The sequence below is a fragment of the Cheilinus undulatus genome, linkage group 3 (genome assembly GCF_018320785.1).
Source record: "Cheilinus undulatus linkage group 3, ASM1832078v1, whole genome shotgun sequence".
Taxonomy (NCBI): domain Eukaryota; kingdom Metazoa; phylum Chordata; class Actinopteri; order Labriformes; family Labridae; genus Cheilinus; species Cheilinus undulatus.
The window spans coordinates 17816402-17959153 of record NC_054867.1 but is presented as its reverse complement, the minus strand read 5'-3'; the positions used below and the strand labels follow the sequence as shown (position 1 = coordinate 17959153).

General features: G+C 40.0%; 7 protein-coding genes and 2 non-coding genes across 17 annotated transcripts; 6 read left to right on the top strand and 3 right to left on the bottom strand.

The window, feature by feature from the left end:
- Nucleotides 1-38325: 38325 nt before the first annotated feature.
- Nucleotides 38326-51006, bottom strand: gata2a (GATA binding protein 2a). 5 transcript variants are annotated; one of them, XM_041782529.1, is made up of 6 exons: nt 50924-51006; nt 46421-46837; nt 45112-45678; nt 42509-42666; nt 40195-40320; nt 38326-39509 (listed from the first exon to the last, which is right to left on the bottom strand). In XM_041782529.1, exons 2-6 carry the CDS (start codon nt 46647-46649, stop codon nt 39210-39212), a joined length of 1380 nt encoding a protein of 459 aa, XP_041638463.1. In that variant the 5' UTR covers nt 46650-46837; nt 50924-51006; the 3' UTR covers nt 38326-39209. The 5 variants fall into 5 exon arrangements, with proteins under 5 accessions (XP_041638463.1, XP_041638461.1, XP_041638460.1 ...); XM_041782527.1 differs by lacking the exon at nt 50924-51006 and adding an exon at nt 47052-47144; XM_041782526.1 differs by lacking the exon at nt 50924-51006 and adding an exon at nt 46941-47071.
- An 11727-nt stretch (nt 51007-62733) lies between these two features.
- rpn1 (ribophorin I) lies at nt 62734-71479 on the bottom strand. The gene is made up of 10 exons (XM_041782510.1): nt 71130-71479; nt 70404-70468; nt 68991-69297; nt 68689-68898; nt 68416-68608; nt 68184-68283; nt 67947-68085; nt 64469-64588; nt 63800-64045; nt 62734-63712 (listed from the first exon to the last, which is right to left on the bottom strand). The coding sequence occupies exons 1-10, from the start codon at nt 71367-71369 to the stop codon at nt 63530-63532; spliced, it is 1803 nt and encodes a 600-aa protein (XP_041638444.1). The 5' UTR covers nt 71370-71479; the 3' UTR covers nt 62734-63529.
- Nucleotides 71480-71791: 312 nt separating this feature from the next.
- Nucleotides 71792-71864, top strand: trnaf-gaa. The gene has a single exon. It is a non-coding gene; the product is annotated as a tRNA-Phe (tRNA).
- Nucleotides 71865-74395: 2531 nt separating this feature from the next.
- rab7a (RAB7a, member RAS oncogene family) lies at nt 74396-82518 on the top strand. 2 transcript variants are annotated; one of them, XM_041782538.1, is made up of 7 exons: nt 74396-74737; nt 75798-75895; nt 76934-76996; nt 77137-77263; nt 80305-80523; nt 80717-80845; nt 80928-82518. In XM_041782538.1, exons 3-7 carry the CDS (start codon nt 76944-76946, stop codon nt 81021-81023), a joined length of 624 nt encoding a protein of 207 aa, XP_041638472.1. In that variant the 5' UTR covers nt 74396-74737; nt 75798-75895; nt 76934-76943; the 3' UTR covers nt 81024-82518. The 2 variants fall into 2 exon arrangements, with proteins under 2 accessions (XP_041638472.1, XP_041638471.1); XM_041782537.1 differs by lacking the exon at nt 75798-75895.
- Nucleotides 82514-84985, bottom strand: hmces (5-hydroxymethylcytosine binding, ES cell specific). Its single transcript, XM_041782534.1, has 7 exons — nt 84866-84985; nt 84478-84686; nt 83980-84123; nt 83747-83893; nt 83265-83419; nt 82985-83177; nt 82514-82900 (listed from the first exon to the last, which is right to left on the bottom strand). Exons 2-7 carry the CDS (start codon nt 84664-84666, stop codon nt 82727-82729), a joined length of 1002 nt encoding a protein of 333 aa, XP_041638468.1. The 5' UTR covers nt 84667-84686; nt 84866-84985; the 3' UTR covers nt 82514-82726.
- Nucleotides 84982-97248, top strand: LOC121506618 (tubulin monoglycylase TTLL3-like). Of its 3 annotated transcripts, none has more exons than XM_041782450.1 (15): nt 84982-85639; nt 86151-86306; nt 87261-87344; nt 87472-87575; nt 87666-87831; nt 89209-89264; nt 89343-89471; nt 89564-89678; nt 91504-91608; nt 91690-91882; nt 91981-92129; nt 92206-92449; nt 95978-96237; nt 96416-96591; nt 96693-97248. In XM_041782450.1, the coding sequence occupies exons 2-15, from the start codon at nt 86198-86200 to the stop codon at nt 97173-97175; spliced, it is 2373 nt and encodes a 790-aa protein (XP_041638384.1). In that variant the 5' UTR covers nt 84982-85639; nt 86151-86197; the 3' UTR covers nt 97176-97248. The 3 variants fall into 3 exon arrangements, with proteins under 3 accessions (XP_041638384.1, XP_041638368.1, XP_041638376.1); XM_041782434.1 differs by having other exon boundaries at nt 87258-87344; XM_041782442.1 differs by lacking the exon at nt 84982-85639 and having other exon boundaries at nt 85662-86306; nt 87258-87344.
- Nucleotides 97249-99783: 2535 nt separating this feature from the next.
- LOC121506686 (cytochrome b-c1 complex subunit 1, mitochondrial) lies at nt 99784-107554 on the top strand. The gene is made up of 13 exons (XM_041782524.1): nt 99784-99902; nt 102424-102564; nt 102697-102783; nt 103264-103393; nt 103678-103876; nt 104110-104189; nt 104289-104404; nt 104659-104802; nt 106194-106354; nt 106484-106569; nt 106650-106738; nt 106854-106929; nt 107015-107554. The coding sequence occupies exons 1-13, from the start codon at nt 99840-99842 to the stop codon at nt 107077-107079; spliced, it is 1437 nt and encodes a 478-aa protein (XP_041638458.1). The 5' UTR covers nt 99784-99839; the 3' UTR covers nt 107080-107554.
- Nucleotides 104907-105026, top strand: LOC121507587. Its single transcript, XR_005991737.1, has one exon. It is a non-coding gene; the product is annotated as a small nucleolar RNA SNORA26 (small nucleolar RNA).
- A 10669-nt stretch (nt 107555-118223) lies between the features above and the next one.
- Nucleotides 118224-130835, top strand: LOC121506691 (cell death activator CIDE-3-like). Of its 2 annotated transcripts, none has more exons than XM_041782535.1 (6): nt 118224-118344; nt 123073-123141; nt 123238-123379; nt 125720-125869; nt 127505-127695; nt 130407-130835. In XM_041782535.1, the coding sequence occupies exons 2-6, from the start codon at nt 123077-123079 to the stop codon at nt 130588-130590; spliced, it is 732 nt and encodes a 243-aa protein (XP_041638469.1). In that variant the 5' UTR covers nt 118224-118344; nt 123073-123076; the 3' UTR covers nt 130591-130835. The 2 variants fall into 2 exon arrangements, with proteins under 2 accessions (XP_041638469.1, XP_041638470.1); XM_041782536.1 differs by lacking the exon at nt 118224-118344 and adding an exon at nt 122879-122935.
- The last annotated feature ends 11917 nt before the right edge of the window (nt 130836-142752 follow it).

The following is a 142752-nucleotide window of genomic DNA, read 5'->3' as shown; positions in this document are numbered from 1 at the left end:
GCTGTGGCTTGCTGTGACACTGATCTCATTTCTAAAGCCCAGTGAGACAGTTTGGCACCCATCTGACTACACTTTTCTGTGAATTACACACTGCATTGAGTTATTTATTTTAGTCTGACTAGACCCCCCGTTTGAGCTTACCCTGATCTTTTGACCATCAACCAAAAGACAGTGAAGCATGCATAGGCATCTGGAGAAAAAAGTCAGAACTCCTGATATAAATATGTCTGTTGGGGCTTGATATACAACATAACCCATATGCTGTTCTTGTGACCTTTCTCAATTTTTCCTTAAACAAAGGGAAAAAAACAGTCTTACCTTTTTAGAAACAAGTTGCTAAAATGGATTTTTAAATGCTGGATAGCTGACTACTTTATGGCATCATCTAGCAGTTGATGGATTAGCTGGTTGTGGGCTGTTAGTGCATGTTTTGACACCTGTGGGCCTCAGACAGTTTAGATGCTGGAGGGTATGTTTCAACTGTGTGTCTATGTGTGTGCAAAGCCTAGTGATGCATTGGCAAATGGATTTAGGATCTACTCAGCGAGCAGAGGCGAGCACTCCCTCCTGGCTGATGGATGGAGGTCAGGAAGGGATGGGGCTCTTCTGCCCACCCAGGGATGACTTTATTGGGGATAGGAGGAGTGCTGCCACAGGCCGCTCTACCAGCACAGGGCTCAGATTCCTGGCCAAGATTCATGATTGCCCTTTGCAGGAATGTGGTCAGGCAGAGGGAATGATGTTTGTGAATGTGTGTGTGCAAAAATTTGAAGATTTGTGTTTAAGTGTGTGTGCTCTCCTCATATATATGTGTATTTATGGCGTGTTGCTTCTATTCAGGATGTATTTGTGCCAGACAATGGATATCTGAATACTCTTAAACCTGGATTGAGAGCTGACACATGGAGATGACTTAGTGGGAGCAATGAAAGGCAGTCAGGGCTCGTCTTGTAAAACTTACAAATTTGTGATGAGGGAGAGACGAACCAGCATTAGGAAGGAACATTGGCCTGAGCAGCTTTATTACTACCAGAGATTTACGCTCTACTTTATTCCCAACTGTCACTCGTAAAAGTAAAGGAGAGGAGAGGAGAAGTGAGGGAGGAGATGAAATACTAGCGCAGCCCTATATGATAATCAAACCCAAACAGGAAATCAGTCGAAGGACTTGGCAGAGAGGAGGGTGTCCTCATGCAGCTGGATGCTCTGATGGTGAACTATATTTCTGTCATTTCCCATTTCACCTTCAGTCAATCTGGCCCTGAGCCTTCTCTCCAGCAAAATCTGTTTTCTCCAGTCTTTCACAGAGGAAAAAGAGATAAAAATTACTATAATGATGTTATTGACTGCTCCACTAACTGCATCTAACTATACACTAATTACTGTATCATTATTTATTGCTTTTCAACATAAACATCCTCTTGTCACACACATGCACATGATAGTGTCATTTTCAGGGGAACTATCCTCGGGTGATCTCACTTAGAAATAAAATGCTTTGACGACTAAAATAGGAATTTGAAGAACTGTCCTGAGGAGTGTTTCTGAGAAAAATAGATAAGATAAACCGATGGAGGAGTTCAATGAGGCATTCAGAGAGATCGACCCCTCTGATAAAGTAAAGATAGTGAGAGGAGAGGGGGGAGAGATAGTGCAGGTATGTGTGAGGTAGTCAGATTTAGGAGATTCAGTTGGCAGGTTCTGTGTACAACATTGTTGTTAGATTATGGTATCTTATGTGAACAAGCTTGATAAGTGGAAAGAGTCACTTTAGAGCAACACATGAGCTCTGGAAGGGGCTATGTGCTGTTGTTTTGCCAAGCTTGGCTATATGGGCCCCTCTCTCGGACTGCATTGTAAAATCACATTGATCTGGCCTGACAAGGCGTTGAGTCTTATCCCCGCAGCGCAAGCTTAGGGGTTGACGCCACCGGCTGAGGAGGATAGCAGCAGCGGATAAGATGAGGGAGAGGCGAAGATCCTCTGCCTCATCGGCCGCATTAAGAGATGGGAGGAATCTAAAGTGTAAAATCGGCCTCTTTTGCGATCAGTTGGGATTTAGCGCTGGTTTGTGGCAGTCGGCGCCGGCGCTGAGTTCTCCCTCCTGACAGGGTAATCGCCCAGGGGCTTAGCGCCACAGGAAGAACAATACCTCCCACTTCCTCTCATCTCATCTCACGGATGATCTGGACAAAGTACACGTCCACATCGACCATATCTGGCGGAGTGAAGCAGCCGGGGAGAGACAGGAAGATGACAGAGCGAGGCCTGAGAGAACGCTTAGAAGTCCAACATGCTGTCAGTGAAGGGCAGGCATGAAGCAATGTTTGTGTTTGTCATAAGTGTGGGTTGTTGTGTATTTTCATCTTTAATGCTATGTGTTTTTGAGCTTGTGTTGTTTCCTGTTTAATATTTACACTCATAAATTATTAGATTACACAGTATGTGTATGTGTGCATCTTATTTATGTATGTGTTTGTATTTACAGCCTCAATATGATGTGCATGTGTACCTGCACATAGAGATGATATGCTCATAAATGTATGTGAAAGAACAGCATGTGAGATCCATGGGGGTCAGTGCTAATCTGCCTCAGGTTTTAGTATCTAGAATCCCTCCTGTTTCCTTTAATAAGCGCCCTAAATAAAGCTGTATCTCTGACACATGCAAATGAACCGACGCAGCAGTAAAAAAGATCAAAAGATGAAAAAGGCTGCTATTACAGTAATCTACCTCGGCAGAGATGAGAGGCTTTTATCTGGCCTAAATTAACTGGCTGATCCGCAGTCCATCATCAGCAATAGGATCAGAAGGCGTCAGGTAGTGCAGCACTGCATAAATGTGTTTCAAACATAAAACACATAAAAAACAGCCGGTGGTCTGCTTTTATCAGCTCACTGAGTTATAAACTCATTTAAGAATCTTTCCATCTCCATCTGTTTTATTTTCTTTCTTTGTGGCAGTTGTTCCGCACAGCTGCAAGTAGGGATATTTGACGAAAGTGCAGAAATAGTTGATTGTGAAGGGGCTGCAAAACAGCTTTTCGAGAAGTCTTCCTCTTGTAGGTTGACCTGCTGCCCACTCTGCACATGTCTAAGTTTCTCCTGTACCTGTCCCATTTAGGCCGGGCTGGCTGCACTGTAACCCGAGATACAACTCTCCTCCCTTCTTTCTCTCTGTCCAGGTGCTGAGCTTCACTGAGTGTCTAAATCTGTTAAGTACAGTCTCACTCCTCTCTGTCTAGCCCTGTGATAAGGAGCAGAGTTTCCAGTCTCTACCTCACACATGCATTCTCATATAACCCAGCCATTACTTTGCATCATTGAGGTTTATTTTACCTGATAAGCACACTGAGGAACCATTCTCTCTTCTGTAAGTCCTAAAGAGAAGCAGCTGCCCTAAAAGAGTTTTTTTAACTATCTGAGGTATGGCAAACATTTTTATGACACTGCCTGTTGCACTTAGCAGCTTGTTGCCAGCTTCTCATGTGAGGCACGTGCACAGTGGAAAAGTACCCTATTGTGTATGTAAAAACAATCTTGGGTAATTATGTGACCATAAAAGGCAGGACCTCAAAGCAGGGGAGCCATTAGAGAGAGAGAGAGAGAGTCCTTTCTGTGTGTGTAAATCACCCCCACACATACACATATCTGTACACGCACACACAAACACATAACAGAACCCCAGGGCATGACCTCTGCCCTGAAGGAGCTGCTAATACGCCCAAATGACTGCCCAACAACTTAAAACATCAAGTGGCTGACTGCTCAACAATAATGACATCTGCCATAGACCATCCAATTAGCACCACAAATGGCCACAAGAGGTCCTGCCTGTATGTGTCACTGTGAATGTGAGCGTGGACACACTTCACCTTTAGGCCTTTCTTATTCATTTAAACCAGGTTTAGTTTGGTGCTTGTTTATGAACTTTATCTTTAAAAGTGGTGAATAAAATCCCTGTATTGTTTGTGTATATTACCTGCCTTTTTTTGGCTGGAAACTGTCACTGTCTCCGTCTAATCGGATTGGGAGGACACCAGCAGCTAATGCAGCCTGCTGCCATCAAGTCATCCATTTAAAGCAGCCCTGATCTGATTGCTCGAGTTTATTGGAAAATGGAGCGGGAAGGGCCCAGCTCCCCCACACTCCCTTCACTGTGTCTCTTTTCACTGACTGAACACTGGGAAGTGCTTCAGCCTTTACCTAGTTAGCACCCTTATCAGTTTCAGCGAGTTTGGGGTCACTTTGAACAAGGACCTAGAGGGAGATGTTTAATGTAATTTCATTGACAGGAAATGGGGCTTTGAATGTGATTAGGTACATGCTGGACAGGTAGGGGAGAAGAGCAGTGCTGTTTGGAGTTTGTATAAAAGCCATTTGATTGTGCAGCTTGTATCCCTCCTATCATCCATGGAATCAGCGTCACGGAGAGAAAGCACAAAGTCATATAGGTCGCTAAGCATCAACCTCTCTGTAGGATTAACAGACCTGTCCAGAAAAAGATAGATTTTTCACAGTAAAGATGACAATCTTTGTGTGAATATGTCAACAAGTAAAGTTGCTCAATTATGACAATATCATAATCATGATTATGTTGATTGATATTAAGTAGGGCTGTGCAGTATGGTTGTCTTGTCAAAGCACTTTGTAAACCCATGTTTTTAAAAGTGCTATACAAATAAAGTTATTATTATTATTATTATTATTATTATTATTATTATTATTATTGTTATTATTATTATTGTAGGGATGCACTGAAATGAAAATTCTTGACCGAAACTGAAAACCGAAAATGAAGAAACCAAGGCCGAAAACCACAACACCAGAAGAAATTATAATGCCAATTATTAGTACCATTGCATTCATGGCCATGACTGTGTACTAACTTCACTAAAATCAATTGCAATTGCAAAAATTAATATTAATGCTTCAAAGAATAAATCAATTACAAAATTATGTAAATATTTATTAAGCACTTCATTCCAACAATGCACAATATAAAATAAAATAAAATACAAAATAAAATGTTTGACCTTTGCCCCACTCATGTTACATTAAATCAGTGGTTCTCAAACTTTTATCAGTCATGTACCCCCTGTGAAGTATTTTTTCAGCCAAGTAACCCTGAAACAGTGCAAAGCTTTTTGGCCAAAAAGAAAGATATTAAAGAGTGCTGTGACAGCCATCTGATTTATCAAACTTTGTAACTGATAAAAACTTTCAAATTACAAATATTCAATTTTTTTTTCTCACATTTTGAATGTTAAAAATGCATGACTAAAGTCATGGTACATCTTCTCATCTCTAAATGTGGGAATTCAAATTAATGTAGCTATTGAAAACAGTGACTGGAAAGGCTTTAAACCCAGAAGTGTGCAAAACTCTGCTCGGCTGTAGTGGTCTGTCTGGAACAATTTGGAAATAGAAACATAGAGCCAGAAAAAACTTAAAACCTGTGAATAATTAACTAATTATAAAAAAGACTTCTCTCTTCTAAAACTGAAATCATGAACTTGGTTATAGATCAGCATTTCTTCACAAAAAATAAATCATAAATCTTATGAATGGAGAGGTTGTGAATACAGTGATTGACAGGCATGTTCCAGTGTGGGTCAAACCATCCTGCTATGGGGGAGACTCAGGGGGTTTTAGGGTGATTAAATTTAAGAGCCTACAAAATATTAACTCCAGTTTATAAACTTAATGTCCTTACACTCTATACGCAATTTTTTTCATGCAAATTATTTACACAAAATATTTACATTTAGAACCTTTAGCGAGTCAAAGCAAGCTTCCTCACCTGCAACATCATTTCGCAGCGCAACATTGCTGCGGATATTTAAGTAGCGCATTTGCGCTCATGTGGACATGTTGGGCTGCCTGTTGCCTGTCTCCTTCTCTACCAGGCTAAAAAAAGAGGCAAAAACACAAGCACTGATACACACAGATATGAGGAGATATCAAACATCAGGTGGTGTTGGAGAGGAGGACATTTTTGTACCTCTGTCTACCTTAAAAATCGCCACCACCTCTATGTGCGTCCGTCGGAGAGTAACTCACACAGCTGGAGCTGTTCCTAAACTAATGGGACTTTAGTGAAATATTTACCAACACAATCCCCTCTGACCTCAGACAAACGACTTCTAAATACTGCGGATCAACCAATTAAATGACTCCTCTGACCAGTCTGGAACACAAACAGGTGAGCAGGTGAGCTGTGGGGAGAGTTAACTCCTCTCACCACGAGCCTCAGCTGTGCCCTTATTACTCTTATTGACCACATTTGACATAGAATGAATGAAAAGTCATTCCCTCCACTTACAAACTTGGCTGGCACAGTGAATGAAACCGTGAATCAAAACGGCACTGACGTCCTGGCTGTGCGTAAAAGTGCCGCGTTACGCACGGAGTGAAGGACAGAGAAGGACAAACCTCCTTTTATCTTCTGCTTCAATAAATATCACTGTTTATCAGAGGACAGAGAAAACACACCGCAGACGTTCCCAGCACGAATGTGATTTTAGAAAGAAAGGCGTAATATACTTGCAAAATCATGTCGCTCCTGACGTGCAAGGAAAAGCGCTGTTTTTCTTAAATTGCCAGCATGTATTTTAAAATCTCGCGTACCCCCTGGAGTGCCTTCACGTACGCGTACCCCTATTTGAGAACCACTGATCCAAGCGCGTGCTGGCCGTGGTTTTTGCTTGCGTCATCACAACGTCATGTTTCGGCCTTGTTGTTTCGGTGATAAAAGTCTTTTGGCCGAAAACCAAAAATGCACTTTTGGGCCATTTTCGGCCGAAAATTTTCGGTTGCCGAATTTTCGGTGCATCCCTAATATTGAGATTCTGATTATTGAACACATTCACTGATTTTACATCTGCATATTTGTGCAGCCCTAGCTTTGTTACATAAATGTTATCAATGCTTTGTTATGTAGTTTTCATAGAGACCTTTTCCATACATATACCATTTAAGAGCTCTGTACTCATCTAAATAATAAGTAATTCATGATGATAAGAGAAATTAATTACGCTTTGTTTTGCAGGCTTTTGGCACAGGGTACTGTACAGATCTCAGGAAAAAGATTGTTTTACATTAAAAAAAACATAGGATTCAGAAACTTACAGGTGTGAAAACACAAACACGGCATGCACAACAATAGTCAGATAGGGAGGTAGAGGATTACACCTGAACTGAATGAATATAATGATAACATGATAATTTGTTTACTTATTCATTTATTATTTTGAGAAGAGATGTTGACAGGGACAGGTGTTGTGTAGATGTTGTTCTGGGGTCTTTTGTTACCTCCTGGATGAGTCCCTGATGCTCTCTCGACAGCCACTCCTGGGAAGGTTCACCGCTGTTCCAAGTTTTTGCTATTTGTGGATAATGGCTCTCAGAATAGTTGACTGGAGTCCCAAAGGACTAGGAATGGCTTTGTATCCCTTTCCAGATTAATGGATATCAATGGCTGTTTCTCATCTGTTCTTGAATATCTTAAGACCACAGCACGATGTGCTGCTTTTTTAGATCTTAGATCCTGCTTCACTTTGTCAGACAAGTTCTTTTTAGAGGTTAAAGGTCAATGCAAGTTCTGCAAGATTAAAGATGCTGAGCTGAAGCATGGTGGAACAAGCAAGGCTAACAAGCAAAAGAGCCCCAGTGAACCGATCTCTGACGATAAAGCTGGTGCATCAACTGATTAGTGTTACATTTTTATCGATCCAGGGCTCCACAGACCTTTGAAGACCTTTGATGCAAAGGAAATCTGTTTCTGATTGTTTTTTTTTTTTTTTTTTTTAACAGTGATTGAATGTATAATTTAAATTGCTTTATTACATTAAAGTGCAGCATGTAGAGTGCCAACAGATTGATTTCAGTAAGAAAGAGAATCTTTCTATATTTCATGATATGAGATGAAAATTTTTCATTCTTTATGTGATTTTTTAAATGTAAATCAATACATGATTCACAGAACATGGCCTATTTGTTACAGATGGATGCTTATTTTAGGATGTAATCCGGTATTTTCCTTTATTCAAAGAAATATCACCAAGAAAAAGCATGAAAGAAATGTAAAAGAATCCTGTCCTGGCATTAGCAGCAGTTGTACACCTGAAAACTGTATCCTGGAAAAGAGGAGTCAGATTAGTTCCTCCCTAGCTGTTGTTATTGACAAATTGCCATAAGTCCCACCCTTTCTTGATTTTGATTGGTCAGAAAGAGGGGAGGCATAGCATTGATGAGAGCAGCGCTGTTTCAAAAGTTGTATTATTTTCAACTGAAAGTGCTGTGAGCACAGCAACAAAAATGGCTGTTGTCAAGAGCATTTTTTGCTCTCAGATGCTATAAAACATTTTTTTTTTTGCATTAAAGATGAGGACTGCCAGTTCAGAACATTGCAGCTGTGGACAAAAACCTTAAGATGGGTTTAAGATAGTGCAGCTTAGATTTATGCAGCGAAGATTAGATTTATTCATTATGACATTTTAAATGAGAACATTTTGTGGGCTTTAGACAGCTAAATAAATAATTGTCATGGAATAGCCAATGAAAAAAAAAGATGCGATCTCATATCCATTCATAAATGTATTGTTCATTGCTTTATAGGGTTGCAGGTCTTTCAAAATGAAATAAGAAGGTGGATCTTGTTACTTTTTTGTCCACTTAGGATGGGCCGGCAGATCTGTAGACTTCTGTGTGTGTCGCTCAACAGTTGATGGCCATTTTTCCACTTATTTCAACTGAGGTGGCACTTGATACAAACTGTGGAATTTAACATGCCCCTGAAGTTCTTCTGTTTCATTTTGCAGACGTTGCATCTTGAATATGCAGGGTCAAGCATCTTCTATCATGCAGGACAGATTAAAGTGTGCCCAGAAGCTCGTTTACCTGAACATCTTGCTGCTCAGAAAACAGTGCATGCAGTACATCAGTATGTTTGACACAGCCAAACATTAATCTGAGAGTGAGCTAAGTTAGCAGTGAGGCCTCTAAAATATCAGTGCAGAGAAGAAGGAGACTTGGGTTTTCCCAATTCAAACTGGCAGGTGGTGAAAATTTTGCTTGGAGGATTGAAGAAAGAATGTTTAAAACTTTTAAGACTTTTTGAAGTTTTGAATCAATTCAGATACATTTAATACATTCAGTCATATACGTCTTTTTCTTTTGAGAGGAATATAATTTTAACCAGTTTTGTGGCATTAGCTGATTATGAATATACTATAAATCTTGTAATGTTCAGGTGTAGGTAACTTTTATCCTTTTTATTGTAGGACTTAGTCATGATAAAATATTAGGATGATAAATGCAACCTATTGATGATAATAATGATAATAATAGTAATTATAAGCACTTCACTACATAACACCATTTAAAATAAAACAAGGAACAAAAAGAAGACAATTTAAATTGGTAATTAAAAACTAATATATATGTATATATTTATAATTATTATTCACATTAAAGACCACCATCTTCATTTGAAACGATACCTGAGGTATGCAGTGTGACACATGAATAATTGTTCAGACTGGCTCAAAGCTGAAAAAAATAAAAACAAAATTGGCCAATGCTTTTCATTTTTTTTGATAAATGTAAGTTTACAAGTCTTTTTCTGTATTTATATAAGGTGCTTTATATTCATCGATAATTTTTCTAAACAGACTGTCAGTCTTTCATCACAGATACAGAGACAAAAATCTTCATCTGTTGCTCCACGTCATCCTTTTGTTTCTATTTTAAGTTTTCCTGTAGAAAAGGTGTCAAAGGTGCTCTGCTATCACTCAGTAAAACTGTTATTCAACACATTCTCATTTAGAAAAAAGAGCATCATTGTTAAGCTTTTAAGTGAGTAAAAAAATAGTGCCATTTTTACATGCTGCTGCATTTCAGAGGAACTGAAAGACAAACATTTCACAGACTGAAAATGAAAAGTGAGTCAATGTGTGTGCAAACCCCTCACTGTGGCCCCCTCCCCCCTTTTTCTATGACTTCCTTTGCCCCCCCCCCCCTCGCTTGCGGCCACCACTCTCCCAGTCTCTGTCGCCCCGCGATCTTATCACACCTTTTCTGATTTCATTTGATCGTCGCCAGCTAATCAGAGGCCAACATCTGGATGGTTCCCACGGCAACCGACAGGACCAAATATTCTGGCCCTAAAAGGTGGGACTAGTCTGGGGGTGGGGGGCAATAAGAAATACCCTGAGATTGACAGCTTCGATGGACAGAGCAAAACAGAGGCCTGAATAGTGCTACACTGCTACTGCGTTTTTATGTGTGTGTTTGTGTGTGTGTTAGTGTTACCTCATTTCCCCTGAGACCACTGCCCATCCCATGGACCCAGTGGGAAGGGGTGGAGCAGAGAGCTGTTTGTTTGTGAGTCTGTGTATGTGTGATGGAGAAAGAGAGCATGGCTATAGATGGAGGTTTTTTTGTTACTGATCCAAAGGGCTCTAAGCAGCGGCAGCAGTGGCTACAGCTTATAAATACATTCATACACACAATGTTTTTTTTTTTCCAATAACAGCGGAGAGGAAGCATACAGAGCGGTGCAGAGACCTCTGGTGCCTCCATGTTGAGTCACTTAGAGCATTACCAAAGCCTTTTTAACTTATTTAATAACCAGAGTGGCTGATAGACATCAGTAAATTTCACTTCCTTGTTCTTATGAAGCAGCTTTTTGAATCACTGATTATCTGAAACAGATTGGCATTTGACTGATCAGTGCTTTGATTGATCGCCTTACCTTTTCATAGCGGTTGCTGTCCTTCCTTCTCTGATTTCAGCTGACTTCTCTGCACTGGTCCTCCTCTTCTCTTCATGCATTCATTTACCGGGCTCCATTAAAGTTGGTTTCCTCAGGGCAAATAAAAACCTCATTTAGCACAGCCTGCTTAGCCAAGACGGGAAACGCCAGACCCCCTCAGTCCTAACTGGATTAGGAACCAGCCAACGGATGGGCCCCGGGACAGAACTCCCTGGTCCAACCACTTAAGACCACACTACGCCAAAACAGAGAAGTGGGATGTCTGGAGACCAGTAGAAGTATTGGGACTGAACAGTAACAAATTTCTGTAAAGTAAGACAGTTTGTACTGTAACATAAATAACCACTGGCTCAGACATCACTGTGGAGTGCAGTAAAATAGTTGTTGTTGATGTTGTTGGTGTTTTTATCTTGTAAACATTCCTCTTAAATTCAGTAAAAAAACATAATTTTTGTTGGTTATAGCCTTAAAGGGATACTTCAACATTTTGGCAAATTCGCCCATTGCCATAATTCCTATAGTCTTAGTAATAGGTCCGTTTCCTTAAGTTGTCTGTGCCAGCTGTTCCTAGATCTGAGGGGACCATTAAACCAGCTGCACCGCGAACGCTATGTTAGCAGGTGGAATTTTTGCTTTTTCTCATCAAACTCAAGTTGTAACCTATACATTCACCACACTATGAAATAATCATGGAACATTACGAGATGGAGATGTTTTAAAGCTAAATGCAAAGCCGGAACTACACTCCAGACATGGCTGCTGCACTGTGTCACTCCGCCCAGTGGTTCACTCAAGAAATAGTTCCAAGTATCTGCTTCATGTGTCCTAATGTTACATAATTTTACGTTATTATTTAAATAAGTGCACTTTTTTTAAAAAATCACAAAAAAATTACATGCTTTATTGTCACTTTCGGCACACGTTGATTAATCCACTGCTACGTCTCCTTACAGCCATACTGATGTAAAATGACTGCTCCTTAATGTTTATTCCAGAAACAGACTCACAGACAGCTGAGTGGACGAGTCAAAAGTCATCTGCATCTTGTGATATCAAACATGTATCTTTCACTGTTCACTTTTTCCTTTTCAAACTATATCAAGTTCCTTTTCCGTGGTTAAGACTGCTTCATAATCTCCTATCTGCACAGTTCCTTTTCTTTCAATATAAAAGCAGGTCTTTATCCAAACAGAAAGTCAGGTACCCTTATTTTAGGAGACTGAAAAAATCTAAAATAAAAAGTTGATATAATGTAATTTGATACATCGATATTTAATATATTGATGATAACAATATAATTTGATATAACTTAAGTTATATACTAAGAATGTCATCAGGCTAAACAAAAACTTAATCACGCATCAGACATGATCATTTGTTATGTTTAAAGCCAAGACAAAAAAATGCCTGAATCTAGAGTTTTGATTTTTTTTTTTTTTTTTTTTTTTGCATATTACCTTAATTACAGCCATTATGTAAGTGCAAAAAGAGGAAAAAAATTGAGAAGTTGACTAATTGATTTAATGGACCGCAACTACTTGACCATTAAAAAAGTCACTCCTAACTTTACACCTCATAAATTCCTTGTAGTACAGGTACAAGAAACAACAACTTAAAAACAGTTTAAGCTTAGTAAAGTTTGAAAATAAATCACAGAAAAAGGAGGAACACTTCAATCTTAAGCTATTAACTATTGAGAAATAGACAAACTCATCTTACCTTTTTTAAAAGAAATAGATGGCTGTGGTTTAATCTACAAACTCTGACTGATAACACCAAGATTAAGCAAACATCTTATCAGATTATCATTTTTATTCAGCTGTTGCTCAAGCTTGATTGGTGCAGAGGTGTGTTGCATCATTCTGACCATGCTTTGTCTACTTTTTGAGAAAAATGACTCTAATGCAGATCTTTTTCTTTCTTAAGTATGGCAAATAATATGCTTAAAAGATCTAAATAAAAGCTGATTGAGGAAATAAGCACTTTGTCTTTTAAGGTTAAAAATTTTTTTCCGATTTGTTAAAGTAAAGCTAAAGTAAGTGAGATTTTTCATTTACTATCTAAATTGAAAAGGTGATTAGTGCTTTTAAGTTTGTGCTTTATATAACGTGCAATAAGGGCACATTTGATCTGTCATTGAATAGACTTCTTAGGTGAACTATGGCAGTGTTTTCCCACATTGCCATCTTCCTAACTGTGGTCCCAAGTTTCTTTGAATTTGTATGTAATGGAAATCCTGGTAACAGATGAGTTGTTAAGGATGTTTTTGCATTTTTCATATAATTCGAGGGGGAGGTTTCACAGGAATAGGGCCATTTCAAAGTGTGGGGTTAAGTGTTTGAATAAGCACTGTCATAAAGAGACCGGTATGTGAGCTCTCTTTTCATTGTCCAGGCCCTCCCTCCATATCTCTCTTATCTGGCTCTCTCTTGTGTCACATTTTAAGACTATTCTCTGATGATTTACATTTCTTTTCTAAACAGGCAGACAAAGATCACAGATCTCACCCGGCGCAGCCCTAACACCATTATCTCTCTGTTATATATTAGTCACATGGGACATTAAAGTGTTTTATTATAAGAAAAGAAATTTGGGTAGTTTTTTATCCACTATGATTCATTTGTCAGTCATCTGAATATGTGTTATTGGGTTCATAAGGAGAGCTCACCTAAACTATCAGACTTTTAAGTGAGCCTGATGTTTTGTCTGTCCATTAGTTAAAGCAGTCTGCTTTTCAGATAAATCACCGTTTTGAGCAACTGATGGGATACAATTTACTACAAGGTCGAGGCAGAACAGAAATGTAAGAATATCTTTTGGTAAGACAAGGTTTAAGGAGGTTGGATTGGGAGTTTGAGACGTACACGGGGTGGGATGGTCCTCAGAGATCACAGCATACCAAGAGAGGATACAGAGGGAGGGAGACAGGAAGACACGTTTTAGTCCTGCACTAACCAAATGTTATTTGATCTGTCAGGGGCAGTAATTCACAACAATAAAATTCTCCCTTCTTGACTTTTCTATTAGTTTCATACCTTTATCATCTCCCCCTCAGGCATCATGTAGCTCTTACGTTCTTTTAGAGGTGCACCGCCAGTGAATTACAGGAAAGTAGATACAAGCTACTTGACAGTCTTTTGGAATGAATTCATCTAATCTAATTTAATTTGCAGATTGTGAAGTTGCAACGTATGTATTCAGAGTTTAAAAGACAGCATGTGCAATCTGATCCCCTCAGAATTAAACCTGTTTCATTCCTAACATTGTTATTGATAAACAGGCACAAAACCTGGGCCTTTTAGCCACATGGAGCTTCAGTTAACGGTTGTGGGTGTTTCCAAATTGTTGCCATGCACTATTGGTCAATTTAAATCAATTTGAAAGAACACACAAAAATACATCAGCCATGCCAACACCAGACTGGCCATACAAACTCTACCGTTAAGAGACAATACCCCAGGGATCCTAGAGAAAAAGAGTGGCTGAGAGCAGGGGAGTAAATGAGAAAATGGGGGGGGGGGGATAAGGAGAGTATGGGTGACAAAAAAGAGCAGCCAGTAAAAGTCATTGAGTATCAGGGGAGTCGTATGGATCTGTTTTGGTGTGGCTGTAATTAAGAGGGACAAACAGAATGGATAGAAGGAGTATAGTTGAGTGTAAATGCATTAGGGCCCTCTAAGCACAGCTTGGTGGGATCAATAAGTCTCCATTCACATCAGGCAGGACAGGAGCTGTCCAGCTTCCTCAGTGCTGAGCCTCACTTTCTGCAGCATTTTGTCTGCCTGAGGCTGAAATGGCAGGGATGTGATCAAATTCTGTATTTTTTTTTTTTTTACATAGAAAACACTGTGCATGCTGGAGGAATTTAATGTCCAACACCTGTTGCAGCCACTAAAGAGTAGATAAGCAGAGGAAAAGACAAAGGAACCAGCAGGAAAAGATGATAAAAGTGATCAGACAAGAGTAAATAAAAAAAGGGAACCCACTTTTAGGAGATGATGACAGGCAGAGGGAGGAGCACTGATAACCTTGCTGGCTTAAAAGCTTCCTCCAGAGCCTAATCAGACATCCCAATTACAAAGACGAGCTCCCAACGCCCCCCAACCCCCACCCTGATAAACGGCATTATTAATTAAAAAGCTTCAATTGAATCTGTCTGATGGACGGGCCTCAGGACGATTAGCTCCAAGACCTGACAGAGCTTATTTCTGCATGATGGAGTGTGTTGATATCAGGACAGAGACAATGTCATACACACTGAGAGATGGGATGACATGCTTAAGAAAGCATTATAGAGCAGATGTAGTATAATAATGCTGTATGTGATACCTGACTATCACATTAACGGTATTATCAATATCACAAGACAATGGATTTGACACAAAAGAGACATCTCAGAGATCAGTTCTATATTTTATAGCTAACATCAGAAAAAACTGTGATGGAAGATGAAGAAAAATGAGAATGCTGCTGAAAAAAGGATGCATAACACTGTTAGGGACAACCAAAATGTATTATTTAAAGACTTTTCCCACTCGCCCAGCATTTGCAAAGTGATTTTCACTGAATACTACTTTCGTTCCAAACATTTCTGTTAAAATGCTTGTTCTTTCCAACTTTCTTACTGAAAACAGAAAGTTTGAGGGCATGTTCCCCAAAGTATTTTAAAGGGTGATTCCAACTAGATAGTTTTTTCGAGGTTCCAGAAACACAGCCAGTGTGATATGAAGACAGTCTACAGTGAAAAATAGACATGGTGTGTCTTGGTTTCTAAAAGGCCAAGAGTGTTTTAGGTTATCAGAACACCATAACTGTTATCCTCCATCAGTCTCTCTGACTGAACTGGCTAATAAATTAAGAAAGATTTATTAATAAGGAAATTAGCCATCCTTTTAGCCCATCCTAAATTAAACAATAGAACCAGTGGAAAATTGTCATGCCTCTCTCACCTCCATGAGCAAGTAGCAAAGCTTGCTAATAAGCCAGAGAGTTAAGGTACTGAATGAAATGAAAGACTTCAAATCCTCACCTGCCATCCCCAGAAAGTGGATCATAATGTTTGGATTGTGAACAGTAAGTATTTGTTTCAGGTTGTAGAAATTGCTTTAAGCAGACAACTAATTTAAGCCTGCTAGCATTAGTTGAGCTTCAGTGCTTATTGTTCTAGTTTATTATTATGATTATTGTGATGGCAGCTGAATGTGTGCAGCATTTAGAGTTAGGGCTGTCAATATTTATCTACAGTCCCATTTGAATGTCTTTTTTTTTTACAGATTTTGAATTAGATTTGAATATTTATGCACATTTTTTATTAATATGTATGTCAAACGTTTAGTTGCTTTAATCACTGTTTTATCATGAGGCAATCCTCGTTTTCTGAATCAAAAACAGAAAACAGTGTTTTTTGTTCACTGTAGTCCCAGCCTTGGAGAAAACCCGTGTACCAGCTGGGACAGAAGAGGATACCTGGACCAGAACATTTACCACCACGACAGCGGGTTACTGTCGGTGGGCATCGTGATTTTATTCTCGTATATCAGCATCTCTTGATGAAATCACCACCTTGGCGGTGAACATCCCTAAACATCCCCAATGGTGGCCATTGCTGCACCTCTGTGCTTTGGTGTGAAAACTTTATTGTTCGCCATGTCACGTGTCATGTGATGAAACATTTGGTTCCTACACCTACAAAAGGGGAAGTAGAGGCCAAGGAAAAACAGGAGAGACTTGAGAACGATGATAAACAGCAACAATACTTAAAAAACACGCTCAAATAGTAACTTCAGCTTAAATGTTTATGAGTTTTTAAATATTTGAATTATATTCGAACCCCACAATTTGTTCCACCAGCCTTACTCAGAGTCCAAGACAAATTTCCCGTATCGTATCGTATTGTAGCCTGCTATGACTAGATTGTATGCTGCAAATTTCCCTTTTATATGTTTTTCAAAGGAAATCACAAAAATCTATACCGGTGGTTCTAAAATGATGTTCTGAGGTACACTGGTGTCCCTTATAGCAAGTCTAAGTGTGAGGTAGGAATTTGTAAAACCATACATTGTTAGTAAAACAAAACTAATAGAAATATCCAGCCAGATTTACTTAGAAAAACCTAGGCAGTAGTTGTTAGATAAAATGACATTTTTAAAAATAATTTTTGTTTTGCTCCGAAGGGAGGAATTCATTAGAAGCATCTTATATAAGTATAGTCAAAAATGAATTCCTTTCTTTGGGGTAACCACTCTAAACGCACTTTCACAATTCCTTGATTAAACATCATGACTGAGGTTATCCAAGGAGTCTTAAGTTTCCAGCTGTAAGAAAGAGACAGTCACAGTTACAGTCAGGAACCATGAGTCTCTTCACTCACAAAGCAATAGTGTTCAACATCAAAAACTGCAATAATCCATCAGAAACATCGATAGATGAAACTCAGCAGTGGTATCTATACAACAGGCAACATATGAGCTCAGCTGAACACATTTAAACATATCTAAACAAATAGAAACCCTCTGCCCCAGGGCATCATGGTAAAATTGTGCCTACATGTCCTCAGATTTGAATTCCACCAATCTGATCTGCCATCACTGCTGTGTTCTCAGTCAACAGCAGTTATTCCTGATTTTTAGAAAAGCTCTTATCACTAATTTGAAAATACCTACAATGCACCACAGGGGACATTAATTCTTTGGTAATGTAGTATTCTGTAGCTTTGAAATACAGAATGGAACTGAGTAAAGGTGACAAGATCAGGTTTAGTTATGTGGATGAACTTAGCTTACACTAGATAAATTATTTTTGTTCAGGGATGCATTTACAATGTCTTGTGATTTTAAGTACATAAGTTGACTTCAAAATTAGGTGTATTTATGTAAAGCTGGAAGCATGGATTTTTATTGTTGATACTGCAGATTGACTTAAGTTAAATGTACTCTTGCTCATATTCATTCTTCTCATATGCAGTTTAACACCTGTGAAGCTATGGTCCTCGGCACACTGGTTGCAGCATCGATTCCTGGTCTCGGTACGTGTTGGGTGCATATCTTCCCTCACTGTCTCTCCACCCTGTTTCTTTTCTCCCTTTTGCAGTCCTCTTTGATAAAGGCAAAAAGCCCCCCCAAAAAACCACAACCACAGACTACACAACACCTAAATATTACAGTATGTATTAAAGCGGCTATGTTATATTGATATAAATATGGTGTGTTTTGAGATTTTGGCTCAATTGTAGGTGTGCCTTGAGCAAATCTGTCTGAAAACCACAAATCTATACTATCCAATCACAGTATCTATAATATGGCAATACTTCAGAATCCCACTATAAATTGAATTGACGAGCAATAATTGTTATCCAATCAAATCAGCACCAAGCATACTGATGTTTTCCCAGTCCTGATAAAGACATGGGTTCTGTCTGTTCTGTAACGACAAAAAGTGTAGTCACATCTCATATAAATGGGAATATCTTACAGTATCAGTGGTTGAATATAAGTAGATATAGTCAAAGACTGTTCTAATTCATATGTGGTACTTGGCCTGAGCCTTCAGAGGATAATGATAGCTGTAGCTCAGTCATATCTCATATTTTAAGATATGTACATGTATGTATGTACATATCAGACTTCTTATCATCTTATAATGACCACCAAAAATAGGACTGTCACTTACACATAAAACATAACAATAACTTTATACTGTTGATAAGACTTTTTCTACCGAAAAAGTTTTTTTATGGACGTTTAAGATACCTTTTTCTGATAAACATCTTCTTTGTAAGATTTTAAGCACTGGACTTGTAATAGAAGAGTTGAATTAACTACTTTTACATAGGATGATACAAATTTTCCATAATGATAAAAGGAGTTCTCAAAAGGTAAATCATGGTATAATAGGATAAATAGTCTGCCTAATGGCTAACAGATTTTCATCATTACTAGGGTTGCAGGATTCTCGTGACTCATGATTTCAGATCAGGATTGTCTCACAAGATTCCTATTTTTCTAGCCAAAAGATATTTAAATAGAAAATGCTATTGAGGGCTTTCGCCAGCCTTGGTAAAGACAGTAGCACAAGATGTTCTTCTTAAATAACAAACAGCAGACCATAACAAATAAAGATTTATCAGTCAACCAATCAGCAGCTTTCAGGAGCAAGGCATGTGAATACACTGGTCAAATGATCCTTAGTTTTAGTTTTGAAATCTCCTAAGCTGATATAGCACTGGAGTTTAGTGTTTGAGAAAATGTGTTCAAGTCTCTTTTATCAACAGTTAGTTTGAGGAATACATGGTGAATCCATTGGACTGTTTGGAGTCAGTAGAGAACATAGATAAGAAGTTAGATCATGTAGTATGGCCTTATAACAAGATGAACCAATGTTTATTCTGTTGTATCAGGAAGACCAACCAACTTTCTTACACAAGATGCAACGACAGGTGTGAAAAACCAGATCAGGGACAAATCACAAGGTGGCATAATGCGCTGAGTCTGATATTTTTAGTAAAGATGAGGTAGTATGCATGTACAGAATGTTATTGTAATCAATTAAAGACATGTACTGTGCTGAAATAAGTTTCTGTCTTGCAACATAGGAAAAACTGTTTTGATCAAAGAAACCCAATTTTACCTTTTACCAATTTTTTAGTTTAGGCCAGCATTTCTGAACCTTGTTTCTGTCAAGGCACCCTTTAAAAATCTGGAATACTCTCAAGTTAACCCAGTCAAAATGTATTGATAAAAAAACAAAAAAAAATCAAAATAACATTCTGTATCCCTATGACTGGGGCCAGACCAGTTGAGAACCACTACTCTAAAGCACTTTCTTAAAACAATTAAAATGCGTATATTTTGATGGAATAGGCAAATAGACCTTGATAACACATTTATTGCATTTTGGCCAACCTGCAAAACTGAAAATAAAAGAAAAGCCTGAATATTGCCCAGTGCTTACTGACGTACTCCTATACATTTGCTGGCCCAGACAATGGCATGATTTCAGGGAAAAGGCAAATAAGAACTTTGATTTGTACCATGATAGTTAATCATCTGCATATTCGTGGTGATTCTTAGTTTAATTTGAAGCATTTTAAAGGCACCCTGGCTCAAATGCACATTTTCTTCTGATAAAAAATAAACAGTATGTCTGAACAGATTTTTTCAACTCAGTTGTAAAGGTAAGAATCTGAAAGAACACTAGCTTATCAAAATGTTGAGATTGCATAGTGGAATAAAATGCTAGTCTAGCTGTAAATGACCTCACCCTACTCAGGAGCCACAGCGACAAAAATATTCTTTACAAGAACCACAATCCAAAAATGTCAGTTACTTTCCTGGAGGTAATTTACTTTTTATCAATATTGATACCCTTATCGTTAGTGATCCGAGTCCTCACTGATACTACTGTTGATACCCTCCACTTCTTTATTTGGATGATACTACATTAGTACCAGTACTAGTATAGACTGTCTGAAGTAGAGCTGTTAAAATGTTAAGTAGTTCAGCATTTCTTTTTTTATTTTTTTAACTAATGGAACTCATGACAAAATTTGGGAGCTCTTCCCAGCTTTGGACCCCTGTCAAGAATCGTTGCATGTTTGAACACTAGATTTTTTAGGTTTTTAAAAATGCTAAATAGCAAACAGCATGAGATCCGGGACAATTTGGGCTTGGTTGGTTGATACAGAAATTAATCATTTCTCCTGGTAATGTTTCCTTTTGAAAAAATTTGGTTATTTTTTTTTTAATTCTTGTAGGACTTTAAAGAGTTTCAACTTGTCATATAAGATCCACATGTGGCTTAGGAGCCACAGGTTGGGTATCACAGTGCTAATCTATGGTCTCGTGCATGAATTAAATGTATATTTTGCTTTACTCTGTTAGTGTGACCTATAAAAGAAACTGGGATTTCCGTGAAGCAAGTAAGTGACCACATGAATGCAGCTTGAGATTACACTTGTGTATAAATCTTGATCAGGATTTTTTTCCCCGACTAATCATGCAGCCCTAATATGAACCCATTTCATGCTTTTATATTACAGATTGTGGTGCCTATTTTTTTTGCGTTACCACAATCAACACAATTATCTATTAAGCCATCTTTTAAAACTTACATACTCATTGATAGGTTGACCTCTTTGGGTGAAAGTTTTGCGGTGGCTGTTTATTGAGAGGTATGTAGACGCGGCTTGGCTTGGCTTGGCTAGGACTCCCCACCACTACCCCTCCAGCCCCCCAAGGGAACCCTGGGGGATCAGATAAGAGCGGGTTCCCAGATCAGGGTCAGATTGACAGTTGAGTGCCCGAGGAAGAGTGATGGGTTTGGGATTGAGATTGGGTGGAAGGTCCCTTAAACCAGAGGGCCCTTAAGGGACCTCCAGGGATTCCCAAAGAAAATTTACAGACCATAACAATACAGATTACATGACTGTGGAATGATTGTGGTGATAATTCAGAAAAAAAATATGATTTTGTCATAATTCATTTAGCGTTTGGCTGAATCTAGATGATCTTTTTGATATCAATGGGTTATGAGTTGGCTAATTAGTCTGACTGTCCAGTTGGCCCCAGCCTGTGAATGTGGACAGAAAGATATCTGTTGCTGATGAGACTGGAGCTTGACAAGAAAGCCGATTGTAATTAAAGTCTCCAGGGATCCATCCTCTTTGCCTCCTGTTCCACAACAGAACAAGATAGCCAGATAATGAGAGCTTTTTCTCACATATGTATCAACCAAGTATGAACCAACGTGTAAAGGAAAGGTCAAAGGGTGAGTGACAGGATTTTATCTTGGGAAAACAGCTTAATCTTGCCCCAAGAGAAAATAATAAATTCCTAAAATCATAATTTAGAATGAAAATGGAAGATTAGATCAGGAACAAAAAGACAGACTTAGCACTTTTCCCATGTATCTTAAATAAACATGTAATGTTTTGGTTACAAATGCTAGCTTTGTGCTTGACAGGTTGTGCTTGCTCATTAGCTCTTGGTCAAAGATTTTTTTTAGATAGTAGCTGAAGCCAGGTTTAAGCTTTTGTCTGCTTTAAAATTGAACAGTTCCTTGTCTGAGAGGCCAAATTCTTTCTGTGTTATATTAAGATTAACAAAAAAAAAAGATATTTTGGGTTGCTGGAAAATAGAATAAGGCTCCAAAGGCCAACGAGTACACCTTCAGGGCTTTTGACTTAACCAAAGAAATGATGTTGCTGCAGACACAGACTGTATTATTGTTCTTAGCCTGCAGACAACCTTTCACATTTTCTCTCTTTTAGTTTGATGCAGCTTTCAGACATTGTGTCTCTGCCAAACGCACACACACATTGGATTATATAGCCATACTCATGCCTCTTATAACCGTGAACTGACCTATTAACCCAGTACACAGCACCATTTACATCCAGTGGTACACACTCATGTATGATCACACACTCAGATATTGCACAATGTACACAGACAGTTATGGACTCACACATAATGTTTCTGTCTGCAGCACACAAACGCGGAAAAGCACACAGTGTCGGTCAGTCAGACTAACTGGCTCTTGGGCTAATTGAGTAGAGTGTGTGGCCCCGTGTGGCCCCAGTCTGACCCCTCTGTAGCCGAGGACACCACTGAGCCTCTGCTTTGATACATTTGATACGGTTTAAGTGAGGAATGAAGACCTAAGCCTGTTTACATTTGAACTGGATTAGTATTGGGGTGACAGTGCAGTAACTGGGAGAGAGAGAGAGTCAGAGCAAGCAGAAGTACTGGAGGGCATGAAAAGAGGAATCAGCTGGCTTTATTGTAAATCTAACAGGTGGTAGTGTGCTTGTTTTTGTTTCATTTAGGTTTCATTTAACCCATATTGTGGGCATGGTGCAGGAGCTAGTTATGCATGTTGTTTTAACATAGTGAACACATTTACAAAGCTCATCTACCCATGGTAGTGTGTCAGAGCAGTAATCCTCTGGTCAGTAATTATGCTTATTATGGACATCATTCCATTATGTATTTAAAATGGGTCCCAGCACATTATTGTAATGGAGTGAATGAGTGCAGGAGATATCTGATACTTCTTTCTCTTTCTCTTGTTCATACACACACACATCCCTCTCGCCCTTTTCCTCAAGTAATGATTTGATGTTGCTAATGGCTTCCTAAATTTTGTAGAAAGGGCAGAACCAGCACTGTCTAGAGTTTCAAGTGCTGGAAGTCTGCCAGACAAGGAGGAAAAGAAAAAGGGTAAAATGAGGGTGGGGGGTGGATACTGTAGGTAAGGAGGTCGAGTTATGAGCATGGGGATCAACAGGGTGTCCTCCTCATAATAGCTTTCTTTCAAGATATTAATATTTCCTGTTGTTCCAAGGTCCATACGTCACAAAAATGGAGAATTTCCCCGAGTAAATCATAGTGCTTGAAGCTTACTGTCTTCTTCTCAGAAATATTAATGGCAACAAAGTCGTCAAAGGACAAACCATAAAAATGCTTTGGAAAACCACTGATTTATCATCAGCATAAATTGACTTGTCATTTGAAGCAACAAGTAACAAATTTTAGATTTAGCTAGGCTGTTCGTAACTACAGTGACCAAGTGATAATATTTTGCCTTAAGGTGTGTCTTACCACTGCTGGGACTAACACACATAGACACACCGCCTCGATCCTACCAGTAGAATGGATCCTTTTGTTGAAGCTGCGCTGCTTATTCAACTGATCCCACATGAAAGAAGTCAATGGAAGGGAGAATGACGAATGAATGTGTTGGTGCTTGTAGTTTACATGCTTGTACAACTGCTGGTGTGTGCGTGCGTGCCCATGCGCACACGCGGGTCAGTGTGTTCTGTGTGTTTGCTTGTTTGTCACATGATGTCCTGTGGCAATCTCTAACTAACCGTACAGGCGCCAGTGGAAGGTGGGGGGATGGAGGGGCGGGGGTGAGAGACGGGCATGAGAAGATGCAGAGGAGCTATGGAGCCGTGGAGGGGGGCACTCTTGCTGACTGCTGTCACATGATGGGCATTTAATGAAGCCAAACTACATTCAAACTGTTGAATAACTGAGCAAATGACTCATGACCTAACTTAGCTCTGTGTAAACATGGGGCTTCAGTTCAGCCTTCTGAATAAACCAACACATTAGAGGATACATTTTTGTCAGTGCTGACAACAGAGGCGATTAATATGAGCTCAGCACTTAAAATCGAACACACGCTGAGAGCCCGGACACACATTTTGGGCATGCTGATGTTCTCCCTGTCCTTTGATTCTTAGCGTGTGCGTGTGTGTCCTCAGAACTTAGATCTGTTGCCAGTTTTCAGTATAGAGCCTGTATGGAGGTATTAAAAATACTTTACCCAGGCAGCACATTTCATCACTGTCAAATTAAAAATGAAACATCAGGCCAAGTTGGTATTTCAGAGCAGAATGCCCATGTGTCTTGACAGAGGTCCAAACTCAGCAGACAAAGGATGGACACAACCATCGTACAAAGGAAACAGAGCATCTGTGTGTGGCTCTTCATCACAGAGGCTTAGTAATGCTGTCATAACTGATGCTTACACTCCATTCATCACACAGCCTGCATGCGAGGCTGGGCCTGCATGTTGGATGGCACTCGAGGAGTGTGTGACTCCATGTAGTCGAGGTGCTTGTGTTTACCCAGTGCATAAGCAGCGGTTGGCCGCAGGCCTGGTGCGCCTGCCCATGATAGGCCACTGTGAAATGTGGCTGACAGAGGCGGCCTGTTGCCCTCTCTACTCTAATTCAGACTGTGTGTATATGTGAATGAGCAGTCTGCTTTGTCTGTGCGTGAGCTGGCCTGCTCAGATGTGTGTCAATGAATTGTAGGTCTCATTGACTTCACTGTGTACTCAGCATGGACAGATCTTTAAGTGTCAGTGTTCAGCACAACACCTTCCACCAGGCCAAGAAGATGTTTTTCATGCTAAAAGGAACAGTAATGTCCACAGGGCTAATGTTTGTTGGTACAGAAGAGAGAGGGAAAGAGAAACACAGAACGGTAATAGTGTGGGAAAGGGGAAATGAATCAATGGAAGGCCCTGCCATCCTGGCTTATTTAGCAGGCCTTTCTCCCCTCGTCTGTCGTCTATTTTTCCCCCCTCTTTTCGTTCTTGAGCTCTTGATCACTTCTCTTTCCCCTCTCCGCTGCATTCCTCACAGTTTTGTCATTCTGCCAAGGAAACGAATCAGAGAGCCCTCTCTCAGCCACCACACTTTTCCTTTGTCTCTCTCTGCCTTTCTCTGCCTCTGTCCTCTTGTAGTTCAGTCTGCACCCTACTGTTTCAGCACACTTCACTTTGACACTCCACACCCCCACTCCACGGCCCGTGATGTCACATTGGGCGCAAAGGATGCTGGAAAATGACCTACAGTCAAACAAGCTTGTGTCTTGAGAGTCTATTTTCTCCCTGGGTTCATGAAGAGTACTGCTTATTTTTTTCTCATTATTTTAGGAGATTTCTTCCTTCTGTCCAGCTATTCAACAGAGTTTGATTCCAGTTTTTCTTGATATGTCTGTACATGCCAGTTATCATGCTACTGAGCTTGTTATTTCCACCAATAATTGAATGAAACCATTTACATCACTGACTTTAATTAATTTTCCATTTGTTGTGTTCTTTTTTTTTTCAAGATGATCTCCAGTGAACCATGGCAGTGGTGAAATGTTTCAATCTGACAGCTAAATGGAATAATTCTATCAGTCTATTCTGTCTTGTCTTTATTTTTACATGGGTGATTAACCATGTTACCAGTTGTTCAACTGGCAGGGTGGATTAGCTGGATTAGATTCTCTGTGTTTGTGCGTGCATGCATCAGTGCCTGTGTGTACTGTTTTGTGTGTGATGCTAATTAATACAGGTTTGGCAGACTAAAAGTCAATCAGAGGCATAAACATAGCACAGAGAGAGAAAACCAAAGCAAGATATATACCTGCCAGCATGACATCTGACCATTTTACAACATGACCAGGCAGGAGTAAGGGATTTAAAGGGATATTTTGGTACTTTTTTAAGTTGGGTTGTATAATATACTTGGTAATAGTAATTGTATCAGTCACAAGAGATTTCAGTCTGTGCTGCCCCTTTAGGAGAGTGCACTAAGAGCACTGGCATTAAAGTTTTGCTATGACTTAGCAAATTTTTTGTTAAAACAAACCAAAAAACAATATTAGCTTAAATGTACACTATTTTTTCCTCTAGAAAGCCTCTCTCTTTGGCACTATTTTTCGACGCAACAAATAGACTTTGTGTTCTTCCACCTCAGTGCTAATCAGCTGTCAGGGTCTGCAGCCTTCAAAAGAGACAACAGCAACAAAGTAAACAAAAAATGAACCATTTTGACTTGACTGAGGATGGAACAGGATTGAATGTGGATAAATAAAGAAGTAAACCTTTACTGACATAGGTCTGTAGGTTCAGCCCAAAATTCCACTAATTTATTAGTATATATAGACAAAGTCGACAGTTGACATATGCTGAAATACACAGACAAAATATCGGATGTAAATATTGGCGGAAATGTTGATATCTGCCAATACCGGTATCAGATCGATAATATCATGCATGAGTTTACTTTGTATGCAAGAGGATATTTTTATGACCTGAAATTATGGATGTCAAGATTAATCAAGTTAATTGCAATGAATCAAGTTCCATAATAAGTGCATTAATTTTTTTTGTAATTATTCACATGATTTATTGTCCCTTTCAACGCTGTTTTTTGACCATGTCAGTGATTTCCTGCTGTCACAGTGATGTTTAAGTCGACCACTGCTCCTCAATGTCTCCTTTCAGTTAAAAAAACACACAGACAGCTAGGTAGACAATTCAAAAATCATCTGAACTGTGTGTTCTCAAACATTTACTCTTTGCTGTTCCCTTATATCCTTTTCATTCATAAGTTTATATCATAAGTTTATATCATAATCTAAGATTTTGCTATAAAAGCAGGTCTGTATCCAAACAAGACGACAAATACTTATAGTTAAATACAGTAGAAGAACCCAAAATGACACAATAACAGTTTAAAATGCAAATCACATGTAACTTCAGAAATTCTAAGATTAATTGCAATTAAAAATGTTAATCTTTTGAAAGCCCTACCTGGAATACACGGAGGAAGAACTTGGGCAGATGGAGACTCAGCGGGCCAAAAGAGGGTGGAAAAACCTTAGTGGTGAGCAGGACAGATGCTGAGTTACCTGGTGGGGCAGGTGTGTAAAACTAGGAGCCCATGAACCTGTAAAGCTGATGCTGTCACCAGTGGCACTCAGTACCAACACTACTTAAGGATATGTCTGAGTCAGAGGATAGCTACTCACATATATGCTTTCTGTCTGGATCACTACCCATCCAGAGTTCCCAGACTTACTGGGCACCAGTGTTTTACAGACTTTCTTCAAATTCTCACAGATAATTTGGAAAAAAACAACCCTCACCAGAAGAGCTGAATGGATATTTGTCTTCAAAGTAGGCTTTTGGCTGTCACTTTGTGCTTCTAATGACTGATAATAAGGGTAGCCACCATAGGCATGATATGTTTACCATTTAAAAACAAATGATATGTCAGCTGTTTAAGTGAAAACCAAGTTTAAATAACTAAAGGTCTGCCCATTACTGTACTGTGTCAGCTGTAAAGTACACTATTTGATGTAAAATGAGTATTTGATTCCATCTACTGATGATATTTCCAACTCCAAGAATACATGAAATGCATGAGTTATCTGTGAATAAGGGAATATGAAGGTGAGGTGGTAGAGCACAAGGCCTATTTGTTTTATTGCAAAATAATAACACAGAGGATTGATAAAATACTTTTTTCTGTACATATAAGCCAAAATTGGATTTTGGTTTGGTTTGACACAAAATTTGCAGAATCATGCAGAGCTGCAGTAACCATCTGTAGTGCTGTGTAACCCGGCTTCCTTGCCCCTTATACAGCCCAACTTCAAAAATACAGAGATAGCCCTCTCAAGTGTTTCTTGCTAAATTTTATTTCCTGCATGCTTACTTATGTTGGTGCAAAGGTCATTGCACACATGCAGAGAAGCTGTCTATGACACTTAAACTCTCTCACTATCATCTCTGTACTGGAATCTACCTGAGTCTCAAGTCTTTGCAGCCTTTAGTGCTGCAAACAGCTGAACATGCCCCTCTGCTGTCTCTCTTCCAGCTCTTATCAGTTCAGATAGCTCTCAGATAGACACTCGCACCCGCACCATCAGAGGCTCAGCTAGCCACAGCAGCTGATGGGGCTGATGTGAGTCCACTATGACGACAACAGAACAGGGCCTTATCTGTCGTCATGGTAATGGCCATGATGGAATGATGGCAATCTGCTCTTTGCTTGGTATTTCCCTACAGGGCAGCACGACATGCCAAAATATGCGCCAGTGCACATATGTAAGAACAGAAAAAAACAGGTGTATCACAATGCCTTCATACAAGAAGATCGCCATTATTACTGTAGACTGTGTTGGATGTGTTTGTGTCAAATGTTCTTCTCTACCAGAGAGTCAGCTCACACAAGAAAATGATCATGGTCATGCAGAAACCACAGGGAGGAGAGTTTATGTCATTGGCCCGTTTTTTTTGACTCATCGTGCTCTCACTGCGGTGTCTTTTCTTTCCGACAAATATGACAGATGCATATCATGCTGTGCAGTCTGCTCAGGGGAGATAAGGACCAGTTAGGCGCTGGGGTTGCAACATCCCACTGAGCCAATGAGTGAGCACAACGCCTTTTCATACCGATCCTCAACAGATAGGCCTACAGTGCGTGTATGAGAGTATGTGTGTGTGATGCCCCTGATAATTTCTGTCTCCACTGAATTTTAGCATCTACTGTGTAATGGTTGCAGGTCTGCAACATCCCCTCTCCTGAAACTGGTCTGAAGTAAATACAGAAGTTAAATAAGGACAGAGAGTTGAAGAACGGGTTGTCCATAGAACACATTATATTTTAAGTTTTTGAGGTAATAGATGCAGCATAAATAAATCAAAAGAATCTACTTACATTGCTCCCGTGACAGATCTCAAAAGCTTTCTTTCTTTCCTTTTTATTCATGATTTATATCTGTGCTCAACAGATCTGCAATTTTGCCCCAAAGAAAAAAGTACTTTCATCTTTTCATCCCTCATCATGGTTTTGATGTGGTTCTTAAATGGTTAATTTTTATTTTTCATGCATCACATTATGTTTTATTGATCATTGCCTCCTTTTTTTAAATGTTCCTGTTTACAGTGACTATAAAGTGTTCTTTTATTGATTTTATAAATCAATAATGGTCAATATAATTTGCTTATTTTTATATACCCAAAAAACCTCCTTGATGTCCAAGTGAAAAGTTATTTTTACAAAATAATGTCTATTAGATAAAAACATAGAATGTAAAATAAGTGACTGCATAAATATTCACCCCCTTCAAGTCAGAAGTAGATGCACCTTTGACTGCAATCGCAGCACCAAGTCTGTGTGGATAGATCTCAATCAGGCTTGCATGACACTGCAATTTTACTCCATACTTCTTTCCAAAACTGCTCAAGCTCTTTCAGGTTGCATGGTGACCAGGTGTGAACAGTTCAGCCACAAATTCTCTATTGGATCGAGGTCTGGGCTTTGACTCAGCCACTCAAGAACATCCACCTTGTTGTCTTTTCCATTTCTGTGTAGCTTTTGCTGTAAGCTTCGGGTTATTGACTTGCTGGAAAATGAATCTTCCTCTAAGATTAATTTCTCTTCCAGACTGAATAAGATTATCCTCCAGGATTTTCCTGTTTTGCGACATTCTTTACCCTCTTCCTTTACAAGCCTTCCAGGGCCAGCTGCTGAGAAGCATCCCTACAGCATGATGCTGCCACCACTGTGTTTCACAGTAGGGAGTTTGTGGGAGGTGTGTTTGTGGTGATGCGCAGTGTTTAGTGTCGGCAAAATAAAGCATCTTGTCTGATGGCCAAAGGGCAGGGCTTCAGCTGATTCCCATTTCACTAATTGTGAAAGTATCAGCACCAATGGGCAGGACGTCTGTAGAGTCAGGTCAGTCACTTTAAAGGAGGTGAATATTTATGCAACCACTGATTTTACCTTACATATTTTTGTGTAATTGAAACCACTTTGTAGCAATCTGTTTTCACTTTGACTTTTTTTTTTTGTCGAAAAGGCCATATTATATTGACCATGACTGCCACGATTTATTTATAAAATCAATATACAGTACAACATCCAAGGGGGTGAATGCTTGCATAGGCACTGTATTTATCTCAGTATTCAGGGTCATTTTATCTGAGTTAATCCTGACAAGTACATGCTAAACAAACCCTCAGACACAACAAAATCCTGAACTGAAAACAAACGCTAGGAATGCCCTCTCCTCATAAGATCTTTCTGCATGAGGGACCTGATGAGCAGGATTGAAATGAGGCCTGGCCAGCTATTTTGTGTGTTGTTTCTCTGGCATACCTTTACAGCCATAAACAGAAAAAAATATTTTGCAAGCAACACAAGCAATCCGCTAACACCTGAATACGACTCTACATTCAGAGGAGCTATGCTATGTAGTGGTTGACCGATTATCAGCCTGTCCAGTTGTCATGCACAGTTATCTGTGTAAGCGTTGTGTTTTACAGATAGGGCTGTCAACATTAATCACTTTAACTAAGATCCACAATTACTGTAACTGCAGTGTCTCTCTGCAGTTACAGTGATGTAAACTAAGCCCACCAGACATTTCAGTGGACAATTCAGAAGCCAACTGCATAATCTCTTGTCAAACATTTACCTCTTTACTGTTTCCTTATTTCGTTTTCAGTCTGTAACAAGTTCCTTTTACTGTGGTTAAGTCTGTTAGAATATTTGATCTGCTTATAATAGCATGTGTATCCAAACCTTAAGTCAGTCATCCTTAGTTTAAGTCAGTAGAAAAATCTAAAATGACATAAAGACATTTTAAAGGTAAAATCACAGAATTTTAAAATGTCAAAAAAGGATGTGATTAATGGTGATGGAAGTCTTGAATCTTATGGCAGCTGTGTAAACAGATAATAATGTTTTGATTAAAAAGTGTGATACTTCAGGCTCATTTTTACTGTAAATCCGTTCAGAACTTTGGTTATTTGTCTCATGATCTACTAATGATTGCTACAGAACCTGCCCTGAAAAGTCAATATTGGTTGACCGTTAATGCTTTATTTGAGGACAACTTTGTCCATGAGAATGAAGGCTTAAAAGGGAATTCAGGGCAGCTACAGAGCAGCTCTGTCACTTAATCCACCACACAAGCAACCATCTTTCTTCTACAATAGCTTGATGAACAGCTTGAGGTTTGAACAGGTCTCTGTGGGCTTCTACTGTCCTCTACAGTCCTCCCGCTGTCTGTCTGGTCATCAGTCCCAGTGGGAGTGTCCAGAGGATTCATCCAGGGGACGCACCTGGGTCCCATCCCCTCAGCCTTGGCCATGAGCCAAGGTGCCCTGGACTCACCCACTCATGCCTCTCTCCAGTTACCTGCCAGTGAAAGCAAGTGGAGCGGGATGGGGGCTGGGAATGGCGAGGGACATTATACAGGCGCGGAAGAGGATGGCAGGTCCAGACGCCCACTCCCCTGAGCCCTCCCAGGCATTAGTACTGTACTTGCCCCTCAGTTTGTCAATGGGAGGCTCCAGATGAATGGGCTCATTTGTCCTCAGACAGTGGGGATGAATTTGTCCGTCGGAGCAGGTGAGCAGGAGGGCCTCAGCACAGCAGAACAAGGCATGAATGAGAGCTGAACACTACCTGTCCCAGGTGAACATCCTGAATGCTCCCTGTCCCAGGTGAGAGGAGACTGACCTCCTTTTCAGGGCTGAGTTGAGGGAGGGGTGCTCTGCATGTCCACACCCTGCTTCTGACAACTACTTTTTAAGCACCCACAACTACGGTAGAAAGAATGTGTGAACTGACCTGACAAAGACTTAAGCCAATTTAGGTTAAGTTGAATCATCGTGTATTTTTAGTTTCAGGATTTTGTTTGCGAAAAGAAGAATACTAACACATTAACACATCAATAACCTCTGTTATCGGGAAGAGGCTTGTGGGCACTCAGAGAGGAGATCAACATAGCAGTCAAAAAGACATAATATATATACTTATAAGCCACTTTCATTATTACCACAATCTACATAGAAACTAATGAAAAACCACAAACTATGGCCATTAAGTTTATTTTGAGCCCCAGAGGAATGACTTAAAACACTCCCTGTTTCACTTCTCTACTTTCATATTTACAATGAACCTCATTAATACACTAGAGTTGAATGTTGTTTGGTTTTTTTAATGATATCTGTGCTAAATTGTAGGCCTGTAGTCAACCAAAGAAAAACTTGGTCAACCAAATCGCACCCAGGCACCAACCAATCAATTGGTCGTTCAGGTTAAAAAAAAAACAAAAAAACAACAAAAAAAACAAAAAAACATCACCTCGTTGGGGACCAGTTTAATCCATACAGGTTCCTTACTACAGCTCTTTGGTACTCTAAATGATCCTAAAACGAACATAACAAACCTTTTGAAGCATTAATACATTTTTTTAGGCTCATCACATCATACTAAAAACATAATTAATTGAGAGACAATCAGTGTGTGCCTGCCTTTGATCACAAGATCTCTGTGATCCCAGCGCAGTAACTCGCCGAACTCACATAGTCTACAAAATAACCTCAGGTCATTGTTTTTTTATTCATTTATAACAGTAATTAATAATAGGATCACTTGATCCAGCTTGCACCGTGTCATCTATGAGCATAAAGCAGACAGCATGCAGCATTTATTTACAAAGGTGAGAGGAAAAAGTTTGCTCCTCAAACATCGTCCTTTACCCTCTCTTGCTTTCTTTCTGTCTGAGAAGCTAACGCTAACATGAGCACTTTAGGGAGATTATAAAGGAAGATGTTACTACACAGCCTATTTGCCGACAGGTGAAAAAACTGGCCACAGGAGTTCATGCTGTGAGGGAGGGCAGAGCAGAGACACTCAGCAGCGCCACTTCAATACAAACAGCCTGCAACTTTGTGATAAGTTGAAGATATGTTGTGTCTGAGCATTACTGCTGTAAAAATATCAGAAAATATCCCACTGTGCACTACGGCTTCTGCCCCCTCGTCAGCATGTTGGGGGATGGGATTCGCAGAATGAATTATAAATGTGTTAGTCCTACTGGAATTTGAAGCTTTCACTTCATGTTTAAAAATGCTTATTTTTACTTCTGTTTTATTTCTGTTGCTCTTAGTTATAAAGTCAAATATTGTAATAATTCATGATAGTCCATTGTTATTGTGCAAACAAATGTCATTTTCCACCCTGCACAAATCAGGGCCCAGGCCCCCCAACCAAAAAGCCTAGATTTACCCCTGCTCTAACACTAATGAACACACCTTACGCAGTATAAACCAATAATATACCGATAATAATCCATCCAGATCATCAAAAAGAGGGACATTTCTCAAACAGAATCAAGAAGGGTATCTCATCAGGATGCCTCCTGGTCGCCTCCCTGCAGAGGTCTTCTGGGCAAGCACAACTGGAAGGAGATCCTGGGGTAGACCTAGAACTTACTGGAGGAATTATTTATCTAATCTTACCTGGGAACACCTCAGAATCCCTCAGGAGGAGCTGGAAAATGTTGCTGGGGAGAGACATGTCTGGATAGACTTGCCTAGCCTACTGCCACTGCGACCTGACCCCAGATATGCGGAAGATGATGGATTGATGGATGGATGGATAATCAAGATGATCGATTCCATCTATACTATATTTATCTTCTGTTAGCGGTATGCTGTAGCACCTCAAGTGAGTCAGTTAAAAGATTTAAGATGATGAATAAAGGTTGTCTTGGTACCTTAGGCTTAGATAATTCAGAAAAATATTTTAAAAGATGCCAGTCTGACCTGAGATAAGAAGAATAAACAATTGTGACTTCTTGGTGTAAAAACTTGGCCAAAATCCATGCTCTGGCCCTACTTCAGGGACAACTCATCAAGTAACTAAAATAAAGAGGCAAACAAGTACAGCAGAGAAATCACTCTGCAGAGGAATTAATAAAGGATGTTCATGCTCTGCTGAAAGAAAACCGAGTATAGGCTTACCTAAATCATCAAGATAGTATTTTGTGCTTTTCATTTGGAGTGGCAGGAGGTCGTATTAGGGTGGTTGGGTACCAAAGAAGAGGCACTGAAATCTGTGTTTGATTCGGTTCTGTAGGTATCTGACTTGTTGGCAGCAGTGTCACGCTGGTACAGGATTATGGTGCTCATCCCTAGCCAACACCAATATTTTAATGTAGTTCAGACCTAAAACTTCACTCCTTGTAACACATTTTTAAGTTTAAGAATGGAGAAACAAATGTAAATCATGAAAACACATTCAAGAATTAAGGATGAACAAAGACAAAGACTTCAGCTGACATGGATCTGTTGGTCCTGCCTGAAACTTCACAAATGTATTCGTACTTACATACAGAAGATATTTACTGCCAATATTTACAGCCGGTATATTGGTTGTAAAATTGGCAGAAATTGTTATACCTGCTAATACTGATGACTGTCTTTTAAAGCTAGTATTTGCCAATATTGATTTCATGCCAATGATATTGTGTATTAACCTTGCAAGTTAGATGGATGTGTCTGTTTCCGTGTTTGTCACTGGCTAATCCATCTTGCAAAGCTCCCGTTTCCTTCCGTTTGGGCCCGGTTAGGAAGTGACAGGACCAGGAGGCAGTACTTTCGGGCGCGGCAAAGTCATGACGTAAGCAAGCAGCAACAAGAGGCCGGTGTAGTTATGGCAGAAGGCATTAGCAAGGATGATGCTAAAGCACCAGTTTTATCAGAACTTGAAGATATTTTTTCATTAAAAGAAGAGCAAAGAACAGCATTGAGTTCTTTTCTTTCAAAAACGACAGAAGTCGTGTACAGTTGCCGTGGTTTGCGTTATGTGGTTCTCTATGCTCGACAGGGGCGCACCCTCGCTAGTGTTTTGTTGCTCTGATTGACCCGTAAAGATGTGACAGACAGAACGTTCATCCAGCCACACTCCGAGTTTTTTTTAAAGGCTCTGCCCTTTCCCAAATGCTCTGTATTAGAGGTTTTCCAGTTGAATGTGTTTCACACATCCATCTAGCATGTCAGGTTAATTGTGCATCCCTAATTATTCAGATTTAATTTTTGATCATTTTAACTTTATTTCTATTTGACAGTTTGTTTAGATGCATAAAATGAAAATCTTATAGTCCAAATTTTTCTCTTTTTTAAGACGTGGATGCTCTAGTTTGAAAAAAAAATAGGCTTGAAAATATGCAAGTAAAGAAGCTCTGGTAATTACTTTCTTTTTACAGTTTCTGACAGATCCCTGTGGTCTTAATTAGTCATAATGGTACAACATAAGTATTTCCTGTTTGAACTTCTCTCTTCCTGTTTTCTTGTTTTTCACAGCTTTGAAAAACTACATCCTCAGCCCAGCTCCGTACGCGGCTCTAAGGGCTGCATTATAGCAGCTGTATGGATAAAATAGTATTGACGGGCAGATCGGGTCATTAGAGAGACAAAAAAAATCATGCAAGGTCAGAAAACTGTTGACTGTTTCTGAGTAATTTGTGACATTTGAAGAGATCACAGTGATAGCTGGCATTCTGGCAGTTCAGGATGCGGTTATTTTCTGTCAGTAGAGGTCATCACTGATAATCTACTCTCAGCTCAGCTTCTATGAGAAATGTTTTTTTTTTAACTGTCAAACCTTTGCAGATCACATCATCTCTGCATGTTTTGGTTGATTAATTCTAGAAGTGTTACAAGTTGCTAGAGTGTGAATTTGCATGGTTTCTATGAAAAGTGCTCACCAGGTGTTTTACTAAATGTACCCACCTTTTCCTGTCAGGGGGGTTTCTATGAATTTCTCTTCATCCATAAAAGAGGAAGTTCACAGGCAGGTCTAATTGTAGCACATTCACTATGACTCTGTAGGCTTTAAAATTCAAAGTGACTTGCTCAATGGAAACAAACAAGCAACTTGAGTCACTGAACATTCTGCTCTGATATATGCTCTGTGCTTCTATTATCTAAATACTGTCCCGTCTTGCAGCTTTAATATCCTTCTAGGGGTCTGAGGAAGGAGGGATGCTTTTGTAGTAAGGCCCAGGCAAAGGTCAACCCCCACTACAACACACACACTAAGAGACCTGCATCTGAACCGTGCTCCACTTCCTTTCATCTTCTGTCTCCCTCTCTCCCTTAACTCAACTTTGTGAGGGGATGGTCGGGATACCTTTTGATTCCGCTAATTCAATTTGATGGAAAAACAAATACAGTGGGGGAGTGTGAGACAAGAAAAGAGTGGGAGTAGTAGGGGGATGTTGAGAGGGGGCAAATGAAGAGTTTCATGGAGCTCAGAGAGGGAATGAGCGTCAGTAATGTGGGGATGGGGAAGCAAAGGGGAGAGAGAAAAAAAGGCAGGGAGTGGAGATGAGTTGAAACATCCAGTTCCAGGTTAAAGTCATAAACCTCTTTGCTCTGATCTAGGTGGCCACCATGTTCACCCCACCGACGCACCCGGGAACTCACCTCTTCGTCACGTCTATGGAACTCCACTTTGATTGTGAAGATAAGTAACATCCTATTTTATGGTTCTTTTTATGTCACACAATTCATGATGTGAATTGGGAGGGATTTCTCAGTCAATGGAGCTGCAGGTCTAGTGATGTTTGGCAACTTACAAGTATACAAAACCCTCCGATTACAGAGTCGGTATGAATTTAATGGGCTAGAAAATGGAGCATTGGTGGCATATGCTGACTACCAACACACTTTGCCAAGCATTCATTTCAAGAGCAAGCAGCACGTCGTGTCCCTGCTACCTTAAGTCTTTCTCGGCTGCTCTGCTCACCACAAACACCAACAGTGCCTCCACGCAGACATGAGGTTAGTCACACACAATCCTTGTATGTATGTTCAGCACATGTGTGTTTATTTCTGTGTGTGTGTGTTCAGGCGAGGGTAGCTCTGGGAGTCGCTGGCCTGGCAGACTGCTGTATTATTTTTGGGACGGCAGCCCCCTCCCACTGGAGGGCCTCTCTGAAGAGTGCTGGCTCTCTCCGTCTCCCCCTCTCAGGCTCTGGGAGCCCGGCCAAGCCGGCCGAGCAGGCTCGCTGGCTGCAGCAGCACACAAACCGCTGGAGCCATGGCCTGTACACAGCCCAGCACCCACAGCACTACGCTGCACACAGATGTCTGGACTGCTTATTGGCAGCTGAGCATTACATTTTCACTGGTGTTCAGCAAGTGGATCAGGGGGATCCCACCACCCCCACTTGAAAACAGACACTCAGATGCAGCTCTCCCTCCTATTGTTGTGACTGCTCTGAGCTAGCTTTAGCTCACAACATTGTCCAAGTGTTGCATACATAGCGCAGCACCTACCTACGTTCATGGATAAACATTATTTCCAAATAAAAGTGATCAAGCCTCTGGGAAACCCTAGCAGATCAGCCCCCACAGCAGTCTAGCAGATGTGAGCAGGGTGGAGGGTTCAGGGAGGGGAAGTGGTCCACTTTTAGCAGAGACTGTTTAATCGGATGGTTTGTGCTGTGGGTGTGTAAGACTATGCTGAACTCAGTGATGATGACCTCAAATTGGCCCTAATGGAGCAGACTCATTAGCTGCTGGCTCTGTTCAAAGTTTCTTCAGCCCACTTTTTTATTTTGCTGTAATCATTTAAATGGGAGGTAGGGACAGAATGACCAATATTAAGAGAGAGAATGAAGGAGGTTAAAAGAAAACAGTAAGAGAGAACCGAAAGAGAGAGAGTGAATGAAGATAAACAAAGCAAAGAGAAAGAAACAGAGGATGAGAAGTGGGAGCAACAGAGTCTGCGCCTGTTTCCTGGCAGCCTCAGCTGCATGCACATCTGTGTGCGAAGGTCTGAGCAGACCCCCACGTGTTTGCTCAGGTCGCCTGATTGCCTTTCCTTCCTCCTCACTCTCCCACTAAAGACCCGCTGTCCTTCCTCTCACTCCAGTCACCACAACTCAGAGAGAGAAAGGGCCGCTCAGATGCACACAAACAGCGAGTAAGACTCATGACTCAGTGTTTGCCACGTTGAAATTTCAACAAGACAATCTTGATGTTTTGTTTGGTGGAATTAGGGTGAGAAGAAGTGTTTGTGTTTTTTTTTCCAAAGTGCTGAAGCACGAGCATGTGGGCATGTGTACTTCTAGGAGTGTGTGTGACTCCTGAGTTCTTCGCTGGAGACTGCTGTCTGGGTGCAGTGGTCCAGCCTGGGGCCCCAGCTCCACAAAGAGGCCTTCTCTTAACAAGGAACCATCACAGATAGAGGAGGAGCCTGACCAAAGCATTATCACGCTTTAAGGATCACAGAGCTTCCCTTGATGCATCTGATATCACTTAGGATTTTAATAAACCAGCACCCTTCATTAAAGGAAGGTTGTGTCTATTGCTTAATATTTGTGTGAGAAATGTGAGAGCGATAATAAGACACAGACTTAACTTACGAGGCGGTGACAGATTTGACTTTAGTATTAAACTTTATTTCCTTTACTTTTGTGAGATGGAAAAATGATAAAAACGTACAGCTCAGGGACTTTTCCTCTAAGATAGGTCAGTGTTTTTCTTTACGTAATAACCATGAAATTCAAATCATAACAGTTTCCATGTGTCTTTGACAAAAGCTTAAAGAGTGAAAATAAATTATCATAGCAATAATTATAACATCAAATATAACAATAATAATAGCAATTAAGCATTTATAAACACTCTATTCACTGTGTCTTTTTTCCATAAAAGTCCATTATTAAAAACAGGTGAGCATTGTGTTGGCGTACAATCCAGCATGTTTGGAGAGCACTGGTTTGTGGGTACTGTGTATGACTGGTTCATAACAGCGGTGTAGGGCTGAAGCTGAGAGCCAGTCTTGAGACTTCCAGCACTGAAGAGTTAGCTCATCTGCAGATAGACAGGAGATGGACAGGGTGCGTTTTCTCAGTATAGTGAGATGGTCGTGAGGTGAAAACAGCGGTTCTTTTTAAGACCTCTCTTGAGTCTCCTGTTACAGGGTCAAGGAGAGGTGGGTACCAAAGTGACTTAGTAAAAATAAGCAAAAAGAATGACAAGCGTCTCCATTCACTCCATTCCTGCATGCTTCAGTCACACAGGGACTAACAAACCCCTCATCACATTAGCTCTTCACAGAGTCTGCTTAAGTCCTGCTCTGCAGCGTCCCATCAGTGAGGTCAGGCATGACGGGACCTCTAGTCATTACGCCAACTGAAGGTCACTCCCCTCCAACCACTGTACATGACGCAACAAGTCTGCTGAGCTCCCAACGGGATGCAGAGGCCGTTTAGTGTTCATGATGATGTTTAGGCTCCTTCAGGCTAAGGAGTCTTGGGTCTAAAAGGACCTCAGTGAGGCTCAGCCCAGACCGGCGAGCGATTGGAGTGGTGGGGGTGGCCGAATGAAGGGTGAATGGGCGTGGGAGTAGGCAGCATGTGTCCCGAGTGGCTAAAGGGGGGCAGATGACCCATGTGGGCCATGTGACTGGTGAGGCCGGGTGCACTGCTGAAGGGTGAGGCCTTGTCCTGCATGCACTTGGATAGCTCGTCGAAGCCATCCCCTGCTCGTTTGTTCCTCTTGGACTTGCTTGACATCTTGCGGTTGCGTGTCTGGATGCCTTCTTTCTTCATGGTCAGGGGTCTGTTGACCTGTGGAGAACAGCACATTAGCTCAAGGCAGCCCTGACAAAAGTTTCACTGATAGTGAGAATATTTTTTTTTCTGTGACTCAAACTTGTTTACCAGTTCAGAACTTTATATGGCATCTGTCATATGGCATAGACTGATCCCAAGTAAGAATTTACATGCATTTTTTTCATAGAAGGCCTGTATCAGGAGTGTTTGCAGCGTGATATAAATACTATAAATAATGAGCAGCTGTTTTGCATATAGAGCTCCATTAGGAGGCAAGTCAGAGGCGTTTTGGAGCTTTTGTCTAATTTCAACCCAAACACAACCGAGTGTCAATATGAATACATGGGGATGAGGGCTGGCTGGAGCTGAAAGGAGCAGCCTCAGACAAATCCTCATCAGTGTAACCGACGCCGTTACACTGAATGACAGTCCCACCCTGCAGCCTCTCCTGGGAGTAACGCCCCCCATTGAAACAACGATGGATTAATAAAAAAGAATAAAACAGGACGACCGGTGGGTTCTGCTCCACAGGGCGAGCAGGCTTTGCTCCACACTCTCACAGTTTCTCTGCTCTTAAATCGATACGAGCTGTCCGCCCACTTAACCAGTTAACGACCACTCCCTCCTCCCTCCAAGCACACACATAAGCCTACACATAAACACCCACTTAAATGCATCATTTTTTTCACCAGCTACTTACATTGTGAAGTTTAAAGTAAAGGCCGCAGGCGTTACACACCGGGTCTCCGTTCCCGTTGCGCCTCCACAGGGTGGTGGTGGTGGTCTGGCAGTTTGCACAGCAGGTGCCTGCACGTCTAGCAGCAGACTGAAGAGCACAGAGAATACATGATGAATAATGAGCCTTTTACACGTGGTAGAGGTCAGTGCGGACACAAAAACATGCATGGCTACATATCACGCTCATTCTGTCACCTATAAAAGGCTTATCATCCCACCGTTCTGTCATTTAAACCTTATCACGTACATATAGAGCGACTCTGTGATGTCTGCCTTAGCATAAAATTTACAGAAGACAGCCAGCTATCCTTAAATTAAACGGCGGCACGTGAATTTTCGTGAGCTTTCTCCTTTGACCGCTGGGCCACGTGCAGAAAAGCATCAAAAGAAGAAAAAAGTCAGACTGGAAAAATTACTTTACTCCAACATCCATGATCAGATTTTCTCATTTGTGCAATAAGATACGGCGGCATTGTTCTGAAGAATGCCTGATTTTCTCCACTCTTGTCTGCATTTATAACATTTAACTAATTATGAATACATTTCAGTATTAAAACGGTATAATAAGTCGCTCTTGTAAACTCTCCATGTACTTTATCCGGGTACCTTAAATGGAGTAAGACCCGGTGTCCTGCCGGGCAACGTGCTCGTGCGTCCATTGCGGATCAATTCTTCACACATAATAAGAAACATTAGCTTTACATGCAAGAACCCTGCGGCTCTGTGCTTTACAGGCAGCATTCAAGCTTTTTCTTGTAATTAATTTCAGGTGGACTCTTTTCTATTACCCTGAACAGCAACAATAACTTCGGACACATTTATACGCTTTCAAATATAAAGTAAATCTGCTGGAATATAAAAGCTGCGCGTGAAGCTGGGCCCGCTGGTACCGAGAATGACAAACATGACGAGAACATAAATCCATTTATTTTCCAATCCCCGCCCCTCGCGCTCTGTCTCTTCACACATAAGCGGCTCCTCCACTGTTGTGATAATCTCTTTACAGTATATGTCAGGCCGGCCACAGAGAATGCAGCGCGCGGGTTGAAGGCGGAAACAGCCGGGAGCCTGACTTCCTTATCTGGGCCGGGCAGATATCCGGATAGGAAACAACTGGATGCCCCTTTGAACACAACTCTGAAAAACACTTGAGCTGAAAATGCAAAAGCTACAGGCGTGCGGACCGAGCAAGTGGAAAATCTAATAGACTTTTCGCGAGGAGGAACGGCGTGGAGGTGGTCAAGGAGAAACACGAAAATATCAGCAGAAATATGAAAATGGAAACAGAATGGCATTTTTCAAAACCTCAAAAAAATATAGATTTTAACCTATCTTGATTGAGTTATTAGAGGGTTAGATTACCATTTAATAGACTGTACAGCCCTCTGCATTGGGTCAAACAAAGATCATTTTTGCTATTATAAAAGATAGCTATAGGATTAAACCTGCAACTGTTTATTTTTACATGATGTTCAAGCCTTTAATTATTTTATAATAAGCCTCTACCCTGACTTTTTGATCAGATTTATTACAGGACTGCAGTGTTTTAATTCATCAAATTACTAGTATGCTATTTATAAAATTATGGCATTCAAAATGCTTCTGTTTGATTCAGATAGAGCAGGAACTATTTGACAGTTTTTTATGGAAATAATTATAGTTTACACTTTTTCTTAGCTGGCTCTTTTTTTCCGCCTTTTTAAGTCAGTCTCCCAGTCAACTGGTTAAGTAAAAAACAAAATAAAACCATTGTTTCAAATGGGCGGTAAAATATTCAAAATGTAAAATAAGTATTTTTTAACAGTAAAAAAAGCGCTGACAATATGAAACATATTTTTTAAATTTTCTAATAAATAAATTACTGCATGATTATTGAGTATCCAGCTCCTGCAGTGTTTAAGTCAGAAGTAGTTGTGCAGCTCTGCAGTACATAACATAGCAGCAAAGCAGCAGTGGTACATCCAGGACAAGAACTCTACATGTCTCCGCTGCTTTTCATTTACTCCTGCTTGGTGTTAACTTAAGCAGCATGGGCATTGGTATCAGTAACAGTATCAGAAGTACCAGCAATAATGATAGGAGGAACAATGGCAATAGTAGCAGTATTGTAACAGGCCATGGAGGCGGATCATCGGGGGGTGAGGGGGACAAACAATTCCAGGAAGATCATAGGGAAAATATAACTTTCCTGGAATTGTGCTGCAGGCATCTGCTATGTGCTCATATTTGGGCGCCTTCTTGTAGGGCGAAATGATGGAACAAGAAGTGGAACTCACCAGTCTGCGTTTGGGCTTGATGAGTGGTCGGTTCTGGCCGTTCATCTTGTGGTACAGTCCGCAGGCGTTGCACAAGTAGTGGCCGGTACCATCCCGTCGCCACAGAGGGGTGGAGGTGGCACCGCAGTTTACACATTCACGGCCCTCTGCGTAGAGTTCAAGAGGAGGAGACAGGAGAAAAATTTATATAATTAAAAAATTCACACTCTGACAGAAGCAACACAATGCAGCTGTCCAGCCCCACTGGGTGACTGCACAGAGCTGGGAGACCTTACACGGCCTTGTAATATGAAGTTGAAATCTGTCTCATGATGGAGACAATGTCTACATCATTCTGCAGGTGTGCATGGCTGTCACGGACACAGACGCCTCCATGTAAACTGATCCAGAGTTTGGATCTGGAGACAGCCAGAACATGTCCAGAGGTGTCCAACACGAAGAATGAGACACACCATCAAATTAGGACTACATTATTCATCAATGTGAGCACCCTTGAGAGGAAACAAAAGTGTGTGGCAGTGGTATTAAATGTTGTTGTCTTTAATGAAATCTTGCATGCCAGTTGGCCTCACTAATAATATAAATATTAATGCATTATCATGTAGATGCAGTTGTATTATCATATTCAGGAACTGGACTTTTCTGTTAAAAACCTGCTGCTTTGGTTTCTCCCACAGGCTCTTGTCTCCATTCAGGTTTGGCTGACTTCAAACAGCCTGTTGCTAAACCGACCGATTCATTTAATTCAAGTCTCCCTCTCTCCCTAGAGCATCATCTCATTATTCCATTTAAAATGCCAGCGACACCCACAGTCCCACCCTCGCCCTACAAAGGAATCTGACCTGAGCAAAAAGCTATGTGCCTTTTGAAATGCATCTTGCCGCTTTTTTTGTTCCTTTCTCATCTTCCTCTTAAGTGTTTCACAAGTGCAGTAGCTGCTTTTAAGCAGTTCATTAATGTTGATAATATTCACCAGCATTGACGCATGTTTATTATGACTTGTGCAATGGTTAGTGTTGAAACAGCAGTAAAAATAAGAAGCTACATTTGAAAAGGTAGATAGATAGAGGATGGGGAGTTGTAGTTTGAGGCTGGCTCAACAGAAAGCCACACCACTGTAAGGTATCTGTGCTGACAGCTGAAATGTCATTGTGGCATTTTGTACAACAGTCAATCACCATTACTGGCACTGGACACAGACTTTGATAGATAAGAGGCTTTTTAATGCTGTAGCTGATATGTTTGTGTTGCCGATTCAGACACGGCCTGGTCAGATTCTTTTAAATGTCACAGTGTAACATTTCTCTGCTACAACAACTCACATTGACTCACATTATCAGCCAGTGAGTATTCACGAGAAGTCTGAGGACAAAGGATGACAATACTGGCAATGGCACGGCCACATTTGTTGCCTCTTAAGAGTCTACGTGTCTGGTGTTTGCATTTTTTTGTCCATTAATTCAAAGTACAACAGATGGAACAATGTGGGGAAATTGCAAACACATTACCAGACTAAGCTGTTTTTCAAATGTCGGCACATTAATGTCAGACATAAATATCTGCTAAATGCAGTGTAACGGACCAGGTGATTATCCACACTGCCACATAATATATTACAATCCTGGCTTCGTGTATTTTAAAAATACATGAAAACACTTTGCCATTATTACTTCACGCACAGCTTTCCAAACTGAGCCCTACTTTTATAAAATAGACTCATAAGAATGTGTATTGTGGACCTGGTTGCCTGGACTTCATGTCAGAGCACTGGGCCAAGGCCATGCTTAAAAACACAAACAGCAGGGCTCTGTCGCCTGGGCTTTGTTAGTACTGGGAGAGCTGTGGGAGGGGTGGAGGTCGTGATTTGTTCACTTGGAGGTATACAGGATATGGCAGGAGCCAGGGCGTCGTGACTCTTTCATTTTTAAGTGCAATAAAGGCCACATAAAAAAATAACAAGCCTCACAGCACGAAGAAGAAGCTACTGTTGAACGTTTATCCAGCAACTTATTCAACACGTTCACGAAAAATCTCTTTTGTTTGCTATGATGTAGAAATAGTTTGGTCATTTTTAGCCACATTAACAAAAACTACACGCTTATGAATTATTGATTAGAGTAATTAGGTCCAGTCTTACTTTGAAATCACACATGTAGACGTTTGATCATGCGCACAATGGCCCAGGTTGGACATTCAACTATTAGCTGATTAGTGTGAAGAGTTTCATCTCAGGCGAATCCTCTCTTTAGTTTAAATAGAGCAGAGGGAGTGGTGGGGCAAAGATTAAACATGTCAGGACAGGTTTGAGAAGGTCCGTTATTAAAATGGTAATTCTTTTTGTCGGTGATCCCCCAGAGCAACAGGTCGTGCTGAATAAGTTACTCAAATATTCAGGATTTATCAAGTTAAAGACCGGGATGGCAGTGAAAAAGACAGAATTATAAAATGTTGCTTTTATAAACGAAATTTGTGACTAATCTTTTCAGACCACGCGCATTAATCTGCTCTTTTCTAATAGACTGATGTGCCGTAACTATTTTAATCCGCATTTCTAGTTAGATTTGCAAATTAAACAGACAAAAGTAAACCCACGTGAGACTCACCTGAGCTCGACCGGGCTTTGCTTTTACACTTTGGCGTGAAGCTGGAGGAGGACCCTCCGAGCAGGCTGCCGGGGTGGAAGAGGCTGCCGCTGTACTCGTGTGGAGGCAGCGGGTAGGCCGGGTACGTCGGGATGGGGTGATGCGTGGCCTGGCTGTTCATCGAGGCCAGGCCGCTGCGGAGCGGACTACAGCTCTCCATTTTCATGCCGTCCGTTAGCGGGACCTGGTACTTGATCGACTCCTTCTCGTCCATCCTGGTGGAGGTGGAGGTCGGGGAGGTAGGGCCCGGGTCCGGGGACACGTCCTTCGGAGGGGTCGGGGGGAAACTGTAGAGGTGCGGACTGGAGTGAGACGCAGGCGTGAGCGAGGCCACCGGAGCCGTACCGGTGCTGCTGCTGCAGGGGTAGCCGGAGCCGGTGGTGTGCAGGCCGGGTTTGCTGAAGTGGCTGACCGCCCATGCGTTATGGTGGTGGGCTGCGGACAGGGCTGCTTTCCCGGGGTCCAGCCAGGAAATACCGGGGCTGTGGATGAGGTGTGGGCGGCAGACCTGGTTCCCAGTGAGGCGAGCTAAAATTCAAAACAACTAATTTAACACACTTCATGATTTAACGCCTCTTAGCACACACACACACACACACACACACAGCTTTCACACATTTTCGCTTCCAGTTCGTGGAACAAAAACATTTTCTTACCTGTCAGATCACTCGAGTGCGACATTTAGTTTAACTTGGAGATAAAATACTAGAAGTTATCTCAATTTTTTCCCCTCTCTCCTGGTTAACTGTCAAAAATATTTCCTTTAAAAATCCATGAACAACTTTCCCTCTTTAAGGCAGAAATCCAGAGTGAACAGACAGCAGAAAAACACTGAACGTGTCCGCTCGCCGGGACTGGATCTTTTTATCGACTGCAGCTCTCGGACTAAACATTGTTATTAGTGAATTTGCGGTTTTTATTTTATATCCGGGAAGTGCCTCTCTCTCTCCCTGCAGAAATCCCTGCCCCAACACAGAGGGGTTAAATGACATACTTCCCTTTCCCCTCGCTGTCATTTGCTAGAAATTCCTTTTATGTTCCTGAAGTGGCCCAGAAAAGTCTGGACACACTTCTGAAGCAAACACTGCACTCACAATGGCTTATCATACGAAATATACATAATAAGCAGCACATAATAACTCAAGTAAGCGTTGGATTATAAAATAATAATTAAATAGCATCTTTCTGAATTAAAATTTAAATTCTAATCATGTGTTCCAATATCAGATTCACGGATTAAAATGCCACTTTAAATTAGAGCGCATCTCACCGTGTGCCTGGCTGTATGTGACCCTGGCCCGGGAGTTGGTGTAGTAAGGGTTCCCTTGAGAGTCCAAGTGGTTCAGAAACATGTCAACCTCGTCCTGGGGCAGTAAAGGCGCCATGGGCTCCATGTAGTTGTGGCTCAGACTGTGATGGTGAGAGTCCGGGTGCTGGCCGTTCAGCACTGCGTGATGGTGCGCCATCCACCGAGACTGATCGGCCGCTGCGACCTCCATGTCTGAGCTCCTCTTCTCTGAAGACGTCTCTGTGTCTGCGAGGCTACTTTTAGGCTTTGTTTACCCCCAGGTGGAAGTTTAAGTCTCCGTATAGTCCTTCAGCTGTGAAAGTCTCGACTGTGTTTATTTACTTCAGAAATAGAATCCTTAAACAGCTCGATCTCCTCTTCTCTCCTCAGTTGTGAAACCTGCAATAAAAGGAAAAACATTTCTAATTAAACTCTCCTTCCAAGTATTATGTTTCACATTTCTATCCAGTGACTGAGGATACACGGGTTAAACTGCACACACCAGGGACCAGATGCGTAAAGATCGAACACAAAGTCATGCAAAGCTGCTTGACTGTCGAGGGAAAGCATTCCGTGTGTACACGAAGAAAAGAAACAAATGTCCTCTGGATACCTGTTGCAACTTCGATCAGCTGACGGCAAACACGGCTCTGATATGTAACCCTCCTGATCCATGCAGTGTTCAGCCTCACTAATGAGATGTGGTGCAGACTGATGCGGCTGGCGCCAGTAAATTCCCATATCAAGCCACGCGGGGCGGGGCCTCACTAACAGCCAATCACAACCAGCCCTGCCACAATTGGCTCGCTGCATCCCTGCTCTCCGTCTTTCAATTTCCATTTCTCTGCACCGAAAAACTAAAAGACTTATCAATCAGCAGCGTAATTTCTCGGGGGTCTTTCTCTCGTATGAAGCTCACTTTGAATGAGCAATCGGCCCGTGATAATCTGCTTTTTTAGCGCCAGTTTAAAGCCTAAAGACAGACATTTAACATGAGGGCAAAGTCACACTGCACAAAACGTGGCTTAATATTACAATAGTGATGCTTTTTATGGTGTAATCTTTTTAAGACGCTCTCACACCTGCAGTAAAAATTTAAGAATGAAAAAAGCACTCAGATTTTACAATGACATGCAATGCGTTTGTCTCCTTTTATCAGGTGAAGTTGTTGATTTAGCGTTGCATCACTGACTATAATTGTGTGTGTTGTTTTTTGCAGACTGCTGTTATGTAAATAAACAGCGTCTTCAGCACCTCTAAAACCAACAGAGGAGGAGTCGATTTATGACCCCGAAATTGGCCCCATTGTTGGGAGCGCCTAATTGTCTTTAATTAGTAGCAGGGCATTCCTCTTGTGAAAACAGAGGTTTTGTCTCGCGGACAGAGCCATCAAACACAGTTTGCATACTAATGGCGCCTCTTTCTCACTTGGTGGTACATGGGATGGGCGCGAGGCCTTACCTCTAAAACCGGCCGATCATCAAAGTGTCTGCAGACGCCCTTATGTAAAAACTACCAACGCAAAACAAGACAGAAATCAAAAAGCTTAGCAGACACATACATAACTGTCATTATTGATAAGCTGGATATTATTAATTGCTGCCTTAATAGATGGAGCATGTTTTTGACAATGTAGTACAGGAAAGGAGCTATGGTCATGCGTAACGTTAATCAGAAAATTTAATAGTAATTTGGTCTGTAATTTGCCATTTATAATTATATTTTCATTTTTCTTTCTCTGAATAAATGCGTGCGTAAGATAATTTATCCCATGCAGGTCCAGGTCTACGTGCGTCGATCAGTGTGTGCGTGAATATGTTGTGTGTGTGTTTTTCATTGTGCGTGTGCTTTGTGACTGACAGGGAATAATTGGAGGGTCTCGGAGCCTAGACTGGCCGCCTTGCTGACGCCTGGTCCTGACGTCACGGATTCACGGGGGGCTGAAAGTTGGGGTGTGTTTCACGTGCAGCTCCTGTTACCTGGACGACTCCCCCCCCCTCATACCTGTGATGACACGGTGTGCACGAAGCAGGTCATTAGGGCGCCAATCACGCTCTGATCTGATGTTCTAATGTAATACCTGCTGCGTGTGTGAGTGCCCGTCAGTCATCGGCCATTAAATCACTGGCACATTGCCAGGGGCGGTGAGTTGATGAGCTCAGCCCTTTGAGCTTGTCAACTCCTAAAATCAACAAATTAGTGCATGTGGGGCAGCAGAGGGCCGGCTACCTGAATAGCTGAAATTCCAGTGAAAAGCAGCAGCACAGGCTGCAGGTAGAGTGAGAATAGCAACACAGTCACTCCTTTATAAATGTTGCACTGTAACACAATCATCAGTCTTGCACTATGTGTCTGAGATGTTTCATGCTGCAGAATAATTGCTGTACTTGAACCTGCAGAAACAAGGACTCCCTCTGTTCCAGCATGAATGGATGGACAGAGATGCTCCCATTATTGATGCTAGTTACTGAAAGGTCTGTTTTTTCCCCCCTCCTCAGTAACATCACTACAGCTTGTGGTGGTCAGCTCGTGTGTCTGCTGCATGCGCTCTGGCTGTGCTCACCATCAGGGCCTGTGAGAGCAGGTCAGGCTCAGGCTGTAGCTGCTGCATCAAGCCCATTGTTGTTTGCATGTTTGCCAAATGGATTACTCAGCAGGATTTAGCCCCTCTGTAATTTATACCTTCATTAATCCCATTTGTATCTGTGCTGGAACAAAAGATGGGAGAGGTTGATGGAGGGTTGGTGGGAGGGGGGGGCTTCTCTTGCTTTCCCTCTGTCTTTCTCAAGGACACAGCAGTATTGTTTCAGCCAGGGATGCTATCCTTGACTGGAGAACAGTTTCCCTCTCACAACACCTCCTGCACTAGGTGAGAACTGTGTGCAACAACTGTACGACTGTGCAGCCACAGCAGCTAATGAACAACAAGATTATCATTCCGATCCATGCTGTTATTAAATGGGATTGGCTTTATCTACCTGTTTGTTCCCATTGGGCACGGTCATCCATCATTATCCAGAATGGAGGTGTGTGAATGTGTATGTGCAGCAGCTGACTCTGTGTGTTTGGGTTTGGGAGGGAGAGGGGGGTGAAGAGCCACAGTGGGGCTTGTGAAGATAAGCAGAGCCAGAGAGAAGAGAATGACACAAACCAGCTGAAGCGTTATTGTCCCCTTTACTCACAGCTAATTAGATCGAGCCAGGGCACCGGGGGGCTTTATAGTCACAAGCACCCAGACACAAGACCCTCTAACTGCTGGGAGAGGAGCCTGGAAGCTGCTATGAAGGCAGCACTCTCTTCCATTTAAGCTTTTTAAGCACAGAATAATAACATTTCAAAATAATGCAGGACAAAAGCCTTATGTTCCCTGTTAAGAAGAAGGAAAATGGAGCAGATGATTCACAGGTTTATAGCCTCAAACCCTTTTTTATTTTGATGTACAGAATTATTGTGGAGAAGTTCTCTGGCACAAAGGCAGTGTGTACATAAGAGTGATAAGAGTGAAACATCTGTTTTAAAACCTTCTTATTCATTCATCCACCCCTCATTCATTCATTCAAGTCCTTTTTTACTCCCACTGTCTTAGCCTGCAAATAAAGCTAACACACTCCTCTCATTCACACTGAGCTTCACCCCATTACTTCACATTGTTTGAATCACAGCACACAAAGCATCACGCACAGGTAACAGAGAGAGGCTGCTGCATGCCTGTGCACACTCTCCTCCTCCATTGTACTCCTGTGATTGCTCTCTCTCTGCACACCAAAGATTTCTCTTCACCTCCTTTATGCTTTTAAAAGCGTGACAATTGAATGGGCTACTTTTGTCGACACTAATATCATGCTGATGATATAATCCATTTTGATATCGAGGATTTTTTCAAGGAATATAAGTCTTTGCCCACGGCGACACAGAGTGGTATGAAATAAAAAGATTAACCCTTTGTATTTATTTACGTGGCCACGTAAATCCAGCGAATTTTTAGAAGTAATTATATCATAAATTATATCATTGCATTTATTCTCCATTTAGATGTATTACTGCAATTATTGCAGGCATGTTATCAAAAATGTAGCAGGTAAAAATCAGACTAATATTGATACTAAATTTAAAAAATCTTAAAAATAAATTCTGAGCATTAATCGTGCACAAGCGTGGTTACTATTGCTGCTTTAACCTTGCTAGATATTTTCCCTTTAAGCACTAGAATAACCCAACTAAGGCTGGAAAAAGTGCATTTATAGGCTACAGTTATTATTTTTTAAAAAGGTAAAAATCGCATCATAGCACAAAAAATCACCAGCCAGTAGAATAACAGCCCAATAACACTCAGAAGTGTTTACTAATGTTTATAACCATCGATCATGCTTAAAATACTTCTTATTCCCACAATAGAAATTCTGCATAATTTTACATTTCAAACTGCTTAAACATTTTTCACGCTACATTATAAATGCTTTTTAAAAAGATGCGTAAATCACTGACCTGCTCGAGCGCAGCGGCTGCACGCGCCGTCCGAGTCAAAGCACACCCAAGTGTCTCCACCGGATTCACCGCCTCACCGGCTCCTCTCCAGAATCACATGCACCGACAAACAAAAGCGCGATGGGGAAAGACGAAACCTGGGAATTAAGGATGCTCTCCACATAAAAAGAAGCTGGAACAGATGCTTTCTGTCTCGCTACCCTGCAGAGAGAGTAGTGTGTCTGCGCTCATGAGTGTCTCCCTCCTCTCTCTCTCTCTCTCTCTCTCTCTCCTTCTCTCTCTCTCTCTCTCTCCTTGAGTCCAGACCTCTGTGAAAATGAGCAAAAAAGTTGAGCGGCTGTAAGTGGCTGCAGCAACGTAACGATGCGTCAGCCTGCAGCCTGTTTCCGGGTCCCGTTAAATGGACAGAAACTGAGAGCATCTCTACCTGTGCGTAAACAGGGATCGATAAGTAGGGTGTCAGCATTTTTTCCTTTCTTATTATTCCAGATCAACACTGTATAGGATTTATTTTTGAGACACACAGAACCCTTTATTAATGTGTCTTATTTCTTTAGGGGATAAAATGATGAAATCTATTATTAGTGATCTTTATTACAGACTTTGGCAGTTTCAGAGGGCTAATAGATGGGACTGGATGCTTGGTTGCTACTCTCTAAGTGTTATAAATCGCCAACTTTCACTGGTGTAAATACACATTTTCACTGATGTTCGTTTGTAAATAACTACAGTTGTCATTCTTATTATTGCTCCCCCTTTAAATTTGTTTACTGTCATTTGTGTAACCCCTACAGGCAGTTCCACTTCTAATCATTGACCTCCAGAGATTTTACTTCATGACTCTATCCCCCCTCTCCTCCCCCCCTTGTGTTAACCGCGTCAAAGAAGAAAAATAAGACCCCCTTTCTCCCTCCTTCTCCCTCTCTCCTTTTTTGTGCTTTATGTCCCTCACAGTAACAACAACTTTGTAAAACATGCAAAGCCCCTGAAATCTCCTGCACGCGACCTGGGCCCGTGCGCGGCGCTAGAGCCAGGCAGGTGCAAGGGGCGCGAGGACCTCTGCAACTCGGGGCTCGTGCTCCCCAGAGTGAGCACGCACACAATAAGAAGAGAAAGAAAGGCCAAAAAAAAAAAAAAAGAAAGAAATGTGAAGTCTGACAGGATTAATAACACTCGTTTCAGTGTTTAAAGTCACTCAAGCAGAGATGTAAAAGCTCTAAATGTCGATATTTGGCGGCCATTGACGTCCAAGATGAACAAGTTTGCTCAGAAGAAAGCACAGGCTTAACTTCTGAGTGTATTATGGTTTTCCATACATTTTAGCTCGGGAATACTATTCAAGCCTTTGAGGCTTTTTAAAAGAAATAATCCAATCTATTTAAAGGTTGAGCATGTGAAATAAGTAGTCTTTCAAAATAGTTTGACTGTTCAGTCTTTTAATGTGAGTTTAAAAAAAAAAGCGCTTCTGTAGTATCTGTGTGTAAACACAGGTCATTTAGATATATTTACAGTGTTCGTTGTGAAAAATGAGTTTATTTTTGTCTAAACTTCTTTAGTTAATTCCTAAGCTCATAGTGCAAAATTAAAATAGGAGTTAATTCTAATGTTGCATTAATACTTTTATTATAACGCCTTTCGTTTATGGACACATCTTTATTTCGATCAAATCATTAAAGCAAGAAAAGACATATAGATATTAAAGAAAAAAACTGAAGTGATCAGGGTAACACATGAACCAACATCCTCTAAATTTAGTCCAGTATGTTGTTAGCATACGTTAAAACTGACCGATTATCTCCACCATTAGAGCAAAATCAAATCTACAATAGATTGTCTATGTTATGTTTGTGTTTGTGAACTTGCTTTGTTAATCAATTTTATGCATGTTCTGCACGAGACTCCGTACATGTGTGACTGTGCGCGCGTTCGTGTGTTGGGCGCTTTCTCTCTGCACAGCGCATTAGATGCCGGGGCCCTTCTCCCTCTGATTATTACCGGGGGTAATATTTCATCGGCACCACGCAATCTTTGTTCTCTGTGAAGATAATAAATGGCCTAATCGTTATCAGCAAACTGCTGGGGGTGTCAGCACCGACCGAGGCTGGGAGCGGGGTCCAAAGTGCTGCTGAATAAATTGGTGTTCCTTATCTCTCACTCCCAGATTATCGCCGCCTTTTCAAACTTGCACAACAAATACATTCAATGCATCTAATGCATCATTTGTGGAGGGGGGGGATCCCGCAGGTTGATAGAGACAGATAGGCGCAGGGAATGAGAAATATTTACACGTTTTATTCGCTGCTGCGCTACTGCCAATATATAAGCTCTATTCTGCTATTAGAAGGAGTTTATTTGGTACACACACTTTACATATCAATACACGCTATATTAGACATACATCACTGTCATGTGATGCTTATCTGTCTGATTAGTCCCATTACTGCTGCAGGGTTTAGACCCTGACCAGGGTTTAGCATGGACCACCTTTAGGAAATCACTGGCTTTTATTCTGTATTTTCGTTTAAAATGGCCACTAATTCTTTTCATTGTCCCTGTAAAGCACTTTGCATTTTATTTTTGTCTATTTTGAAAATGTAAGAATATTTTAAAATTGGAAAATATTTTTTTAAGGCCTTACCTTGCTTTAAAAAGCAAGGGCTCATTTTCAAACTTTTACAAGTTATTCTAGGAGTATAATTACATGTGAGAATAAAATGCAGCTCACGCGATAAGTTGTGTTTCCGGCCTGTGAAAATCAGACGTGTTTGTATTATTTTCCCGCTCACAACACGCACCGTGACTTTCCTCTCCTGTAGTTTGGTGTCAGTGGAGGCCTCCTCCTGCCCACATCACGCTGGCCTCACTCACGCCAGTCTTATCATTCACATCAACCTGCGTGACATTTAAGTTAGAGTTTATTATCACTATAATTAACACGCAGACCGCTTTTATATATTATTAATTGATGCACTGCATGTAAAGTTTAATCTTAACCAGAAAGCAGCTCCTCACAGTCTCTCTCTTCTTCACTGTGTCTTTAAATCATCATTTTATTGTTTTAAAATAGAAAAATTAATGCTGAGGGCAAATGAAGCAAAAGTGTTCGTATGCTTATAAAGCAGTATTCATGAGTGACACTTTGACAAAAAAATAAACATTTTTTCCCATTTACGTACACGCGCGCGCGCACAAACACTCACACTCCCTCTTTTAATACCGTGGCATCTCCACCGGCCCCGGTGCTCTGATGGTCTCCTAGACAACCGAGATAACGGTGCAGCAGTTTTCCATATCGGTCCCGGAGTCTATTATAGCTCAGGATTAGCTCTCTTTCTGAAAAGGTCAAACACAAAGTCACCAAACCTGCGTCTTTTCCACCGCGTATGGCCCCTTCCGCGTAGGCACACTTATAAACATGCATGAGTCATCTCATCTGCTGCCATTAAACTAATGGTACTGCGCATTTTCTGCCCTTAAAAATACCAGTAATATAAATGAGAGTCTCTCGAGGAGGGAGAAGAGCCCCAGTACCCGCAGCACTGAGGAGGAGAGCTTTACACTGCAGGAGAGACGCAGTGAGCCCACGGAGGAGGGAATATGCTGTTATGTAGCGACCCCTGGTGACAAGAGTGAGCATCAGCTCTACACTGACAGTACTTACTGACAGTAAGGTTTGGGAGGGCTATGAATGTTTGCATGAAAAATTTAAAGGACTCAGCATGTAAAAATTGTAATTATCATTAGCCCAGAGAGGGAGGGGGGGTGCTCACAGCTGGAATGTTCCAGCTGGGACTCCTGTTGGCTGAACAGGAAGTTAGAGGACCTCTGACAGGAAGTGTGTTCTCAGGGAGGGCCAGCATTGAGTGGAGGGAGAGAGTGGGATGCTTCCTGTTGGCTCGCTTTACATGTTTACAAGCCTTGCTTACTCTATATGCTCCCTTCTTTCGCAGGTCAGCCAGTATGAGAACAAACCATCATGAATTGCTTGCAACAGCACCTGCTCTGCTCCCAGTGTGAATTTATAGGAATGCTATCAGAGGACAGTGGTAAGCCAAGACAGTAGATTGTGCATGCAGGTCAGGATTGTGTCACAGGATGCAGATGTCACCACATGAAGTGAGACTTCCTGCCCATCAAAGCAGCCAGTGCCAGTTTAATGAACTCACATTCAGCAGCCCACAACAGAAAGCGGGTACATGGCCATGGAAATAAGGCGAGAAAATGCAAGAGGGAGAGATGGTAGAGGGGGGGGGGGGGGCAAGTGGGGAGGCAGATTGTAGGTGGAGATGTGATGGAGCGATATGTGGATTGCAAGAGGAAAAATCTCTTTGTCTCTCCTGAGCTCAGTGGACAATCAAAGTTTCCTATCAGCTCTAGAGTAGGGGAAATTGGCTGCCCTGGGAAGGAGAGGGCCACTCTCACAGCCAATGGGAAGTGCCCCTGTCACTCTCATCAGGTCGGATAGAGAAAGTAGGAAACGTGTGCGTGTGTCTGAGCGCACACACACAAATGAGTGCTCTTCAAACAGAGAGCAGCTTTGTTTCATTTGCCTTCATGTGATCAAAGATGATACAAAGTCTGAAGTAGCGTCAGAGCTTCATCTGCTGCTTATCCTCTGCACTGAGGGACGTATACGAGCCACGCGGGTGCGTTTTTTGGCAAAACTTGCCCTGAGAGGCATGACCATCAGTGCTTTGATGGAGCGCCATGTGGCAGAGATCAGCAGGTCTTAGTGGGAGCTGTGGACAGTTGCACACAAGGGCAGCAAGGGAAGAGGATTACTGTCTGAATGATACAAATCCATACAGTGAGGGGGGTTGACATCAATATGCACAAAGATATATGCCCAGCACAGGGGCTTTGAGTAAAAAGTGTGTGATGTAAACATCTGCATGATAGAAGTCAACCACAGACTTTGATGCAAACATTTTTTGTGCCATCCATCTTTCTTGCTTTCTCTTCTGCATGCCAGACAAGAATGTGTCTCTCTGCACCCACAGCTCAATCCTCTGTTTGAAGTCCCATCTCCACCTCTGCACTCTCCCTGCTGTCCTCCCCTTCCTCCGTCTTTCCGTCTGTCTGACCGTCTTATCTGTCAGCCTTGTCCTCCCCGCCTCCCACAGCTGCAACGAGAGCCACAGATGCCCTCATTGTGCTCTGCTTCCTCGGCCTCACGCGTCTGCACCCGGCCTGATCACACCTGCCACCTGCACAGGACGCAGGGCCCCGGGACCTTCGACGGGGAGCTTTCATCCACCTCCTCACCTCGCCCTTGAGAGCCCCTTGTCCCAGCACCCTGTCACTGAGGAATGGCCGGTGCAGAGGGCACGGCAGGACACAGAGCGGCTGTTGTGGGGTGAGGTGTGTGTTTTAAGCAGAGCCAGAGGAAATCATCACAGGTGAGCTGAGACCGAGTTTAGATTCGAGTCATATTTCTTCTGGTTGATGACATACTTTATTTCTGGGCCGCAGGATTGACAGAATTGAATGAATATATGTGGAGAACGTGGACCTGAGCGTGCATGCATAATAACATGCTGACAGTGAGGGTGGTGGCTCTGTCTCAGTGATTTATGAGAGTGTGCTGTGAAGGGTCTTCTGAGCAGGATATTGTTCTCTGACTGGTGACTTCTGTCTCTCTCTTTGTGTGTATTTTAGAGTGAGAAAGATTAAGAGGAAGAGTAGTGCAGGTGAGCCCTCAATGTAATCAATCACTACAACGTCTCAGGATCCTGGGCTGGTGGATTACCCCTTCAACTGATACCTAGTTTGACTCACCGTATTTTTGCATATTCATTGTTTTTGTAAAGATAAAGAAAGAACACACTCTGCATCATTACTGCACCTCAGTAAAGGAAGATAATAATCAACTTTATGCCTGAGGGGGCTCCATGACAGCTCAACCACATGGCCCAACCAGTCCAACACTCTGCACAAACCCCCTCATCCACCTCAAACACACACTCACACACACGGTTGGCCACATCAGGATACAGTGCTGCACATGAATTCCGGTTTAAACAGTATTCTGCTCGCGTTAAGCCAACAGATAAACCGCAGCTCCTCTGCAACCGGTAATAACATCCTGGGCCAGGGTACAGGGCTGGAACTGAAAAGACTGAAAGGCCAAAGCACCAATACCACACAAGACACAACCCTGCCAATGGTGTAACAGTCAAACTAAAGAGCAAATGCATCAACAGTGATACATGTGGACTTAAAAACCTCAAGGTTCAGCTGAATCCAGTGAAGCAGGTGACAGAGGATGTGTGTGCTGAAAAATGTTGCTTATTTTTGGTTTCAGATGTGATTCTTATTAACACTAGAGCCACCACGGATCTCTACACACCTAAAACAGCCACAGAGTAAAATCCACCTGTTTTTAGAGTGGATTGATTTTTATCATTAGCACTGATCAAACACAATCATCAACCACAGACACTTATCAGCTCATTAACCACAGAAAGAGACTTAGATCAGGACTTATCTTAGGACTGATCGTTCAGTCATAAAACTTCCTCAGTGTCAGATTCTTCCTTATTTAAAGCAACAACAGATTTGCTGTCATTTTAGCCTCTCTTTTTTAGCCTCTGGTATCCATGTCAAAAGTTGATCTATGACTTCTGGTAAGACACCTAAGCAATATAGAGAAGGTGTTTTCATGGCTTTATCTGCTGGTGTGAAATAAAACTGAAGGAAAATCAATGCTTTCTTATGGGCTAAATTTTGCCTGCATAAATATCAGATATACATGGCCATTTATAAAATTTTGATTTATGCAAACAAGTTCTTGTGTCACTAGGTGCTACTAAACAAACTTTAGGAAAAGTCACTGACTGACACAATTTGAAATTTTGTTAAGACCAAGTAAGGCATAATTAAAGAACAGCCTCAGGTAAATTTTACCCAATGGCAGTTTTAGTGTTAGGGTTAGGGCTTTGTGTTAGTGTTTATCCACAGTTACATCAAAGAATAAACCAAAGTGAAAATATGACTTAACAGATCTCAGAAAAGACTAGACAGTGATCAAGTGACTTACTCCCTCTGACAGATGAGAATCCCATTTATTCAGTGCTGTTCTGATCACTCAGAATGAAGAGCCAATTCAGGACTAGTCCACTATACTGCTCTAAAAGCAATAACCTATTGAGGTTATGAGGATTCATTAACCTCCTAAGACCCTGGGTGAACATATGAGGACATTACATTTTGGCTTTCCTACAATAAAGTAATAAACTTTTCTATTAGATTTTTTTAGATACTTGTCCAGGATGTCCATTGAAGTTTAAGTATTTGCTGAATAAGTTGGTAAAATTTGCAATGAATTTTTCATGGAAATTTTGGTTATATATTAGAGGGTTTCATTGGAAGTTTGCCTTGAATTCTTTAGGCCTTTAATGGAAGTTTACTAAATTTTTTTGGATGTTTGGTGGAATTAGTTTGGAATTTATTTGTAAATGATTAGGGTCAGTTTTGGGGAAATTTTACATGAACTTTTTCAAGAATTTAAATTGAATTTTTGGGGAATTATTTATTAGAATGTTTAGACTTTATGATAAAGTCTGACTGAAATATTTGGGGAATATTTGCAGAAAGTTTGGATATTAAATGGGATGTTTTCACAATATGTTTAAGAATCTTCCTCGAAATTTTAGGTAATTTTCAAGATATTCTGAACTTTTAGTGGAAATTTGTTCATGTTTTAATAAGTGCTTTTGGTACATCATTGAAATAACAAGAAAATGACTCTCCATACTTCTTTCAATGACTAACACCATGTCTTACTGACTAAAGGACCCCAACAACTGAGCAACTTACTGACACACATCCAAAACATCTGCTCTAAAACTTATCAATGTTATATTTTCTGCAGAAACAGGACCTTGCGGAGATTTGTGAACATCATTTTTGGTAAGAGAAAAAAAAAAACCGAATTCCTGTTCAAAGACAAGACTGAGTTTTTAAACTTAAAATTAAACAAATTAGTGGAAGGAACTAAAAATGCATTCCAAACAAAAGCTCAGGTCTCAGGAGGTTAAGGCCAGAAGCACATTTTTTCAATACATGTTTACAATGTGAAAAGCAACATAAGAAGAACAATGCATTTTTCAAAAGACACAAAGTACAGTGACTACACTCGAACATGTGAGGGTGTGCTGGTGTGATAGTTTTAACTAAAGGTAAGTTTTTTGGTGACATATCATTGAATAATCTGTTTTTGATCTGTTTTGGGCCTAAGATTGTCTCCACATGCTGTACACAATATTTAATTGATTAATTGATTCATATTGATTCAGGTATATTTAACAAACTCATGATAGTATTAGAAAAGAATTGGGACTGTAACAGCTCTAGTTTCCACCATATAATTTATGAAATAAAAACATACATGAAGTTAGGACAAATAAATGCCATGAGTTTATGTAAGCTTTTATCCGTTCAATTAATGTGAATCTTGCTTCTTTTTTATCTGAGGTCTGGTCAATATGAGAAAAATGTGTTCTTGGCACGCCAAAGTTTAGGAATCACTGGTTCAGTCAAAGAAAAACATGTCTCAGTATCTGCATGCTTGGCTCTGTGTCTTTGTCTGTGTGAGGGGTTTTAATAACTCATTTTCATTTACAAATAATAAGAGTGTTGAATTTTAAAAAGAGCAAGATTTTGCATCGTCATGTCAATGAAACACAGATCATGATTAAAATACCAGTGTTTTTTTTTTGTTTTGTTTGTTTTGTTTTTTTTAAGCAGTGATACAGGTATGACTCTACTCAACAGTGCTGCATGTCAGAAAGTAGCTATGATAGGCTGCAGGTTCTCTGTTGTTTCAAGGACGCTTGAAACAACAGAGAACCTGCAGCCAGGTTCCTGCAGCCATTTTAATTTAATGACTGATATTTTCTACAGTCATTGAAAATCACATCTGAAAATCTGAGCTCTGAAAGTCAAGTTGGCAGGGTTTGAAAACTAATTTTCATTTAAGAAATTGAAACTGATGTGTTGTCCAACAACATTTACATTAATGGAATTGCTTTTGCAAGGTCCTAAAAAGGCAGAGTGAACTTCCGAAGAATACATCAGTTGAATGTCAGATGGTAATATAGTATTTTAACTCCACCATTAATGTTCATTGGGTAAGTAACTCTGACATTTGTGACAGCTGAAGAACTGTTGTGATTGGATAAGGAGTCAGCTAAGGTGGGAACTGAGAGACTCTGTGGTGCAAATAAAGTAACATGAACCTGACCCTCAGGTAAAGACTGAAAGCAGCACTGATAGGCTACAGATAAATTCAGTTCCCCTGTTGTTTCCAGGAGGTACATTTTCCAATTTCAATAATTCCTTTAACAAATCTATAATCTATAAATGTAAATGGACTTGGACATGAGCTTGTTTGCATTTTTCTAGTCACCTGACTACTCGAAGTGCTTCTTACCTTGCAGGTCACACCTACCCATTCACACCTATTCACTCACTGATGGTGGTGACTGCTATGTCGGTTGGCCATCAGTATTGACTAATCCCATCCACACTCTCAGACACATTTACAAGCCACTGACACAGCAGTGGGGACAACTTGGAGCTTTGTCTTGCCCGTTGACATATTTAAGTTTGACTGCCAAAGTCGTGATTGAACCGCTGACCCTCATGAGAGGCAACAGACTCTACCATTGGACCACAGTCGCCTGGATTGAATGCTTCAATCACATCAGTCCCACAGTGACCTGATGGCATGATTACTGAGTGGAAATAGACGTGAGCTCAGTGGTGTCGAGGTGGACGTGTATGAGCAGCAGCAGTCGGCCCGTTCTCTGCTGTAAGAATGAGACTCTACAGCTCTCCAAACTCTCTGCTCCAAATCTCCACTGAAGTACAAACACAAAGAAAACTGCCATTGTGTGGCCTTTCAGCAGCACCGAGCTTCGCTGCTAACAGACATTGTCTCTACTTTCCCACTGATGTGGCTTTTCAGAATGATTATTGTATGGCACATACAATATGGGAACGTAATCATTGTGAGGGGAGCAGGGTCTGTTGTTACGGAGCAGGAAATGACCTGCCAGGACCTCTCTTGTGACCTCAAAGGGAAAGTGGTGACCTCAGACTGACCCTTATGTTTGTCCTGGGCTCTGACTGGGATGGAGGCACAGCAGCCGTTCCGCTGACCAGGGAGGAGGGCAAAGGGTGGGGCTACTGTTAAACAAGGAATGGAACAATGTGCTGGAAATTCCCTCCTAGGTGCCAGTTTTAAAAGTGGCACCAGATAGAGTGTAAATGTGTGTGAGGATGACATACTTCTATCTTTATGTTCAGCCGAGCATTTACTGGCACTGAATGAGTCATTGCAGAATAGAAATCATGTACAGTGGTTCTTGGTTCTTGTGTGCCCTCCTTTGATAAACTAAAGGTACTGCTTCCACCAAACGAACAAATACGCTATTTTACAGTGCTGTGTGAAAGTATTTGCCCCATTGATTTCTGTTTGTATATTTGTCCCACTTAAATGTTGCAGATCATCACACTGATTTTAATATTAGACAAAGATAACCTGAGTAAATACAAAACACAGTTTTAAACAATGGTTTCAATTATAAAGGGGGAAAACATCCAACCCAACCTGGCTCTATGTGAAAAGTAATTTCCCCTAAATCTAATGCCAACTTTGACAGCAATTATTGCAAGCAGGTGTTTGCGATGACTGGTAATGAGTCTCTACATCACTGTGGAGGATTATTGGCCCACTCTTCTTTGTAGAATTGTTTTAATTCAGCTACATTGCAAGGTTTTCTAGCATGAACGACCTCTTTGAGGTCATGCCACATCATCTCGGGCAGGTTTAAGTCTGGACTCTGACTGGGCCACTCCAAAACCTTTATTTCATGTTTTTTAGACATTCAGAGAAGAACTTGCTGGTCTGTTTCGGATCATTGTTCTGCTTCATAACTCACATGTGCTTGAGCTTGAGGTCACAAGATGGCTGGACATTCTCCTTCATGATCTTCTGATAGCAGAAATCATGGTTCCATCAATTACTGCAAGTGGCCCAGGTCTCGAAACAGCAAAGCAACCCTAGACCATCACACAACCACCACATGTATGGCTGTTGGTATGATTAGTTGAGCTTTTGTCTCATCAGTCCACAGAATATTTTCCCAAACATCTTGGGGATCATCAAATGCTTTTTGGCAAATGTGAGATGAGCCCTTTTGTTCTTTTTCTTCAGCAGTGGTTTTGGCCTTGGTACCCTCCTATGGATGCCATTTTTGCCCGGTCTCTTTCTTATTGTTAAATAAACGCTAACCTTAACTGAGTCCAGTGAGGTCTGCAGGTCTTAAGATGTTATTTTGGTAGGCTAGCCACTCCTGGGAAGGTTTACCACTGTTCCAAGTTTTCTCCATTTGTGGATAATGGTTCTCACCACATTTGGCTTGAGTCCCAAAGCCTTGGAAATAGCACTGTAACCTTTTCAGACTGATGTCAATGAATGTTTCTCATCTGTTCCTCAATTTCCTTAGTTGCTTTTCAGGTCTGGCAGTAGGCCTGAGTGTGGCAAGTGAAACTGAACTCTCAAATTACTTTTTCACATGTGGCCAGGTAGGTTTAGATGACTTTAGAACGGCATTTGTGTTTACTTGGGTTATCTTTGTCTAATATGAAAATGTGTTTAATCTGAAATATTTAAGTGTGACAAATGCAAAAAATAAGAAATCAGGAAGAGTGAAGACTTTCACAGCACTGTATACTTGTAAAAAAAAAACATGAGTCCATCATCTGTTTACTCCATCCATGCTTAGTTAAAACATGCCAAATAATGAGTTTTTCAAAACTTTATTCCAAATTTGACAGCTTTCCATATCATTGCCCATTTCACAAACATCTGTGTCCAATCTCCCACATCTTTTTCCCCGTACAACACAATCTCCTCCTGTATTCACTAATCTCATGGTCAAAAAATACCATTTACAAAACAAAACAAAAAAAAAAAAAACATACAAAATGTAGAAAATATGAATGATGAACTTTAACAAAGAGCTTTTGGGATGACACAGAATCAGAGCTTTGAATATGTTCAAATAAAACGTCAGTCGGCTGAGTAGAAAAGCTGTAAGTGCAAAAGAGAAGACTGAATAACTGTCATTCTTTAGAAGTGGACAGTAGATAATTTCAATTCAACAGCACGTGTGAGTGAAGAGACTGAAAACACTTGAGCCACTCAGCTTTTAGTAAAAAATAAACCCATTACCAAACAAACTTGGGGAGCAAGAAATAGAAATTCCAGATTCAAACATGGAAATGCCACTTAAAGTCTGGGCAAGGTGTGATGTTTTTAAAGTGTAGCTCAACAAACTGAACAACAAAAGCCAAAAACTAATGCATCTGCTGTAGAGCTGAGCACAGTGACCTCAAGTTTATCACAAGGCACAAAGGCACCAGTGTTTAGATAAACCCATCACTCACATTAAGATGAGAAGTCCATGTGTCAGTTCAAGGATGGTGAAAAATAAGTGTAAGCATGAATCACATCGTATTTATTCTCACTCGTTCAAATAGCCGGCTGTATGTTGTATCATTGTGTGTCTGTTTACGTGTCAGAGTGGTAGATGCAGTTTAGAGGGCATCCAGCAGACTGTCAATGCGGCTGACGAGCTCCTGTCTCTTGCTTGTTAGAGTTTTCTCACTCTCAATGTAAGCCTCCTTCTTCACCTTCCCCGCCACCAACCGCTCTGCCTCCTGGCAGGAGCGACACACAAGCTCCTTCACCTGACCGTCTAGTTTCTGCACCTCCCCGACCTGAGAGCACAGAGGAGGTGTTAGAATCACTGTACTTAGTGAATTATACTCATTCCATTTCTCAGTGTTCCCTAACATGTTGCTCACCTTATCAGCCAGGTCAGAGCCCTCGGCTTTCAGGCGGGCCTGCAGTGAGCTGATTTCATTGGTTAGGGTGCGATGGTCAGCCTCCAGAGTCTTCCTCCCGCTGTTTAGAGCCCCAGTGTCACGGGACTGCTTGTAGCGGTTGACCACCTCATCCATGTGCCGGTACAGACCAAGGCGCTTATTGACCAGAGTCAGAACCTGCTCAGTGATGGAGGCCACCTTCATACGCACCTCAGCTGCAGGGTCCTGAACAAAGAACAATGAAATAGAAACTTTTAGCGTTTTTCAGTGGGAATGCTGAAGGGGGGTCGTGGAAACATTGAGGAGAGAATGAGACAAAAATAAAAATAGCCAAAAATATTTTTATGATAATGACATTTTAAAAGGTCTTATTTTGGATGTTACAAACAATTGCATATTGAAACTGGAGTTAATTTTCTATGCCCATCTTTTAAATAAAAAAAAGCTCATACTAAAAGGCTGACTGAATGTGATGAATGTGTAAATAGAAGTTAAATTCTTTAAACACATTGTCTGTTACTACTACTACTACTGATTATTGGAAAATAAAGGCAACATAATTTTCCATCACAATGTACAAAGACATTAAGAAGATCATTTGCATTGCAAATGAGAATCATACTCTTTTAAAGGGACACATCGTATTACCTTAGTGATTGCAAAGTCCAAGCGAACATAGATGATGACAGTGAAGAAAAGGATGTAGAAGGCGCCAACAACCAGGAGAGGCTCCTGCAGCATCAGGATCTTGTTGAAGTTGTAATGAACCTGGAAATCACAAGAGAAAATTGTTGATTTAGGTCTAAATATATAAATTCATACAACTTCTAAGTTTCTTCCCTGTGAGCATTATTTGAAGGCCAGTTATATCTCTGTCACAGCCTGATGATAAACAGCATGTTTCTAGGGATGATGCTCTGATCACACACTAGAGAAAAAATATTTTACCCATTAATCTGCAAATAGGAAAATAGTTCCATTGTAAGTCTTACCTGACCATTGGTGGAAATGTTTGTAAAGGTTAGTAACTGGTAGTTAAATCAGAGTAAAGTGTGCTTTTCAACAACACAGATCCTGGGGGCATTGGCTCACAAAGATTAGCGTGCTGGAGGTGTTGAGGCTTTGTCTGCTCTGAGGTTGTCGAAATTAGATTAGCACATATTAAGAAAATAATGATCATACACTTACTGCGTACTTTGAATAGAGTTCTGTGTATAAAACTGAAAACAGAAGTTTCAGGGCTCAAAAATGCTAGGCTTCAAAGCAAGACACTCTTGTAATTCAGGTTATGAGGGAATCTATTTAGATTTTGAGTAAATTTTGGACAGCAATGAATCACTTTTTGTATGGGTCCTAGAGCTTTCCAAAATAAAATTGGCTGAAATTTACCCTTAGGGTGATGGTTAAGAAAACTTAAAGTTAGAAGCAAAACACAATTTAAAAACATTCAGTATGGCTGACAAAACTGTCTGCTTACAGAGAAAATCTCTTTCTTAATGAAAACATCTAACGCAGCTCATATAGATGAACCTAGCAAAGCTAAGAGCTTATGAACAGGGGACAACAGACTCTGCCACTGATCTACTGCCACCCATGTTATATTAAGTCAGATCTTCCTTTACAACAAGGACAAGAAAATTCAATAAAACTGGTTAATCTAATGATGACTCAGTTAGTGACACTAAAGTCTCTTTGAAAACCAGAGCTCGTATCCTGGTCATTGGGAAAAGAACTCCGTTCATTCTCAGAAACAATGTGTGATTTGTTTTCTACTGTAGTAAAACATTAATTTACAATTTACTCCCAACAAATTCAATGCAGTAGACTTTTTAATACTTGTTAGAGCTTAAACCCTTATATGACTCTAAACCTTGGGGCTATGACATGAAAACTGTCTTGAAGATATCAGTGCAGTAGATGCAAAGAAGCTGCCATCATGACAGGGACTTGATGGTTTCAATCAGTCCCTGACTTGCAGTTTAAAAATGTATTTGCTGCATTACATACACGGGCATTGGAAATTCATGTGCCATTTTTCTGCTCTATCAGTGTCAAACTTGCGATGATGAAGTATTTTGTGCTTGATTCCTGCAATCTCATGCCTGAATTCAACTTTAACTATCTTGGACTTAAGACCAGCGAAACATTGTTTTAAAGCCCTTGAAGCTCTTTTACCCAACAAACTCAGTCTGTTATGTTACTTTTATTAACAGCCCCAGTGGCTGGTGGGTTGACTAGACACTGCTCAAAATACCTGCATTTGGCTGATGGTGGGTGCCAATTTCCCATTCTGATATGCACCCTGGAGATCGGCTGTACAACCAGGAAGACAATTTAATCTTTTTAAATATGCTTTAACACAATTTTTTGGTAAACATAAATGCAGAGAGCTGTAAAACTGTAGCTATTTCTTATTTGTTTGCTGCTTCGATTTTTCTGTTTCATCTCACTGTGTCTGTGTTCAACTTAGCATCGCTAATGTTACAGCCTGTTACACACCGCAGCTTCAAGCAAAACAAAGAGATTTTGCACTCTCTCAACAAGCTGAAGATGTAGGTTGTTTGCAATCACATAATCCCAAATATCCATTGAGGGTCAGCCATTAGAAATGAATGAGAACGGAGGGAAGTTAGTACTTTACAGCTCTAAATGGATCTGTGTGCTGCAATTATCATCCAAAAATTCTGTAATACATTGAGTACAATCCCCACACTTTACACAAGAGTATTTTCACTTCATAGTTTAACCAATTTACCTGGCATGAAGGGGATCAATATCATGAACTACTCAGTAGTGCAGACCTTGTCTGGCCTTATGAAGGGAGACAGGAGTCTTGTACTGAGCTAAGAGGCTAGCCAAGCCTCTTTAACATATGAAAAATAATTCTCATTTTGTCACAAACATGCTTCTAATTGAAACGGTGATACACTATCATCCGAATACAGCTTGTGTGGTGAGTGACCAAGGGATGTGCCATTTACGAATGAGCCTGTGCTAAAAAACGGCTCTTTAATGTGAGCCAAGGTAGCTAGCTCCTGTTTGAGTGCCAGTTTCTTTTCCCCCATCATCTGTTATTTAAACCACATTTAGAAAGCTAAACTGTTAGAAAGTGAAGGGCCATTTGGGGTGCAAACAACCAGCTCCACTGAGCTAATCTGGATCTCATAAAAGAGACAGATTGCCTCTCACAACGAACAGGACAGACATCAGCTGAGGAAATATGGGCAAGATCAGAATTTAATGTGCTAACATGGCAAAACTTTAAATCAACCTAGACTAACTTGTGAAAACGGATAGAGGCTTTATTAATCCATGCCTGCTACCATTTCTCCTTGACTTTAAAACTTTTTTGCCTGAATATTTCACTACTTTAGGAACAAAAAAGTAGCTTAAGAATCAAGAAAACATTCATTTTTGTAGTTTGAACACTTGTCATAGTCAACAGTTCAAAACATGGCCCTTTTTATCAACCGGTGTTCTCCACTACTGCATGACGTCTGCAAAGAACCTGCAGAACAACAAATGCTCCCTGCTTTTTTGCCCGACTAAAGTGAGTGTGTGCTATGTGAAATGTCAAAGGTCATGTGAAAAATACTGTCTGGCAGAAAGACTTTTTTTGTCACTTGTAATGCTGATGAACCTAACAGAGGATATTAAATACTGATGTAAAATGTTGCATTTTTAAAATACAACTTTCTGTTTTCTTCAGATTTTTAAAACCACCTCAAGAAAAGATGATGCTGAGTTGTATTATTATTCATAATATATCAAAGTGTATATAGTGAAGAAAACTGAGGATGGGATACATTATCATATAGAAGTAAAAATGTGTCAAATGGAATGTCCAAATAGGCATGCATTGTTTTACATTTTCAATCAAAAAACAAATTTCAAGTTATATTTTGTTATCAAAATATTCTTAAAATCTGCAAAAATCTTTTCTTATGAACTCAATATCATGCCTTGGCTTGCTTAGTGAGCTGAGTGTCTCATCACTCCCCTTTCAAAACCTGCATATGTGGTTAATACAGCTTTAGAAGCAACATGGTAGTAATCTGTTAGTCAATCATACACACACGTAAAAATAAACAATCCAAAAACTCCACACTTTCTCACTGTTTCTTACCACAACATCCTGAATGTGATGCTCCACCAGGTTGTTCTTGGTGGCCACCAGCACTGGTCGGCCAAAGGTATCCAGGTATGTGTAGTGCAGCTGGTTTGGCATGCGGTCGATTTTGTAAGGTGTGTCTACGTGGATATTTCTGTTCAAATATGAATGGGAAATATGATAAATGAGCATCTTGTAATTCAAAAATGTCATTAAAACTGAACTAGAACCATTTTTCCTTTAGACACTGACCTCGCCCCCTCTGGCAGGATGATTTTCACAGTAAGGGAATCGATAACCTGGTCATCATACACATGGTCAACCAGTCTCATCTTCAGTGCATACTGGTCACCTAGGATACAGTCATGTCACATATTAAAAACACATCTAGGGATGTACTTGTGTTGGAGAGATTCTTCAGAACATAAACAGAATCAGTTTTCTTTACTATGGTTGATTATAGAGATACTGAAGATCAACTCACCCAGGGTGTACAGGTACTCATAGCTGGGCAGATTATAGCCAATGATGTAGTGGGTCTTCCAGCCTCCAAACAAGGGGAAGCGAGGCCTGACCTCCACCTCAACAGAGTCGTCTAGAACCTGCAGATGGGAGGTGGAGATGTTGCCAATCTCATCTCTGTAGTAGACATCCTGGGCGGAGGCGGGAAGGATAGTCTGTTGTGGGAGAAAAACACATTTAGCTTCATCATCACATCAGTGAAACAAACAACAGCTGTTTATGTTTAATACAACACCTTAAAGGATTTGATGGATGAGATGCCACTGTCTGACTGGCGCTGATAATCGTAGCGTGAAAACGGCCCCTTCAGGACGGCTCCTGTGTGCCTCAGGTCAATGGTCTCCTCCACTGCTATGTTACCCCAGTGAGAGACCTCAATGGTCCGAGTGATGCTGCTGATGGTGAGGAAGGGTGTATTGTTTTCATAATGGATCCTCATTGTATCCTGGACAGGATAGAACATAAAAGAAAACAGGATGCTTGAGCAAATTCGTTGAGGTTTTACTTTAACTTCATTAGATCTTGGCAGAGCTGTACCTCACTGAACGCAGACACGTCCCGGAAGGGTCCATACTCAATAATCTCATCGTTCTTGCTGGGGTTGCCCAGTTTGGTGTAGCTCTCAACAGTCTTGGAGGCCAGGCGGACACGTGTGGTCTGGCTGCGGGTGGGGTATGGAGAGTACAGGTAGTGGTTCCCTTGAAAGACCACCAGCTGGCGCTCAGCCTGGGTTATGTGTGTGGGGAAGGGCTTTAGGACATGGCTGTATGTCATCTCAACCTTAGCTTTCAGCTGAGCACCTGCTGCAAGGCTGAAGGGCAGATGGACCTTAAAAAACTGCCCACTAAGAGAGGGGAAATTAAAAATATCAGAGAAACATGGGTAAGATACATTTGAATAATAGTGTAAATCTGTGTTCATTAGGGTGGCTATTTCATATTTAGTCCTCGCCTTAAAATGTTAAGTTTTAGTCATTTAAAGTGCAACTAAATCCCTAGACATTTTTAGCTGAAAAGTGGTGTATATCTGTATTTAATAGAGTAGTTTAAAATTATGGTCCGACCCTCAACATCAGAGTATGAAGTATTTAAATATTCTGTTTTGTGTAAGAAATGTGCATAGTGACTGCTCTCCACAAGTTTAAACCTGGTTACTGCAGGATTCAACAAGGTCATCAAACTTTTCTATTGGCTGAGCTGAAACATGGTAATATCAGCCACCCAATTAAGGTTTTAGGGTAGCTGGTTCAATAGAAGGCATTGTAAAGGTGTCAAATATTCTTTAGGCTTTTTGACACGGCAGAGTAGATGCACTTCAGGTGAAACTCTGGGGTTTAGTTACCCTTGAAGCCATTTTAAACCCTCATAGTTTAAATCTACAAAAACTCAAACAGTTTGAAGGGAAATTTGTTCATCCTCAAACTTTGAATGGTGTGTTTTAAGGATTGAAGATTTAGATCTGGACTACATTTAAATACCAGTATTGATATCAGCTAAAATTAATTTGTAAATATCAGTATATTTTATCAGCAAAAACCCAATATCATGCATCCCTAATAGAATCAAGGTTGTCCACTTGCATTTTTGTTCAGTTTTGTTGACAAAATTAAAGGACCCACACATTTGTTACCACATTTTTTTTTCCATCTTAGAGATCATAACAGTTGTTTAATAAACTTCAAGATTTTTTCCCCCACAAAGACAAACATAGTTCACTCATAAACACTTGAGTGTCAGTTTTAAGATGCTAGAGCAAGAACTGTGGACACATTTAAGTGTCCTTTTTATTTAAAGGCTTAAATCAAATAAAAAGTCCTATCAAGAATGCCAGAATCAACTCTTTTACATCATGATCGAAGGAAAAAAATGTTTCAGAAGTGTTTAGTGCTCTTAATGTTGTAAACAGTCTTGAAATGTAATAAGATGACAACTAGAGAGACTGATCTCTTACCTCTGGCCCTCAACTGTTGTCTGTGTGAGCTCAAGTGTGCCATCCTCCTCCTCATCCCCCTTCACCTGTTGTAAACAACAAAATACAGGCTCTATGATGTATATGCACTGAATACTAGTGTTTTAAAGAGACATTTAATGTTTAACATGTCTGAACACGGAGTATCGTCAGGGTTTCATACACAGACAGGGGCAGGTCTGCGCAGTCACACACGGAAGTGAACTGTCCAGCGCATACGTGTCATTCAGCCACTGAGAGAGCGTGCAGCACTGCGGAAGTTAACACCAGTAACTCACATCCTACACAAATCAAAATTAAATCTTACATGTTATGCTAGGCTTTATGGTGCAGTTCTATTCAAAGTATTTGACCCCATGCATGCATCTCGTACTTTTCACGAGAGATGTGAGATGGTAGCTAACTGAGGCTGACTGACTCTGGAGCTTGCAGAGCTGACTGTCCGCTGAAGCACAATGAATCAAATCGTACAAGCCAAGCTAGGATCTCTGCGTTAATGCAGTCAGAGGACATAATTGCAACAGCCTCATGTGTCGTCTCTAGACTAGCTCGTTCACTTAGGCTGCTGTCAATGTAACAGGCCAAAGTAAACACTAAGTGAAGTAAAGATAGAGCACTCTTCAAATGACGTTGCTAACATGCTAATGCTAGCCAGCCGGCTACAGACAGTGGCGTTGGCTTTGTTTCATTTAGCCATGTTTTGCTCACCGAAGCTCCGATGTATGCCAGGTGTGGAGCCAGGTCAGCCTCCACCGCCAATAAGAAGCTGTTGACTGCAGAGGGTCCCTGATTAGACAGCACGATCTCCGCGCTGATCTTGGCCAGATGAGTGCCTAAGTCCACGGTCCTCTTCACATCTTCGTTCACCAAACCGTCCGCTGAAACCTTTGAGTTCAGAGCAACCAGAAGTAGCAGGCAGGCGGTGAGAAGTGGTGGGTTCCGAGACATGTTGAAAGTAAGTCAGACCTACTACAGCGGAATAAGAGTGGAAAAGACCGGGGGGAAATGTAGAGCAGCAAAGAAAGGCCGCCGTGCCGCTCTACATCAGCAAGGATGACGCTTCATTCAGTAGAACGTGATGACATCACTGCGCGCTCTTTCCGACGCGCACTGCGTTGAAAGTGCAGATGAACTCCTACAGTCTGTGTTGAAATCTGATACATACATTTAATATTTATGTTAAGTGGCTTTAATACATATAAAATGACCACTGTATAGTTTTGTATGACGTCGTGGTTTCGTACCGACAATAAAATTGAAGTAACTGTATTCTGTCATCTGCGAGAGTGAGTTTATCCATAAACGGGTGAGGAAATACAGTGCACAATAATTAGGAAAATAATTTTTTGGTGATATTTTGGTTTTGCAAGGCCGAAATAGCTCAGTTGGGAGAGCGTTAGACTGAAGATCTAAAGGTCCCTGGTTCGATCCCGGGTTTCGGCAGCCATCGGTGGCTTTTAATAGGGGTAACTGCATTTAAATTAGTGTTGACAGAGTGGCAAACTTAAGGCATCTTGAATGAAGACGCAGGGCCAGTAATGATATTAGTTGATAAATGCATGGGGTTATATAAAAAGGTAACTTGCCGGTCAATCAGCATCAGAACCTCTAATTATAAGCCCTCATCTTGATTTACATGTTTTCGACTCCATCAAAGATAACATTCATCGCTTCATAACGTTTAATTCATTTTTTAACGAGTCATTTTATTGTAAATATCTTAATGGATTACCATAAAATGAATCTCATGTACAATCTTTTATCCAATCCAAATGCAGCCATGCTCTGAGACCACTTATTTTCTGGTGAAAAGTGGTGTATATCACTATTTTTAAGCGTGGTTTGACAATCACGGTCTGACTCTTTTTTTCTGAGCAAAAAGAGTTTAAATTCTACGTTTTCTGTAAGAAATGTGCATAGTGACTGCTCTTTACATGTTGACTCCTGGCTACTGCAGCTGAATTTGTCTATTGGCTGAGCTGGTACATGGTGATATCATCAGCCACCCAGTTAATGTTTTTTGATAGCTGGTTAATGGTTGAAGGCATATTAAAGGTATCAAATACTTAGTAATTATGTTAATTGGCTTTAATATACAGTATAAGAAGATGACAGCTGTAAAGTTTTGTGTCTCAATTTTGTACTGACAATAAAACTGAAGTCCTTATATACCATGATCTGCTGGAGTAAGTTTATCCTGTAATGAATGATGAAATATGGCATAAAATTATTTATAATAATATTTTTTGAGTGATTTTCATGCTTTTTAGGACAAAATAGCTCAGTTGGGAGAGCGTTAGACTGAAAAATCTAAAGGTCCCTGGTTTGATCTCGGGTTTCAGCAGTCTCTGGTGGCTTTTAATCAGAATGATAACTGCTTCTGAATCAGTACAGACAAGGCTTACCAGTTTGGATAATTAAAGATGTCTTTCCAATTGAAGACACACAATCAGTATTGATATACATAGATAAAAGCATGACTTTATGGCATATGAAAACATAATATAATTGCCACTCAGCCTCTGTCCCCCTTTCTGTGTTCTTATTTTCAGCCTGCATTTTGGGACACTGGTAATAGATTGGCTGCTGTAGATTGCATCAAGGGATTTCATTGATTGATTGATTGTACTTCATTTATTTGTTGTGACCTAAAAGTATCCAGCCAACACCACAGCAGTGTTTAAAAAACAATCAATTAATTCCTAGAAATTTTAAAGTTGCCGAAATCTTTTCCTAGCTCATTAAGAAACAAAATATGCTGCATTTTCACCTAGGCTTTGCAGTTTTGATCTGCTACAAAAAAGGTTCCTTTTCTGAAGCAAAGCTCAAGTTTTTCATAATCATGCAACAAAAAAAGTCAGCATTAATCAAAGACCTTTCCCTAAAAGGTAAATTATTGTAAATTGGACAGTAAAACAGAGAATGAATCTTGTTCTTGGTTTCCCAAGTCACAAAACAAACACACTGTCCTCTTCTAAGGTGGCATTAAACCTGCCAGTGCCTCTTAAAGTAAAGTAACTGTGCATGATCATTTTCTTCTTGTAAGATTATTGTTAACATAGCACTCAGGATTTATAAGACAATGTGTTTGTTGTTTTGGTTTGCACCATACATCAACAAAACATTTTTGTTCATATTTAGAAAAACATAGTACTCTTAATTTCCTGACTGTCCCAAATTAACTTATTTTGAAAAATGAATGACATGTAACTAGCATAGAACAATGACTTCAACTCGCTGGCCAAGGGATGACAATGTAAAATATCCCAATTAAACATCTTTTTAATGAGTCTCTGATCAGACATCTTTACAAGCCTGTTCCAAAGCTGCAACAGTTCACATTTGTGTCTGATGTCTGGGGGCTCCCGTTTCATATCTGTACTTATAGCCAGGTGAATTCATTAACTCTCCAGAATGTCTGAATACCTCTGTGGGCAGAAGTACAACTTCAGCTTAGACCATTGTCACCACCTTTTCCAGCTAAAGATCACTTATGGTGTTAACAGCAGAGGCTGGATCAACTCAGCCAAATTTATTGAAAATCAACTGGTATTTATTTATTTATTTATTTATTTTTTCTAATGATATAATTTAATTTTACTCATCTTTAATCTCACAGATAGTCTTTGGCCTATCAAAGTGATAAAAAAGGGGGGAAATGAGACACATAGGTAGGATTAATAGGATTTGTTTCAAATCGTATTCTTACCAAATGTTTAAATGTAGGTTGATACAAACTGAAGAATTTCTGCATTTTATGAACTAAATCAGCGTGGTCAGGACCCCCTTGGGGGTCTCAAGACACTTGAGAGCTTGTCATGTCTAATCGATGATCATGAAATGAATCTGCTCTATAATTTTCAATCCATATTGTGATTGTGAAATTAGTGTTGTTGATGCTACTCGGGTCCAATGGAACAAGGCGTGACCAGCGTATGACGTCAGCCGTCATCGACAGGGCTTGTTTTGGAGGAAGTGAGCACGGTTCGGCTAGCAGCTAGCACGTTAGCTTGACAGGAAAAGCGAGCGTCAACGGGAACAGAACGAAACAGACCATTGCATTAAATCGCTCATTTTCCACTGAAGGAGAGCTACATCTGAAGTGGCAGTGTTTATTTTGTTAAGCAGAGCTATCTGCCGGCTAGCTATTGAAGATTTCTTAGCTGTCGACGCTCTTAACGTGTTGTTTTCTTACGGCAGACATTTGTAGAGCTGTTAGCCTGTTAGCTAGCCTGCGCGTTAGCTAACGCTTCCAGCCGAGGCAAAGGAAAAGTCCACTTTTGATATTTTATTTTCATCACAGGATCACTGCCCAGGTTTGTTTGTGCTTTTTTAGTTACATGCTTTCTTATGATATGAGTTAACGAACTAGCTGTCGTAACCTAATTACATTTTTGATCAACCTTTCTCAGCTGACTAAACGTTAGCTAAAATTTAGAAGTGTCAGTTCCCTGGTAGTCGTTGTTGTATGCGGCATCTAAATTGTCCAGCCTTAGCTGAGATTGATTATGTATATGTATTGGATAAATAAATGGCGTCCAAGTGTATTTTACACCGACTTCGTTTGCCTAGCCTTATAAAAATTCATCTTTAAATATTAACCTCGCTCTACCTAGCTAACCCTTTGCATCTATTTTCATGTCTTTGCGATCGTTAGACAAAATAGAAAGACTTGACCCAGTCACAGTATAAAAAGTGGACATATTTTTAACCCTGTACGATCAGGTTGATTATAATATTGTTTGCATTAGTGTGATTATTGAATCCAACTCTTGCATTTGCTGTGCTAATCATGCTGCCAAGTCATGGTTCCGTTAGTCCTGTGTTTTAACACCATGTGATCAGTCCCTGACACAGTGTCATGGGGTGCAGATTATGGGAGCCGCACCGATAGCTTTATGCTAGTTTTGCTTCATAAAAGCACTGATGGATTCATGCAGTAGGTTTTAGTCACTTTTGGAGGCTGAAGCTGTTTGTCAATGTTTGGACAGAACCTATGACTAATCCTTTTATCCAACAGTACTTCATCCAAGGTCTAACCTGAACAGAATCATGATTTAAAATCCACTGGTAACACTGTGAGCGGACTTTGGTCAGAGCAACTGTATGAGTTGGTTTATTATTACAAGCACAGGTAGCCAAGGTCAGAAATCCTGGCGATGACTGAGAAAGGTGATGATGTTTGATTGGATGAATTTCATGTAAAATTTCTCAAAATGCAGAGAATTGATTACTACAAATCTGAGCAACATGTAATAGACTTAATTAGTAACTATAAGATTTTGACATATTACATTAAATTGTGATTTAAGATGAGAGAGGATTTGACAGTGATGAACTCTTGTTAACATTTTTTTCTTCTTCCCAATGTAATAGATAATGTGTTTTAATGCAGTGGTACTGGCCTGGTCAACGAAAGAGCCACACTGTTGAAAAAATACCTTTTGAAGAGTCACAATCCAAAACTGGAGCATGTAGGCTATATATAATTCTATATGAATATATCTATGAGTAAGAATTTTCTCACTTTTTAAGATTACAATATTCAAATAGTTACATATGAATCAGTGCATGTAGAGAGCTATGTTTCACCTGTTATTATCATTATTTTTCCTTATTTTTAGTCTTTTATGGTAATTATCTGGGTGAAAAAGCTAGTTGAAGCTATTACTTTTTATCCCTGTTGTCAGCTCCGGCATGTCCTTATCAACTCTATCAGATGATGATTTTGTTTATTTTACAAAAATACAGTATCCTCTTTTAATTGTATTTTGCTTATTTGTTAAAAAAGAGCCAATCTATATGTAGTAATAACTAATTTATTTAAAAGATAGTTTTCGTATACTTTAGATGAGAGAAAGATATAAAAGATGAGTGCAAATAATTTTCTGTTACTAAATATAATCATTCAACACCAGAATTAGGTAACTCAAAACTTGTCATCTTGTCATCTTTACTGAATAAAATAGAAATTGAAGACACTTCTTGTGTCTGGCTGAGTTTAAAAAAAAATCAAGATATTGTGGACAAAATGTCATTTTGGAAAAAATGTATTAAAAATCTCAACACACTGCTAGTTTAGACCTCAACTGACATAAATACCTATGTAATATTATTCTAATAAAACAAACTTGCATGTTCTCTCTTGCATACATCCTATCAAAATCTTAAAAAAAGCAACTTTGTCATTTTTTAATTGTCATTTTATGAATTGTATTTTACTGTAGGTATTGTACAGTACAGTTCCAGCATATTCCCTTGATTGAATTTGTCTTGTATGTAAATTGAAAGGAACTCAAGTACCAGAGAAGCCTATGCTTTCAGTCTTATGACTCGCAAATTTCTTTTCAGTGTGTTTAAGCCTCAGTCATATCTACTGTTGAAACTGGTGCCCATATCAAGGGGCTATCTCAAGAACATAGCAGTATCTACCTTGTCTGAGTAATTCCAGCATTGTTGTGCTTAATTTAAGAGCATTCTTCTCTCTGTAATGTAACTGTTTGTCTTTACAGCTGTGGCATAATGACATCAAGGAAGAAAGTACTACTTAAAGTCATCATTCTGGGAGACTCTGGGTGAGTGATAGAAAGCTGTGGTAAAGATGAATGGGAGCAATGCCAGTGTATTGTGAAGAGAACACTTCATGGGCATCTTAGTTCTTGCTTAGCCCTTAGTTTCTAAAAATGACACTTTGTTGTTATGTTTTTGTTCTTAGAGTTGGCAAGACCTCATTGATGAACCAGTATGTTAATAAGAAGTTCAGTAACCAGTACAAAGCCACAATAGGTGCTGATTTCCTGACGAAAGAAGTCATGGTGGATGACAGACTTGTCACAATGCAGGTAATGATAAGATGTCACTCACTTGCATGCAATGTTTATTTCTCATATAACATCCTATCTATTGTTGTGTTATACAACCCATCATATTGCTCCTAAAGAAGACAGTCAAAATCTTGAACAGCAAACCTTTTCATTTCCTTTACACTGGTATCATTGGTAAGAATGACATTTCAAACTTGGACAGTTACCAAATATTTACAGATGTTTGTCTGATTTTTGATTGATTTAATGATTGAATCCAGGAAAATCACAATAACAGGATAAATACCAGAACACAAACTGGAGGAGACTGCAGCGTACTGTGGGGCAGAACTGAGTATTGTCAGAAGTAGGTGGCTATTAGAGGCACACATTCATGGAGCAAATTACCGGCACACATCAGAAAGAGTGACAACTATTAAACATTTAAAAAGAAACTCAAGCATTGGCTCCAAACGCATCAGTCATGTGCTCTTTCATTATGCCCATCTCCTCTTCTGATGCCTGATCCTGGGAGTTTTGGCACTTCCTGCATTTAAATAGCTTAATGTACGTGGGGTCTGTTATTTGGTATGTCCAAATGTCTCTGTCTTGTTTGTATGAGGGTTTCTGTGTACTGTCTTCTGGACTGTGCTGTGAGGTGCCCTACAGTTTTAAGTGTCTTATACTATTTGTATCAGGACAACGAATGATATTTGGTTATTTTGCTGATTTTAATATATTTAACACACCTATTCCAAAAGAGGTTTGGGCACTGTCAGCTGTTTAAACTGAGCCATGTCGAAGACTTATCCCACCAACTACAGCACATATTATCATCAATCAGAAATCTCTGTGCACAAGGGAAAGGCTGAAGGTCAGTATTGAGGGCTTGTGATCTAGGGACCCTCTGGCGGCATTGCATTAAAAACAGACGTGACTCTGTGCTGCAAGCTGCCTTCTCTCTCCCCCGTCTCTCTCTCTCTCTCTCCCTCACTCTCTCTCCCAGTCTCTCTATCCACGATCAGTAAACAAACAATAATTCACGCTTATCATCAAATGAGATAATTTTCCTGTACATTAGTTAAAGAACAGACTTATTGTTATTGATTTTTGGGTCTCTAAAGAGCAGAAAACAAACACAATCATATTTTTGGATTGGGCAGCGCCAGTTAATAAATTCAAGACTGACTCCGTCATGGGTGAAATGTTACAAATGTATCCAGCATTTTATTTTTTTAAAAGTCTAGAATTTATTTCTATATAAGAGGAGGAAAGGGCCAAACTTTTTTTATTAGTAGGTGCAGAAAAAGTTGTAATCCTGGATCTGTGCCTGGTCCTTCCTGATCTCACTCATCAGTGTGAGAAGTCATGTGCAACTGTCAGACTGTAGTATGAGCACAAAAAAATGGACTTTTGGTCTTGTGTCATAAATATTTAGGTCATACAGTTAATGCTGACACCGCTGTAACAGATTTATGGACAGCTGGAGCAGAGGCAGGGATAAAACAGATCTCCCCTGTTTCCCCGTGGGGTGAAAATTTATAATGGAGGGGTTATCAGTAGCAGAGGGGGTAAATCCCTCCCCAGCAAATAGGACCCTGTGAAGCGCTTCGGTGCGCTTGAAGGTGGGGCTGGCCTGCTATTTGACCGCGTCTCGGCGTGGCCAAACTGGTGATGGAAATGCAAATCAGCACGGGTTGGTTTGGCTCGGTGCGACCAAAAGCTGTAGTGGAAAAGCCCCATTTCAATGCTGAAAAGTATAAAGACATTTTAGGGCAACATACGCTCCAAAATAGATAACATCTCTGTCAGGGAAAGCATTGCATATTTCAACAACACAATGCTAAACCACACATCGCATCCATCACAACAGCATGACTTCACAGTAGAAGAGTCCGAGTGATGAACATGCCTGCCTGCAGTCCAGACCTTTCATCACCAGAAAACATTTGATGCATCATAAAACAAAAATCAAGCAAAGAAGACTGTTGAGCAGCTAGATTCCTACATAAGACAAGAATGGAACAACATTCCCCCCCTCAAAACTCCAGCAACCGGTCTCCTCACTTCCTAGACGCTTGCATAAAGTGGGGATGCTTCACAATGGTAAACCTTGCCCTGTCCCTACTTTTTTGAGACATGTTGCTGCCATCAAATTCAAAATGAGCTAATATTTTTTGTGAGATGGTAAAATGTCTCAGCTTCAACATCTGATATGTTGTTTATGTTCTATTGTGATTAAAACATGAGTTTTTTTAAGATTTATAAATCATTGCATTCTGTTTTGATTTACAATTTACACAGCGCCCTAACTTTTTTGGAATTGGGGTTGTACATTGACAAGTTTTGTTGATTAATGTTGTGATTCAGCGAACTTAATTTGAACATAAGCATACACTATACAGTCGGTTTCTACAATACAAGCACTGATATCTAAGATAGTCACTGAATGCAATAAAAAGAGAAGAGGATGAATTGCTCATGCACAGAAATACACGTTTGTCACAGTAACAGTATACTGCCAAAGGATTTAAAGGAGCACTACTGTCATTTTGTTTTTATTCAAGTGACTGTTCTGTTATAGCAGTTTACTAAGAACCATACCATTTTCTTCATCCAAAAAGTCATCTCATTAAGTATTTTATTAACCAGTCTTTTTGTTCTCCCATATTCAGTTCATCCTTAAACTCTATTGTAATAATAACTTTATTTTAAAAGCACTTTTCAAGAACAGCAATGCCATAAAATACTTAACAAAGAAGAGGAAACATGAGAAGTGACATAAGATAAAAAAGAATCATCACAATACACTCAAAACATTAAGCAAAGGCAAGTCTAAATATTTAAAAACTCAGAAGTTTTGTATGGTCCTGCATATCTCTCACGACTGTGCATCTACTGTTAAACGTGCCCGGTGTGTTAATGCTGATGATCAGGGAGATCTGGCTAATGTTAACAATATAAACTCTTCACTCAAGGCATTACCATAATCTCTTTATTTACAGTAATCCCATTATTTTGTGAGTGTAATCACAGCGTGTCGGCTCAGGTGCATGCTTTCCCTCTTTTTTGTGCATCAGATTTGGGACACAGCAGGTCAGGAGAGGTTTCAGTCCTTAGGTGTTGCGTTCTACCGTGGAGCAGACTGCTGCGTCCTGGTGTTTGATGTGACCGCACCCAACACCTTCAAGACCCTAGACAGCTGGAGGGACGAGTTCTTGATCCAGGCCAGCCCAAGGGACCCTGAGAACTTCCCCTTTGTGGTGCTGGGAAATAAGATTGACTTGGAGAACAGACAGGTGTGTGTAGATAATAACATTACCGTTGTGTTATATTCAAAGAAATGTACAGCTGTGGCCTTTAATTTTAGAAGTCTTCAAATTCATTTCAGTATTAACAATAATAGAAAAGTTTTTAAAAATAGCTTGGATTAAGCTGTCACTCCTGTGTGTGGTCTTTCTAAGTATAGCATCAGTTCTCTCTGTCTTCCAGGTAACAACCAAGCGAGCACAGGGTTGGTGTCAGAGCAAGAACAACATCCCGTATTTTGAAACCAGCGCCAAGGAGGCTATAAATGTGGAGCAGGCCTTCCAGACTATTGCACGCAATGCCCTTAAACAGGTAACAACCCAGATGGAAGTCTGACCCACCACAGCTCCCAAAATAGTAATAAGTCTAACTCAACCACTCTGTCTTTCCTTAGGAGACCGAGGTCGAGTTGTACAATGAATTCCCTGAGCCAATAAAGCTGGACAGGAACGAGCGAGCCAAGCCGTCAGCGGAGACGTGCAGTTGCTGAGGACTTTGAAGATCTTCTGGGGTCGTCACTGCCCTCACTACCCTGTCTTGCCTTGTCTATATATCCCCTTTTCCCATGGCCCACTGTGTTAATCCCCAACATACAAGCAGCATCCCACTCATAGAGTATACTACTACACACAAACATGCTGCACTCACCTCCTTATGTACACAGAAACACACATTTTCTATAAAAAGATGAGTCTCTTAGCCCAAAGAACACCCAAGAAACATTATGGAATTTACTTGTATGATGCTCTTTACTTCCCGGTGTTTTCACCACGTAGTTTTTCATGGCGGTGGTGGTTTGGGCTCATCTCATTTTCAGTTCCATGTTTATCGCTGCTTCCAAGCCCAGTTTTGGTTCTAACTGCTTTTACTTGGATACTTTAAGTGGTAAATTGAAGCATTATCTCTATACATGTATGTGTTGATGAGTAAAGTTAAAAAAAATATAGTTTTTTTTTTTTTTTGTTTAAACCAGTTTCTTTAGCAGTGGTGGTTGTTTTTCTTACTTTCACAGCCTGCCACTGCTGCATGAATAGAGGAAACACTGCTCCGCCCATTTTACCCATTTGTGTTGTGGCTTAAATTTGTTTCAATCATTGACACACTTTGTTTCACTTTATCTTGTACAACCTCTGATACCTGAAAAGGGAGTCAGAACTGATGTAGTGAAGGATTGGAAAAAGTGAAGGTGCATGTGTGGATCGCGTTTATTTGCTGCCTGCTGATTCTTGATAATTGGCACAGAAAAGAGAATCCAGATCCATCATGTCCGACAGACTAGTGTGTAATTTTTTTTTTTTTTTTGGGCACTTTGCTGTCATTGACAATTACTATAGACTTGTTCAGACATCTCATGTTAGAGCCACAATAACTACAGTTGTAGCTCAGGTCGGGGGCATTGCTAGGATCCAGACAGCTCCCTCATGTTAGTGCTGTTTCTCTACCGGGGATACCGAGGTTTGTCTTGTAATCAGTTATTCTTGGTACCACATCTGACATGGGAAGGAACCAAATCAAGACAGCATGTCATTCTACCTGAAAGTCCTGGAGAAGAGAGATTTTTCTCAAGTATAAATATCATTCATAACTGCGTACTATTAGCTAGTACATTTCTTTTTACTGTCAACTATTGCAAGACTTTGTATATTTGCAAACCTCTCAATCATTGTGTGGGGAAGGCAAAACGTTATGTTGTAAATCTCCATATCTGACTATGCCAGTTGTTCGTGTTGGCAAACAATTTAAGTGCTTGACATTTCTTTTAACCGATCAGATCTTTAACTGTTCATATTATGTTTAAACTTTGAAATGCATTATAGACTACAAGATAGCAAACATACTGTAACTCTGAAAATAGAAAAAATGTAGGGGGAAGTAATTGCATTCATCATTATTATAATATTAATATGATAAATGCATAGCATCTACATTGTTTCAAAATGTCTTTGCGTTTCAAGTAATAAGGGTAATAAAAATCTTGAATAAAGCATCCTGTGTTTATTTCTACCATTCGTTGATAACATTTTGAAATGATATACAGATGGTGTGGCATATTTTATTTACATTAAAAAGGTTTACAACAACAAAAAACCCGAAAACATTTTTATGTTTGTGAAGTTATCGAGGAAGAACAAGACCTAGGTGTCTTTTTTTTTTTTTTTTAAACAGCAGAGTTTTAGTCCAAGCTTTGACTCTTCATTTGATTCTCTGCTTCTTATTGGCTCCCTGAAGCCACTGCTGAAGCCCTCCTTTAGGCTTGCTTGCTTTATCCTCCGTACTCTCACGCACGTCGGGCTCCTTCCTCTTTGAAGGTGCACCGCTCTTCAGCCAGCTGGTCATCATCTTACTGCCAGCTGTGGGTTTGGGCTCCTGAGGTATAAGGAACAGAGATGTCAGTTTAAACCTCAAAATTTACAAAATAATTACTTTTGAATGAAAGCAGAAATTCGGCACCTTTTTGCTGTTAAGATCCACAGGCTGGAGACACTCTGGAGAGTTGTTGCGCGAGTTGTTTACCACTGAAGATACAGGATGAAAAGTCAAGACATTTTTAGGCTCAAGCAACTTCAAAGCATCCAGAGACTTCACCTCGCCAAAATCAAGCCATCGTCTCACTTCTTCCTCTCCATCCAGGATTGCTGGCATCCTAACAACACAAGAATATGTTAATTTAGCGTTCCATATCGACTCAAATAGAAAGAAAAAAAGGCATGTAACCCTCTAACTATCCTACCTGTGATGGATATTTTCCAGATTTGGAGAAGCTTTCACAGTGATTACACTGTACGTGTAAAGTGGTTCTCCACTTCCTGGAGGTGTCCAGCAGTCAAACACTCCAGCCATCGTCAGCAGTTTCCATCCAGTCCACTCACCTTGTGCATCATCTCCCTGCACGAGAGCCATAACAAAACAGAGGGGACAATTTTGTGACGTGAGATTTGTTGCTATGCTTGCCATTTTTTACTCTTAAGCCTGGTACTAACATCAAACGAAATCAAGTCTGTATACTGTCTGAAATTTTGAATGCAAAGGAAACACTTGGTGAACACATGCACAGTTCTGCTTTTCTCCTTTCCCCAAAGGGATGTTCTCAACCATGGTAATTTCCGCCACAGCTGCATTCTTTCTACTGCTGCACAAGATGAAAGCACATGCTCATAGTGCTTTTGAAAACTCAATACAACTAACCATCTCTGAACTGTCTCCTTTGCTAACCTTTGAGGTGGTGTCATCCTGAGCCTTGGTTTTCTCCTGAGTCTGAGGAAAGTAGATGAAGAAAGGCTGCTTGCCTTTTTCCTGCCTCTGCCACTCATAAAACCCATCAGCTAGGATGACACAGCGCTGGCCTTTTATCATGGGGTCCTTTAGGAAGACAGCAGGGGTTAAACACTCCAGTGAAAGAACACAGAGATTTACTAAGGCTTCAATGTATTTTAAACTATATGCACCTTGTAAGTTTTCTTCTGCAGTATGTTCTCGCTGCGACAGTTGCTGGTGCTGTATTGCATCTTGTTAGGGTTGTCCTCCTTAAACCAGGAAGGTACAAGACCCCATCGCATTGAGGCCAGCACACATTCATCCGCAGGAGCATCCTTAAAAAATATTAAACAGTATGAGGTAAGAGCATTTACACTGATACAACATTAAACACTTAGGAAATAACAAATGACTGTATGTTTGACTGAGGCAGAGTCGCTTTTATCACGTGTCTGTGGTTTAGTCTTCCCCTTAGTCCCTTATATGTGGCGCTCTTGAATTGTTAGTACATTTTCATGTGTCCATACAAAACTGAAAACTATAGAGCACAATTCAACTACTAAAGACTCCTTTACACCGTTACGTTCTCAAATACTTTGTGTGTCAATTACCTAACCCCTACAATAATCTCTTTTTGGCGCCTTCCCCTCCAAATCTTTACTCAGATAAGTAAAGGTGTGCTTTTATACCTTATCAAAATGTCTCCGAGACAGCAGGACGGGACTCATAGACTGTGGGCTCTTGTTGTAAGAGGGTCGGTATTTGTCAGCATCTCCATCCCTCCAGCGGGGCTGTCTCCGCCGCCCCCCTCGGTTTCTGTAAGAAGAGGCACGGCTCACCTCGTCAGGTGCAAGAGTGCATGCAGTTCTTCCACACATGGTACAGTCGAACCCAAATTCTAGGGAGAAGCAAGTTAAACACAAGTTTATAAATGTCAACGTTGACTTACTTTACAGCGTTAGCATGCTAGCTTGCGTAAGTTAAAAAAAAAGAAGCTTGCGGAAGCCCAGGATCAACATTTATAGTATCAGGATGTAATGGCACCAATAAAATAAATAAAACTGAACTTTAACTTACCTGATACGAGAGTAAGTACAAGTACGCCGTGAAGTAGTCCTGCTAACTATGGTTACGTTAGGAGTCTTCTTTTCGACGTCTGTTCAAGTCCTCCTCAAATTATGACGGAGATTTGCCTGGGCATAGTCTGGGGCTAATGCACACGTAAGACGTTGACGTACAGACAACACCCAATCACAATACAGGGCGGGAAAAAAAACAACGTCAGTCTCCTCCCTGCCAAGATGGCGATAGAGGAGAGAGAAATTCTTAAAAGAACAGGCATTTGGGGAATGGTAGAAAGAAATACATGGTCTGCTTGTTTTTACTGCGAAAATGAAAAATTATTTATAAAATTCATGGTAAACTCCCTCAGTATTAACCCTTTTTTTGAATATGACAGAAATATAAGAACGGCAGATAAAGTTTAGAAAATAAGAATTAATGGGCAAGTCGTGTATGGAATAACGGCTGAACAATCCAAAATAGGGAGTTCTAAAATAAGGAAGAAAAGTAGGACGTTTTTTACTGGCACCAAATGAGGACATGACCTTGCTACCTTGCTAACTACCTGAATTTTATTCATTAAAAAACTAAAAAAAACGCCTTTGTGATAATATTCTAATGTTTGGTTGGTGTAAGGAGATTTAAAGCACCTGTCTGTTGATGTCAGCGTCAGGACAATCAAGGGTTACCATAGTAACAATAAACAGGTCGTAAGACGGGCACACCGTGAATCCCCCTTGTGAAACACAACCGCCACCGGAGTTAACTACACCTGTGGTTCCTCACCAGGTAAGAAGCCTACAAACACTCAACAATGGCCAATAACAGGAAATCTTGCTAGAATAATATCACGTTAGTGGCGACAGTATTTGATGATGTATAGTAAGAAACTTTTCCTCTGTGTTTTGAAAAGTAGGTTATTGAAAAGTGAGGGCTGTAGCATACCTTTAAGAAAGAAGACAGTGGGCTAATTTGTGATTTTATGGCAAAATGTACCTATTTAATTTTGTGGGTGTGTTTTCTTAAGGCTGATTTTGAGGATAGGCTATATAAATTTCTTTCTCATGAAATTATTGGCCTATCTTGTTTTTGTCAAATCAGTCTTATGACATGTTCTGCATGTGGAGTTAACTCTAAACCTACGTTGTGTAGCCAAGCTGTCTCCTTCAAAGCAACTTGACCCACTTTATAGTCCAGTGCACTTGGGGAGAGGCTTCAGACATAGAGATGCATGGCACTTGCAGTTGTCTACAGAGTTTAATCATTAAAGCTACATGATCAGTGTTTGTGTCCTCTGAAGGTCTGACCAAACCATGAGGCTGAGCAGAGGAAAGATTCTCCTGAAGAATGAGGGCTGATGTCCATATGGAGTTCTCCAGATCCAGACAGTGCACCCAGCAGGGCCAGGAGAGACATCAGGCTATTGATAGACGCTGCACTTCATGCCCAGACTGGGGTGAGAGACAGAAACAGAAAATTAAACACTGTCACTGTCTATTTTGATAGATTTCTATTATTTATGTAATATTCTATCTATGTGTTTATGTAGGAAGGAAGCGGTATATGTCTTATTGAAAAGGTTTTACCTGCAACACTCGACAAGCCTCCATATATGAGGAGTTCTACCACTCTTTGTTCACAATGCTGAAGAACACTGCTTGTTGAAATGTGTTTGCTTTGACTTGTGTACCGCCTGACCTAGGATTAAAAGGATATTTTTGTGCGCTGACCACACAATTATTATATTCCTCAACACTAGACACCACCTAGGCTACTCCTGAACTGTTTTGAATTGTCTTGAGGTATTTCTGCTGTAAAACTAATTCCTAAACTGAAAAATGATGGGTAATTGCTGACTAAGTCTTCACACCTCTGAAGGTCTACATACACCAAGCAGACTTATAGATCACATGTGCTGAATTAATCATGAGGTCTCATTCAGCACAGATGGCTAAATGTTTGAATTCATGGGCCATGTATTAAAGTTTAATGACTTTGCTCTTTTTTGTTTGGGCTGGGGATGTTAAGCTTTAAGCTTAAGCCAGCCTTTTGCGCTGTCACTCTGGTGTGCCTGTATACTTATTACATGCATATGCTGAGCAGTCCCATTGTTCAATAATTTATGAGCATGTTCATGAGCACATTTGTGAATATGTTTAACATAGATACATTATGGATGTAAGCTATCTTATGTTGCAAAATAGCCTTATTTGTTTGTATCTCATCCATCTGATTAAGGTTCTTCTTCACTTCCTTCTTACTGGACTCCTAAGTGTTGTGTTAATTTCAGAGTGACCATGCTAAATATGTGTAGCTTTCAGGATAGGCTTCTGGTTCAATTTCCAAACTAACTTATGCCTGCCATGCTAAAATTCTCTTTGTATGACAAGTGCAATTACTTTTAAAGCAGAGGGAACCAGAGAAACCAAGGATCAGACAGTCACAACCATGGTTCAGCAGTGCAACAAAGAAAAAGCTGAAAACCCACAAACTGGTAGGTATATCTGCAAGATTAAAAAAAACATACTGAATAAGAACTGTTTGGCTTGGATCTCCTTGTTCAATATTGTCTCTTAAGAATTTTACAGCTAAAACTGCCTTTTCAAATATGTGTGTTTCAGCTAAGTCTACTGAGGGTAAAGTTCAGTGCAGTTTTGGCAGCCTGCCTCTTCTAAACCCAGAGAGACTGCGGACAGCAAAAGCCCGTGCTGACAAAGCAGTTAAAGTAGGTTAGCATTTCTAGATATGGATAAATTTATGCAAATTGACTATTGATATTAATTCTTCTCTTCCTCTTTTTTATTTTTTCTCTCAGATGCACAAGATATTCTCTGTCCAGGGTCCTTACCCAGTTATCCGGGCTGCCTTGAGGGCCAGAGGCTGGATTGAGCAGCGAACACGGCGCCCAAGCTGTCAAGCTCACTCACGGCCCAGGGATGAGGGAAAAGCCAGCTCCAATGACACCGGTGATGACGATGATGGTGAGCTAGATGTTTGTGTGGTTGTTTTTAGCAATCACTTTATTTATTTATTTTTTTGAACAAATCTTAACCCTTCTGTTCTTAGTAATTGAAGGGCAATTTCTAAACTCCCATATTTATTCAACATTTTAGAGAAAGTATTTTAACCCAGATTTTAGATTTTATGAATGAAATGACATCTTTGAGAAATTTCAGTCAGGTTTTAAAGCACAACACAGGACAACGACTCTCCTCAAAGTGTCAAACGACCTTCTTTTAGCTGCTGACAGAGGAGAGAGCGCAGTTTTAATTCTTTTAGATTTAAGCATGGCAATTGGCACAGATGATCATGCCAATTTAATAGAACTTTTTCATACCTGGGTTGGTGTTAAAGGCACAGCTCTTGGTTTTATTCTTATCTTTTAGACAGACCCTTTGCAGTCACCATAGGTGACCACTCATCTTCCACATCTCACATCACCTGTGGTGTACCGCAAGGTTCCATTTTTTTTTCCCTTTTTGTATACTTCTTTTAGGTTTTATTATTCAGTACCATAATGATGATTTCATTTTTATGCTGATGACGCAATGATATACCTCCCACTGAGACCTGGTGATAATAGCCTAGCTGCTGTTTTAACTGTCTTCAAGACATCACATCTTGGATGGCAAGAAGTTTCCTACAGTTAAATGACTCAAAATCTGAACCACCCAAAATTCTCACAATAACCAGATTCAAAGTTCCCTCGGTCCTCTGTCCTGTAATATCACTGCCACATCCAGAAATTTAGGAGTCTTTTCGGATCAAAATCTCACTTTTGAATATCACATCAAAACAGTTGTCCAGTTTTGCTTCAGTCACATCAGAACAATTTCTAAAGTCAAGTCCATCCTGCCCCCTGCCGACCTAGAAAAAGTCATTCAGGCACTCTTGTTCTCCAGACTAGATTATTGTAACTCCCTCTCTCTGGCATAACCAAAAAATCAGTCTACCGAATCCAACTGGTCCAGAGCGCAGCAGCTAGGCTTTTAACTGACAGCCCCTATCCTAGCTTCCTTCCACTAGCTTCTTGTCATTTTAGAATGTTTTTACTGATCTCTATTGAAGCTCTTTCCCTGGATTAGATTTCTGAGATGCTGACCTCATATGAACCAATGTGCAGTCTTAAATTCTCAGGTGGGGGCTTCCTGGTTGTTCCAAAGTCGAGACTATAATCTAAAGGAGATCAGGCATTTGCTGTTAGGGCCCCTCAGCTTTCATGAGAAGATAAGGCTCAACGATTCAATAAGATCTTTTAAATCACTCCTTAAAACTCACTTTTACAGACTAATTTTCATGTGATGTCCGCTTTAGTTGTTAGTCGTGTTATTGTTTCCATTTATTCATTGTTTTTACAGAAAACTCAGATGAAGTTGAAGAAGAGCAGGATCAAGATGGACTGCACAACCTCATGGTAAATAACACTTTAAGCTTGTAATGTAATACAATGAGAAAAAGATATGACTCTCACCCTTTTCCCTTTCTCATCCAGTCTCGCCTGGTGAGGAATGAGATGGTCTATTTCTACTGGACAAACCGTAGAGACGCCATCAACACCAGCACTTTGCAGAAAGAACAGATCACTAATCACTTTGCACAGGCAGGCAGCTTCAGCACCAAGGTTCATCAAAGTGTCATAAATAGTACCTCATACCTCCCTGGTATTTGTTCCCGTGTTCAGGTTCACCATCAAAGGTGTCTTCTGTCCGTCAGGTGGGGTTGTGTGTGAACCTGAGGAACCTGCACTGGTTTGATTCAGCAGACCCAGACACCTTCTTCCCCCGCTCTTACAGACTGGCAGCACAGGATGAGAAACATGCTTTTATTGGTTGGATTTTATTTTATAGCTCATCAACGTGCAGACTCCATTTCCCAAAAGGCTGAGATGAAGTGTAAAATATTAAACAGAATGCAGTGATTTGCAAATCATTTTGTACCTGTATCCAATTTAGTACCAAAAATGACTAGATATTTAATATTAAACCAACACACTTTATTGTTTTGTTTGTTTGTTTTAAGTATAAATACACAAATTCTGAATTGGAAGTCTGCAACATTTCCAAGAAAATTGGAACAACAGCTTTATTCCCTCTGTGTCACATCACTTCTTTTGTATCTGGGGATTGGATGCACTAATTGTTGAAGTATTGTAAAGGGAATTCTTTCCCATTCTCGCTTGATGTACATCTTAAGTTGCTCAGTAGTGCAGGGTTTCCAGTGTTGTATGTGTATGTGCAAGTCAGGATGGAAGGATGCATTGCTTCAAAGCCTGTGCGCACCTCTCAGCATTAATAGTGCCTTTACAGATGTGCAAGTTACTCATGCCATGGCCTCTAATACACCCTCACCCCAACACAGACTCTGGCTCATGAACTTTGCTTTGGTAACAATCCGGATGGTCCTTTTCCTCTTTAGCCTGGAGGATTTGCCAGCAAAATGCGGACTTGTGAGACCACAGCATACTGTCCCACTATAGGCCAGTCCATCTCAGATGAGCCGTTTGGGCCCGGTTAGAAAGTGTTAGGACCAATCAGCGACGAAGGGCAGTACTCTCAGGCACGGTGGAGTTGTGACGTATGCAAGCAGCAACAAGAGGCCGGTGTAATTATGGTGGAAAAGCTTAGCGTGGATGTTGCTAAAGCACCAGTTTTATCAGAACTTGATGACATTTCTTCATTAAAAGAAGAAAAAAGAACAGCAGTGAGTTGTTTTCTTTTCAAAAATGACGACAGTTGTATACTGACATGTCTGTAGTCGCCATGGTTCGCATTATTCCTCTGTAGCTGCGCACACGCACCTCGATAGCAGCTACATCAAGTGTTTTGTTGCTCTGACTGGCCTGTAAAGATGTGACAGACAGAACGTTGATCCAATCACACTCTGAGTTTTTTTTTTTCAAATCCTCTGCCCTTTCTGAAATGCCTAGTATTGAAGGTTTACCAGATGGATGTGTGAAACACATCCATCTGGCGTGTCAGGTTAGTAATATTTAGGACTAAATGATACTTTCTGATGCAGTGCTATGTGAGGGATTGTAGGTTACAGCCATTCAGTGTTACTTTTTGGCCTTGCCTCTTGCTTGCAGAAATTTCTCCTGTTTCTTTTAATCTCTTGATGATATTATGGACTGTAGTGGTGAAATCTTAATATTCCTTGCAACTGCACACTGTGTAATGTTGATAAACTGTTGGACTATTTCCCCATGCAGTCTTTTGCAAAGTGGAGAGCCTCTCATCAGTGGTAATTGTGTGTGACTGAGCCTTTCAGCAGTGCTCATTTTATACCAAATCATGGTATTATTACCTGTTGCCATTTAACCTACTGACCTGTGGAATGTTCAAGTGTATATTTTAGCATTCCAATAACTTCCCAGTCTTTACTTTCCCAGTGCCAGCTTTTTTGGAACACACTGCAGGGATCAAATTCAGAATGTGTTTCTGTATTTCCTAAAAATCTTTTAATTTTGAACCTTAAATATCATTTTACTCTGTTCAATTTAATGTGGCTTGAAAAAGATTTACACTTTACACTTCGTCCTAACTTTTTTGGAATAGTGTTTAAAGATTTCATAGATCTCTTTCTCATGTTTTTCCACTATTCTTATGCATGTTCTTTGAACTCTTGCCCTGCTGTCTTTGTCTTCATTTGTATAGAGGACTACAGGAGGACCGCCTGCACCGGTCTGTTGAAGTACATTGTCCAGAAGGCGCAGGCTGCACATGGACAGGAAAAGACCTGCATCGTTCAGACTGTTCAGAGTATGCCTGTCTGTAAAATTACTAATTATTTACTCAGTGTGGCTAACAAAGAGAGACACCACTTTCTTGCTTCACTGTCAGGTCAAAGAAAAGGTAGCAGATGGCGACCTAAACAAGTGGTCCTCTCCCAAATGATTGACACTGCAGTCAAAGTATGCCAGGAGTTCCTGGAAAGCCTTGATCACATTGACATAGACAAAGGTCTGGACATGCAGCAAGCGCTTTCAAAGCAGGAGTGGATGGAGTTCATTGACAGTTACTACCTGGTTGTTCAGTGAGTACAGTGTGAGTGCGATGACAAGAAACTGTCAGAATCATGGTGCAGTTTGGTATATCACAATGTGTCTTCTCTCTTTCTGTACCTTCAAACAGTGGCAGAGCAGAGATCCAGGTCAGTGACCATGTTGTGGCCATCTGTGAAGCCATGTTACAAAGGCTGGTTGAGGTCTGTCCCCAGCTTGATATAGAGGGCATACACAACATCTGGATCATCAAACCTGGGGCTCAGTCCAGAGGCAGAGGTGAGGAGGCAGACTCCATCTGGCGGACTACTTTACAGCTGATAGCTCTAACTGACCTGCCACACCTCTTTTCTAGGTATCAAATGCTCCAAGCGATTGGATCAGATCCTTAAGTTGGTGGATGGGGATTCAGTCTTGATCAAGGAGAGCAAGTGGGTGGTGCAGAAGTACTTGGAGCAACCTTTTCTTGTCCATGGCACCAAATTTGACATACGGCAGTGGTTCTTGGTCACAGACTGGAACCCTTTGACTGTGTGGTTTTATAAAAAGTGCTACATGCGCTTTTCTACACAGCCATACTCACTGGATAAACTTGACAGGTAAGACAGTTTTTAGTGATGTAGCTAGCCTGTACATATAGGAGACAGATCTTTTGGCTGTTCTTTTTACCTTTTTTTTTTTTTAAGAGATGAGGGTCTACATAAGGTAGAGTGCACAGCAAGGTAAAGTGCTGGGAGGTTAACGTCAATTCTCAACACTTTTAAAATCAAATTTTATTTTATATTTTTAGGACCTTTAAAGGCTCAAAAAGAAAAAAAAAAATATTATTCATGCATCACACAATGTTAGTGGTTCTCAGTTTTTATACATGGTAATTAGCAGCTTTGCTTCCCATTGTTCCGTAATTAAAAACTTTTTCTACATCTTGCAAGTTATCTCATTAAGAAGTATGAAGATTTCATCATAAAGAGAAATGCCCATCTTCTCCATCTTACGTTGATTCTCGGGTCTTAAAGCATAAGTAATACACTGTACAGTGCCTATAAACAGTATTCACCCCAGAGAAAAAAGTTATTAAAAAGTATAAGTCAGGGGGTGGATACAAAAAATCCCAAGGCACTGAACATCCCTAGAGTTCAGTTAAATCCATCATCAAGAAATAGAAGGAATATGGCACATGTGTGAATTGGCCTAGATCAGGCCGCCCTCACAAACTGAGTGAGCGTGCAAGAAGGAGACTAGTGAGGGGGGGCACCAAGACACCTTTGACTACTCTGAAGAAGTTACAAGCTTAAGCAGCTGAGATGGGAGGGACTCTGTATTGAACAACTGTTTCCTGGGTTCTTCACCAGTCAGAGCTATATGGGAGGGTAGCTGAGAAGAAAACTCATATTAATTCTCAACTAGAGTCTGCATGTCATGTCATGCTTTTGGCCATCAGACAAGATGATATGTATGGAGGACACCAAACTGCACATCCCCACCAATACACCATCCCCACTGTGAAGCACGGTGTTGACAGCATCATGCAGTCAGGATGCTTCTTGGCAGCCTACCCTTGAAGGCTTGTAAAAGTAGAGGGTAGAATTTATGCTGCTAAACATAGAAATATCTTGAGTGACAATCTTGATCAGTCTGAAAGAGAACTAAAGCTTGGGAGAAGATGTATTTTCTGGCATGACAATGAGACAAAGCATACAGCAAATGCTACATGGTTTAGATGGTTTAAAGACAACAAGGTTAGTATTCTGGAGTGGCCAAGTTAAAACCCAGACCTCAATCCAACAGAGAATTTGTTGGTGCTGGACATGAAAAGGGCCGTTCACAACCAATCCCTGTGCAACCTGACAGAACTTAAGCAGTTTTGTAAAGAATATTGGAGTAAAATTGCAGTGTCCAGACATGCACGCCTGATAGAGACCTATCCACACAGACTCAGTGCTGTGATTGCAGCCTAAGGTGCATCTACTAAATACTGACTTAAGGAGGGGGGGCACTGTACATGTTTCCAATCACGAAGCAAATCCACAAAAAGGAATGAAAAAAAAAACATAATGCTAACTCGACAGTTTTGATCTGTTCATACATGTCTTAGTCAAAGGTCAATCTTAAATTTAAGATCTCTTATACACTATATTGCAAAAAGTATTCACTCACCCATCCAAATAATTGAAATCAGGTGTGCCAATCACTTACATGGCCACAGGTGTATCAAATCAAGCACCTAGGCATGCAGGCTGTTTCTACAAACATTTGTGAAAGAATGGGTCACTCTCAGGAGCTCAGTGAATTCCAGCGTGGTACTGTGATAGGATGCCACATGTGCAACAAGTCCAGTGAAATTTCCTTGCTCTTAAATATCCCACAGTCAACTGTCAGTGGTATTATAACAAAGTGGAAGCAATTGGGAACGACAGAAACTCAGCCATGAAGCGGTAGGCCACGCAAAATAATGGAGCGGGGTCAGCGGATGCTGAGGCGCATAGTATGGTGAGGTCACCAACTTTCTACAGAGTCAGTAACTACAGACCTCCAAACTTCATGTGGCCTTCAGATTAGCTCAAGAACAATGCATAGAGAGCTTCATGGAATGGGCAGCTGCATCCAAGCCATACATCACCAAGTGCAATGCAAAGCATCAGATGGAGTGGTGTAAAGCACGCCGCCACTGGACTCTAGAGCAGTGGAGACGTGTTCTCTGGAGTGACGAATCGCTTTTCTCCATCTGGCAATCTGATGAATGAGTCTGGGTTTGGCGGTTGCCAGGAGAACGGTACATGTCTGACTGCATTGTGCCAAGTGTAAAGTTTGGTGGAGGGGGATTATGGTGCAGGGTTGTTTTTCAGGAGCTGGGCTTGCCCCCTTAGTTCCAATGAAAGGAACTCTGAATGCTTCAGCATACCAAGAGATTTTGGACAATTCCATGCTCCCAACTTTGTGGGAACAGTTTGGGGATGGCCCCTTCCTGTTCCAACATGACTGTGCACCAGTGCACAAAGCAAGGTCCATAAAGACATGGGTGAGAGAGTTTGGTGTGGATAAACTTGACTGGCCTGCACAGAGTCCTGACCTCAATCCCACAGAACATCTTTGGGATGAATTAAAGCGGAGACAGAGCCAGGCCTTCTCGTCCAACATCAGTGTGTGACCTCACAAATGCGCTTCTGGAAGAATGGTCAAAAATTCCCATAAAAACACTCCTAAACCTTGTAGAAAGCCTTCCCAGAAGAGTTGAAGCTGTTATAGCTGCAAAGGGTGGACCGACGTCATATTAAATGGGATGTCACTTAAGTTCATATGCGAGTCAAGGCAGGTTGGCGAATACTTTTGGCAATTTAGAATACAAAGAATATATCTAATATTTAGAAAAAAGATATAAGATATACCATATATAAAGAAATAATTTCTCAGACATTTTATGTCCTGAAAAAAATCTGAATAATTTTAATCTTTTTATTATTACTTTTTATGTTTAGTCTTCGCATAAGCATGCTTACATTTCTGTTTATTGTAGTCACTCAGAGATTTGGATTGTTCACAAAGCAAACATTACTACTTCATACTGAAAGAGATAAAAAATGAAAGGAGTGACCAGATGTGAACTCAATTTAAAAGAAAAAGGGGAAGTGAGAGAAGATTTAGAGTAGTGAAATGGTATCACAGGTTATGTTAATACTGGTTGTTTTGGCGGGACATCTAATTTTATATATATGCATGAATGTACAGTCATTCTGTGAGTATATTCAAATATTTGTGCATTAGCTGTCACTGACTTTAGCATTATTTAAACATGTGTAGGGCTGTTTAAATACCAACACCTACAGCTGATGTTGACTTACTTATGGTTAGGTTTCTGCAACCTATTAGAGAATTACAAATTAATGAAATAACCTTTGTCTGTTTACTTTGGTGTCTTATTTGAAGTTTCACATTGAGATTTATTTACCTTTATATCTGAAACTAAATGTCTTTGTCTAATCATATGGTCAATAACAAAGCCATTAAGAGGTTGATAAAGAATCAATTTCAAGATGATCTGAAGGGTTCATGTAGAAACAGGCTGGTCTTATTTCCCTCATCATTTTACTTCAATTTTTCTTCCTGTCTCGTCTTCTCTCCCCTCTCAGCTCTGTCCATTTGTGCAACAACTCAATCCAAAAGCACCTAAGACCCTCCCAGCAACGCCATCATGGCATCCCCAAAGACAACATGTGGTCTGACGACCAGTTTAGGACCTTTCTGTCCAGCCAAGGCCGGGAGGCCCAGTGGCAGGCTGTGGTAGTCCCAGGGATGAAGAAGGCTTTGATCCGTGCTCTACAGACAACACAGGACCTGATGGACTCACGGAAAAACACCTTTGAGCTCTACGGTGCTGACTTCATGTTGGGTAGGATGGGACTGAGGATAAATGACATACTAATACAGTATGCTCTGTACTGGGGCATTTAACATGCATCATGTAATTATTATTTCAGTATACAATATAATAATATTATGTGCTTATTGAATGTGTAACAAATAGTAAATACAATTTGTTTTCATTTATCTTGAAATTTGTTTCTAAGGTCGTGACCTAAATCCATGGCTAATAGAGATAAACGTCAGTCCCACTATGGCCCCCTCCACCCCAGTGACTTCCCAACTATGTGCTGCTGTGCAGGAAGACACACTGCGAGTCGTCCTGGACCGGAAAGCAGACCGCACAGCAAACACAGGGGGCTTTGAGCTCATATATAGACAGGTAAGGAAGAGTTTAACCCTCCTCTTTATTTTACTGTCATTATGAATGGCCAGAATTATGAGGGTGAAATGTGCTGCATTTGATGTCACATTTGTCTCTAGGCTGCGGTAGAGGTGCCACAGTATGTTGGAGTCAACCTACTTGTTAAGGGCTTTAAGATCAAATCCCCCTGCTCACTTCCTCCACTGAGATCCTTCAACCGTTCAGCGTCAAAGCACTGCAACCCTGCCAAGGAAAAAGAACCTGCAGCAGACAAAACAAAACCTCTGCCTAGGAGGTCTTTTAAAGATTCAGAGCTGAAAGACAGAAGCACTGGGGTTCCAGTGCCACCTCCTCCTTTTAAACTTAAACTATCTGTGCCTGGCCCTGCTGAAATGCTTCACCTGCCTACGACAGTGGACAGGTCTGTCGCCCTGCCCATCAGTGCCCGGGATCACTCTGTACTTCTGTGTAGGAGGAGATCAGAGATGTCAAAAGTCTGCTCAGACAGAGAACAACTCTACCAACAAAGTGCCTCTTTGCCTCTGAAGATTACTGCTCCAAAACAATCTGCACAAGCAGCTAGGAGCATCTTTAGCTTATAAAAACACTTAGAACAAGGACTGTCTGCAGAATCATTCACATCCTCATTCATCACTCATGTCTTTGAAGCGTGTGTTTAGCCTACCACATAATAAAATCAAAGCTTCAGTGACTCACATGTCTAGTTTTTTTACTCACTTATTTCTTTTACAATTTTAAGGAATGCAAGATTTGTTGACAATTTGTAAAAAAAAAAAAAAAAAAAAAAGATCAATTATGTGATATCTGTATGATAGTATTGTAAATCACTGGAACTCTATCAGGGTGGAAATGTAACATTTCAAAGCACTTTGGAGCTGAAAAGAATGTCTACTGACCTTAGCTGTATTTATTATGGAGCTACTAATTCTGGCAGATGAAACAGTTTAGTAACATTAAGGTAAGTAAGCCAGTATGTTTTTTCAAGAAAGAGATATTGTAAGATATAAAATTAACACAGCGGTGCTCAGCAGTATTACTCTCTTCCTACAGCTGTTTTCATGCCTTTTTGACACCAGAGAGTCAGTGACTGCGGTTTCAATGCCAGGTTTAGATATAGAGGAAATATGAGTGAAAATGAGCATATTGACACGACAGACATGACTGAGTCGGTTGAGCAGTCAGTGTAGTTTGTAGGGATCATAATGAGAAATGGTGAGAGATGACAAGTATTGGCCCTAAGAAATCAGGTTAAGCAGCTGTGATGTTCATCGCTTAAATTCAAGACTGGAAAGTAATGAAGTGCATGTACTTTTATTACTGCAACTGGGTAGCTTTTTTGTAACTTTTATGTAGTTTTTAATATCTTTAGTTTTACTTTTACATTAGTATATTTTAGCAGAAGTATTGCTCATTGTTACATTTTACATACAATCAGTTACTGAGAAAAAAAAATTAAACTGAACAATTAAGATATTTGTTTTTTGATTCAAATAAGGCAGAAGATAACAGAGCATCAAAAAACATCCCAAAAAGTCATTTGAAGGATCACCTGGCCTCGATAGAAATAAGGATCAAGTGTCTTCAAAACACCCCAAACTGTCCCCATAACAAGCAAATTCTTGCTAGAAAGATCCATATAGACATCTTAATAAATTCATGGATTGCTGTGCTATAAAATGGCATGCAGCAAAATGTGATATGTGTCAGAAGACCAAATCTTTCACCAATAGTGAGCATATTGTTTTCTTTTTACAAGTTACATTTAGCTTGTAGACATGTTAAGATATTACAGTGTACTGAGTTTGAATCATTTATTTTAGATTTGGGTGTGTCCTGTAGTTAAAAAGATACTTCAAAATATTTTGTTCATTCACTGGGATTGCTTCAAGCTAAATGGGGAGAGGTCTCATAACGGTCTTTGCCTGAGGTCTTCAACTCATAGGTAATTTTAGACTCCTTTCAAAGTGTGCTAAAGCACCCCTAAATTTTATTTTAGCACCTCTGAAAATTAAAGAGGAATTCCCAGCCCATTTTTTTTAAAAATCTGGTACTTCCTAAATATCTTTTTATTATTGCTATTGTTTTGCTTTAAATGTATAATAATCATAATGTCAAACTTAGATGCCAATAGATAATGCCTGAAAAAGGCATGCTATTTTGGACAGTCAATCTGAATCTGAATGTTTCCCCATTAATTTAGTGGAGCAAAAATTAAAGTATATCTGTATAAAATTTGGTTGAGCATAGATATAAAAAAACTGTCAGAAAACAAAGGGCAAAGTAATTTCAAACAGGAGAGACTTAAATATGAGTGAACAATTATTTATTTTACAAATTTTGATTAAGGATAGGATAGGATAACCACCTATGGAATCTAGACACTGGTGGTGGTGTTGATGAGGGATGCAGGATCAGAGGAGGGGTAGAACACTGAGAAGCTGGACCAGGACACTCAAGAGGTGTCAGATTTTGAGGACCAGATTTTGCTGAGCGTGAATGGAGGTGGCTGGAGTGGAGGAGGGCTGCGGCATCTACACTGAAACAAGAGAAAAGGAATGGAAGAAAGGGGAATTATGAATGAATGAATCTGAATCAGTCATCTTGCTTAAACTTTAGCCAAGCTTCGTTAATTAAATCATTTTGCATAAAAATTCTGTTGAAGTTCTGCAATAATGTAGGCATATCTACTTTTACAATGGGCAGTTTTTCCTTCTTTCTTCCCCCTAAATAATTTTAAAGTTTTGATTCCTTTTTAAAAAAATAACCATTTAGAAATCTGAGGATGATTTGATGATTGTATGATCAGGCAGGCTAAAGCTGCTGGCCTGTGGGAGGCAGGTAAAAATAGGTGAAAATCCTAGTAATGATGGTAACTATCAACAAGTAAAACATTTCTATAAACATTTTGGGGGGGTAAAACTTGGTTCTATTGTTGTTAATTTGATAAAGGATACACATAGGAAAATAGTCATTGTAGGGTGAGTATACTGGGAACTTACAAAGATGTCTACATGTTACAATGTCTCCAAGAGCACCCCTAAAATCAGCCTCAAACTTTTCAAACCACAATAATAGCTCCATACTAGCCCTGACTTCAAGAAAAAGCGAAATAGATTTTCGTCCGCAGTATTACCTTAAAGTGAACACCTGGTGGCGGTAATGTGCTGTTGAACATTTTCATGTGACGGCGAAGAAGAGAGTTTACGCCAGAACTGCCGAGCTGTCTTCTGTAACAGTACTTAGAAATGGCGGCGTCCGTGTGCCGAGTCGGGAGCACCGTGGGTCGAACCCTCGTTAAAACCCGCAGTGTGAGTACATATTAAAACCATTTTGATCTTTAGTTTGTCTTTACTCGAACTTTTACAGCAGTAATGGTTTTTGTCAAGGTTCAAGAAGACTGGCTGATTGCTCTGTGTGCTAACAACCTAACGTTACTGAAACGGGAAGGACTTAGCTAACCGGTTAGCATTAGTTAGCTGGCAGTGAATGCAAGGTCACCTGTCAATTGAGACAGTTCGTCTTTTAACAACAATCTGACGTGTAAATTACAGTTTGCGTGTGAGTTATTACATCCAGTTTGCTAGCTGCCAGTCGTCTTTGGACATTCACAAGGTCAGCGGCTGCGGTGTTTGTCTCTTGTCCTCACTTGCCCTCACACAAGAGCTAAGCTTCCTGGCTAGGAGAGTTAGCATAGCGGCTGAAATCAGATGCTTACAGCGGTTAACTAGGATCCATGAACTGAAAGTGTCTGATTTTTAATACGTCGTTAAATCCCATGTTAGGTGTTAACTGTAGAACTGAATTGCCACTGTCTGATTTCAGATTACAGGCGAAGTAGAGGTATGCAGCGACTACTTTAACATTAGCTTTGGCTGTGTGTTTATACGTTGAAATAGAAAAATATTATAATTATATTGCACATGTATACACATTTTTATAATGCCTAAGTATTGACCTGGAAACACCGTCAACAAAACTCAAATAGCTCCAGACTGTAATCCCATTTTTACTCTGGTATGTGATGGATTATCTGATAAGTTGATATTCTTTTAAATTTTGATGTATAAAATATGTAACATGACCATTTTTAGCTAGTCCTTCAGTGGATAGGGGAAGGTGGTTGATGTCAATATAAGTGTCCGGCCTTAGGTTAAAGTGTTGTCCTGTGACAACATTGTGAATCAGCAAGAGCAAGGAAAAAACTTTTAGTACAATAGGATAAAATCCTGCCTCTGCTCCTTCCCTTTAGTTTCCATGGGAAAAAATGTAGACACAAGACTTCAGATTCTGGGCCTACAGTCTTATATTTATAATGAATTATATGTACCTTTTATATAGTAACAGAAACGGGAAGACATTTACATCTGCCTCATGTTTAGAATGCAGTCTGACCTTAAATTAGCCACATTAAAAAAAACAAAAAAACATGCTGTACCTCAGTGGTTCTCAACTGGTCTGGCCTGGAGATTAGGGCTGAAAAATTTGGGAAAGTAATCTAGTTGCAGTTATTTTTTTTCCCAACAATGCATTTGTGATTTCATATGCAGTTTTTAAGTTCCTCATCTTATGTATTGTTCGGCAAACACAAGCAATATATCATTTTTATTATAACTAACACAATATAAAATAGATTGAACTAGGGCTGAACAATTTTTTTAAAATCCAGTTGTTATTATTTTGACTTTTATTCTAAATTTTGATATGAATTGTTGCATTGAATGGAGTGATCATTTCTAGGTCATTCTCATTTTGATTAAGAAAAAAACACATAAACAACTTATTAAAAAAAAAAGGGCACTTGAATGATTGCCTGTGTGGAGCATAACATCTGTGCTGCAAAAAAATCAAACTGATGTTTTGACACACATTTCAGGCTAAAGAAATGGTGCACCTTCTGCAGTTTGAAAACTGCAGGCCATATTGTGATTTAATCTAAATTTTGATGAATTCCCAGAGACCCACCACATGTTCCATAATTTCAAATCAATTGGGGAAATGTAATGGAACAAAGAGACTAAAGAAAACAAGACATGTAATATAAAGAAAGTTTCTAGGAGAAATACCATTTGAAATCCTAAATACTTTTTAGGAAAATTCCTCAAGATTTCAATTGAAAATTGCTGAAATATTACTGCAGATGACATCTGAAAGTTTCTTGGAAAGTCCTGGAAATTTCTTAGATTTAGAGGAAATATCCCTGAGAAGAGTACCAGAAATTTCTGGGGAAATGCACAAAGAAATCTCCTGAATGTTTTTTGGAAATTAACCTTATGTTTCCTTAAAAATCATAGAGAAAGTCTCCTGTGAGTCTGGGTAAATTCACAATTTAAAATTCTTTGACATTTTATGGAAAAAATTCTACAAAGCAATTTTTACTTCCTCTCTGCGATCAAAAACTTAAGCGATGGAACAACACAGAGGACTTTTAGACAAACTCGTGACCCACTGAAAACAGCTCTGCAACCTATTTTAGGGCCCTGACCCACTAGTTGAGAACCACAAAATGGTAAACAATTTACGGATGGAAGTTCGGAGATATCAAATCTCACAAGCTGATAAACGAATACAACCTCATTGCATCCTTTGTCATGCTAAATGTAAAAGTAGGTTACCAGCAAGCTTTAAAAAAACATTTCAGGATAATATCTCCTACTTGGATCTCTTAACCTTTCACTTTAAAGCGGACAAGAATATAGTATGAAGTGTTTTTTTAATATGTGGAATCTTCATTTATGGTCAGAGGTTTCTGTGTTTCTAAGTATTTTTTAATTAAGAGGTTTTTAAATGGGTCTGTTTTCTTCTTGTTGTCTTTCTTCTTGTTGTCTTTAGCCCATCTTGCTGTCTTTGAGGCGTGGACAGGCCTCAGTCAGCTATGCCCAGAGCCTGCTGGGAGCCCCAGAAACCCGTCTCAGTGCTCTGGATAATGGTTTAAGAGTCGCATCTGAGGAGACTGGACACGCAACCTGCACTGTAAGAAAGTAGTCCAAAGATTTCTCTATAACCATGTAGACTTCCCACTTCACTGTTATAGAACTGTGTGTGATATGTTGGATGGTAAATTAACTTTTCCCTCTTTCTAATGTGGGATGTTCACTATCTTAGGTTGGTCTGTGGATCAGCGCTGGAAGTCGCTATGAGAGTGAAAGGAACAATGGAGCTGGCTTCTTCCTGGAGCACATGGCTTTTAAGGTCAGATTTAATATGAAAACCCTGATGATTCTTTTTGACAAACAAAGATCAAAGTTACGCTGAGATGCAGTGTTAAACACTCAGAGACGTTTGTTCTTAAAGTATAAGAAAGGGTTACATTATTTGTTTTAAATGTATAAATCTGTGAAGTTGATTTATCTGAGGACAGAAAAAGTCTCATCAAAAAGTGATGTCATTTTCAGACTCCTATTGCAAAGTTTGCACCTTAAATGCCCAAGAAATATCTTTATCCATAACAGTGTTTCACTGTGGACGTTGTCACAAGGTCATACTGATAATAGAGTCTGGTCTACCTCTCACTTCACCATCCACCCTTGAACATAAGTGCTAATACTTGTAACACACAATATTAACACTAGCATAAAACTATGGTGCTTCTGAAGGGGAAAAACTCAACTTGGCATTTTTCAGTTGAGCATTTTCCTTGTTCTCTGTTCACATTTTTTTTTTGTTTTCCAGGGAACCAAGAAGCATCCTCAGACGGCCCTGGAGCAGCAGGTAGAGTCTATGGGTGCTCACCTGAGCGCTTACACCTCTAGGGAGCACACAGCATACTACATGAAGACTCTGGCCAAAGATCTGCCCAAAGGTGAGATGACAAGCAGTGAAATTAGATTCTGTTGCCCTAATTTAAAATGAACCTTTTAAGACTGCATTGGACAACAAAAATACAAATTCTTGTTTGAAAGATGAAAGCATTGAATAAACTATTGGATTAATGTGGACTTGTAATTCATGGCTATGCTGTGATCTCCATTATATCTCAGCACCTCACCTCCTTTATTTGTTTTAACTTTAATTTTATTTCCTTTGTTTTTGTTTTCCTCTTTTATTTATTTCATTACAATGAACTTTTCTTCCATGTTTTCTCAGCGGTGGAGTTGCTGTCAGAGGTGGTGCAGAGCTGCTCGTTGAGTGAGGCAGAGATTGAGCAGCAGAGAGGTGTGGTTCTGCGGGAGCTAGAGGAAGTCGAGGGTAACCTTCAGGAGGTTTGCCTGGACCTGCTTCATGCCACGGCCTTCCAGGGAACTCCCATGGGACAAAGTGTGCTGGGACCCTCTAACAACGCTAGGTAAAGGAACTTTTTTCTTGAACAATTAGAAATATTAGTGACATTTTTTGGATTATTTTGATCAAAGGCCTGCTTTGTCACAACGGGATGGTGTCTTATTGAGATCCATTGCTTTAGAAGTATCACAGTGATGACAAAACAACAGTTTCTCCTAATGAAATTCAAACTCTAACATGTATCACTTCTGCTCCACCTTGTGATTTCACAACAATAATTGTGTTCAATTTTCCTAGAACCCTGACCCGCCAGGACCTCGTTGACTATGTCAACAGCCACTACAAAGCTCCTCGCATGGTGCTAGCTGCTGCTGGAGGTGAGTCCTCTTCCTGCTCTCATGCAGTCTGAGGAGGTACACATTAAATGCCCACTACCTAAACAGATTGGACATTAACTTGATGCGTTTACTCCACAGGTGTTAGCCACGATGAGCTGGTCGGTTTGGCCAAAACTCACTTCAGTGGAGTTTCGTTTGAGTATGAGGGGGATGCTGTCCCTGTGCTGTCACCCTGCAGATTTACAGGCAGTGAGGTGAGATGATGCTTGATTATGATTGTTTATTCCACTACTTCTCATTGAAATGTTATTTTTCAGTTTGGTATGACCATAAGTCCATCATTCTCTGACTGCAACCTTACATCTGTAACAGTCACGAAGAGCTCGAGATTAATTTAAGGGTTTGTCAGCATCAGATGTAATTGGGCTATGGCCAAGCAGCAAGAGAGCTTGTTTGTTCTCTTACAATAAATATTTTTATTAATCTGCTTGTCTCCTCCTCTCTTCAGATCCGTATGCGTGATGATGGTTTGCCTCTGGCACACATTGCCATTGCTGTCGAGGGGGCCAGTGCTGCCAGCCCAGACATCGTGCCACTCATGGTGGCCAACTCCATCATTGGCAGCTTTGACCTCACTTATGGTGGAGGAAAGGTTGGAAATATTTTATTGTACAGGCAGTAAAGAAAAAAGAAAAACTTTTTGACTGTTTTATTATTATATTAAGGTGTATTGTTATTGTATTTCCCCTGTAAGCTTTGCCCACTTGAGGTTTTAAATATCTTAAGTGGCCATTATTAAGGGGTAGACTAAAATTCTCTCTTAAACCCAAGTCAGGGGTCTCACCCCTGCCTCTGGACCTGTCGGGAGGGACAGCAGCTGAGTTATGTAGAAAGAAATGTACTTTGAAATATATCAAAGTCATATCAAAAACAAAGTCATGGCAATTTCTTTGTTCACCACGAAACAGCAAGTTTTTCCAGAGTCTTCAGGTGTGGTTAAAACCATGAATCTTAGCAGAATTGTTTTTATGGAGAACAGGAGTGTATTGAAATCAATTTTGAAAAATTCGCCAAAATTCAAAGGGTTCTTTTTGAATAAAGCCTTCAGAGGTTGTCCATCTGATCCAAACATAAGTCATTTTATAGTTCATAGTGAGCTGAGAAAAACAACTTTTTTTTAACGTGAAAAAAACCACAAGGCTATGCTGGCTCTCCTTATTAAAGTAAATTGCTGTGCCTTAAACATACAAAGTAAAAACTTCCTGTGACTAAAGGCAAGTTTTGAGTGGACAGGAATTTTAAGTTATTGTTTAAAAAACTGGGTGAACAGTGTTTCTGCACATTCCTTATAATTTCATAAGAGTGCTGTTTGACAGATTTTTATCCACTCTGCTAGGATTAATGGTTCTTCCAGTGTTCCAAGACTGATAAAAATACTTCCTGTTTCATGACGAACAAAAAATTGTCATGACATTTGACTTTATGTGATTTGAGCTGAGCTGACGTGAACCCACTGACAGTTTTAAAAAGACTACAACAAACAAAGAATGAACACATATTACTCACATATTGCTCATATTACATTTGTGGGAATATTACAGTTTTTACAAGCTGGAGATTTGTACCCTCCCAACTTATTAAATCCCTGCAATTGTTGATGTATTACATTTGTGGGATTATTATGTCAAAAGCTGCAGATTTGTATTTACACCTGTGGTTTATTTTGTTTGTGGGCCATTATTATTACCTTTCCCTTCAATACAACAATTAATATCCAATTTGCTATACTAGTCAAAATCATCACAATTAAATGTTTTTTTCAAAATTGTGTAGCCCTAGCCTTATCTAATATTGTGTTGGTTGTAATATATAATGATTTATTGTTTGTGTTTGTTGGAAAATACTTAAGATGAAGAGTTTCAGGATTAATCGCATGTCAAATCGCATTTGCAATATTGGGGAAAAGAATCGCAATTAGATTTTCCCAAATCGTTCAGCCCTAATTATAAGCATGTTAACATGAGTTTCCTCCTCTCTCTGCAGCATCTGAGCAGCCGCCTGGCTCGCTTGGCTGTGGAGGAGAAATTGTGTCACAGCTTCCAGGCCTTCCACTCGTCCTACAGTGACACTGGCCTGCTGGGTATTTACTTTGTGGCTGATAAGCACTACATTGAAGACATGATGCACTGGTCCCAGAATGCCTGGTCAGTACTGACTTCTGTACAGAAACTTGCACATGCATGCCCATAGAGGACCGAAACTCTGTTATGTCACATGACTTTTCATAAAAATATTACATTTCTCTAATGCCCTTCTCTTTCTGCCCCCTGCAGGATGAACCTGTGTACTACTGTGACGGACAGTGATGTAGCTAGGGGCAAGGCCGCCCTGAAAGCCAGCCTGGTTGGACAGCTCAATGGTGCGTAACATGTCTGTCATGCTTTCACACCAATGCATGTGAAAACTCCTCAGAAGCCAACAACTTTGTGTATCATGCAGGAACAACACCGATCTGTGATGACATTGGTAGACACATCCTGAACTATGGGCGCCGTATTCCTCTGGCAGAGTGGGATGCCCGCATAGATGTGAGTTGACTCTAGAGTTCTGCTTGGGTTCTTTCTAAAATCATTCATAAATGTAAAGTCTTCTTGATGGTGCTGAGTTTAAGACTCTGTTTTATTCATCCTTCTCTTCTTCCAGGCTGTGACCCCCAGGATGGTGCGTGATGTCTGCTCTAAATACATATATGACAAGTGTCCTGCTGTGGCAGCTGTTGGTGAGTTCATTGTTGTTTTATTCTTTTTAGGATCTATGCTGTAGTAAATGTCTCTTAATCTGTCCTTCCTGCCTCTCTCCACCAGGCCCCTGCGAGCAGCTACCTGACTACAACAGAATGCGCAGTGCCATGTACTGGCTCAGGTTTTAAGATTAATAGGTGTGATGCTCCAAGTGTCTCAAGCTTGCTCCTCATCCTCCCAACCTCACCCAGCTCTCCCCTGTCATCACTGCGAGAGTAAAACTCCTGAGGATCGTCCACATGGTGTCCGGACAGCACAGACAGCCCACCGTCCTCTCTCCTCTCCACTCCTCCCTCTCTTATCCTGCCGAGTGATCACTCCTAGTTAGTTATGAGGGAGGTTAGCCGGTTGCCTCAGTGTTATCTTTGATTTTGAGCGTCAGTTATCTTCTGACTGTGCTGCACAGGCCCTCATTACCTGGTACTGACTTGGAGGGGAGAGAGGGCGGACTTGAATCATAAATAATCACCTACAGGACACAGCACAGTCCTGAATGCAGAGTTTGGAGCAAGAGCATATTTATAATTTCTGTAACGTTTGTTTCTGTCCTCTATTGTACATAACAGAAGCTCTCATTCCAAAAAATAAAAATACTCCAAAACATTTGACTAATGAAGTTTATTGATATCTGAAAGTTTCCTAACACTTTTTATAGTACTATTTTCTATGTAGTTTTCAGCTCATACTGAGTGCTGGTTGATTTGTTTTAATTCCTCAATTTGGAAAAACCTTTAAACTTTAAGTATTCAAAGGCTACATGAACTATTCAGTAAAGCCACAAAGCCCATTAAAAGTGGTGTCTTTAAAGGCTGATTAGTGATGGAGAAGCACATGTTCATAAGACACTTTTACTCCTTGGCTGTCTCACTGCCTGTATGCCTTTATTTTCTTCTCTAAATCAGTGTTTCCCAAAGTGTGCGCTGGGGCCCTCTAGTGGGCCCCACAGAAACTGCGGGTGAGCCAAAAGAGGTAGTGAATGAAAACCATAAACCTAATTTTAAAAACTGGCACAATGTTTTGATGATAAAATTTTAAGTCCGCGAATCAATTGAAGAAGCCAGAGGATTTCACTTCATGTCAACGTTTTATCATTTAGTTTGTATGATCCACAGACCCAGTGGCATGGTTTAACTGGTGTAAGAAATTATCAGAGCCCTTTGAGACATTAAGGTCTCAAAGTAAGCATTTGTGGTTCATGGAGGAGGTTTAAAGACAGAAATGTTAGAATAATAAAGGTGACTTTGCAGATGCCTGATCAAACATTAAGGGCTTGTTAAATGTACATTTTGACTCTGCAAATGCGAAAACCTATTTCTCTTTAAATAAGGCAGACTATAGAGGTAAAAGTGAGGGTTTTGTTGGGACCCAGAAGATTTTCAGGTTTCATTTTGGGCCACATCACACAAGTTTAAATGGTGGGTTTGTAAGTGATCTACAGTTTGAGTTGTGAGCAACGTTTGGCTCGGCCAAAAGCCATAGTGGAAAAGCCCCGTTACAGATTGCCAATTCACCTTCTGCAGATTTTTACTTGTAACTTTTTGTTCATCCTTGTTATAGCAGGGAGAGCCCACTGAAACAGAGGTCTCTCTTCCAGGGCCACGCTGTGGCTGTACAAAAAAACAGAACAGAAAAAAACAGGTCGAATAACTGCAAACGCATTCAAAAATACACTCAAGTATGCCCCAGTTAATGGGGGATATTTTAAAGCAGTAAGGCTGCAGTGAAGCTTGAACTGTTTATCAGCTTATTCCTGTAAACTGAGAACTTTTTCCTCCAAGAGTGCTGATCTTCCTAAAAACCCAAATACTTGAGCTGTTAAACACATTTAATGATATTAACAAAGTGGCACCCAGGGGTAGAAAGTAACTAATTACGTTAACTAAAATTACTGTAATTGAGTAGCTTTTTAGTGTCGTGGTACTTTTCGGAGTGGTTTTAAAATCAGTAATTTCACTTTTACTCTAGTATATTTTGGGGGAAGTATTGCATGGCACAACATTTTAAAAAGGATCAAGAATTTAATAAAACAAATAAAACTAAAAGCCAGAATGAGGAGGTCCAAGATTTCTGCTAACAAAATGAAACTGGCCAGTAGTTTGACTTAGACAACACACAACAGTCAGTAGGTAGCACATAGCAAGAGAATGATTTCACATTACATCCAAAAACAGCTGATCTATTTTACCTTCGGTTAATGAACACCTTATGATAAACAGCCTGGTTAGAGATTTAATTCTTTTATTTCACTGCAATGAAAGGTCATTTTTTTCTGTACAAGCCATCGAGTGTCAAGAGTTCCTACTAAGTGCTCAGTGCTTTCAGTTAATTTTAAATGATTTATAGACTAATATTTTTTAGCTCTACTCAAGTCAATTTTAACTGAACTACTTTTACTTGAGAATAAGTCTTGTACTGCCCCACCTCTGCAGTTAACTCAAGAGACATAATTTAAGGCAAATGATCACATGTTACTTTGTCTTATTCCATAAAAAAATCAGCATTTTACCACTTTTTTCTCATCAAAGGTTAACAGTACTGCATGACAATTCATGAAAACCATGGGGATTCTGCCCATGGTTCTGAGTGAGTGCATTTGTAAGACCAAGATATCAAACATGCCAGAAATCCAGAACAGTCAGGAACAGCTAGTGATTTGGCCTGTGGTTGGCTGTTGTGTCCCCCTGTCCACTCAAGACAAACAACACAGGATCACACAACAAGTCAGCGTGAGTTGTGAAACTCAAAATTTGTGTCTAAATCGTCTGAAAATCACAACGTGTACACCCAGCCTAACATTGGCCTTGTTCCGGTAAGCTTTTGTGCAGACTGAATAAAAATATTGCAGGTCAAGGTGTGGTTCTACAAACTGACATGACTGTCCTAGTCAAAGGGGCCCAACCACAACATTACTATTAAAAAGTTAAGGCTCATACCATTTTAAGAGCAGGGGCTCTACAATATAAAACAGATAAAACTAAGATGCGTTTTGTTTTGTTGCTTCTATAAGCAATTATCTGCATTAAAGGTAATCACTGCCTAAATTTAGGATAGACCATGTCTTTGTGTTACAACAGAACATGCGTTAATAAAGTCAGGTTGAAAAAGTGCTCAAGGGTAAACAAAGATTTGATAATCAAATATAGTGCATCATATCAGCACTACCATATTATCTCACTGCGACCCGACCCCAGATAAGCAGAAGAAGATGGGTGGACATTTACAACAAACTGCTTCATCTCTTGTGCTTACATCTTAAGAATTGATTCCAATCTCCAATTTGAATGTGCAGATAAATCACACTGATCTGAATGATTAAAGTAATTGTGATAAGAGCCTCCTGTATGAAATGTACCATATCCTTGGCCTACATCAGGAGGTACTTGAACGATAACCTCAACCTGCTGTGACATGTACACTATGTTGTGTCTTGAACCAGAGATTGCATCATCTTACATGCATGTGCACTCCTGCGTCATGGTGTATCAGTGACACTAATGGTCACACTTGTTTACAACCCAGGAAAGGACAACTGTATGTGCTGCCACATGACCTTTGTGTGACCCAGGTTTGTTTATTTTTAGGGTAACAGATGATTCATAATCCTGAGAGACCCTGAGGGCCCAACTATCACAATGAGGCTGTAATATTTATATATCATTAGTTAGATGAGGGTAAGTCCCTTGATGGGCTGGGCTGGAAGTGAGTCAGGAGAGGTAAGCTGCGTCTTGTTCAGCCCTTCCTCCTGGGCCTGACAGCCTCTTCCTCCTTGTTTTCATGGGGATTTTTTTCTGATTCTAACCTCCCAGCACCTCCTCCTCTCCTTCTGTGGTCTGTAAATAGAAAAAAAATGGTGCATTAATACATTATGTTCCTGTAAGTGAAACAATGCTGTTTGACAGTTTTTCAACAAGAAAATGTAACAACAACACAGAATACAACATGCATATGTTCAATGAATTTCATTCCATATCAGCAAATGTTCAAAGTTTACAACATAAAAAAGCTCATAAAGGTTTATGGATCTAATATCAAGCGTCCTATTTCCTAATTTAACAGAAGGAGCAAAATAGATCATCCTTTTTTATTCTAATTTATTAGGAATCACATTCCTGCCATTTTAACATTTTACACAAACTCTAACGAACGCCCCCTTTCTTAGTGTCCATTGCTCCAATTAATACTCCTTGTAAAATTAAATCACTGTCTCAGCAATGTGGAGGAATTTAGGCCTGCTCTTTCATGTAGAACTGCTTTTTTTTACCCCCAGGTTTGTGACGTGGCTGTGCGTGATTATTAGATAGGGCTCCAATCCAATGTTATGGAATCACCAATTGAGGCCATAGATTTTTGGAATATACTCCTCCAGCAGAGTTCAGAGACCTGGAGCGTCTATGGAAGCTAATGGCTGAAAACCAGCTGAGTTTGAATAATCCTGAAACAGCAGAGAACCCTGGGGGTAGTAGCAGGGTAATATTCCCCTCCAAACTTACAACATAGCTTGACAATAAGATAAAGTATCAGCTATTCTTTCAAGTGTATGACAATCAGGCTGTTTCAGAAATATACCTGAATGTTAATGAATATTAATTCTCTTCTTCTTTATCATATGATCCACAGGTCAGCCGTCAGAGTAAGAGAGAATATTTGTCAAAATGTGAAATCCTACCATCATAATAAGAGGGTGATATTGTTACTTTGTTTGCAGCATGTTGTCACTTAACTTCTGAATGGAGATGCCGTGTGCTTTAACTGCAGACTGGGGCAACCATCCGATTCATTAGGGACAAACTATTGTGATTACCATCATGTTATTTTTAGCAGGAGAAAGACTGCAATGAGTGTGGAGGAAATGAGATGAAATGAGGGGAGGGTGATGGGGTGTTGAGATGTAAAAGATAAAACAGAGAGCGGAAGGGGCCGTGTCACATCGAAGACAGACGTGGATAAAAACAAAGTCGTGGAGAGCAGGCAGAAGTCCAGTTGAACATCTGACTGCGTGCCACATAGGTCGATTCCCCATCTCACAGAACAAGGAGAAAACGAGGAAGAAGAAGCAGCTGGGAGACAAAAACAAAAAAACATTGGATATCTGAGGGTCAAAATCAAGTCGAGGAAGAAGTGCCTTTTTGTCAAGTTACAAACTCTCCACAGTGGTGACACTAAGTAAGTATTAACTGGAATTTTGACATTTTACAGTAATGATCATTTTACTTTTATTGAGTTATAATAATGTCTTGAACACGTTTATGAAAAAAATGTGTCAAACTACTGGATTTGTTTTAAGGAAAAGTGGAAAATTTTTTAAATTATGCAGAAAACTGAATGATTTTACTCCAAAGCTTCCAGGCTTTTTAAGCAAGCTATTGCAAATTTGAAGATTGTATACTCTTTCCTTTATTTGCATGTAAAATTGTGGCACAGCTTTGAAGATTCATGCCGTTTTAATGTTAGGGAAGTTACTTATACAAGCTTCCATTATTTTTTCATTGCACATGAGCACATTTATAGTATAGTTCCTTCACTTTTTATGTCTTTTTGGCACAAATAAAGACAGAAATATCTTAGATCTACTGCACAGTAAAGGGATGCTTGATCTCTATTTGCGCATTGGTAGATAAATGTAATTATATGGTTGTTTTATGTTAGACTGAATTCCCTATTTTAAAAAAAATTACACATACTTTATCTAAGCCATGCACCATACTTTTAAAAAGATTTTTGGTCGTAAAGATGATTTTCTGATGCTTTTTATAATGGAGAGAGTTCTTGCAGCACCATCTTTCTGTCATTTAGAGCCTCCCACCGATGCATTCCTCCCCTCTCCCTGCAGACAGAGTCCTGACCATGAGGAGTGTGTGTTTCTGCCTCGCCCTGCTGCTGCCTTGGTGTGTGAGGAGCAGTCCTGCTCTTGCCAAACTTGATGAAGACACACAGAGAGGTGCACTGGCTGTCGGCATCCTGGACCGCAGTGGCGTGTTGAACTCATTGCTCCGCTCTGAGCATCAGGCCATGCTCCGGCTAGTACGAGCGCCACGGCCAGCCTCACAGGTGCCAAAGAGAGCCCAGCAGGGGTCCCGCTTTGCTCTGTCCCTCGACGTTCCCACAAGCATCCTTAGTGTCCTCATAGACCTGGCCAAGAACCAGGACATGAGGACCAAGGCAGCCGCCAATGCGGAACTGATGGCACGAATAGGAAAGAGGAAATAAGATCAGGAGGAGCTTGATGGACAAAATCTCACCTCACAGAGGAGTTCACTTCCTGCACCGTGAGACTGACTCCTGCTTAGAAACATTGTTAGTTCACATGTTAACAGCCATTGCAGTCAGCATCTTTCCTTTAGAGCTTATATACATGGACTGACTCCTGAAACAGAAGTCAACAAGAAGAAAATGTACACATAAAAAACTACAACACAAACAGTGTAAGATGAAGCTGGTCTTTTGTCTCAAAAATATCCCCTATGGTCAGAAATTGTGATCAGGCTCTGAAATCTCTCTCCTGTGTCTGCATGTGTTTATAGGAAAGGCTGTGCAATTAAATCCAATAATATAATCCTATTTTTCTCAAGTCATTTCACTCTGCATTGGTATCAGGCATGCTTAGTATAATTACAAGCATCAGCAAACCCATAAAGCACAAATGAATGGGTCTGAGCCTCATAAGCCTGCGTCACCAACAGCGTTGTCTGATATATGATAACAGGACAAAGACATGAGCAGGATATTGACCTCTGAGAGAAGAAGCGGCCATTTCTATAGACCTTTGTTCACTAATACTTGATAACTTTGGCAAACAAGTTGCAGCTATTTCGAGTCTGATGCACTATCAGCTCTTCATTAGTCTCATATCTGTGGCATGATTCATCTGTGCTCCTGCAGTGAGCATGAAATGTGAAGCAACAGAGTGAAATAAACTGCTCATCTGAATCACATTTGAATTTGTTCTTTTTTAAATTGGACATGACCTGGAATTATTTCTTCTATCACTTCAAGCTGTGGCAGCTTAGTGTCTAAACGGTCGATGCAGCAGATATGCAAGTACTGAAACAATGCTAAATGGCTTAAAAATAAGTAATAATCCTTGCACATTTAGATTATTTAACAGAATTAGGATCAGAACAATGTATTTAACATTGGTGATTTATCAGGTGATAAATCACAGGGAAGCCATACTTATGCTTTTTGTAGAAATCAGGCCTTAAACTACAAAAATAAAGCTTCATTTCCCACTCAACATGGCAGAGTCTGCATGGGTGGTTTTACCAGTAGACAGAGGTAGGTAATTACCTGGGGTCTCATGCTCCAAGAGGCCTCAAGGCCTAGAGCAATGGTGTGCTTCAGAAGTGAGGTATACATCAAAAAGTATTTCAATAAACTGGATGAGAACTGAGAATGTAAATAGGGTCCCAACAGTGTATAAAGTAGCATCAAAAGGACCCCTAGACACCCTAATGATTTCAAGCACTCAAAAACCTCCATTCCATTAGAAATGTCACATCAACAAAGTAGAGGATCACTGAAGGATTACGCTTTTACTTGAGCCATGTCAACAATTGTGGAGACTTTGATTTATGCTGTTAATTAAGAGGTGATGAGCAAGCATTGCTATTTCCCATCTGTTTACAGAGAGAGATAATTTTCGATAGCTATGATTACTTTCAGCTAAAATGTAGAAGTTCTTCATATCACTCTTTTCCTGGGGTATCTAAATGACTAAAAACACCTCTACAGTCTTATGAAGTCTTCATCATAAGACAGCTATCACAAACTTTTAACTAGAGCCCCTCTGTTTTATGTAACCAGTGCAGTCCTCTGAAAATCCTGATCTTTTTATAGCTTATTCACTTTAAATTTAAATTTGCTTCACAGATCAGCCTCGACAAGTGTTTCTGCTACAGTTGCTAATATTAAAGAAAATAAACTTGGACTTAAGCTAGTCCTAATGCCTCTGTCAGATATTGTACCTCATAGTTGTTGCATAAGCTTAACTTTGGAGCACCAATTGCTGAAGTAATTTCCGTTTTATTAAAGCAGTAACAAGCCAGTGGAAGTGCTGTTGTACTAAATATCAACATTTGATTAAAGGTTGTGCAAAAGATGATCATAACAGCTTAATGCAGTTTAACAGGACATCACAGACACAACTACAGATTTAGGGTACCTTTGAAGGTCCACTAAAACCCTTAACAAAGTTTTACTCATTAATTAAATACCACTTACACAGTGACACTGGTTCAGTGGATCAGACAAAGTAAGTTATGACAAAGTGACATGTATAATGAATACTCTGGCTTTGTTTTGTTAGTTCAGGGACCATCTATCCATCTGTCTATCTATCTATCTATCTATCTATCTATCTATCTATCTATCTATCTATCTATCTAGATAGCTATCTAGATAGCTAGCTAGCTAGCTATCTAGCTATCTATCGTTGCAATTTCTAAAAATTACGTTTAGGGTTTTTATTTATTGTAAATATCTCCCCTGGTCCCACTTTTGGAAGCACTGTTATGCAAGATACCTTATGTAAGTGCTGCTCAATTTGGTAATAACATGATTACACTGGACAATATTGCAAATGTGATATAATAAATAAAGGCATAATGTGTCTGCTTGCTTGATTATCAAGGAAAATGTAGAGAATAATGATAGTTTTGAAGAGTGAATTTCTCAGCTCAAAACAAATATTGTGAAGCATAAACCAGCATTTGAAGGTTTTACTGCACTGCTTTCAAAATAACTTCATATATTCCAAAAATATATATTTCCTGTTTTGAAAATAAAGGCAGCTCTACAAAGTGAAATATTGGCACTGTTGTAAACTTAAAGGACTTTCAACAGATATTTTTTAAAACCTTTTAATTCCTGCTTAATACAAAAACTGCAGGATCTTATGTGATTATATAATGGTTTAATTGTGCAGCATTACCTTATATTGACTTTTGGCTGGGTAATATATCAATTTTATAAGATATAGATGTAATTATATATTTTAAAATGAATATCAATACATAGCCATATGTTTATATTGATACAAAAAGCTGCCAGGCCCAGTGCTCAATAAAAAGATTAATCACTGAAAGAACAACTAACAGTGATGTGCTTATTGAACACATGCTTTTACGCAAAGTATGTAGCTTCAACAGTGAGTCACCTCTGTTTTTCCAGAGGTGGATTTGATCAAGAAAAGGCTCTTTTTTCTTCATGGACAAAATATCTAGATATACAGTGTCTATAAAAAGTATTCACCCCCTTGGATGTTTTACCCTCTAACTGATTTTATAAATCAGTCAAGGTCAATATAATTTTCTTCAACAGTGGCTTTCTCTTTGCCACTCTTCCATAAAACTTAAACTGATGAAGAACCCAGGTAACAGTTGTTGAATGCAGAGTCTCTCCCAAAGGGTAAAACCTCCAAGGGGGTGAATACTTTTTACAGGCACTGTATAGAGCAAGAGTCACCAACTACAGTTGTGCAAGGGCCAGCTTTTTTCTTGGAAGATGCTGAAGGGGCCAGACTTCACAATAACTACAATTAAATAAATATTTTGGCCCAGTGAACAAATTATTAATTATTTTTTCTCCAAAACTTTAAATAGTTTTTTGCGTTCATCAGTGAGATCAGTCCTAATTGACTCAACTGCAACTGCCACTAGGGGGCAGTTGCGATATTTTGGCTACATACAGTATTTCTGGGGCTGGTATGCGGTCCATCACTGGGTTTGATGCACAGACTGTAAAAAGAATTGGACAAACCCTGTGTGACATCAGCCATCTGCTCACAATAGGCAGACTCAAACAGCTCTTGAAGCCAGTCTGCAGCGGCTTCCATATTGAAATTGCTGTTTCAACCGAACTTTGGATCAACTTAACGGACCACCCACTGAGCTGGACTTCCTGTCAGCTAGCTAGCTAGCATTCTGGTTGACAGAAACGTAACTTCTGCCTGTCGAGCTATCTGTCAATCAAATGAGACACGCCAATCAGTCTGCAGTGAGGTTTTTCCTAAATATAATCTAAACCATTGTGGTAAAAAATTCACCCCCATACAATGAGAGCACATGAAGACATTAGCTAATGAGATACGTTTGGTGTTTTGAACCAGGCTATAAACCTGCTTATTTCTAGTGTAAAAACAGCTTTTTACCATGATTTCAAAGGGGACTTAGGGTGTTCCTGCAGCCAGCCTCAAGTTGACACTCGCTGTATTGCAATTTTTTGTACTTCTGCATTGGCTTCATATTTTAGGGCCAGAGGTTGCTGCTTAGTTTGATGCTGAAAGGAAAACGGTCTATCGTTGGGGTTCTCTGGCAGGAAAAATAGAACTATCAAAGTCCCTGAAGTGGAGGGTTGACATGGAAAACAGCAGCTTTAACCAAGAATGGACTAATTAGTACGTGTTTAACATACATTAACCACCAGTGTTTCAAAGTTTATAGGGTTTTTTTTCAAATAACTTATCCTAAATACCACAACATATTTTCCTCTGCACATTTTCTAATTTTGATCATCTTCTTGGGGCTGGATGGGAGGTTGTGGCAGGCCTGATGTGGCCCCCGGGCCACCAGTTGATGATCACTGGTATTGAGTGTATCACCATATTTAGCAAAAAAAACCAAACCAAAACAAAACAAAACAAAACAAAAACATTAACAAAAAACATCAAGGCACGATTTTTGGTTCTTATCGCCCTGCCCTACTCAGACTTCAATACCCTACATTTCAGGCAAATCAAAATTTGGTCGAAGGTAGTTCAACAGTATGAAAAAATATGATAACCTGCATTCTTGTTGTAGGCTACCCCACAATAAATGTAAGAAATTATCCCCATGCTAACTGGATAAAATAGTAAAATGCTAGGTCTACACCAGAGTCATATTCTGAAACGGTCCTTTGAAATTTAGGGTAGCTACTCGCATGGCTAGAGGTCAGATTATGATTGTTTCATCCCTGAAAAAAAGCTGTTACCTGCACTGACGACCATTTTCAAACAAAGCACGTCCAACATGTAGAACTATGCCCTTGCCGCCATAATAAAGCACAACAGAAGTATACTAAGATATGAGGAGAAAGAACAAAAACTGTTTTCTACCATCTGAGGTCCAAACTGCAGCAATTCTGTTGTTTGTCCACGAGATGTCGCCGTTGTTTCTCTACCAGATGTTGAGTTTCTGACGGGTTGGCGAAAGGCATGAAATATTTTACAGTATAATATCCACTTATGGACCGGACAGCCTTTGGTGAACCTTGTCCAGCGCTACCGTCAGGACAGAGAAAGAGAAATGTGCCAAAATGACGCAGAGTAAAGTCATCAATCAAGCCAATCCAGGTGTTGATAATTAGCGCGTGCCCACGTGACACCACTTCACAGAAGAAGCGACAAAGCAAGAAAAGTAAGACTGAATATTTGACTCTTGTTCACTTTGTGTTTCCTGTTTTATTTGGTTTCATTTTGTTATTTAAAATATTACATTTATTGTAGGGGAGACGGAGTCTAGGTTGTCTAGTTTTTTACTTTTGTGCATATTCATCCTGATGTTAAACATTCACAAATTAGACATAAGATTAAGGTCTTGCAAAGTAGGGCAATGTCCACGCTTTCATTCTTATTATTAAACAAGTCATTAACCTCCACGGACACTAACAACCCTGTCACATGGTTTGTTGTCATGGTGTATGGAGTTGGTTTTCTCTATAGTTCGTTTTTTATGTGATTTTGCAAATATGAAACCTTCTCACTGTAAGCTTGAGACATCAAGTAAGTTTAACACAAACCTGCTCAACTGAACCTTTAGAATTTGACAGCATGAATTATAGTCTTTGACAACGAACAGGGAGACGTGAGAGCCTATCTGAACCAAAGTATCCTTAAGTGTCTCTGTTTTTAATGGAAGCCATCTTTAAACGTATTTTAATTTGGTCTTGAACCAAAGGGGAAACGCATTTTTTTGTATCTCCGTCTAAGTGTGTTTTAATAGTGTTGGCTTATATAAACCTGATCTCATCTCAACCACCTGTATCATCAGTTGTATAACATGATGTGATAACAGGAAGGCGTGATCACTCTTTCTGTGTAAACTGATCGACAGATCGATAAGATGACACGAGGTGAACTGTGACATCATTTGGGCAAATCTCAAGATTTGCTTTCAGGATATTAGTGTGAGATACTTTCTTTAAGTTCTGACAGAAAAAAAATCTCAAACTATTATGAAAATTGGCTGAAGTTAATATGAACATTTCTTTTTGGGACGGAGAGTTTTAAGTTGTTTTCTGAACATATTTTGTTTAAATCAGGGTTAATGCTTGGCAATTAATCGAGTTTCAGTTTTGGTTACAATTTTGGCTTCACACCATCATGACAGCAGGATAGCTGAGATTAAACAATTGCTGTGTCACATGTTACACTTCTTCTGTCCCTTGGTGTTGTCAATTGCAGTCAGTGGGCTCTATGCATGAACTGCTTCTGCATTTGGCAGTAGACCGCTCCCACACTTCCAGTCGGGAGAAGAGAAAGGCATGAGTTACCTGAGCTGACTGTCAATGACGAGTTAAATTTTGCTGAAGATGTACATTGCAGCACGTGGCAACGACGTCCAGAAGTGCTTTTAACCTGTTTTTGAAACATCATTTTAGGATGCCAAGCGATGATGACAGAGTAAACACAAACAACAGTCGAAACAAAAAAAACCAACCAAACGGACAAATTAAGGCAGTATAGGAGGGTTTAGATTCCGTTTTGGCTTAGCACATATCGTTGGGCAGAAGTTGTGTAATGGTCTTATTTTCCACCGGAAATATGCCACCCCCTGCCGTGCATAGAGCCCATTATCCCTTCCTTTACCACAGTGGCCCCACCCGTTTTTTTCCTGTGAGTGCCCCTGCCTTGTATTACAGAGGAGGTGAGGCCCCCAGGATCCACATGAACTAAAGGGGATAAATAGATGTCAAAAATTAACATCAAAAGTAAACATTTTTATTGTTCAAATCCGAACATAATACCCCCACACAAAGGCTTTCTTACATAGAAGACTTTGCATTGACTATTCATAAGTCTTCAATGATGATTTTAGTTAGGATGAGTTAATTTGAATTCTACAGCCTTAAACAGACAAAAGCTTGCGCCCCCTGAAATCTCTGGAGGCCCCCCAAAAGGCTCCTGGACCACACCAAAATAGCTCCCATTTTAATTTAAGCGAGGAGCAAAGGGAGCCATAGCAGGTTTTCTGGTTATTTTATAGTGAGAGAGCTTAAGAAGATGAAAGAAGAGGTAAATTACCCCAGTCATCACTCCTGATCACAAGAACCACGATTGTTCCAATGACCAATGTGAAGTATCTACAGGGTTTAAATCAGCTACGGAGGAATAACACGAACCATGGTGACTATAGACATGTCAGTACACGAACGTTGTTGTCTTTGAAAAGAAAACTACTCACTGCTGTTCTTTGTTCTTCTTTCAACGAAGAAATGTTGTCAAGTTCTGATAAAACTGGGCCTTTAGCAGCATCCACGCTAAACTCTTCCATCATAATTACACCGGCCTCTTGTTGCTGCTTTCTTATGTTACAACTCCGCCGCCTGATATACGTGTGTCAAAAGTTTTCTGGATGGCAGGGGAGCGTGCTGTCTGCTCTGAAAGCGGCATTAGGGGACAGTGGGCGAAGCGAAAGTCTAGAGAAAATTGTATGCTGATAGCTCAAAACTTCCATGTCATATATACTTGATCGTGATATAGACATTTTATACATCTCACGTGGCAAAAGTCATGACACATTGAGTATACTCAATATTCCACCCACCCCTAGTTCCCATTTATATTTCACAGTAAATGCATCAGGTTCAATTTTGACTCTCCTGTAGAAGCTTGTGGTAATAATTTAAAAAATAGCAATTCCTTAAATTGCATATGATAATTTCAAGATAAGTTGAAATAAAATTATTATATCAGAAACATTTTTCAAGTTATACTTGAAATATGAAATAATTTTTGACCCATTTAGATATCTAAGGGTTAATCCAAACAGCATACACATTATTTTGTCAATTAACCATCAAATATTTAGCTTATGGATGGACATTTCTGTCATCACATCAATAAAACAGAAATAGTATGGATGCAGCTTATGTTACTTAGAGCAATCAAACTGTTTTTTTTTTTTTTTTTTTTTTGCCAACATCATTTTTATTTCTTTTTAAAGTGTTTAACTTTCTGCACATGTTCAAAAATGTACATGCAACTGAACATAGATAAATCAAAACAAAAGCGTTTAAGTACATAATGAACAAACAACTTGGAACATTTAACAAACACATTTACCATTGTAGTCTTAGTTAAGGATCTTGCTTAACTGGGATGACAGCTTTTAAGTTTATAAAATTCTAATATTATATCTCATATTTCACATCCTGATGAACTGCAGAGGACCACTCAAGAATCATCTTCAGATGTTTCTATTATATCGGTTAAGTCAGTATTTTCTAGGAATGAAACAGAAGGGCCCCAAATGTTATAAAAGACTGCCTGTTTGTCCTTGATAGCAGAAGTATTTTTTTCTAAAGGAAGAGATATACATAATTCAGAGATCCAAATACTTATCCTCGGCCCATCCTCTTTTTTCCATGCTAAAGCAATGACCCTCTTGGCTAACAACAGACTAATTTCTAAAAAGCTCTGATGCTTCCTCCTTATCTTGTAGTTAACTGGAAAAATACCCAATAAGAAAAGAGCTTCGGTACAAGAGGTATATGTATAATTTAGATAATATATCCTGTAAGCACTTCCTCACCTCCTCCCAGAACTTGATTATTTGGGTACATTGCCAGATGCAATGAAAAAGTGTACCCTTTTCTTTTTTACATTTAATACATGTGTCTGGTATAGCACTGTTGATTATGTTAAGTTTATCTGGTGTTATATATGTGCGCATCAGCCAATTATTTTGTAGTAACTTGAGGCATGAATTAACAGTTTGTGAGTGTATCTTTGCACATGCCTTCTCCCACTCCTCAGCAGGGAGGTTTTCCAGTAGGTCAGCCCTCCATGCCTGTAGTGTTTTTATAGATGATTCTGATGAATATTCTTATCATAAGTTATAGGTTTTAGAGATTAAGATTCCGTTAGAGTACTTTATCATCATTTCTTCTGTTTTTGATAGGACAGGAATAGACAGTGACTGATTGTCCTGTGTTCTGATAAAGTTTCTTAATTTTAAATACTTGAAAAAGTGTTTACGGGGTACCCTACACTTGACCATTATTTCGTCAAGACATCAGATGTTTGTCAGGCTTGTAAATGTCTCCTGTTTTTTGTATTCCCTTCTCTGCCCAAATTTTGAATCCTCCATCACTTCTTTTTTGGGGGAGAAGAATCGTTTCCCCATATTGGGCTAAAAAGTGAGAGGTGATCCCTTTCTTTGATATATCTTTTAACTTGGTGCCACACATTTAACATGTTTCTAACCATAGGATTTTTAGTGTTCCATTAAACATTTTTAACCTCATTCTGTACACAATGTCCGACTTAATCCAGCTAATCTACTGAGGCTGTATGATTTCTTTTGGCCTAATTCTTTAGTAGGAATTAGGTTCATTGAAAATATTTCACAAAGTGATATCTGTAAGGACTTAATCAAACTTTTCTGCATGGTTACATGTTTTGTGTTGGGTGCAGCTAGAGGTAGAGCTATTTGGGTGAACTTTCCTCTTAATATGCTGGTTTAAAATATATTTTTTTAAATAATGCTGTAATCTAGGGCTCTCACAGCGGAGGGTCAGTGGGAGTGTTCAGAGAATTACACAATAAAGCTGACGGCTTACGAGCTCAGCAGTCATCAGCACAAAGTTCAGTGACCAAGTGGTAGCAGCGAGTTAGGAGAGTGTGCATTATCGGGGAGGCTTAGTCATCAAAACAGAGTCCAGAGACACACTTTAAGGAGAGTATACTCAGGACAACAGCTGGTGAAGAGACATATTTTTATAGCTGTAAGATGATCCATCTTTTCAAGCTACTGTAATCACTCAAAGCTGTTTTATTTTCCTTCTGTGAGACTGGTAATGTGTGTATTATGTTTTAATTTCTCTGCTGTCTAATGCTAAACTGATGCTTATTCTAAACACAGGTGGATGAATTCTCAGATGGAGTATGCGATGAAGTCCCTCAGCCTTCTGGCTCCATCTTCCCTCTCTAAGTAAGAGCACTGCTCCATCAGCCAGGTGGAAGAGGAGCCATGTTTAGCCTCTTTGTTGTGATGGTTTGACACTAGATGTAATTTTTCTCTCCTCAGGTGTGTGACAGCTAGCGCATCCATGACCCAGCAGCTTCTGGTTGGTCGAGGTCCCCGCCCAAAGCCCTTCAGAGTCACGAATGCCGACCGCAGCGCGAAGAAAGGAATCATGGCCGACACGTTGGAGGACCTGATGAACAAGGTGAGGAAAAGGTGTGAAAGGTTTAAAGGACAGAAGACGATGAGATGACGCTGTGGGTGAGTTTCTCAAAGAGAGTGTGAAGCAGGAAGACCTTTAGATATGTGTGAGGATTATAATTACCTCTGAGAGAATGGCCTCTGACTCACTTATTGCAGCACCATCTGTTTCAACGAGCATGATTCAAACTGGTGAAAGTTCACAGTAGAGAGCTGTACGCTCCAGTACTTCTCCATCTTTAACTCTTGTGTTTTCTTTGTTTAGACTATGCTTTTGTTGTCCTTGCACGTCAAATTTTACCCACCTTGGCTTCACTGTTTTTAAAGCATAAGAGCATAAAGTGTCACTAATTTCTGTCTTACATCTCCTCAAGCTCCATTTAAACTTAATAATGCAAGTTGTAAACTTCTGTTAAATCTATGGCCAGTATGCCTCATCCACATGAGATTATTCCTTGTTTTTGAGTTTAAATATGATGACAGTTTCCTTCTTTTCTTAGATTATTTTTTGGGCATTTTTTGCCTTTTATGTTATATAGGACAGCCAAAGAGAGACAGGAAATATGGTTTGGGAGAATTGGGGGAAGACATGCAAAAAACAGTGCTTAGACCAGGAATCGATTCCACAACCAGTACATTAAGGACTATAGGTTTATTGTGGATGATGCAGCAATGAAGAACACCCTTGGGGATCGACAGGTGATTTCTGCATAGAGAAACTCTACCAAAAAGGCCATGTTTTGAGCTATTTATGACTATTCCAAGTGTTCAAATGCAATAATAAAAACACTCTTAACTTTTAAGCTACGTTTGTGTCCCGAAACTAGTGAAATATCTAGACATAGAATTTTAAAATGTTTTAAAAACTCACACAGAAACAGCAGGCAGGAATAAAAAAAGCCTCTGTCTAAAGCCTGGACAAGCAGTGTCACACAACACTTATGTATGGTCCATTTTCAAAAAGCGGTCCAGTTTGGTTCAGTGCAATTTTTCCATTAATCTCTGATCCTACCTGTATTTTCTCAGCTGATGTCTGTCTCGCAAACCTCTTGCCTCATTCCTTGTGATAGGAAATCTCTCTTTTTAGAGATCAGAGGTAAGAAATTCTGGATTAATTTGCATAACTACAAACTTGTACTTTACAGGTAGTATTCAGGGCAATCATGGGCCAAATCTGACTGATTTTATTTAATCACAAATAACAGAGAGCAAATAAAGTACAAAAAATAGATATAGTAAAAAAAACTATTCAAAAATGTTTTGAAAAATGAGTTGTTAAATGCAAGTTATCATATAATACACTACTTGTGTGAATAGTTTGAATTCCTTTCAGCTGGAATTTGAAATACATAGAAAAATGGAACGAGTTACCCCAAGTAGCCCCTGTTAAATTACAGAAATATTTTCAAGGGACATTTATACAGTGTAATTGGGAATGTTTTGAAATCCCAAAATTTTGGAGGGAAATGATATAAAGATAGAATAGATTATTTTATCTATAGACATTACTTTAAAATTTAAAATGATACTATTGTATTTATATCCATCAAATCTCAAGTTAAGAAACAAAGAATATAAATTCATACTCTTCTCTATGCTTAAGGCAAAACAAATTATGGCTATCAACTGGAAGAGACATGTTGCACCTGCTATAGCTGCTTGGATTAATATTATGGTAAACTGTATGTCAATGGAGATAATAATATGTCCTGAAGAATAAATCACAGGTTTATGAGGAAATATGGGAACCATTTAAGGACTTTATGAAACATGGTGACCTGAGAGAGCTTCCAGAGGAGAAAGAGACTAAGAATAAGATATCTAAAGAAATACAGGGATAAACCTCAGATAAGATGGAGGCAGGATTTTAATCTTTAAATTTTTGTTTATACATAGCATATATGTACAGTATTTATGCATGGTGTATTTGTCAAAAAAAAAAGAAATACAATAAAAGTGTAGTTATTTTATTCTTTGTAAATTGGTAGTTGAAAGAGAGTATCTGATCTTACATCTGAAAGAGGGTAGGTGGAACGGGTGTTGAGTATATTCTTATATTCTTGTATTTGTTAATGTAAAAAAATAAAACCCTACAACATTACATCTGAAATTATGGTGGATGATACTATAAAAAAACCCATTGTTTATGCAAAGTGTATGGTAGGGAACCATCTATTTTATTTTTAGGACACTTCCTTAAAGAAATCCCATATTTTCTTAATAAAAACAGGACAACATAAAGGTAAAGTAATGCACTGTGTCTGAATCGTCTATCTGGCTCATGTGACTTGTGGCAGAAATATTTAAGTAATAGTTTTGTTTCTTTCTGTCTCCTTTCTCTCAGGCCAGCAACTCGTTCAGTGTGCCATGTATTAGCGCTCTGCTTCTTGATGAAGACGGCACAGGAGTGGACACAGAGGACTTCTTCCAGACCCTGCCTGAAAATGCCGTCCTCATGGTGCTGGAGAAGGGCCAGACTTGGACCCCAAATACTGTAAGAGAGTGTTTGAAGGTTCCAGATCCACCACTAGGTGGCAGTGTTGATCATCTGCTGTAGCTTTAAACTGCAGAGTGACGTTCATATTCTGTGTAGTCATATTTGTTGTACAAATGATTACTAGATTTCCACATTTAAGAAAGCTGAAAAAGTAGATCAAAATTGAGGCTGCTGTTGGTGGGAAATGATGTCAAATGGTTGCACCATTCTCACTCCTACACCTTTTCTGATGAAGTCTGATCCTTAAAGCTTTTATCAATTTAACCTGACAGCCGTTTTATTGAAGAAGACAATAAGGAGGTAGTTACTGTAATGCAGATTGAGGTGAATCCAATGTGATGTGAAAATAATAACAATACAACCATATGACATAATCTTAATCTGCAGGGTTCCTTTTAATGTTTTAATCCTCTTATCTTTGCTCAGCATTGTTGTTATCAATTAATCTTTGGTGTGCTAACAGAACAGATAGAAGAGCATTTCAATGCAGTATCATTAATATAAATTATTCAGAGGTCCTTTGACAGAGGAATAACTCGATGACTATCCAGAGAAATTTAATCAGGAAATTAATTTATCTGTCATTCTAATTTGTGGAGGAAAATGTCAGTTATTGTCTAGTAGCAGAATAAAACACCAGAGATTTCTCTCTCTCCTGTTATTTCAGACATTTCAATGACAGCAATGAATATTAATATCATTAAATCTTAATGGTCCTAACTTAAAACCAATCATTCTCTGCAGACATGAGTTCATGCAGTGATTTGCCTCCTCTAAATGTAAATTCTGGTGACCTGACACTGATCTTACTTCATTGTCACATTTCTCATCCTCATTTCCAGTCTCACTGTCAGCTGGAGGTGCTGATTGTTGTTATTTGGCTCTGTTTCCTGGCTGCAATCATGCTAATTAAAGATGCCTACAACTTGTTTAAAGGAATACAGTATATGATGTTTTTAAAGTTGGGTCTTATGAATTACTTGGTAATAGTAGTGCCATTAGCCTTCAGAGATTTTAGAGATCATTACCCCTTCAAACAGGACTTGGAGAAGCTAGTCTATACAGCGTAGCAGACAGGTGTAGTTTCTCTTCATGATTTAGCAAACTAAAGATAAACATGGGATAAAAAAAACAATGCTGGCTCAACTGTATGCAATGGCAAATTTTTTTGGAGCATCTCATTTTCCCCCAAGAAAGCCTCTTTGCTTGGCACTATTTTGCAATGCATCCTCTGATGAAGCCTGCAGATCCAAACAGCTGTTCAGATCTGCTGAAGCATAAGAGCAAGGAGCCAGCAGCCAAAGCTTGTATTGCAAAGTAGTGCCAAACACAGAGGATTTCTGTGTGGAAAAAATGAAACATTTAAAGAATTTGCAATATTGCATACATTAGAGCCAGCATTTTTTTGCCCAGTTTTACAGTATACTCTCTAAATGCCGCAGAGAAACTATACCTGCATGCTATGCTGTATAGCCTAGCTTCTCTAAGTGTCCTGTTTGAAGGGGCAATGCTTACTGAATTCACTGGAGGCAGATGGCACTACTAATGCCAAGTACCATTAAACAACCTGATGTCAAATATACCGGCACATCCCTTTAGTTTACTTCTGTCTCCCTTCTTGTCCTCCTGCAGAATATCTTCTCCAGACATCAGCTTAGTGAGAGCAGCCAGCAGCACCGGACAGACGTGGCCAAACTTACTTTTGACCTCTACAAGAACAACCCCAATGATTTCATCGGCTGCCTGAACGTGAAAGCAACGCTGTACGGAGCATATTCTCTGTCCTATGACCTGCACTGTTACGCAGCAAAAAAGATGCTAAAGTGAGTCCGTAAGCTTTTATTAATATTTGCTTGCATTATTAAGCAATTGATGTTTACTTCCAGGAAAAATATCTAGACTTGTTGCACTGAAATGCGCTGAAACTAATCCTATGTATAAACAGGTGCATCTTAATAAATCAGGATATCATCAAAAAGTTGGTTTATTTTAGTAAATCAATTCAAAAAGTGAAGCTCATGTATAAATTTATTACACACAGACTGATATATTTCAAATGATTTTTTCTTTTAATTTTGATAATTATGGCTTACAGCTAATGAAAAACCAAAATTCAGTACCTCAGAAAATTAGAATATTACTTAAAACCAATAAAAAAGGATTTTTAACACAGAAAAGTTTGAACATGTGCAGCACCCACCACTTGGTCGGGGTCTCCTTTAGCATGAAATAATGCAGCAATGCGGCGGGGCATGGAGGCGATCAGCCTGTGGCACTGCTGTGGTGTTATAGAAGCACAGGTTGCTCTGATAGTGGCCTTCAGGTCTTCTGCGTTGTTGGGTCTGGGGTTTCACATCTTCCTCTTCACAATACGCCATAGATTCTCTCTGGGGTTCAGGTCAGGTCTGTTTCCTGGCCAGTCAAGCACAGGGATACCATGGTCCCTAAACCAGGTATTGATACTCTTGGCAGTGTGGGCAGGTGCCAAGTCCTGCTGGAAAATGATATCAGCATCTCCATAAAGATGGTCAGCAGAGGGAAGCATGAAGTGCTCTAAAACTTCCTGGTAGATAGCTGCACTGACCTTGGACCTCAGAAAACACAGTGGACCTGCACGAGCAGATGACATGGCTCCCCAAACCATCACTGACTGTGGAAACTTTTCACTGGACCTCAAGCAACCTGGATTCAGTGCCTCTCCTCTCTTCCTCCAGACTTTGGGACCTTGATTTTCAAATGAAATGTAAAATTTACTTTCATCTGAAAAGAGGACTTTGGAGCACTTAGCAACAGTCCAAAGGCACAAAGGCTATGAGACCTAATGACAATGCTAGATGTATAATGTGGAAATTAGTGATGCACAATGTGGGATTTTTTGCCGATATGACTATATACAGATTCATTCATAATACTGATAATGTTACCAATATTTAAATATAGTTCAGATCTAAAACTTTAAACATACGATTTCAAATGTAAGAATGAAAAAATGAGTGAATTTCAGTTCCTCAAAAACACCTTAAAGTTTAAGGAATTAGGGTGAACAAAGAAAAACACTCCAGCTGATGCAGGTCTGCTGGTCCAGTCTTAAACGCCACTTACTTGTTCTCTTGCACAGTGGATAATTACAGCTGATACAGGCGCTGCTGTATCGGTTTTAAATATCAGCAGAAATTTTCATATCTGTCGATACCAATATCAAGCCGACTAACGGCATTCCTGGTTGAAATCGTGTGTATCACTTAACTATTCAAGAGTTGTTCTGTGTGTTTTCATTTTAAGAAAAAGAGAAGCACAGATGGCAAATCCACAATTAAATATAATCCTAAATGATAATATTCTCTAGCATCACTGTATGTTAGTGCAGCAGCAGTGTTTAATGTTCTTATATACTGCAAAAACTTTAACAGATTCACCATTATAATTTTGATCTGAGGGAATCAAACAAGATGTGATTCTTTCTTTTTTAGAAGAAGCATCAAATGACATTTTTATGTGAGCAATAAGTCTGTATAACTGCTGGTCATTAAAGAGTACACGATTCAAACTGATGTCCACAACAACATTTAATCTTCATGGAAGAATTTGCACATCATGAAGCACCCTGAAAACTGAAATAAACATGACTGTTTTTGGTTTAAAAAACAATAAATTATATTAAGTCCGACATACATCTTAAAATAACATTTGACAACTTGTAAGCAATAAGATAAAAATTTACCGTGTTTGCCTGATGACCAACAGAAGGGAATGATAAAAGGACAGCGGGCGTCTGGAGTTCTTTGTGCTGGACCGCGGTTTTCTCTCTCTGAGTGATATAAGCTAGCTTCCCAGTCACACCACCACGTCACATTCAATGAACATTATTGACAGGACGAATTTGACAGACAAAATAATAACTTGACTAATAATATGCCAAACATTACCAAACCAGACATTTTATGACTGCATATAAAAATTCCTTTATGTTGTCATGACAACTTAAATGAACTCTGACAGCGTCAGCTACAGTCAGAATTAACAGAGAAAATTATATGCCACTTTGTGGTACCTGATATCTCTAACTGGAGCTTAAAGCTTTGTGAAGCCACTTGTCCAAAAAAGTCTGTCTATGTTGTGCTCTATTTGTGGTGCAACCCCTGGTCTCCTGTGGAAGAGACCTCTGATATTTACAGGTACAACCTGGCTAAATAAAAGTTGAATAAAATACAAGAAAAAGCAGATATTGGTGCTACATCACTGAAATAGATCTTTGTCTCTAAGAAGTCAGTTTTATGGTATGAAGTTGATTCCAGACTGATCATTTGAAGTTTTGAATATTCCCCATCAGTCATTTTCTCAGCCTGTCTTTCTTGTCTGTTTGATTTCTGCAACAAAAACACACAGAGTGACACATCTTTTTGTCTCTAATAAAAGTGCAAGATATTCAGATCCAAAATGACTCACATAGTTTGTATGTGCCTGACTATTGACTCTATCTGCTTAAAGGAGTTTTCTTTTTATGACCACTCATTCTCTTCATCTATCTCTCCAGGGAGGCTCTGCGATGGACCATCTTCTCCATGCAGGCTACAGGCCACATCCTGCTGGGTTCCTCCTGCTACATTGAGCAGCTGCTGGAGGAGGAGGAGGAGCGAGCAGAGAAGAGCCTTGCACTGCCACAGGAGAGCAGGATCAGGCAGCTGCAGGGGATGCTGCTGGGAAAGATGGCCCACTGATGATGGACGAGAGCTTACAAGAGTGCAGAAAACACATCCATTCTAGGGTAGACGCTGTGTAGGTGAAACAGGTGATCTCTGCCTGTTCATGCTCTCTGTGCAGTTCTCAGACATTCAAACTCTTAAGTCTCTTCTGTTACATTTAATTGCCCCTTATGTACATATTTTTTTCTCAGAAAGCACTTTAACTCACCACTGTGTGACTTTATCCTCTAAAGCTCAATGAATAAAACTGGCACTTTTTATTTTTGTCATTTGTGTAGTCAATTAAAGTCTATGAAGGGTCCACAAGTGGTCTTGGATTTACAGTACCAGCCCATTAGGCTGTCTTTGTGTGTGTGGTTCCTGGTCAGTCGGTGTAATTGGTAACAGGTCCAGCTGTCGCTCCCACGCGTTCCTAATGGTCCCTTGGTCTTCACTGTCCTGTGTCAGCTGCTTCTGCCTCAGAAAACCAGAGGAAGAGAGCAAAGGAGAAGCAAGCAGCTGCAGGGGCGGGGGTTGGAAATAAACCATTACACTGGAGGCAAAGGGAGAAAGAGATGATGGCTTGAGCTGGGGGAGGAAGTGTTGCTTTGGTTGTTTCATTTTGGATAGTGTCAGCAAAAAGCTTCAAACAGATTTGAACCTAATTAACTCACTGATACATCCTGACCAAGATAAATGTCCAGGGTATAGATAATCAATGGATCAACAGTCCTCACAAGTGGTTATTTTCATTTTATCCAAATAGTGAAATACAATCAAGCAGTTTGATTTGACTCTGGTAACTTCTTTTGTGTTGCTTTTGCATGTAAAGCTATTGATGCTTTACAAATGAATTTAGGGAGTGAAATATGGTGGGATTTTTCCTGTTTTGTATTAGGTTTGTGTCAAGTTATAACTATACATGAATGCATGACCCATATTTGCACACCCACATTGCACATGGTGTTAAAGTGAACTCTGCAGTTTCTTTGTGCGTAACATATGAGTCATGAGATGCATGCTGACCATCTCTTGCTTTAATTTACATTTGTAGTTTACACTGAATAGGGCTTTTGTAATTGGGTTGGAAGTGTAGCGACAGAACTATTGCATTTACGTAGATAGTTTGTGCAGCATCAGGCTGATGGCAGCCATTGAACAGGTCAGTTTATAGGATGAATGTTTGCAGAAGCTCCTCTAAAATTAACCCACCATTTTAAAATCAAAGTAATGGCCTGGTAGTTTCATCTGTGGTCATTAGAAGGTGCAACCTTTAGAATGAGCTCAGTGAGCAAACAAAAGCAGAGCTTGTAATTCCCTCACATTCCCTCATGTCAGGCCAAGAACACATTACAGAAATTTGGTGCTTCATTTTTAAGACTACTCCAATGATCAATCATTAAATAGTCTCTTATTATTTAACCACTCACAAAAAAATTCTCCTGACTGATCAAACGGTTTCTATTGACTATGTTGTCCTCCAGTAAACATTGTTATACTATTTTGACCTCTTGTGCTGTAGAATGATTGTTTTATATAAAAGGGGTCAATTCCTCGATTGGTCCATGATGACATCATGACACCATGAAGGTCTGATCGTGTTGAATTATGCTAATAGTGGCAAATATCGCCTCACTATGCTAGGCTTGGGGATTTGGCATCAACAATGTGAGCCAACTACTCCAACCTCACACAACCCGGTATTTAGTATTTCTTTGTGTCAAACCAAACCTACATCTAAAAGGGGGGTGAGGGGGTGGAGAGTTGACTCACATTACTGTAACTGAATAGTCTTTTTGTGTGCCTGTCCTTTTTTGAGTACATTTTAATATCAGCAATTTTTACTTTTGCTTCTGTAAATTTTTGGAAAGAATTTGAACAACATTTCAATCAGGAGAGACTTAATATGAGTCAATTTATTTTACAAATTTGGAAATGTTTTGAAATGTGAAACGTCTTTGGTGGATAGACTCCATCATGATGTCTTTATGTAGGGGGGAGTGAGGCTGCTGCTGGATAGGATACCCCCCTTTGGAGTCTAGATACTGGTGGTGAGGATGAAGGTTGTAGGTCTGAGAAGCTTGATCCGGACACTGATGAGATGTTATGGAGGTAGCTGGGGTGGAGGAGGGGTTGCAGTGGTCGCACTGAAACAACAGATTGACTATGGAGGAGAGGAGAATGGATTGTAAAATATGAGAGCAGGATGATGATTGGATTGAGAGAGGTTGTGGCAGAATGGGGTTTGCTCAGAACTTAAGTGAGTAGATGTCCATACCTGATTATTGATGAATGGAAAGGAAACAGTCTTCTTGCTTGAACTTCTGCTAAGCTTCATTTTAAAAAGACTGACAATAAAAAATTTAACTAAAAGCCAAACGAGGTGGTCCAAGCTTTCTACCAGCAACATGAAACTAGCCAGTAATTTGGCTTGGGAAACACTTCCAACACTTTATGATTCCATGTTACATCCAAAAACAGCTGTTGCTGTGTACTTATAATGAAGTCACACCTTATGATAAACAACCTAGTTGGAGATTAATTTTCTCTTGTTGCATCATCACATTGAAGCATCATATTTAACTGTACCCCACAGGGATCAAAAGTAACCACTAAGTACAAAGAGTATGATACTCTTGTACTTCTTCCACCTCTGCAACTATTTCAAGTGACATAATTTAAGGCAAATGAGCTCAAATTGCTTTGTCTGGATCCATGAAAACTCAGCATTATATCACTTTTCCCCTCATAAATGCATTAAAAGCTACCACGCCCAACATCCACCCCATTCCTTTAATAAAGTTGCTCTCCTTGTAGCCCCATAAATTTAAACTTTACCAGTCACTAGAAAAGGGTAGTCCGTAGTCATTGATAGCATATTTGACCCCTCCTTCCTCCTCCTATGAGCCACTTGCTGCCATTCAGCAGCACGGTTTATGGACAGTGCATGTATCCCTCCCACAGAGCTGTGTAGCCCTCTGTAGCTCTGGTGGAGCTGAGCTGCTGCTGAGCATGAGCTCAGCTGCTCCACAGCACAGAGGGAGGCTTCCCATCAGCACACAGGTAGTGGACATGGACAGCTAAAGCACGACTGGGACCCGGGAGGTAAGAGAGGCGTTTTATTGAAAGATTCACGCGCTCTGGTAGCGGTTTGACATTTTTTTCTTGCATACTAAAAGCATTTTTATCTGTAAATCGCGCGTGTCGAGGATTTGGCGCGCAGGTAGACTCCATGAAAGCATTCATTAAGTTAAATGGACAGTTTGAAAAGACACGTCTTGATTACGCTTCATAAAGACGGGCTCACACTTACTTAACAAACTTAAAACCTGGTTGAAGTTTTCATAAACCCTTTGTTTAACTTTTACACATTTAATTTCAGTTCTATCACTCTGGATTTGATTGTGTTGGGTAATTTGAACAAGCCATTATGTACAACATTAGCCCATATGTTTGTTTCTAGAGTGGGTACTTGCAGTCCTATTTTGCTGTGTATATTACAGCTCGGTGTGCTGTTTGACACACAGAGGTCCAAGATATATCGATTTAGCGGTGGAATCAGGGTTTTATTAGAAACCACGGGCAGCATGTGGGAGTAGGTGCTTGACACGATAACGGGCTCTGAGGCTGTGCGTTTCTCCCACGCTCCTCAGGGAGTCCGCGCTGCAGCCCGCTGGAAACATCTCACTGTGCTTACAGCACATCAAAGCCTGATCGTCTGTTTGGATGATGTTTCTTTAGCCAGCTTTTGCATTTGAGTTGTGCACTGTGTGCTAATAGCCAAGGGGCCAAACAATCCTTAAAATATCCTTCAAATACCTCTCACCTGTCATAATTTTCTCAGGGCCCATTAGGGTCCATTAGTTAATTATTATGGCACCATAAGCTATAATTGAGCAGTTTCAGGGAGAAATCCTTAATATGCCACATGAATTGAATAGTTTTACCTCTATAGCTTTAGGTTAGGGATAGAATGGTGAGACTCAGACAATTCAACAATTATTTTAACCATTTATGTAACCTTTTTACTCAGTAAAAAACACAATGGGCTTGACTTACTTCATTCAAAATCTTGCCAAACCAAACAACCTTCATTCTGAGTTTTGTTCATCAACCCATTGTATAGTAATTGTTGAAGACTTGCAAAGTTTATTACTTTTTTTTGGCTTGATTAAGGGATAAAGGACCAGTTTTCAAAATGTATGTCTTCTAAATGCTTTCTTATTATTAACAAAAAGAAAAAAAAAATCCAACACATGATACACTTCTCTACATTTCTCCAACACTGAAAATGTTGGATGTTGATTTCAGTGGAAGGAAAGATTTTAGCATGGCCTTTAGTAAGGCTGGACAATTAATCCAAATTTTTATAAAATCATTCTATACAATTTACAATATTTCTTTAACCTGAAATGTATGTAAAAAGAACTGGGTTAATGCATTTTTTGTGATAAAGATTTTATTTTTGTGCTTTTTCTTAATCAAAATGAGGATGGCATAAAAATGATAACTTCATTCACTACAACATTTCACAGCCAATTTGCAATGTGAGTAAAAAAACTATAAATATAGGCTGATTTTTTTCTTGTGATTTTTGAAAAAAAAAATAGTGCATATTAAAGTGATATTCCAATATTGGTACAAAAAAAGTTAACCTTGCAAAGCAGATGAATACGCCTGTTTCCTTGTTTTTCACCAGTGAATCCATCTCGCAAAACTTCCATCTGAACCGTTTGGGCCCGTTAGAAAGTGACAGGACCAATCAGTGACGAGGGGCAGTACTTTCAGTTGCAGCAGAGTCGTGATGCAAACAAGCAGCAGCAAGAGCCAGTGAAGTTATGGAGGAAGACATTAGTGCGGATGCTGCTAAAGCGCCAGTTTTATCAGCCCTTGATGACATTTCTTTGTTAAAAGAAGAACAAAGAACAGCAGCGAGTTGTTTTCTTTTCAAAAACGACAGAAGTCGAGTACTTACATGTCTATAGTCGCCATGTTTCACGTTATTCCTCAGTTGCTAGCGGCTATGTCATGTGTTTTGTGCCCTGATTGGCCCGTAAAGATGTGACAGACAGAACGTTCACCCAATCACACTCGGAGGATTTTTCAAAGCCTCTGCCTTTTCGCAAACATTTCCTATCGAACCTGTCCCAGATGGATGTGTGAAACACATCCATCTGGGACAGCTTCAATAGGTTCAGTAGTGTGAAACACATCCATCTGGCGTGTCAGGTTACAAAAAAGTGCAATTGGATTATTTTCCCAAGTCATTCAGCCCTACCTTTAGTATTTTAACCACTGAATAAGGTTATATAGTGCAGGGGGAGACCAGTTATCAGCCTGGCTAGTTATTAATCCAGATATTTGGCATTTAGCTGATTATCAATATCAGAGTTTATTTTACAGATAATCATCCAACATCAAAAAATTTGAACACATTATATTGAGGTTACTATGTTTCCCTTTTAAATGGACAAACCAGATTTCACTATAGGCATTAAGCTAGCAGCTTTGGTAAATCTGGAGAACAACCAGAAGGGCAACCAGGAGAACATTTAAGGCAGTTTTCGATAGTCTTCTTTTCTCCTTTGGCGCATTTCTGTGGCAGTGTTACATCGCCACTTACAGACTTGGCATATATACTACAGCGCTTTCTGTCGTTTTCAGTAGTTCCATGCTTACGCAGACATTTCCTGAAACAATCCAGTGTTTACAGAAAACTTTTTAAACGAAACAGAAATATATCATTTTGGTCTCCGTGTGGCCTAAGTGCTTAATTAAGCTGTACTATGATTCTGGCAGTATTTTTGCTATAGAAGCAGACATAAAACCATGCTGTTGGAACAGCATGGTATGGCAGGTTTTTGAACTAGAAAACTAAAATGCACTTTCATGTCGGCTATTGAGGGTTATACTCACATATAACTCAGCTGAAGTGATGAGTAACATTAGGCACGATATTTATCTACTAAGAGGAACAAATGCTGGCAAAGCTAACTGCTAGTTTTAGTCATGCTTTACACAGCATGTCGGCTCACATCATGACTAACATAAACCAGTAAAGGTTTGTCTAATGGGTCGAAATGCTGCCCAGCTATCATCATCATACTATCTTCCCTACTGTTAGGAAAAATTGTTTTTCCTACTGTACTGTTCTGGATTCAGCACGTTCCTTTTCAGCTCTTAATCACAAGATAACCAACAAAAAAGTCAAAGACATGTTCAGAGAGCTGAATACAGACTGTAATTGTGAAACTAAATGCAGCAGCAGCGGGTGAGATGGTGTGCGGTGGATAAGGGAGGGGTCGGATGAGAGACTGTGGAGGTGGAGGAACGCGCAGAGAAGAAGGGAGAAGTCTTGATGAAAGCGTTTGGGTCTGAGCTGTGTCTCCTCCATGCTGAGCATGCCTGCGTTCTGCTGTGGACGGCTTTGATTATGAACATGAAGGAGGGAAACCAAACTCTGCTGGACACATGAGGATATATGTGCGCTAGAATCATCAACTCTTGGTCTAACTGGCTCCAGTTTATAACTAAAATGACAGATTCTCTTCTAATAGTCTGAAACTGCACGGAAGAAAAGTTGTATATTTTCACTAACAGGCTTTCTGTTCAGGATCTGTCAGCTGTTACACCTTTTTACTTCTCACTATTTCTTCTTTCCCACCTTTTTTCTTAGCGCTTCCACTTCCCCACGCTCAGGTTTTCAATAGCCGGCTAGTTCAGCTCTATATTTTTTCTGGCCGATAAATAATTCAGGTAACAGGACATCACAAAGGCCCTCAGCGAGTGCTTGGGCGCTTTGCTCAAACCTGGATTGCCTGGAGTTTGGAGAGTCTGTCTGAATAATGGATTGGTTTCCCAATACTGAGTGTATTCTGGTTAATGGCTGAGATGGCGATAGGCACATTCACGGGTAACTCTCAGATTTGTCCTCTCTGTCATTTAAAGTTACCTATACATTAAAGATGAGTCTTCTGAAAAAAAGTCCAGATTTTGCTTGATGATACTTGCTCTCATATTTTCCATAAAAGCTCTCGATGTATTCCTCTATATGACCTGCTGTCCTCCTCCTCACCTCCATTATGAAATGAGCCAAAATATTTATGACTTGGATTAACATGATTATTGGATTTCTGCAAAGAAGGAAAAGAAGCCACTCCAATAAAAGCCACAATTAAAGGCAATAAAATTCCTGGACAGAGGGTCAATAAGCCAATCAGAGAGAGGCAGACCCCTGACCCTTAAAGTGCCATTGTAATTTTAACAAAGCCCTGATGCTGTGGGGGACACAATATGAGTATGTATGTTTGCATGCTGCCTAATTTATTGCTCAGGAATATTAGTTACAACAGGATTACAGCTATTTTAATTTTTTTTTTCTTTCCAAAAGACCGTGGACTTTGTTAGACATTGCGGTTGGAACATGAGCCAGTCCTCGAGCATGCAGGCGTATCCAGGAGTTGCATGGTCAGCATCCATGATGCACCACTGTCAGAAAAATATCACAGACCCATATAAATAATGAGGATAAGACAAGTGGAACAAGTTCACACTGTGATGGTCATCAGAATTAAAGCTTTAGCTGGTCATGCAACAGACTTAAATACACTTGGATGCCCCCTTGTGATCCACAAAAGGCAAAGAAGACTATCAATGAGAATATATTCTATTAAGTTAATGTCAGTGTCTGATAACGCTGCGGTGGGGTAGGTGTAGGATCAGTTAACTGTATACTGCAGAAACAGCCTTTTCAATATTAAACACATGAAAGATTCTCAATAAGTGATTCATTTTATTGTTAGAAGAAATCAGGATGCTTTTTTTGTAAAACAGAAAAAAACAATAGTGGTAAAGATAAAGATAATCCGATATGGATTGGTGAACTGATCTGATCTTACCGTCAAAGGTCAGAGTGCATCGGTCTGTGGAACCTTGAATCAGTAAAATGAGGCATGAACTGGTCTTTGGACTGGTTTTAACATTAGAGACTGGTTAACTGAGGCTCTGTAGCTTGTTATCTAGCTCATTTTGACATGCTCTGGTGCAACACCTTTGATCTCATGTGAACGGCAGTGAGGTTTTACTTTTAGATTGAGAGTTCTGTTTGCCATAGGTGCTCGCTAGCCGAATGTGTTTCACCAGTCATCACCACAGTTCTGCACCTCAGAAATCAAGTCATGTGGACTTAATATGAAGGAAGGATAACTTTCGAAATGTTGGCCTGTGTGCTTTGGAGAAAAGCGATTAAGAACTTTGGCAGCTCATATATCTAACCTGTTAAGACAGCGAAGCTAAAGTTCAGCTAAGATGCTAATGCTAAACCTAGCACAAACAGACCTGAACATAAACACTTTTCTGAGTTAAAACTCAGGGGAATCATCCGATATCACCGTAAAACAGAACTGAATCACATCGGACCAAATCGTTCTGTATTGTGATGAATCAACAGTGAATCAAATCGTAGCTTGTGAATCGAGATTTGAATCAAATCATCTTGAGAAGGAGAGATTCACACCTCTACAAAATAACAGTTATTTAAGAAACAGGCTGTTGTAACATATTCATAATAGGTAAGATTATGTTTTTTGGTAAATGTGCTTCATGATGAAACTTGTTTGTCCCTCACTGAGTTTATCTACTTATTTTTTCTCTCCACTATTATTATCGCCACACATTGCATGTCTCCGCCTCCTCCTGATGTGGTGAGAAGATCAAGAGGGAGCTGGTGCAGAAATGAACCCAACTGTTGCTCATTTTAACCACATTTTACACCAGTTTGCTGTGTCTGTGCAAACGTTTGCTCAGTGATATACGGGAGATTGCAGGATCTTTGCAAAATGTCCACTTTGACTCAAGGATGAACTGATTAGAATGTGGAGATCAAGGTCATTTGGCACCATGTTCACACTTGATTGATAAGTTATCTCAATAATACTGAGGGATTTTTGTCACATTTTGCATAAATATAAAGTCTGACTCAAGAATGAACCATTCAGATTTTGGAGTGCTTATGTTTTCCAAGGTCATTGGACCTCATGTTTATCCTTTGCACCTCAGAAACCAGCTCAGTCCTTCTTTGTCACCTACCCCTGCACTTTCACAGTGGAAGTTTCTGGTATTCATATGCCCTAAATACCTTGGGAAGGCATAAAACTGCCAAGCGGTAATCGCAATGTTATTAACAAAGAGCCAACATTATTCCAACATGAGCAAAGCACTCTGCAAAATAACAGAAGGAGCAACTTTCTTACAAAGGCAGAAACCTTGAGCAGGGACCAGCCTCATATTAAACGTCTGCTGAGCCTCTGTAGGGCTAAGAGAAAGAGAAACAGAATGGGACAAACAAAGAAACAACAAAAACAAATTCCCAGAGCAGTCATTTCAAACTATCATGAAAAGTAGTTAGTAGACTTCACAGGGCTAGATTTGGGTATGTGCAAACATGTTTCTCAGTTTTTGTGATAGCATTTTATAACTTCTTTACACTCTTTGGATTACTTTGCATGATTATGCTAATCTCTACCATGGTGAACATCATATTCCTGTTGTAGTGAGGGAACATTTAAAGGTCAAAGTCATGCATAGAGTTGGCGTGTTCGAGGCAGACAACCAGCAGGCTGTTAGATTCAGTGGGGGATTCTGTATTCAGTTTCTCCTTGTTTTACATTTCATCTGCAGGCAGAGTAAAAGAATCCCTAACGTGAACAACCCTGTATTATGCTCCAGCGCTGCTTCAGCGGAGACTTCCCTCCTCTCTGCATTCAGACCACTCAGGCTCAGCAGGTGTCCTGTTGTACCACTCGGTGCGTGCGTGTGTTTACTATAGAATTGTGTGTCTTGCTCTCCTAGGCCGACTGTGCTGAAAATGAGCAGTGGCCTGCAAGTGTTTTGCTCTGACATGACATTTTGTCTCCATCATGGAGCAGCGACTGAAGAGAGTGCTCACAAACAGCTTGATGTCTCAATAGGGAGTCTATTTACACACATACAGACACCCACACACGAGTGCTGCTGCGTGATTATGGTATAGAGGGAAGGAACGAGCTTCTTGTCCTTGTATTCACTCCAGCATATTTGGCTGTTTCTCTCCAGCTCTTGTATATGGATGCTTACATTTTTCTGCTAATATGTACTGCCTTGGCTATAAAGATTAGAGATGTACCACTTGTGAAATCAGGGTTAGTAGAAAACCAATGTTTGAAATGACATTTGGCATAGGACTCCCAAAATTCTGACAATATTTCTCATGTTTGACTATAAAAACAGATCGGAGTTTGTTCAACAGGTCACCTCTTCCTCCTGATATAAGAAACATCTTCTCTAAATGAGCAGTTCAGTGTGCCAGCCTTAAATTTCTCCTAATCCTTTTTGTAATGGCTTAACATCCAGTATGGGATTAAAGTGTCATTAGATACACAGAAGCAAGACAGTCTGGCTGCAGACCGTACATCTCTAACAGCCCCACTCGCAGACCCTTAATATAAGATGGAAGTGCTGTGATTTGCTGCTACACCATCAGTAGATCTTTTTTCAAATTCAAGTTTAAAAAAGTCTGGCAGTTAAATTCATGAAATACCACAGCAAACATTACAGACTAAGCAACATTTCATAAATAAAACAGTGGGAAAAAAGTCAGAGGTCTAACCCAGGATTAAATGATTATGGACCTGATTTAGCAGTAGATAGCAAACAGTAGCCTGCTTTAGCTTTGTTTGGTTTAGTTAAAGCTAACATAGCTATGCTAACTATGTAGTTAATGTTATCACCTAAGCCAATGTAGCCAAGTTAGCTTCAGGAACAGAAATTTTTGGCAAAAAAAGCTAAAGCCAATGTAGCTACCTTTATGCAGGTCAGGTTTGTAGCTTTTAACTGTTGGTATCCTGACTGAGATGATGATATGAACTGATATGATTATCCGATAAGATGGATAGAAAGTTGAACATCAATCTTCACGTCACATTTTAGCTACGCTTTTATTTTAAAATTCCTCTGCAGGCCCATCAGCAGTTTCCGCCCCTTTGTAAGTCCTCAACAAGGTACCGGTAGCAGCAGTCTGTAATAGTTATCAGCCAAGTTAAAGGAGATATCCACTCCTCTCTTGGCTGCATGGACATATTTCAAACAAAGACTACATCAGGACGGGCCTCTTGACTTTTCTTTGCCAACTACGCCTACATTTTTTATCCTGAAACTACAGCCTTATGAGATTGTTTATGAATGCAAACCACTCTCCCTTCTGAGCAGTGTCTGATACGTGCCCAAGGATTAACAGAGATTGAAAGGTCAGCTGACTTGTGCCTCCTTTGATACACCGATTGTAGTTCACCATCTCATGTTTGATTTATAATAAAAATATAAGCAGTCCGAAGTCAGCCTGGTTCAAGCTGGAAAGCTGTTCTCTTTCAACCCCCTTCGCTCTGTCTCTCTTGTTATGAGGCCAACCATAAAAACAGAGAACTAAAACTTTGTCCTCATCTCTCCATTTATCACACTCAAGATAGCAGTAAGTAAAAAAAAAATGTAAATTCATGACTGTGACATCACATGCCGCAGATTTAACTTCATTTAAATCTCAGAATGTATTGCAAATTATAGCTGAAGTATATGCCACATTCATAGGCTCCTATGTAAAGTATGAAGGGCTATGGTAGAGTGGAAATAACTATTTATGTCCACATTTGAGTAATGAGTTAAAAAAAAAATCTAAAACAGGAAAACAGAGGCCAAAAGACTTGATCAGGATTATGAAAGGTTGCAGAAAAATTACAGGTTGGTGCTTTAGAGTGATCAGAGTACAGGAGAAGAAATAAAAAATCTTGGTACTAAAGATGTTTGCTGTTTTAAAATCAACATGTATTAACACAAATGTCCATTGTTATGTTCATAATTTATAGATTATCGGCAATATTAAAAGATGGTAATGTACAGTTACACTCAGGTCTTTGTTTTTTTGTTGAGATTTTTTTTTATTTAATACAGAAAGCTTTTGGTAATTAAATTGCTGAAGGTCCGTTTTATTCCTTTACCGTGTGAAATTTGTGCATAAATCATCTAATATCAATCCAAGGCTACCATTTTAAAAAAACATATTGAAATCGTATTGTGGCAGGTTTTGTAATATCGGACAATTTCATTGTTCAAAATATCAACATCGTATTGAATCATGATGAAACAGATGACTTATACCTCTAGTTTTTA

What these genes read in the sequence shown, in the direction of transcription:
- rpn1 (XM_041782510.1), bottom strand. Translation starts at nt 71,369, where the DNA reads ATGTCTCGGAACCCACCACTTCTCACCGCCTGCCTGCTACTTCTGGTT. An exon ending in ATCCTGCCAGAGGGGGCGAG is followed by an intron (nt 68,086 to 68,183) that starts GTCAGTGTCTAA and finishes ATATTTGAACAG; the next exon opens with AAATATCCACGTAGACACAC. An exon ending in ATCACATTCAGGATGTTGTG is followed by an intron (nt 64,589 to 67,946) that starts GTAAGAAACAGT and finishes TGTGATTTCCAG; the next exon opens with GTTCATTACAACTTCAACAA.
- gata2a (XM_041782529.1), bottom strand. Translation starts at nt 46,649, where the DNA reads ATGGAGGTCGCAGCGGCCGATCAGTCTCGGTGGATGGCGCACCATCAC. An exon ending in CAAAGCCCGGTCGAGCTCAG is followed by an intron (nt 42,667 to 45,111) that starts GTGAGTCTCACG and finishes CTCCTCCTCTTG; the next exon opens with AACTCTACGCAGAGGGCCGT. An exon ending in TCAAGCCCAAACGCAGACTG is followed by an intron (nt 40,321 to 42,508) that starts GTGAGTTCCACT and finishes TGTGCTCTTCAG; the next exon opens with TCTGCTGCTAGACGTGCAGG.
- rab7a (XM_041782537.1), top strand. Translation starts at nt 76,944, where the DNA reads ATGACATCAAGGAAGAAAGTACTACTTAAAGTCATCATTCTGGGAGAC. An exon ending in ATCATTCTGGGAGACTCTGG is followed by an intron (nt 76,997 to 77,136) that starts GTGAGTGATAGA and finishes TTTTGTTCTTAG; the next exon opens with AGTTGGCAAGACCTCATTGA. An exon ending in TTGACTTGGAGAACAGACAG is followed by an intron (nt 80,524 to 80,716) that starts GTGTGTGTAGAT and finishes TCTGTCTTCCAG; the next exon opens with GTAACAACCAAGCGAGCACA.
- LOC121506618 (XM_041782434.1), top strand. Translation starts at nt 86,198, where the DNA reads ATGAGGGCTGATGTCCATATGGAGTTCTCCAGATCCAGACAGTGCACC. An exon ending in AGCTGAAAACCCACAAACTG is followed by an intron (nt 87,345 to 87,471) that starts GTAGGTATATCT and finishes TGTGTGTTTCAG; the next exon opens with CTAAGTCTACTGAGGGTAAA. An exon ending in ATGGACTGCACAACCTCATG is followed by an intron (nt 89,265 to 89,342) that starts GTAAATAACACT and finishes TTTCTCATCCAG; the next exon opens with TCTCGCCTGGTGAGGAATGA.
- LOC121506691 (XM_041782535.1), top strand. Translation starts at nt 123,077, where the DNA reads ATGAATTCTCAGATGGAGTATGCGATGAAGTCCCTCAGCCTTCTGGCT. An exon ending in GCTCCATCTTCCCTCTCTAA is followed by an intron (nt 123,142 to 123,237) that starts GTAAGAGCACTG and finishes TTCTCTCCTCAG; the next exon opens with GTGTGTGACAGCTAGCGCAT. An exon ending in AGACTTGGACCCCAAATACT is followed by an intron (nt 125,870 to 127,504) that starts GTAAGAGAGTGT and finishes GTCCTCCTGCAG; the next exon opens with AATATCTTCTCCAGACATCA.
- hmces (XM_041782534.1), bottom strand. Translation starts at nt 84,666, where the DNA reads ATGTGTGGAAGAACTGCATGCACTCTTGCACCTGACGAGGTGAGCCGT. An exon ending in AGGATGACACCACCTCAAAG is followed by an intron (nt 83,420 to 83,746) that starts GTTAGCAAAGGA and finishes GCTCTCGTGCAG; the next exon opens with GGAGATGATGCACAAGGTGA. An exon ending in CTGGAAAATATCCATCACAG is followed by an intron (nt 83,178 to 83,264) that starts GTAGGATAGTTA and finishes TTGTGTTGTTAG; the next exon opens with GATGCCAGCAATCCTGGATG.
- LOC121506686 (XM_041782524.1), top strand. Translation starts at nt 99,840, where the DNA reads ATGGCGGCGTCCGTGTGCCGAGTCGGGAGCACCGTGGGTCGAACCCTC. An exon ending in CCCTCGTTAAAACCCGCAGT is followed by an intron (nt 99,903 to 102,423) that starts GTGAGTACATAT and finishes TGTTGTCTTTAG; the next exon opens with CCCATCTTGCTGTCTTTGAG. An exon ending in TGGAGCACATGGCTTTTAAG is followed by an intron (nt 102,784 to 103,263) that starts GTCAGATTTAAT and finishes TTTGTTTTCCAG; the next exon opens with GGAACCAAGAAGCATCCTCA.